The 144179-nt window shown below is 35.9% G+C and overlaps 5 protein-coding genes, 1 long non-coding RNA gene, 1 other non-coding gene and 1 pseudogene across 16 annotated transcripts; 6 read left to right on the top strand and 2 right to left on the bottom strand.

The window, feature by feature from the left end:
* The first annotated feature begins 34722 nt into the window (after nt 1–34722).
* On the top strand, nt 34723–34829 carry LOC136201664 (small nucleolar RNA R71). The gene has a single exon (XR_010674009.1). It is a non-coding gene; the product is annotated as a small nucleolar RNA R71 (small nucleolar RNA).
* A 9351-nt stretch (nt 34830–44180) lies between these two features.
* LOC136235022 (uncharacterized) lies at nt 44181–47673 on the top strand. 5 transcript variants are annotated; one of them, XR_010691616.1, is made up of 5 exons: nt 44181–44360; nt 44514–44719; nt 44838–46289; nt 46361–46411; nt 47523–47673. It is a non-coding gene; the product is annotated as an uncharacterized lncRNA (long non-coding RNA). The 5 variants fall into 5 exon arrangements; XR_010691613.1 differs by having other exon boundaries at nt 44838–46411; XR_010691615.1 differs by lacking the exon at nt 47523–47673 and having other exon boundaries at nt 44838–44968; nt 46165–47504.
* A 5895-nt stretch (nt 47674–53568) lies between these two features.
* On the top strand, nt 53569–58700 carry LOC136200757 (uncharacterized). 3 transcript variants are annotated; one of them, XR_010673485.1, is made up of 4 exons: nt 53569–53772; nt 57810–57912; nt 58008–58187; nt 58258–58700. XR_010673485.1 is itself a non-coding variant. In XM_065991186.1 (3 exons), exons 1-3 carry the CDS (start codon nt 57799–57801, stop codon nt 58339–58341), a joined length of 378 nt encoding a protein of 125 aa, XP_065847258.1. In that variant the 5' UTR covers nt 55432–57798; the 3' UTR covers nt 58342–58700. The 3 variants fall into 3 exon arrangements, 1 of the variants encoding a protein (XP_065847258.1); XR_010673484.1 differs by lacking the exon at nt 53569–53772 and adding an exon at nt 55231–55425 and having other exon boundaries at nt 58258–58699; XM_065991186.1 differs by lacking the exon at nt 53569–53772 and having other exon boundaries at nt 55432–57912.
* Nucleotides 58701–61904: 3204 nt separating this feature from the next.
* On the top strand, nt 61905–67658 carry LOC136236090 (uncharacterized; annotated as a pseudogene).
* A 414-nt stretch (nt 67659–68072) lies between these two features.
* Nucleotides 68073–70931, top strand: LOC136200965 (NADH dehydrogenase [ubiquinone] iron-sulfur protein 4, mitochondrial-like). Of its 3 annotated transcripts, none has more exons than XM_065991470.1 (5): nt 68073–68328; nt 68974–69062; nt 69514–69643; nt 70129–70205; nt 70652–70931. In XM_065991470.1, exons 1-5 carry the CDS (start codon nt 68185–68187, stop codon nt 70716–70718), a joined length of 507 nt encoding a protein of 168 aa, XP_065847542.1. In that variant the 5' UTR covers nt 68073–68184; the 3' UTR covers nt 70719–70931. The 3 variants fall into 3 exon arrangements, with proteins under 3 accessions (XP_065847542.1, XP_065847543.1, XP_065847544.1); XM_065991471.1 differs by having other exon boundaries at nt 68074–68328; nt 70129–70158; XM_065991472.1 differs by having other exon boundaries at nt 68074–68328; nt 70129–70240.
* A 113-nt stretch (nt 70932–71044) lies between these two features.
* LOC136200964 (uncharacterized) lies at nt 71045–72276 on the bottom strand. The gene has a single exon (XM_065991468.1). The coding sequence runs from the start codon at nt 72225–72227 to the stop codon at nt 71241–71243; it is 987 nt and encodes a 328-aa protein (XP_065847540.1). The 5' UTR covers nt 72228–72276; the 3' UTR covers nt 71045–71240.
* Nucleotides 72277–88225: 15949 nt separating this feature from the next.
* LOC136200739 (putative SNAP25 homologous protein SNAP30) lies at nt 88226–90009 on the bottom strand. Its single transcript, XM_065991168.1, has 6 exons — nt 89844–90009; nt 89293–89720; nt 89103–89196; nt 88873–89000; nt 88681–88778; nt 88226–88594 (listed from the first exon to the last, which is right to left on the bottom strand). Exons 2-6 carry the CDS (start codon nt 89638–89640, stop codon nt 88495–88497), a joined length of 768 nt encoding a protein of 255 aa, XP_065847240.1. The 5' UTR covers nt 89641–89720; nt 89844–90009; the 3' UTR covers nt 88226–88494.
* A 2545-nt stretch (nt 90010–92554) lies between these two features.
* On the top strand, nt 92555–99393 carry LOC136235934 (uncharacterized). 2 transcript variants are annotated; one of them, XM_066026021.1, is made up of 2 exons: nt 92555–93692; nt 97983–99234. In XM_066026021.1, exon 1 carries the CDS (start codon nt 92599–92601, stop codon nt 93643–93645), a length of 1047 nt encoding a protein of 348 aa, XP_065882093.1. In that variant the 5' UTR covers nt 92555–92598; the 3' UTR covers nt 93646–93692; nt 97983–99234. The 2 variants fall into 2 exon arrangements, with proteins under 2 accessions (XP_065882093.1, XP_065882092.1); XM_066026020.1 differs by lacking the exon at nt 97983–99234 and adding an exon at nt 99251–99393 and having other exon boundaries at nt 92556–93692.
* Nucleotides 99394–144179: the final 44786 nt, after the last annotated feature.

The following is a 144179-nucleotide window of genomic DNA, read 5'->3' as shown; positions in this document are numbered from 1 at the left end:
ATAAAATAGGGCTGCTCGCACACCGGTGTTTGAGCCCGAGTGCCATCGAAAAAATCTGATAGGTGGGCACTCCGCCAGGATCCCTCCTGCAAAAAAGGCAAAAAAAAGACACAATAAAACCTCCAAGCATATCATGAATAAAATGAAAATAGGGCGGAATCACTTACCGGAACCTCCGCCTGACCAAAGACGGCCTCGACCGCCTCTCTCGAAAACACGTCCGCTACCGGATCTACCTCCATCGCTGCCGCCGGGGCATCCCTCGCGCTCAGTAAAGTAGACAAATAAGGCTCGCGGCCCCCGGCGTGAACCCAGACTACTCTACCGACAAAACGACGGGTCAGATCTCGACGAATGGTCGATAAGGGCAGAGTCCGCACAGCAAACATGGAAACGGGAATATCCCCCGGCGTCCAGTGAACATCACTCACTCCGGTGATGCCTCGATCTCCCAAATACCATGCCCGCACACAAGGGCCGGTGAGCACGCACTGCTGCTCCTGGATCATCGATGCTTATGCATAATCAGGGCCGAAGTCAAGATCATCCCACCTGAACTTAATCTAAAGAAAAATGCACAAAGAGAAAGTCAGAGGGACTCAAACAAAATCTAGCATGATTAGGCAAAATCTACCTGTCCCAGGGTCAGCGAGTCGATCCAATCCAGAAGCCGCGACACTGTCCGACTCCTCTCGGCGCTCAAGTCAAAATCCCTCCATCGGGTCATGAAGGGCGGCCTCGGTACTCTCGATCGAGATCGAGACCGGCTGGGAAGGATGTGTCTCTCGTACGCCCACACCTGCGGTAAAAATGAGGACTAGGAGTGTGAAAAATGCGAAAAAGACAAGACGGATAAGTCAAAAAGGCGTCACGTACCAGCAGGGCAAAGGTATAACCGCCGAAGTCCTTGCGCTTCCGGCAAGTCAGATCCAAGAACTTGTAAAGAAAGGCTAAGCCTGCCCCTGCCCAATCATAAGAAGCCGCTGCATCCAGATCGCTAAGTGCCTGAATGAGACCTGCGTGTACCTTCCCGCCCTTCGTGTGGAAAATCGTCTCACTCAGAGCATATACTAAGAAACTACGAACCGCCAGGTCAGTAGCGTCAGTCTCGCAGAAATCCCGTCTACTCAAGAGGCTGGAAGTGGAAATAAATTTCGCCGGAGTAGACTTGGCGCATAGACGAACTCCCGGTCCAATCAAGGTAGCAAGCCTAGCAGGGTCGACCCATGGTCGCATCATACCAAAGTGGAAAGGGATGGGAGTGTTGCTCCCTCGCAATCCTGTCAACAGCGAAAAATCTCGAGGCGAGATGGTCATCTCCCCAAAGGAAAGGTGGAAGGTGTGGGTCGAGTCAACCCACCGCTCGCATAAGGCCCGTAGGCCAAAAGGATCGCATACCCCGTTGGTGCGGGGCAGCGCTGCAATAAAGGGCTCGAAGCCCAGCTCGCGCACGCGGGCTCTCGCCGCGGCGCCTAGCCTATCGTACCATGAGTGAATCTCGGCGGTGGTCCCCGAAATCTCAATGAACTAAAAAGAACAAGACAAGAAAATTTAAATACGGCTCCTAAAGCATGCATTTGATAAGAACGCGTCAAGAACGGGTATTCTTTCATTATCTAACCTAGAGACATCCGGTCAGTTAGGACCAATTTTCTGTAAAAATCTCTCCGGTAGGGTCATTCACGTAAGGTTTAGTCAATTCTTTAATCCACCCTCGTCTGCGGTGACGAGGAGCATAGATTAGGTTTTACTATTCACGTACGTTAACGGGTATTAGGTAAGTTTTTACTATTCACGTCGTTTTCACTATCCACGTGCATTAGCTAAGTTTTTACTATTCACGTTGTTACTATTCACGTGCATTAGCTAAGTTTTTACTATTCACGTTGTCACTATTCACGTGCACTATTCACGTTCTACTATTCACGTGCATTAACTATTCACGTGTACTAGCTAAGTTTTTACTATTCACGTTGTCACTATTCACGTTTTTACTATTCACGTTTTTACTATTCACATTGTTTTTACTGTTAACATGCATAAATTCGTAGTGTACTATTCACATGCATATAGCGCGTATTCTTACAAAAACAAACATGTGTTACGTGTAAATAAAAGAATTCACGTTTTCTAGCTAAAGTCCTCTAAGGCAGCCTAAGAGTTAGCATGCGAATCATGTTCGTATAGGAATGCTAAAGCCTAGAGTTCAAATCAAATAAAAGTGAGAAACCACTTACCTCGTTGCAGCGTGTCCTGCTCAAGTGTGTCGTAGGGTCGTGGAAGGTATCCACTCTATCCAGGTTTACGTAAACCTCGTCCATGCCTCTGGTGCCATCCCATTCATCTAAATCCATCCCGAGAATAATCCAAATTGAAGTCTAGTGAGAGAAAGAGGAGAGAGAAGGTGTAGGGTTGGAATGAAACCCCACCACCTTATATAGAAAAAGGGAATGGCATTCCCGTAAATAGTGAAAAAAAGTACGATTTGACATAAAGGTAAAAAGTAAATAATTAATTACCAGGTGCACAGACCTCCGATTTGCAGTCCGTTTCAGCCGGCGTTTCTCCCAGACAGTAACCAACATCGTCAAAACATCAATTCTAGACAACAGCTAATTTTTACAGAACAGTGACACCAGTCAAAATACAGACGAAAGTCAACAGAAAAACAATCAGTAGTCTATGTCATTTCGGACTAAGACGTGTGCCCATCGAATCTTTGAGATGATAGCTCCAGTGAGAAAATACAGACAATAGTGTGATAAGAAAATCCAGAAACAGCCCCCGCTTTTTAGCCATTTGACTCACGGTCGCAGACCGGAGTTGCTTTTGAGCCATCTGACTCACGGTCGCAGACCGGAGTTGCTTTTGAGCCATCTGACTCACGGTCGCAGACCGGAGTTGCTTTTGAGCCATCTGACTCACGGTCGCAGATCGGAGTTGCTTTTGAGCCATCTGACTCGTGGTCGCAGACCGGAGTTGCTTTTGAGCCATATTTACCTAAGATCGTAGACTAGGGTAGCTGTTTAGCCATTATCCCCGCAATCTTGAAATGGGGTAGCTGTTTAGCCATTATCCCCGTGATCTTGAAATAGGGTAGCTGTTTAGCCATTATCCCCGCAATCTTGAAATAGGGTAGCTGTTTAGCCATTATCCCCACAGTCGTAAATCAGGGTAGCTGTTTAGCCATTATCCCCGTGATCTTGAAATAGGGTAGCTGTTTAGCCATTATCCCCACAGTCGTAAATGGGGTAGCTGTTTAGCCATTATCCTCGTGATCTTGAAATAGGGTAGCTGTTTAGCCATTATCCCCGCAATCTTGAAATAGGGTAGCTGTTTAGCCATTATCCCCACAGTCGTAAATCAGGGTAGCTGTTTAGCCTTTATCCCCGCGATCTTGAAATAGGGCAGCTGTTTAGCCATTATCCCCGTGATCTTGAAATAGGGTAGCTGTTTAGCCATTATCCCCACAATCTTGAAATAGGGTAGCTGTTTAGCCATTATCCCCACAGTCGTAAATCAGGGTAGCTGTTTAGCCATTATCCCCGTGATCTTAAAATAGGGTAGCTGTTTAGCCATTATCCCCGCAATCTTGAAATAGGGTAGCTGTTTAGCCATTATCCCCGTGATCTTGAAATAGGGTAGCTGTTTAGCCATTATCCCCGCGATCTTGAAATAGGGTAGCTGTTTAGCCATTATCCCCACAGTCGTAAATCAGGGTAGCTGTTTAGCCATTATCCCCGTGATCTTGAAATAGGGTAGCTGTTTAGCCATTATCCCCGCAATCTTGAAGTGGGGTAGCTATTTAGCCATTATCCCCACAGTCGTAAATCAGGGACGCTATTTAGCCATTATCCCCGCAATCTTGAAACAGGGTAGCTGTTTAGCCATTATCCTCGCGGTCATAAACTAGGGTAGCTATTTAGCCATTATCCCCGCGGTCGTGAACTAGGGTGCAGCCCGAAGCAGAGTCTGATGCAGTTAGAGAGCCACGCCGGAGCGCGCAGCGCAAAGGTCAGGTATGTTTCCTCCTACTCGTTACGTGTCTTTTACTTTTATATGTTTTACATTGCATGTGTTACGTTAGCAAAAACGTTTTCGAACCACACACATCACTGTCAAAATAGAAAAGTAGGGGCAACTGTAGACACCGAGTCGGAGGACCTGTGACGAAAACCTGAAACAAGACGGTCGAAGCGATTGATTCCGGAAGTTTTGAAAAATTATAAAGAATAATAAGCTGAGGAAAATTAACGGCACGGCGCGGGCACGCAACGGCATCCCGCACGCGGACGACGATGGTCGAACGACCGCTTGACGGCTCGAGACGTGCGCGCGGCGTCCGTCGGACGCACCGCGAGTGGCACGCTCTCGACGCCCGGGCAATGCCTGGGACCGCTGGCGGTGCGTGCCCTCGTGGGCCGTTGAGCACACGTGCCTGGCAGCACGAGGCGCGCGTTCGGCGGCCACGGAGTGCACGCGTCCGAATGCGCGGGGCACGCCCCGAGGGTCGCCGAGCGGGCACCCAACCACGTCGGGCGAACGCCCAACGCGTCGGGCGGACGCCCGACGAGGGTTGGGCACGGGCGCCCAACCTCGCGTTGGGCGCTCGCCCAACGAAAGTTGGGCGGTAGCCCAACACTAGGTTTGGCGGCCGCCCAACCACAATGGGCGACGCCCAATTTTTTTTTGGGCGTCGCCCATTGTTCCGGGATCCGTTTCCCTATATAAGGGCACGGATCCCAAGGTGAAAAGGGGAGGCCTTTTTGGGGGGAAAAACTTTCTCACTCTAAATATTTTTAGAGAGAGAGAGAGTGGATTTTTTTGAGAAAAATATTTGTTTTTTTTTTCTCAAAAATTCCAAATTTTCTAAGTTCAATTTTTACTAAATTTTTATTAAAATCGGGAGCTCGCGGTTCGTGGAATCAATCGGCTTCGACTGTCAGATACCGAATCAAAGGTATTATCCGAGGACTAGACTCTTTATTTTATTTAATTTATATCTTTCCTTCTATTTTTTTTTTATGCTATAGTTTTTATTCCTTTAGTCATTTATTTATTTTGTCACGTTTTATTTAGTTAGCGTATTTATTTAACTTTCACTTCGTATTAAATAAAATTCGGTTTTGTTTTAAAATAAAAACCTCGTTTTGGATATCCCAATACGAACCGTGATCCGATAAAAAGGTAGTTCGGGTATCGAAAATGTTGTAATTATAAGTTTCTGATTTAAAAGAGATTTCCAAATAACGTTTTAAAATAAAAACATCGTTTTAGGAACTTCCGTTTTCGACTATGATCCATTTTTGGTAGTTCGGAAGTCCAAAACGATTGAATTAGATTTAATTTAAAGCTTTTGAATAAATCTGGAAAATATTGGAGTGCTGCTGTAATTTGCCAATTTTGTCACTAAATGCTGTTTACCGACGGATTTTCCGTCGGTAAATCTGCCAAAATGTAAAAAATGCCATTTCGGTCCCTTTTTCTTAACTTTTAGACTTTTAATCCTTAGTATATATATATATAATTATGTAATATATGATTTTCAAATTGTTTTAGAACGTTAACATATATAGTTATTTTAGGAGATTGGTATTCCATTTTTATTCTAATTTTTTATATATGTACATATTACTTTCTTTTCTTATTATTATTCATTTAAATTACATTAAATTCTATTTTGAATGTTATTTACTTGGGCATTTTGGGAGATAATTAGTAGATATTGGGGGATGAACATATAGTCTTTTTGACATTAGGATTATATTAGTTATGTATATATATAGTTTTGGGGTATATTTGGGTTATCTTAATTATTGTTAAATAAAATTATTTTGAGTGATAAATGCTATTTTCTTATTTATGAATTTCATTCACTATTTTCTTATGTTTAAAGTATAAATATATTATTTTCATTATTCTTTCTTATATATGTATTAGATAGTATATTTTCTTTTGCTCTTATTTTATGTCTTTTGGGCTAAAATGTGTAAATATATATCTATATTATTTTCTTTATTTCTTTTGGTCATTTATAAGTCCATGTTTCAAATGGGCTTCACTTGGAAAAATTAATTTTTGGGCCTAAATGTGTTTATTGATGTAATTATAATAGTTAGAGAGTCCATTAAATAAGTGGGGAAAATAAGTCACAAAAAGAGAGTTTTCAATTAAATTATGTAAGCTAATGAGCTTTCTTAGATCTCTAATGTAGATAAATAGAGTCATTTTGGTTGATATTTCAAATCGTCTTCAAAACACCACGTTTTAAAACCTTAGTCCGTTCCAACGACGGATTAAGCGAACATTGTAATCAAAATCGTTTTTTTGTTAATAATGGAGATTTTGAATCGCTTTCTTAATGAATTTGTACAAAATAAAATTGACTTGTATGTTTAACCACCTTTTCTTATTAAAAGGCTTTTACTTTAACGTTTTCAATTACTCGAGTCGTTCCAACGGCGATTCGGGTAAGCTTCATCAAACGGGGTTTTAAAACGCACCTAAATCGTTCCAACGGCGATTAAGGTGCGAACCATGTAATAAACATCGTTTTGGGGAAATAAGTTAATGTAGAATAGACACACAACATAACACTTAAATACGGTTGTAAATAAATCACTTCTTTCTTCCCCCTCTCTGTGTATGTATAAACATAAATGGGTGATTCTTTACTGATGTGGCTTTTCAATATCATATGCTCAAAACGGTTTCTAAAAAGAGAAAGAAAAGGGTTTCAAATGAATTTTAAACTTAAAGAAGTATACGATTAGTCCGTTATCGCCTAACATGCTGAGTAGGAGGCCAGTGGTTCATAACCGGGCGATGTCGGGGTGCCTAGTAGCCTTTCTCCGAAAAGGAGCTAGCCTTCTCGGCTCGTACCTAAGTTTCCCGAACCCACACCGGTCTCCCGCAAGGGATCGGTGTTCATTTTCCCATTCGTGGGTGGCGACTCTTCTATATCTCCGAGCTCCGGTCCTGCCGAGCAGCTTGATTCCGCGATTGGTTGCTTTCGGCGCCAATCACCGCTTACATCGCCATGAGGTTGTCCACCCCCCGGTCCGCCCGGGAGATTAGGCCGCGGCACCTCGTCTAACACTCGCTTCTTGTTTAATCGGCAACAACATGGGGTTGTTTGAAAAAAAACATTCTTTATTCATGATTCACATTACAAGAGGCTATTAATAATACTTCTTCAATGTCTGGATGTTCCAGCTATTGTCATAGACCAAACCGTCTAAAGAGGCGATTTTATAGGCTCCGTTGTGGAGGACAGTGTCGATCTTGTACGGCCCCTCCCATGATTGGCCGAGCTTGCTATGAGCTAGCGGGGACTGTGCAGCGGCGGCGTCTCTGAGCACAAGATCTCTGACTTGAAAAGTGCAGGGACGAACCCGGCTATCGTGGTAACGCGTTATACTCTGCTTATGGGCCGTGATGTGTAATAAAGCATTAAGGCGTTCTTCCTCTAGACGTTCACTTGCTTCTGCAAGTTCGGCGTTGTTGTCGATCTCTTCGAAGGTGGTCTATCGAGGAGAACGAAGGATGACCTCAGATTGTGCCATTGCTTCTGCCCCATAGGTGAGGAAAAAAGGAGTGCACCCCGTACCCGAATGAGGGGTTGTGCGGTATAACCATAATATTACCGTGATATGGTCAGGCCATGCTCAGCCTTGGTCGGATAGGCGCGTTTTAATCCCTCGCAGGATTGTTCGGTTGCTTACCTCAGTGAGGCCGTTTCTCTGAGGGTGTGCCACCGAGGTTTATCGCCCTTTGATACCCCACTCTGCGCAAAATTCGCGGAATTGACTACAGTCGAACTGCCTCCTGTTATCAGTGATGAAGGAGTGAGGGACCCTGAATCGGTATATGATTGTTCGTTTGAGGAAACCGATTACGTTGTCGGCGGTTATCTTGGCGATTGCCTCAGCCTCGATCCATTTGGTAAAGTGATCGACTGCTACCACTACAAAGCGCTTCTATGCTAAAGCCATCGGAAACGGGCCGAGTAGGTCAATGCCCCATACTGCAAATGGCCAAGGTGTGATAATGCCTTTGAATGGAGCCGCCGGGACGTGATGAGTATTGGCGTGTAGTTGACACGCCTGACAACTGCGAACTAGACGCATCGCATTGGAATCCATGGTCTGCCAATAAAGCCCCTAGAGCCGGGCTTTCTTCGTAATTTTTCGGGCGCCCTGATGTGAGCTACAGACACCCTAATGTATCTCCTTTAGACAGTGATCCCCTTCCTCTTCAGATATATAGCACAACCAAGGTTGTGTGGCGGACTTCCGATAGAGTAAGCCATCGTGCATCGCGTATCGCCAGGAATGCCGAACCACGAGGGATGCCTGCGTTCGATCTTCGGGCAGTGTTCCATCTTGAAGATACCTGATTATCGGACATCTCCACCCGCTAGATGCTGCATCCGTCGTGTCAATCTGTAGTGAGCACTCTACATGAATGGCTAGGGCCACAGCAGTTTCGATGAGGGTATGCGGATCACTGGACTGCTCGCCTGCTGCGAGAGCGGGAATAGCATCCGCTTCTTCATTCTCCTCTCGTGGCACTAGTATGAGGTTAAGGGTTACTCCTTTTTCTTTGAGATCATTGAGCAAGGAGGTGGAGAGGGCCAAATATTGGCACATCGTACTGCTGACGTGGCTAACGACGAGCTTTGAGTTCGAGTATATAGTCAGATGTCTGTTCACCATTGTTTTGGATAATCGAAGAGCTGCGATCAAGGCCTCATATTCTGCCTGATTGTTCGTGGTCGGGAAATCAAGTCGGATGGCGTACCGTATTCGGAGATTATTGGGTCCCTGAATGGCTACGCCTGCACCTGCCCGCCCTGGGCCGTAGGACCCATCTACACTCATGGTCCAGACGTCGCTGTTGTGAGCTTTTATTGGCGTGGGGTTGCCAGTAGACGATCCGGTGAATTCTACGATGAAATCGGATATACCTGAGCTTTGATCGTCGTGCGGGGCTCAAATCGTACGTCAAATTGGGATAGTCAAACTGACCAGTTGGTGATCCGACCGGAGACCTCTGGTTTCTGGACGGCCTTGTTTAGAGGGTAATTGGTCCTGACCACAACCGTATGTGCTTGGAAGTATGGTCTAAGACGCTCGGATGCTTGAGTTATGGCGAACAGAGCCTTCTCAACCTCGGAGTATCGGATTTCAGCTCCATCAGAACCTTGCTCAGAAAGTAAATCGGGTAAAGCTCCGTCCCCTCTTCTTGAGTTAAAATGACTCCTACCATTTCATTGGCGATGGTGAAGTACAAGTGAATGTCCCGTCCTGGCCTCGGCGCCGACAGCAGCGGGGGTGTGGCGAGGAAGATTTTGACGGCGTTGAATGCGGCCTGACAGTCCGTAGACCATTTGAAGGGATGATCCTTCTTGATTGCTTTGTAAAAAGGCAAACACCATTATGCCGAGCAAGAAATGAACCGTCCCAAGGCGATGATCCTTCCGTTGAGCCTTTGAACCCCCTACAAGTCGCGCGGTGGCTCCATTGCCAAGATTGCCTCGATCTTCGTGGGGTTGGGCTCGATGCCTTTCTCTGACACCACGCATCCCAGGAATTTGCCGCTGTGAATTCCGAAGAAACATTTCTCCGGATTTAGCTTGAGGTTGTAGGTTTTGAAAATTTTAAAAACTTCCGCTAAGTCACGCTGGTGGTCGCTCTCTTCAGTGCTTAGGACAACCATGTCATCGATGTATACCTGCACTGTCTTGTCGATGAGATGGGCAAACATCTTGTCTATTAACCGCTGGTATGTGGCCCCCGCATTCTTTAACCCAAAAGGCATGACATTGTATCAATAAGTGCCTTCATGCGTAATGAAGGAGGTCTTCTCGGCATCGGCTGGGTCCAGAGGGATTTGCTGAAAACCAGCGATGGCATCAAACTGAGATAGGATTTTGCGACCAGCTATTTGGTAGAGGAGCTGATTTATATTAGGCAGCGGGTAAGAATCCTTGGAGCATGCTTTATTAACATTTGTAAAATCTACACACATGCGGTACTTTCCGCTGGCTTTCTTTACAAGTACAACGTCAGAAAGCCAGTCCGGATAGTGGACCTCGCGAATAAATTTTACAGCTAGAAGCTTGTCTACCTCTACCCTTACTACGGCTTGCTTGTCCTTCGCCTGCACTCGCATCTTCTGCTTCAGGGGCTCCATGGATGGGCCGATGCTCAATCTGTGCACTGCTTGATCGGGTGAGACCCCCGTGATGTCTTCGGTGCACCAAGCGAACACATCCGAATGCTCTGATAGGACGACTTTGATCTCGTCGGCCAAATGGGACGTGAGCCTGGTCCCAATTTTTACTATCTTGGTGTCCCCGATAACACAGTCACTAACTAGTTCGATTGGTATGGGATTGTAACCCCTCACATCCATCAGACCATCCTCTAGGTAAAGCGCTGTCCGAGGCTGAGTCGCCTCCCACTGCAATCTTTTGGCCAGGATGCGATCTCCTTGGATGGTGATCCTTTCATGTTGAAGCGGCAAAGTTAAGCATAATCCGGAGATATCGACCGTGGCCTTCAAGCTAGCCAGCAGTGGTCTTCCGATGATGGCATTGTAGGCCAGGGGGATATCGACCACCACCCATTCTGCGGTATCCTCGATCTCCTTGACGCATTCGGTGAAGATAGTCGACAGTGAGATGAATCCCTTTACTGGGACTTCAATTTTCGACAGGCTAACCAGGGGGAAAGTCCTAGCTCGGAGGGCAGTGTAAGTATTCTTCATTGCGTGGAGCACCGTCCAGGTGAGCAAGTTCACCGAACTTCCTGTGTCTACAAGCACTCGGTGCGTTTTAAAGCCGGCGATGTTGATGGTGACACTAGAGCCTCCGAATGGCTGGTCCGGAGCGGTGGCTGCACCGTCAGGGTCTGACCGATTGCTTTCCTTTTTCGGGAGCTCTTCGGAGGCGCACAGAGCGCTGGTGCTCCCTCCCTTATGATGTGGATTTCCCCGTGGTACCTTGGTCGCTTTGGCTCATCTGCTCGGCTGGTGTCCCAGTGCTTCGGGCTCTGTTCCCTCTGCCTAACTGCCTTTGGTGGCATGCCCTACTCCGTGATCCGCTCAATCTCTTTCTGTAGCTGATAGCAGTTCTCCGTGGAGTGTCCGAAGGATTTGTGATACTTGCAGTATTCTTTCTCGGTACGGGTCTTGCTTTTGTCGGCCGATGGAGTCTGATATGCGAATCGGCGAGGCTGGCTCTGAGCAGCATAATGAACTTCCTTTCCATGGGATCGGTCTCCCCTACGCTCCAGGTTTGCTCGCTCGGCCCGAGCCGAAAAAGGCATTGGGGCCTCTTTGCATGCCCGGCCTTCCTCACGCGCTTCTGCGACCGGTCTGCCTTTTTCCTGTTTGTGCGTGTCTCCTCTAGCCTTGTCCCTGTTTGACTCTTCGTATCCTGCGGGCCGGTCGCAGTCGTCATACCTGATGAAGGTTTGTGCCATAGTCATGAGCTCCTCGAAAGATCTTGGCATCTTTCGAAAACATTTTTGCTTTAGAGGCTCGCACGAGGTTCCTTTCGCCAAAGCGTCATGAGCCACCTCGAGGTTGAGGCCTTTAACCTGTGAGGCCATATGGTGAAACCTAGAAAGAAAGTTGCGCAGCGGTTCAGTTGCTCGCTGCTTGAGCCCGTTGAGGTCCGAGCTGATCTTCCTTACTTTTGCTGCTGCGGCGAAACGGGAGAGGAAAAGATCCTTTAGGAGATCGAACGAGTCGATCGACTCTGGAGCAAGTCCTCGATACCACTCTTGCACACTAGACGAGAGTGTGGTCGGAAAAACCTTGCACATGATGTCCTCATCTTTTGAGTATAGGTTGATGGTGCTCATGAAAGATGCCACATGGTCGTTCGGGTCTTCGGTCCCCGAATACTGGAATAGTCGAGGAGCTTTCCAGTCCCGTGGGAACCTCGTCTCGATGATCCTTTGTACTATTGGTGTTTTACTGGAGGTGATGCTTCCTCCTATGACGCCCCCGAGGGCCCTCTTGTCAAGAAAACGCTGGATCTTTAGTTCCAACATGTCTTCATTACTCGCGGCCGCTGCCTCATCACGCCATGCACCGCTCTCTCCGGCCGTGGCAGCTCCGGCGCCCCTTCCTACGAGGACCTCGGATCCTGCGGGCTCTCCTGGCAGCGCCCCCTCTCTTTGTATTTCCGCTGCTTCTTTAAGATACTGCCAGATTTTGGCGTTCTCCTCCTGCAAGCTTCTCTGTTGGTCTATGATCTTCATCTGAGCCGCCGTATGAATGGCCTGGGTGGTCTGAAAACCTTGTATCGCACTGAGGAGCTGTGTGGTATTGTAAGTCGCTTCTTCTTCAGGGCTCACCTCCTCCATCAGTGGTCCCAGGTTTCTGGGGGAAATTGGAATGGTCGGAACGGAACGCTCGATGTTAGTCATGGAGCTAGTTGCTCCTACTTCCGGCGCTAGCGTCGGAACAGAGTCAGTTGGGGTTTGCATTTTGTTTGAAGCTCCGAGGTCACTTGTAGTCCACGTTCACCGCACCAAATAATCAGGATACGTGGAATAGTGAACTGACTCTCTCTGGGTTAGGCTTCCACGTTCTGCGATGATCGTCCCTGCGTAGGGAGCGGTCCCTGTGTATACTCCGACGATTAAGACAGTTAGGAGCTCAAGGGAAAATACTCTTGTTATTAAGGTAGAGTTTAGAGATAATGTTACCCGCCCCTTCTTTGGGTTGTGTCCCCCTTATTTATATTGAGCCTTCTTGGGCCTTGCTGGGCCTATGGGCCAGCTGGGCCCCGTCTGATATTCTGAATCAAACCCCTTTATATATACTAGTGTGAGTACTCGTGTAATGCATGAGATGGTTAATAAATTTTATCCACATTATTTATGTATTCATGTATAAAGATATTTTAGATAAATAATGAAATAAACAATTTAAATTTAACATGTTAAAATTTATATTAACATGTAAATTGAGATAATGTTTTTGTTTTGAGAAATAAGAATTTGAAAATCAATTGTTTTTTTGGTAGGGAAAAAAAATAAAAAAACACCACAACACACTAGTCCGGGATCAGACGAGGAAAACTAACTCCCACATTATCTTCAAGTAACAAAGACAATATGAACTTAGAAGGAGAAGAGAAAATAGATACGCCCAAGGTCTCTTATGGCCATCCGCAGCAAGCCGATCCGCCACCCGATTTTGCTCTCTGTAAACATGGCAAAAATTGACCTCATCGAAAGAGGAGCCGATCATCCTAATCGCCTTTACTAAATTCTGGCTACCCAAATACATAGTCCTTTTATTCGAAATCATATTAACAGCTTCGAGATTATCCGACTCCACGAGCAACTTTCTAATCCCATATCCTCCGCCAGCCTAAGCTCTGAAAAGATACCCCAGAGTTCCGCAACAAAGGAAGAACCCAATCCCAGATTCTGAGAAAAACCCGACAACCACGCACCTCTCGCATCTCGCAAAACACCTCCGGCAGCAAAAAAAAAATCAATTGCTTTTAATTGTTGACACAATATATTTCACTAAAGTTTAAAGCAAAAACAAATATTAATCAACGTGAGAAATTTAATGTTCATAGAATAGGAATTTATCATTTGATTGTGTGAAAGTAAATTCAGATTGAAAATTATGTTCATTATTGTAGAAACTATGTCAATTGAGTTGCATAGTCCATAGGTTTAATGATGCGGACATCCTAACTGGGCTCAGTAATAACACGCGCCTTGGCGGATCTCATCTCGGCGTATCCACAGAGGTTGTATCTAAGAGGGTGGATCCCCTGGACACGCGAGCGGGGCGGATCTAGGCGTACGCCATGAGGCGTACCTACAACTACACTGGGCGGATCTCAAGATTACTTCCTGCCGAAGGAATTCACCAACAACCTCTGACGCTCCGTACCTGCACCTCTGTACCTGTTGTCTAGGCGCATTACCTATTTTACCCTTTTATTGTTAACCATATTGTAACCCTAATAGGGATAGCCCCTGTCCTTCTATTTATCTTTTGGAGGTTGTATTTAAACCCTCATTTTGTAAGGATAGGGCAACTTTTATCAATCAACTATCATTTCTCTTTGAGATTAAGGTTTATACCTTTGTTATCAGGATTCACTCCTTCTAGTCTAGCTAGAGAAGAAGATCTTTGTTGGTTTACGATTAAAACCTCCATTTATCGCTTTCAATCTGTATCATTTAATCTACATTTTAAAATTAGAATGTAGATACACTAATTTTTAGTTTAAGCAAAAATAGTGAATACTATATACCCTTAATCCGACTATCATAAACCTGAGCAATTGTTTAGTTTCATTCATGATATATTATTGATCTGAATGACTGCAACAAACAATTGTAAATGAAACAATAAAGTAACCACAATCCAATAAAAAATTATAGATACTGTTTTGGGTCTAAAAAAAATTAGGTTTCCATGAGCACAACAACCGCAAAACACATGCAACTAAGGGTGTTCAAACTTGGGTTGGGTGGGTTACAATTAGATTTTTACCCCACCCATGTAAGGAGTCTATTTCATGGGTTGGATGGATTGCGGTGGATTATATAAATTGGAATAATTCTTTTTTAGATGGTTTAGGTGAGTTGGGTTATATGGGTTGGATGGGTTATAGTGGGTTCAAACTTATTTTGTTTCCTTACTTTTTTTTAATCTCAAATAGTATAGGTTAAATACTAAAAAAAGTTAAATTGATATTATGTGGTTTAAAATATATTTTTGTTCTTTTTATTTTTATCGGACCACAAATCTCAAATAATAATAAAAAATATAAGGATAAAGATTAAATTTGACCCCAACGTTTACAGAAAAGTGTAGATTTGATTCTAATATACGAAATAATATAATTTTATCTCTAAACAATATCAGTTTTCTTCTTACATTGCTGAAAATTTGAAAATCCTAATTTGACTGTTATTTAAATGTTATATCGAACCTTCTAAATTTTAATTATGTTTAAGATATATAGTGCGTTACATACATAACTACAAAAAACTTGTTAAAATTTTAATAACTAAGTTTGTTACATATAACCAATTAAAGTTGATTTGAGTGGTAAGATCCTCAAGTGGAGAAAGAAATAGAGAGAGAGAAAAAAAGAAGAGAGTTAGGAATCGAAAGTAATAAAAATTTTAGAGTCTTTACTTACAACGTAATAAAAAGAGTCTCTAGTTTTTTTTCAAAACTCTTTTTTTTTTTGTAGGCGCAACAGTCCATTTGGACCAAATCACAAATAGCATTGAAGTAACCAACCAAGTTTTTGAATGGAGAATCATTTTGATCACATTATCAATAAAGAGTATTGAGTTCAACAGTAAGAAAATGATTCTTATGTCACCCCACTCATACTGACCAATCATGTATTCGACAATGCATGCGAGTGATTCTGGATGTCGTTGTTGAAGTCTCCATAGGTGGATCAATATATATATATATATATATATATATATATATATATATATATATATATATATATATATATATTTCGCTCTGGAATCTTGAGGCATTCCTTTAAACTGGATTTACTCTTCCTCTCCTTAAACTTACCCATTCTCTCCCTAAACTTTTTTGTATGACAAAAATAAAAACGAAGACATGCTTTACCACAAAAAGTACATGCTAAACTTTCTATATAAGAAATGAAACATAATTTAGCTCCATCATAGAAGAATTCTCATTTCCAAATTCTAATACTACATCCTATTATTTGTAATCAAATCAAAAGGAACAATTTGGGTTTTATTTTCCATAAATGTATAATATTATTAACAAAGTGGGCATTACATATATTCACCGAAGATGAAACTGTGTAAAAAACTTGAATAGCAGAGTTAACTCTTCATAACATATTGAATCATGTAAGTTCGCTTCCTCTATGTTGGTTGAAACCTCAGCTCCAACTAAGTATTACCAGTAACAAAGTAGAACATTAATTGTAACTCAGGAAACGGGTTGCTGTTCTAGGACCCCAATACACAACTTGCGGGTAAATTACATATGTGGTGTACAACTTTTACCCCAAATCACACTTTGGTGTACAACCAAAATTTTGTCACACTGAACTGTACAAGCTTCAGATGACCTCCCACTAAAGTGTACAGCCGGTTTTTGTGACCTGTCAACGCTGGTCAACTATGCCACGTCAGCATTTTTCATTGTAGAATTAGAAAAAGTGGGACCCACTCTTTATGGAATGACTAATACAACATCATTCCTTATAAAATTACTAAAATACCCCCATCTTCTTCCTTTAACTCCTCTCTCCCATTTCTCTCTACATCTTCTCTCTCACTCCTCTCTCTACCATTTCTCTCTCACTCCTCTCTCTCTACCATTTATATACATTTGTGATAATAGGTATAAAAGATGGGGAAAAAATAAAAACTGACCAGCAAGGCAATTTAATTGAAACTGAAACTCTATAATCATCAAAAAGCTCAAAAAGTAAATAAATTGATATTGTGAGCAAATGAATCTAACAATTTATGTTGTAATAAACAGATTCAATTCTTTCTCATTGTTGCCGCAAATTAATGTCTGTTAGCTGGTCTCGTTGTTGTCTACCTCGGAATGAAGGAGGCTTGGGCATTCGAAATATTTCTTTAATGAATGCAGTGATGCTTCATAAACTCAGTTGGCAGATTCTTTAGGGAAGTGATTTCATTATGGCGCTTGTCCGCACATGCTTTATTTCCCCCTGTAATTTGCAGCCCAACAAAAAATCCTTATATATATCATATATAGCCTTAAATTTTTTTTTGTTTTTTTTGTATTATGCTGGTTTTAAATAGATGGGATTTAAATTTTAATTTATTCTAAATGGTAGAGAGAGGGGAGTGAGAGAGAAATGGTAGAGAGAGGAGTGAGAAAGAAGATGTAAAGAGAGAAATGGGAGAGAGAGGTTGAAGGAAGAAGATATGGGTGCCTCTAATAACAATGTTTCAATTGAAATATAATTTAGGGAGAGAAAATTAGATATATAAAGAAAGAAATAACAATGTTTCAATTGAAATAAAATTTTGTGAGAGAAAATTAGATACATAAAGAAAGAAAGAAAGAAAGAGTTAGAGAGAGAAATTAATAGTTGTAGATTTAGAGAGAATTTTAGGAGTGAGAGAGAAATGGTATGGAGAGAGAGGAGTTGAAGGAAGAAGATGAGGGTAATTTAGTAATTTTATAAGGGATAAGGCTATTTTAGTAATTCTAGAAAGAGTGGGTCCCACTTTTTTTAATGTTATAATGAAAAATGATGATGTGGCAACTTTGACCAGCGTTGACCGATCATAAAACCGGATGTACACTTTAGTGGGAAGTCACCTGAAGTTCGTACGGTTTAGTGTGACAAAATTTTGGTTGTACACCAAAGTGTGATTTAGGGTAAAGGTTGTACACCACATATGCAATTTACCCCACAACTTGCATTCTTTTTAACTTAAACTTTGAAAAGATAAAAGGTGCAAAAAAATACACCTAACTTCATTAGGGGCAGAAATCGCTAGGAAGAAGCACCAAGAATATAGTCTCCTGGTTAGCCATATACTGAAAGATAAAATCAATATTAGAGCACTTATTTCATATAGACATCAAATATATTCTTGCTCAACTGCTTTTTAAAATAAATAAAATTGGAACATGATACAAATAAGTGTTCTACAGTTATGATTTTCATGACAAAAAAGGATTGCACTCTTTATACAATATCGAGTAGTCAAAACCTCCAATCAAACAGACATGTTCATGGGGTAAATTTCATCTATGGTGTACAACATTTGTCTCATTTCATACTTTGGTGTAAAACCTTCAATTTGTCTCACTAATATGTATGAACTTATAGGTGACCTCCCACTTTGGTGTATGGCCGGTTAAATGACTGGTCAACTCCAGTCAACGCGCCACATCATCATTTTTTATTCCTCCTATTTAAAAATGTGGACCCTTAAAATTGAAATGTCTAAAATACCCTTATTTCTTTTAAGGTATCCATTTATCTCTTCATCTTCTTCCTTCCATTTCTTTCTCTCTCTCTAAATCTTCTCCCTTCATTTTCTTTCTCTCTCTACTATATATTTTTTGTGTCTTAATTTAAAGGATTTTCAAACAGAAGAAAGCAACTTAAATGGTATAGAAGGAAACGTAACTGGATTTGGCAATAGCTATCTTCATCTTTCTTCCGATTCCCTCACATTTGCTACTCCATTACTGTATTTTTTATCTATCTTCTCTGCCCAAATATTAAAAACCCTTAGCAATCAATTTTTTTCCAGAAAAATACCTTTTTAATAGGGAGAAAATAAAAAAACTGATAAACATTAGAATATGGTGGAAAAGTATTTAGTCAAGCTAATACCACAAAAGTCCAAGACATTATATCACCTAGTTTCATGACCCATTCTTGCAAATTTCATTTCTCAGCAAAGTGCAAGGCATGGTAGATTTATTATAATATTTGATTGATGGGTATAATATTTACTTTGAATTCGAACTGATGAGCACCTTTTTATTAGGAATCCTAAGTTCCTAATGTTATACCAGTGAAGGGTAAATTTCATCAATGGTGTATAACATTTGTCTCATTTCACACTTTGGTGTACAATCTTCAATTTGTCTCACTAATATATACGAACTTATAGGTGACCTCTCACTTTGGTGTATGGCCGGTTAAAATGACCGGTCAACGCCGGTCAACGCGCCACATCATCCTTTTTCTCATCTCTTCCATTTAAAAATGTGGGACCTTTAAATTGAAAGGTCTAAAACACCCTTGTTGCTTTACCCTATTCCTCTATATCTATTCATCTTCTTTCCTCCTTTTTTTCTCTCACTAATCTCTCTCTCTCTTCATAGATTCAAGATCTGTATTTGATAAAATTTCTTCATTTTCTTCTCTTATTTTCTTTCTCTCTCTACTGTATTTTCTTCTCTCATTTTCTTTCTCTCTCTACTGTATTTTTTTTAATCTTGTACACAATCATCAACAAATCCATTGCTTGCTAAAAATATCACACAACATCATGAATTAACGGGGAAAAAAATGTAAGATTGATGGCCTATTTCTATGGAACAAAAAAACACATAAAAATGAAATCATCAATCAACCTTTCAATATCAAAAGTGAATTTCTCAGGTGGATCAGAGATTTGCAAGTCAATGTCCAAATACTCTCTTAATATCCACAAATGGAGAAATTTCAAAAAATAAAATCGAAATTAGTATATGAATTAGCTAAAATAAGGAGGAGAAACCAATATGTATAAATAATGATACGAAAGCAGCGCCTTTTGGAACTTAGGTCGGTCGTGTATTGCCGCAAGAGGGTGAAGCTCTCCTTTGGGTAGAACTCCATCTCTAGATAAAGCAGGTCCATCGACAGATCCAACAGATATCGAAGAAATCAAGTAAATATAAATCCTTTGTGTGGGTTTTTCCTTGTTAAAATCAAGCTCAGCCAAATATTGAAGATGAAAGGATAATTTCAAAGATGAAATTGATCAGTACCAGATATTTGGGATAAGATTGCTTCGAAATTGGTTTCAGAGAGAGGTTTAGAGAGAGAAAAATCCTAGGAGAGATAATGAATTAAAGAAATAAAAATTAGAAAAAACAATATTTTGATAAAGGGGTATAAAAGTAATTCAATAATAATTGGGGTCACATTTAATTTTTTAAATGTCAAAATTAATGAGCTGTCATGTTTGACTGGCGTTGACAGGTCATTTTAATCGGCCATACACCAAAGTGGGAGGTCACCTATAAGTTCGTATATATTAGTGAGACAAATTGAAGTTGGTATACCAAAGTGTGAAATGGGGCAAAGGTTGTACACCATTGATGAAATTTACCTACCAGTGAACTTTGGATTTTTTGTCATGATTTTTTCAATTCCTAAGTTTTTATTGTCCATTCTACTCCTTCAACACTTAGATCTACTAAGTTCTAAGGTAGATCAAAAGAAAAAACTGGGGATTTTTTTTTGCTGTTGACAGATTTTTTTCCCATGGTAGTTTTACCGCTATGTTCGGTGAAGAATAAACAATCAAAGAAAATGTAGGAGAGAAGAGATGCAAAGAAGAAGAAAAAGAAATTAAAAATTTAGATGCAAGAAAAGTTAGAGAGAGACCAAAAAAATATATAGTAGAGAGAGAAAGAAAATGAGGGAAGAAGATTTGGAGAGAGAGAGAAAAATAGAGGGAAGTGGATGAAGAGATAAATGATACCTTTAAAGAAATAATGGTATTTTAGACATTTAAATTTTAGGGGTCCCACATTTTTAAATGAGAGGGATAAAAAATTATGATGTGGCGCGTTTATTAGAGTTGACCAGTCATTTTAACCGGCCATCCACTAAAGTGTGAGGTCACCTATAAGTTCGTACATATTAGTGAGACAAATTGAAGGTTGTACACCAAAGTGTGAAATTGGACAAAAGTTGTACACCATTGATGAAATTTACCCCATGTTCCTGAAACTCGAGAATCTACCTAACTTTGTCTTGAATATGTTCTTGAATAAATCGTATCCGTATACAATTGTGTTGAATTTGAAATGATGCACGTACATGGATACAAAAAAAAAGGATACTGGAAACATCTGATAAGCAAAAGAATGGAACATAAATAAATAAGTGAGATTCACATGTTTATCATATTGCACTCCCAAAGTAAGGCTAGCTGATAAATTTAATCAAGAATAGAAGAAACAGGAAAATAAGATTAGGCTAGTGCATTCCATGATTGAAGTTGATTAGGTTTTCCGTTTTCAATTTCATCAGCTAAAAACTTCTATATGTTTAGATATCACAGTAAGATTTTCAGAATGTGATAACAATTGCCTGAGAGAGAGAATTCTAGGCAAGTCCAATTGATCTCCATATGCAGGCAGCCAAGAGAGCATTGTGTTACCTAAAGGGCACAATATGCTATGTGATATCCTACAAGCATGGCACAAACAACAAACTTTTGGCATACACTGGCAGTGATTATGCTTGAGATTTTGAAGATAGTAAGAGCACTATTGGTTATGTATTTATGCTAAGCTTAGGCATTGTATCATGGAGCTCAAAGAAAAATCCAATTGTGACATTGTCTACCATAAAAGCTGAATATGTGGCCGCTGCAACCACTACTTTCCAAACAATATGGTTGAAAATAATCATAAAGCAAGTTGGATATAAAGAAGAAGAATGAATCAAGATCATGTGCGACAACACATCCACCATAAAACTTTCCAAAAATTCGGTTCATCATGGCAGCTGTAGAATATTCGAGTTAGGTACCATTTTCTTAGAGATTTGGTACTGAAGGTTCCATCACACTTCTATATTGTGAAAGTGCTAAACAGGTCACATATATCATGACCAAACCTCTCAAAGTTGATGCCTTTATTAAACTCAGAGGCATGATGGGGATGCATAAAGTCAGTGAAGTAAGCTAAACATGTTTCATAATGTTTAGCTTAAGGGAGAGAATGAAGAAAATTGTGCAAGGTTAGAATGTTTAGCTTAAGGGAGAGAATGAAAAAGCTTGTCTAAGGTCAGAGAATCTGCTGAAGTTGTTAGGATTTTATATTAAGCTAGACCTAGTCAATTGAGTTTTGAATAATCATATATCTTATACAATCTGTGGATAATATTATTAGCTAGGAAGTATGAGGTATTATTTGAGTTTGTAAGGCTTTAAATAGCCATTATATTTTCATTCATAATAAGTTGAGCTTTATAATTAGAAACCTATTATACTTCTATTCTCTACACCCTTTTCCCTATCTTATCCTCGAGCACTCTAATGTGTAGCTTAAGGCCATATAAAAAAACAGACTCTTTATTCGATGTCAGAACTAGAGAAAAGGATTATTGTTGTGAAAGCAGCAAAACTCTTTATTCGTTGGGGAGCTTATCGTATATGTCATGAATATATAATTGCTTCTGTAACTTATATTTGATTACAATAAATCCATGATATGATGCTTAACTGTGATTCTTTAAAGCATAAGGGCTTCCGCAATATTTCTAAACAACTTCTTTGGGGGAGAAAACATCATAATTTCCAACTGCAAAACAAATGGGCAGAGGCAAAATGCGTATTTTTGTTGCCCATTAATTTCAATATAAAAGTTGAGATTTGGAGATGTCCATTATTATTGTGCAATTTTTGCTTATAGGTGATGTATTAATCTAAGTAGTGGATATGTTGTTTAGATTCTTATTACATATGTAATGGACCTTCGAAAGACTGTAATTTATTACTTTCAAGACCTTTTAAGGGAAGCACTGACAGGCAAGGCAACATGAACAAGCAAGAAAATGCATGGCCTAAAGCAATGAGTGGTACTCTTATTGTGTGTCCCATGGCTTTGCTAGGGCAATGGAAAGTGAATTTCTCTTTTATGTCCATGTGAATATTTCTGTTGTTTTCCCCATGTTTTGAGTTTTCTAACCATCTTGGTTCACCAAATGGCTATTGGAACTTTTATGGTTCGAGAAAAGGTGATTTTGGAAATATGCTTTACTTTTCCCTCGGGTACGGGGATAACCCGAAATCAATATGATGTAAAACAAATTTCAAGTCATTGCTTTAGTTAAATTTTATCACTTTTCATGGGAAGACTTTTTGGGAGTTTAAATTCAAATTTTTGGATGGTATGGCTTTGGTTGATCTTTGGCTTGAAAATTCCATTTCAAGTAGTAAGTTGGTGTACTTTCAATGACTAAGTAGGGACTATATATTTTGATACTAGCACATGATTGAGTCAAAACTTGAAGTGTGTTTATATATTTCCTATGTTATTATATAGCTATAATTTACGAGGACTAATCAAGTCATTGCCATGTTTTTCAGGATATTATAGCAGAAGAGCTACATTACTGTCATATGGCTGAATATACACGCTTCTCCAGTTGAAGTAAAGGAGAAACTTACTATTTCAGATCAGCAGTATGCTCAAGCCATTTATTCTATTGAGTTGCTTTGTTGCTGTTGAGTGATTTCCGCAAGTGCACGGTTTCGCTTGTAGTAATAAAAAGATATCGATCCCGCAGGGAACATATTTTCACAAAAACTTATTTAATATAGTTTAAATACGACTTAAGGTTTATAAAATAGATAATCGTTATTTGAAATTTGTTTTGAGATTGATTAAATAAGAATTAGGTTAGAATATATGTAGAATGTTAGAAATCAATTCTGTTTGAATATGAATTACAAAACAGAAACGTTTAGTGTTTAAGATAAGAGAATAATTGTATTCGTTTGCATTAAGCAAAGAAAACAACTTTAAACTTTGTAAAAATTATAAATGTTTAATAAAGTAAACTTTTTCAATTAAAAGGCTTTGAACTGCAGACAATCCTGCTACGGTCGGGTTAGATTGCTACCTTAACCAAATTAATACTTATTTCTGATAAGCCGACTTAACGATCATATCGTCCTTAAGAATGAATTTGCCTAAGTGTTCAACAAAGTTTCCTTGTAAAGATATTGAATTTAACTACGTTTTAATGAAAATACCAGAACTCACTTCGGATCATTTACAGAAGTGCTACATAAAATTATATTGAATTGCATGAACTTTATTAGATGAAGTGTGAATTTGATACAAGTTTACAGAGAATAAAAAGCATGGAACCATTCAAAACGACATGAGAGTTCCGGATCGTCAATCCTTTCCTCAAACCTCGTTAGAGTTTGTCAGGCTCTGGGATCAAATTAATCTTCTCGCTGAATCTTCGAAATAGAAATGGTTCTTCTGTTACCAAAATGTAAACTAATCTTGGAACAAATCTTAATCTAAATCTAATTGCTATTGTGTTTGTAATTAATGAATAAACAATGTGTGTACATCATATCGTTTTTACAAAATCGAACTTCTAACTCTGAATCGTTTTTTACTCAGAATTTTTGCATAAATTCTGTACTTAATCTTAATAATCTAACTCTCAATGTTTGAACTCTGAAATCAACTCTTTATTTATAGATGTTGAAGAGTCATGTCTAAAGGCCGTGTCCGCTGCGAAGAGACATTTCTATCCACCCGAACAGATGTGTTTCTTTACATTTCAACATGTGAAATCTATGCTGACAGAAAATCTGATGTTACCGAGAATGGTGAATCTCTACCGAGATTAGGGGGCAAGTTTTGGTCTTCAAAAATGGAAGAGAGAGGTGTCTGGATGACGCGTGTCGCGACCGAGATTAGGGAGTCTCGGTCGCGACACGGGTGATTAATCCCGTCATCGACTTCGTTTCGATGCGTTTGATTTTCTTCATCTTTGACTCTTTTCGTAGGGTTTTTTCTTCGTTTCTGACCTCTTTTCGCTCCTATTTGGATTTTACCAAATATTTAGGTACCTTGCATGAAAGAAACATATTCGGACATAAAAGTACTTAAATAGATATGAACAACATAAATTCGTAACAAAACTGATGTAAATAGCAATAATATTTTAGGTATATTTTAGGCTTAACAAATCTCCACATTAATCTTTTGCTAGTCCCGAGCAAAATTTCACTGAATTTATCCTTTAACTAATCTCTTTATAAAAATAAAACATACATCTTTGTATTTCGTTTTGAATTAGTTAAACCAAAAAGATTAACTTTGCATGGCAAATTTATACACAAAATATCAAACTAACTAGTATAAAGGCGATATATCATTCGTCTTGTATTTTCAATTTTAAAATTGAAGTATTCAGGACGATATAAGCACGCATGTTATTGAGTCTTTCGTCTCAAGGAATTTCAAAGCACAAAATTTCCTTTCCCAAACCTAACCCATTATATGAAATATATTAAATGAATAAGTATTTAGATTAAATTATTTGCTTAGTTACGCCCGAGATAAGGGTGGTCTCGATCGTAACTTCATATGCATTTTATTTGTGATCGCTTAAGAGGTACTGACCATGCCATGGGTGGACGCAATCGTTAGTTTAAACTTTAAACACGCTTAATTTTTGCTTTTAACGTTCCTTTCATGCCTCGATTGTGATAAGGGTGGTCGCAATCGTGGCCAAAAGTACTGTTTACCTAATTTTTCTTCCCTTTCATACCTCGATTGTGATAAGGTTGGTCTCAATCGTGGTCAAAAGTTAAGAATACGACTAATTGATTACATGAATTAAAATTGTAAATTAGGAAAAAGAAAAATAGCACATTCATCCTATATTGACTTAAAATTCAACATGTATGATGGCTAAAGTTTCCTAAAAAACTTCAATTGGTGTTAATGTAGGACAAAAATCAAACCGAGCTAAAAATTGTTAGTTCAATTTAATGCCTATAAACCTAATTGAAAATTAAAAATGAGATTTATTGTATCATGAATTTTGCATCATATAAAATAGAGATTGAAAATAAAGAATTTTTACTTAAATACATTCACTCGAGACGTTTTACTTAAAATCGTATCAGAGATTTATAAAAATTAGAAAAATATTTCCCGTATAGAGATATTATTTCTAACGATAATAATAACCTACAAATAATCATAAGTTAATTGTTACTTTTAAAACATTATGAAATTAAGTTTATGAAAAATAATGTTTACATTAAAAATATGTCATTTTTGAAAAATTGTGTTGCAATATATGTTGCATTTGCATAAAACAAATGTTGCATTTGAAAATGTTGCTTAAAAATTTATATGGTAAAAATGGATGTCATTTTATCTTTTATTCGTTTCATGCATTCGTACAAAAAAAAAATGAAATGATATATGTAATATCTCCTGCCACACTTAATTTGGACCATGTCCTAATTGGTGCAAAAATTGATAAAACACGAAAAATATGTGACGAAAATAAAGCATACGAATTAAAGATAGTAAAATTAAGAAATAAATTCATCCATAAAAAAACTAAAATAAAAAACATTCAACATAGATTAAAATGGAAATTGTACGAAGCATAGTAAAAATAAATTGTACCAAACTTAAGCTTAAAAACAACAAGATAAATGATGAAAAAGAGGAGAAACAACCTAAAGGTGTGAAGGGGAATCCGGTGGAGATGGTGAAGGTTCAATATTTTGACGTCGGAAGAATGAAAACAGCCGACGCCTTGTGGACTTGTTCTCCCTCCGCAAAGTATTAATATTGGTGTCCACCTCGGCGACTCGGGAACTCAATTCATTATTGCTTTCAACCATGTCATCTAATCGCAAATTTAATTGCCGATTATGTGCATTCATTTGGTTCCAAATCCTCCTCAAATCAATAGGATCATCATCATTGGGTGCTTGAGCTTGTGGTGGAGCTTGTGGTGCATTATGCGTCGCTTCCTCTTCCGCTTCCTCCTCACCGCCTTCTTCGGTACCTATATGTTGAGAACTCGAGGCTCCTCCTCCCGTATTACCACTAAGATGGGCAATTCGTGACTTATATGAAACAAAAACGGGAGGACCGAAACTAAGCAATAAGTTGGCTCGGTTAAGGGCCACAATGTCCAAAATAGGTATATATCCATAGTAGGAGGTGATGTCATAGTCCGCTAATTCCCCATGTGCACCCATCACTAAGCCGGTAATAAAATTTCCTAAGGGCACTTGCTTAGTGTGTGACTTGGAAGCACGATATAGATTATCAAATAGCATTCCGATGCTATCAACACGAAGACCTTTCATCAAGCAATCGAGAATAAATAAATCCCGAACTTGAACTTTGGAACTTTCAACTCTCCTAAACAACGAAAAACTCAAAAACTTATGAAAATAAAACACACAATTGTCCCTAATAAACTTGCTTGAAGTGTTTTTGGGAGAAAAATAGTCTTGTCCCGAAATAGCATGCCAAATAGTGTTAGAATCAACTTCCCTAGGCTTATCAACAAAACCACTCGTTGGAAACCCAAAAATATTCCCCATCGCCTCATAATCAATAGTATAGGTGACACTATTGTTCCTAAAGGTGATGAATTTCTTCCTCTTATCATATTGTAATGTAACCAAAAATTCCACAATGAATTCATTATTGTGAGGGAATTTCATAGAACCAAATGTATTCCAACCTAGAGTATCAAGGAACTCGTTTACATGATCAAAGAAAGATAACTTGCTTACCGAATCAAAATGGAGAAAAGGCATGTCTACATACTCCAGTTTGGTACCGAAAAAGTGAGTAAAGCGTTGGCCTTCTTCCTCGGATGCAATATCGAAATAGGCACCATAACGGACACGAAGACGATTGGCTTCGGTGACCTTAGGCTTGTGGCCGAAAACTTTGGTCCTAGGCATGATGTTGGTTAGTAGTTTGAGAATATAGAAGAAGAGAAAATAGAGAGAAAAGCAAAAGCTTGAGAGGGTTTGGGTAATGGTAATGGTGAATGAGTGAAAAAGAAGGTAGAGTAAAAGGGTAATTGATTGTGAATAGGGAAAGGATTAATTGGGAAGAACAAAAGGTAGTGTATTGGGAAGAGTTTAGAGTGAGGGATTGGGTAAAATTGGAGGTGATTTGATGTTTGTGTAAGCTGTAGATATATATAGGGTGAATATAGGTGCTTGGAGTTTGTGTTGGAATAGGAAAAGCCCAAAAATTGTGCAAAAATCCAGACTCCGCCAGCCATACAGGTCGCGTGTCGCGATCGAGATTCCGAAATCTCGATTGCGACACGACATTTTCAAGGAGAAAATCCCGCTTGAAAACGTATGTATTCACTGATCTTACCGAGATTATATAATCTCGGCCGAGATTCGGCACCTGGCTGCGAAAAATGCGCGTATTAACTCCGTTTTGTGCAATTTCCTGAGTAATTATGTCCTGTAATTAAGTAAATGTGTACATGAACTTAAAAACACAAATTAAAACATTAAATATAAGGTAAACCAAAGGTTTAACCTTATTAATATGGAGTAATGAAACATGAATTGCCTGAATTAATGTTCATTAATGTGCATTAATTTACATAGGTTAAATGAATAAGCATTGAATTTCTAAGAAGTAATTAAATATGGTAAATGAATGTAAGTTCATTGAAGCATTTATTCATGGTAAATTTTAAACATTAAAATGTTAAGCAAATTAATTAAATCTGAGACAGAATCAAATGAACAGTTATATTATTTCATTTTGATAAGTTCATACAGATATATGGAATAATTAACACTGCATAAGGTCATATAAGTTCATAGTAAAATTAAACTTAATGACTGCATTAAAAAATAAAATTCATTATTATATTTAATAAGTAATAGTGATTAAAACTTATTAGCATTTCATATGGATATATGTACCGATCTATTTATAATGGTTTATGAATTGAAACAAATTTAAACCAGAACAAAAGATGAAAGTATGAAGTGAATTGAACTTTTTATTGCATAAACACATATATACACAAAAAAATAAGAACATATATACAAAGAAAATTTAAAAATAACCTATATACAAACTATGTACAAACAGATTAAAAATTAAACAAAACAACACAAAACAAATCTAAACTAAAATCTCATCCCGTTGAATTGGGATTCGCATGGCCCGATAATGCTCAATCTTCACTTGCACGAAGATATGTCTCTCTTCCGCAGAAAGAAATCGTGGGCCAACCCTAAAAATGCGCTTCACGAGGCCCTCACTTTCCAAAAACTCATAATCCATTATTGGAAAGGGTTCAACATCAGTCCAAGGAACAGAACTTGCTCCTTTGGCCCTGAGAATAATTTCACAAATGATATTGCCAAAGCCAATCTTCTTGTCCTTAGATCTAGAAGCGGCAACAAGACCTTCCATCAATATTTTTGAAGAATCGACGATGTTGCTTTGGAAAATATCACCTAACACGTACAAGTCCGTGTCTTGGACCATATTGCTTCCAGTTCGTCCAAACAAACTGTGACACAGAAACTTGTGCAAGTACATCATAGAATTAGAGTTGATGCACTTGTTGTAGGCGAGACTTGGATTGAAACGCCAGAAACCAGTTAACATCCTCCAAATGTCTCTGGATGTCATATCTCTGCCAAGATGATAATTGGTTGTATCCCTTGGCGGCAAACCAAACCAGGCATGTAATTCAGGGTAACCAAATGTGAAGGTGTCGCCATCCTTGCGAAAACTGAGATGAACACGACGCTTGTTCACGAAGCGCAGTGTACAGAGAAATTCAAGAATCCAAACTCCAATTATTGGAAATCTCATGTAGGCAAATTTAGACCAGCCTAAATTTCTCAAGTAGCGATCCATATCATCGCTTATTCCGAGTTCATCGTTCAAGAACTAATCCATGTACATCATTCCTTCGAACATAGCATAACGAACTCGATAATATCGCTGTCCTTCATCATGGTTGTAAATGGGAAATGGTGCACCATAGCATTCTGATAAGTCAGGACGCTTATTTCGTGCAACAGCGATCTTCTTGGAAGATTTATGCTTGGAAGTAATGGTTTTTTATAAGAAAAGTCTCTGGAACTTTTACAAAAATGGTTGAAAAAGTTGAGAAGAAATCAGAATTTTGTCTGATAGAGATGAAAAGAATAGTAAGGAAAATAATTCTGGCTCCTCTTATTATATATAAGGAAATTAGGATGAATTAATGTGTCTTTTGGTTGCGAAAAGGTGTAAAATGATACCTTTTGGACTTAGAAAGACATGAAATTTCGAGTTGGAGCAGTAAAGGTTATAAGAAGAAGAAGAAACAAGGTTGACAGGTGCAGAAAGCACCCGTGTCGCGACCGAGATTCGCCAATCTCGGTCGCGACACCCCATTTCCCTTTGGGAAATGAGCGTCGTAACCCTTCCTCCCGAATCTCGACCGAGATTATATTAATCTCGGTAAGATCAAAAAATTGCTTACATTCCCTTTGAAAAATTGAAGTCCTGAATCTCAACTGAGATTCCTGAAATCTCAACCGAGATTTCTGATTTTCCTCCAATTTACATTAACTACCTAAAAACTAATTAAAAACATGACTTAAATATATTTTTATCATTTTAAACTTGATATACACTTATCTAAAAACTAAAAATCATAAAAATAAAATTTATAAAAATAAATAAAACAAAATTAAATTAAATATAAAAGCTAAACTTAAAACTAAATAAAAAGCTAAACAAGAAAATGTATGAAAATTAACGAATTAATCTTCATAAAATTTTCCCACAAACTTAATTTCCTTAATTGGAGTGTTTTCATAATAAATTTTGCATCTATTACCGTTAATTTTAAAACGAACTCCATTAGGTCCTTCTAGTTCTAAGGATCCATAGTCGAAAGATTTAACGACTAAAAATGGTCCTGACCACCTAGACTTAAGCTTACCTTGGAAATAATATGAGTCGTGAATTAAATAGCATACCTTATCTCCAACATTAAAGCTTTTGACTTTAATTTTCGCATCATGCCATTTTTTCACTTTCTCTTTATATATCTTTTCATTTTCGTAAGATAAATGACGTAATTCATCCAACTCGTTTAAGTCGAATAAACGTTTCTTTCCTGCTTGTTGCAAATCATAATTAAGTGCTCTAATAGCCCAATAAGCTTTATGCTCTAATTCTACTGGTAAATGACAAGCTTTCCCATACACAAGTCGGTACGGTGTCATTCTTATAGGCGTTTTAAATGCAGTACGGTATGCCCATAACGCATTGTTAAGTTTACAAGACAAGTCTCTTCTTGAAGACGAAACTATTTTCTCTAGTATCCATTTGAGTTCTCTATTTGATATCTCCGCTTGACCATTCGATTGAAGATGGTATGGCGTAGATACGCGGTGGTGTACTCCATATTTTCTCATAAGCGATTCAAAACTTCGGTTTATGAAATGGGTACAACCATCACTTATTATGACTCTAGGGACTCCAAATCTACAAAATATAGCATCAAGAAACTTAACTACAACCTTAGCATCATTCGTCGGGGTTGCAATTGCTTCAACCCACTTTGAAACATAATCTACAGCTACTAATATATAAGTTTTACCAAAAGAAGGGGGAAAAGGACCCATGGAATCGATTCCCCACACATCGAAGACTTCAACTTCTAACATGTTTGTGAGAGGCATCTCATCTTTCCTTCCTAAATTCTCGGTTCTTTGACATTTGTCACACCGAATAATAAACGAACGAACGTCTTTAAACAAATTAGGCCAAAAGAATCCACATTCTAATATCCTAGCTACTGTTTTACTAACGCCGTTATGCCCTCCATAAGAGCTTGAATGGCATTCGGACATTATAGACTTGTATTCATCTTCACTAACGCATCTCCTAATTACACCATCACCACAAGTTTTGAACAAGAAAGGATCTTCCCAAAAATACTTTTTAATATCGGAAAAGAATTTTTTCCTTTGTTGGAAACTTAACCCTTCTAGAACAATGTTAGCTGCGAGATAATTGGCTATATCCGCATACCATGGTGACATGACACTTTTTATCTGATAGAGATATTCATCAGGGAAATCATCTCGTATACCATCAGTTTCACCGATAGGACCGTTTTCATCTTCAAGTCTTGATAGATGATCGGCGACAAGGTTTTCTACTCCCTTTTTATCTTTAATTTCTATGTCAAATTCTTGTAATAACAAGACCCATCTAATAAGACGCGGTTTTGCATCTTTTTTAGCAAATAGATACCTTAAAGCTGCGTGATCGGTATATGTAATAACTTTAGATCCTAACAGATACGACCTAAACTTATCACATACAAAAACTACCGCTAGCATTTCTTTTTCGGTTGTGGTGTAATTTAACTGTGCACCTGACAATGTGTGGCTTGCATAATAAATAACATAAAGTTTCTTATCCTTTCTTTGACCTAATACACATCCGACGGCTAAGTCACTTGCATCACACATAATTTCAAAAGGTAAATCCCAATCGGGTTTAGCAATTATAGGTGCATTGACTAAAGCTGTTTTAAATGTTTCAAAAGCTTTAACACAATCTTCATTAAAATCAAAGGTCGAATCTTTCATAAGCAAATTAGTAAGTGGTTTGGAAATCACAGAAAAGTTTTTAATAAATCTTCTGTAAAAACCTGCATGTCCTAAAAATGACCGTACTCCCTTAACAGTAGTTGGAGGGGGTAATTTTTCTATCACTGAAGTTTTTGCTCTATCCACTTCTAATCATTTTTCAGATATTTTATGACCTAAAATAATTCCTTCGTCAACCATGAAATGACATTTTTCACAGTTTAAAACTAAATTTGTTTCTTCACATCTAGACAACACTTTATCTAAGTTTTCTAAACATATGCATCAAAAGAATCTCCATAAACTGAAAAATCATCCATAAAAACTTCCATGATATCTTCAATGAAATCGTTAAAAATTGCAGTCATACAACATTGAAATGTTGCTGGTGCATTACATAGACCAAAGGACATTCTCCTATATGCAAAGGTTCCATAAGGAGATGTGAAGGTCGTTTTATATTGGTCATCCGGGTAAATATATATTTGAAAGAATCCGGAATAACCATCGAGAAAACAATAAAAAGCATGACCGACTATCCTTTCGATCATTTGATCAATGAAATGTAGAGGAAAATGATCTTTCCTGGTTGCTTTGTTTAGGTTCCTATAATCTATACAAACCCTCCAACCGGTGGTGGTTCGCGTAGATATTAACTCACCTTCGTCTTCCTTACTACAGTTATGCCTCCTTTTTTAGGTACACAATGGATTGGACTAACCCATTCACTATCTGAAATAGGATAAATGATTCCATTGTCTAAAAGTTTAGTAATCTCATTTTTTACTACTTCTTTCATGTTCGGATTTAAGCGTCTTTACCTATCCGCTTTAAGTGGCTTATCTTCTTCTAAATGAATTCTGTGCATTACAATACTAGGATTGATTCCTTTCAAGTCTGAAATTTGCCATCCCATACTTCCTATCCTATTTCTAACAACCTCTTTCAATTTTTCTTCTTGATCATTGGTTAGCTTGTTAGAGATAATTATAGGAAGAGAATCGCCTTCACCTAGGAAAGCGTACCTCAAATGGTTTTGTAATTCTTTAAGTTCTAACTTAGGGGGTACTACAATCGAAGGCGGAACTGGTCCATCTTCTCGAATCAAAGGCTCTGGGTCCTTATCTTCTAATTCTTCTCCCATTATAGGTTCTATTATTTCTTCACTTTGAACAATGTCATTGACACTTTCTTCAACCAAGTCTAGTTTCATACAAGCGAATTCCTCCATAGGATACTTCATCGCTTTGTTCATATTAAACTCGATCTTATCTTCACATATCCTTAAAACTACTTTCCCTTTCGACACATCGACTAATGCACGTCCCGTGTTCATAAACGGTCTACCAAAGATTAGTGGACAACTAACGTCATATGCAAAGTCTAATATAATGAAATCGGTAGGAAAAATAAATCTATCAACTTTAACTAAAACGTCCTCAATTATACCATATGGTCTCTTAGTGGTCTGGTCCGCTAATTGCAAAACCATGTTGGTACGCTTGATATCTTCTTCTAAACCTAACTTATTAAAAATAGACAACAACATTAAGTTAATACTTGCTCCTAAATCACAAAGATAACTTGGGAATTCAATATCTCCCAACTTACACGGGATGGTGAACTACAGTCTTCAGTTAATGATATGGATGAAATTCCTTCCCAACTGATCTTCTTTGAAATCAAATCTTTTAAGAACTTACCATAGTTAGGAATCTGCGTTATCGCATCCATAAACGTCAAATTAATATGCAAATTTTTAAGTTTGTCCAAAAACGTTAAAAGTTGTTTGTCATAGTCCTTGTTTCGGACTTTGTGTGGAAAAGGTGGTTTGGGTATAAAAGTTTTTGTACTTGAATCAATAGGTGTGGTTTTTGCATTTAATGTATCCTCTTTGGATTTCCTTGGTAAATCAATTCCTTGTAAAGTAGAATTTCCGGGCATTTCTGGACCTAAGTAATTTTTCCCTGAACGAAGAGTGATAGCCTTGATATGCTCTTTCGGATTTTCTTCCGTATGGCTGAGAAGACTTCCCTCTTTTTGGGATGGAATTGATTTAGCAATTTGTTCAATTTGAACCTCCAAATTATGGATGTTAGATCAGTGGTTTTTAATAAGCTGATCGAAATTATTCTCGATCCGTTTAAAACCATCGTCGTGATTACTTATTTTTCCATTGATAGCATCTATAAATTTGTCGATTTTAGAAGATAAAGTGCTAATCATATCTCTTGATTGATTTTGATAATTATTGGTACGATTTTGATTAGCATTTGCATTATTATTATTATTATCTTTCCAATTAAAGTTAGGATGATTCATCCATCCAGAATTATAAGTACTAGAATAAGGATTATTAGTTTGGTTTTGCCCTTGGACAAAATTTACCTGTTCAATCTCATCCATACCTTCGTAATCCACATCCGTTTGGATTGGATTACCATTGGTATCGCACGGTGCCATAAACCTGTCAATTTTGTGCGATAAGGCAGAAAATTGGGCTTGTAACATCGAGACCGGATCAAGATTCACTATACCTTTAACTGTTGATGTGGATGTTGAGGATGATGGTTTTGCCACTGGTATGTGTCCACGTTCAGCGGACCACATACTGCTGTTGATTGCCATTTCCTCCAAAAGTTCTCTTGCTTGGGCGGATGTCTTTTTCATGAATAACCCTCCCGACATAGCATCTAATGAACCTCTAGTTGTAGGATTAATCCCACTGTAAAATGTTTGCATTAAAAGTGCATCGGGTAATTGGTGGTGTGGGCATAAACGTTGAAGTTCTTTGAAACGTTCCCAAGCTTCATAAAGAGTTTCATTATCATTTTGAGAAAAAGATGTTAACTCTTTTATGACTCTTGCAGTTTTTGCTAAAGAGAAATATTTTGATAAAAATGCTTGGGCTAGTTGGTCCCAAGTTTCGAATGTTATAGCTGGCATAGAAGTTAACCAATTTTTTGCCTTGTCCTTCAAAGTGAAAGGAAAAAGGCGAAGTTTGACTGATTCGGCAGGCACATCTGTCATTTTGAAAGTGTCACAAATTTCTAAGAAATTTGTCAAATGGGCATTTGGGTTTTCGTTAGGTAGTACATAAAACGTTACATTGTTCTGCAACATATTAAGCAAAGTTGGCTTACTTTCAAATTGGTGTGCGTTTATTGGGGGTCTAACTATACTGTTTGTTACACCGGCCACTCCTGGCCTAGCGTAATCCATAAGTGTTGCCATATTTTTTGGCTGTTGTTCTGAATTTTGTTTCTCTTTGTTTTTCTTTTTATTTTTCTTTAAGGTCTTTTCAATTTCTGGATCTAATGGTTTTGGCTCGAACTTCGAGAACTGCGCATAAACTTGAAATTTTTGCACGAACCAATCTACCTTCAAAAAAAAATTGAAAATTAAATATGTAAGTAAATTGAAATAAATAAAATATAAAAGTTAAAATAAGTATGTATAAACCTAGATTCGAAATAAAACACGAAAAATCTAAATTTTTGTAGAAAATTTTGGCGTTCCCCGGCAACGGCGCCAAAAACTTATTGAGCGATTTCCGCAAGTGCACGGTTTCGCTTGTAGTAATAAAAAGATATCGATCCCACAGGAAACGTATTTTCACAAAAACTTATTTAATATAGTTTAAATACGACTTAAGGTTTATAAAATAGATAATCGTTATTTGAAATTGGTTTTGAGATTGATTAAATAAGAATTAGGTTAGAATATATGTAGAATGTTAGAAATCAATTCTGTTTGAATATGAATTACAAAACAGAAACGTTTAGTGTTTAAGATAAGAGAATAATTGTATTCGTTTGCATTAAGCAAAGAAAACAACTTTAAACTTTGTAAAAATTATAAATGTTTAATAAAAAGTAAACTCTTTCAATTAAAAGGCTTTGCCGCAGACAATCCTCCTACGGTCGGGTTAGATTGCTACCTTAACCAAATTAATACTTATTTCCGATAAGCCGACTTAACGATCATATCGTCCTTAAGAATGAATTTGCCTAAGTGTTCAACAAAGTTTTCTTGTAAAGATATTGAATTTAACTATGTTTTAATGAAAACACCAGAACTCACTTTGGATCATTTACAGAAGTGCTACATAAAATTATATTGAATTGCATGAACTTTATTAGATGAAGTGTGAATTTGATACACGTTTACAGAGAATAAAAAGCATGGAAGAATTCAAAATGACATGAGAGTTCCGGGTCGTGAATCCTTTCCACAAACCTCGTTAGAGTTTGTCAGGCTCCGGGGTCGAATCCGCTACTTAATCTTCTCACTGAATCTTCGGAATAGAGATGGTTCTTCTACTACCAAAATGTAAACTAATGTTGGAACAAATCTTAATCTAAATCTAATCGCTATTGTGTTTGTAATTAAGGAATAAACAATGTGTGTACATCATATCGTTTTTACAAAATCGAACTTCTAACTCAGAATTTCTGCATAAATTATGTACTTAATCTTAATAACTAACTCTCAATGTTTGAACTCTGAAATCAACTCTTTATTTATAGATGTTGAAGAGTCGTGTCTAAAGGTCGTGTCCGTTGCGAAGAGACGTTTCTATCCACCCTAACGGACGCGTTTCTTTGCATTTCAACATGTGAAATCTATGCTGACAGAAAATCTGATGTTACCGAGAATGGTGAATTTCTACCGAGATTAGGGGGCAAGTTTTGGTCTTTAAAAACGGAAGAGAGAGGTGTCTGGATGACGCGTGTCGTGACCGAGATTAGGGAATCTCGATCGCGACCCGAGTGATTAATCCCGTCATCGACTTTGTTTCCCCGTCTTCATTTTGATGCGTTTGATTTTCTTCGTCTTTGACTCTTTTCGTAGGGTTTTTCCTTCGTTTCTGACCTCTTTTTGCTCCTATTTGGATTTTACCAAATATTTAGGTACCTTGCATGAAAGAATCATATTCGGACGTAAAAGTACTCTAAATAGATATGAATAGCATAAATTCGTAACAAAACTGATGTAAATAGTAATGATATTTTAGGTATATTGTGGGCTTAACAGTTGCCTACCAAACTATTTTTTTTTTCAATCTGATAGTTGTCTAATGATTAATTATTGGCTAATGTAAGGCTTCTTCTCCTTGACATATACTGAAATTCTCTTTATTCGCTGTTTTAATTGATAAAAAAAAAAATCATTTTTCAATTCACCATCTGGATAATAAGACTTTCAAGCAACAATGATTGGGTTTAGCAAATTGATCTAGTGGCTTTGGGTTATTTCAGAACAGAAGATATGGAAACTGTAAACCATATATACAAACTCATAAAAATGTTTTTATTATTGTTATTTGATTTGTATTTTTTTTTTTAAGATATGTAATTTTTCTAAAAATATTTTATTTGAGACTGTTTCCTAGATTATAGTATACGATAAATTAAATTTACTTAGAAATAATAACTATTTTAAAAACAAATATATTGGATAGGAATTGGATAGATTTATTCAAATAGATTAAGGAAATAGTGAATTTCTTTGGATTAAACAAATACCTAATGTTGTAACTATAAGGGGACGTTTGGTTCGGGGTCTTTAGGAATGGGAATGGGAATGGGAGGGTTTCGTTCCCTTTATTCTTGTTTGTTTTTTAAAAAAAAAACTCATTTTCTTTACCCATTTTAGATTATGAGATTACCCCACTTTAGGTTAAGCCATTACCCCAAATCCTATAGGGAATTGGATTCCCTTTACTCCATTCTTTTTCTTAAACATATCCAAACACATAAGGGAATTAATGCTTATTCCTTTCCTTTCATTTAGTTTCCATTTCTTTATTCCTTTTCCCTTACCCCTTGTGAACCAAACGCCCCCTAAGTTTATTTATTTGTCATCGTAAATATTGTTTTTTAATTTTGTTATTAGAAGAATGTTAATTCTACCTCGTTAGATATAGTTGTTTTCTAGATTTATTAAGGTGTTTGTCATGCAACTTTTATGAGTTGAAGTTATTAGTGAAGATAATTAATTTTATAATAAAAAATGCATTATGTAAAAATGATTTGTTGTCACTTAAAAAATGCATCATATAAAAAATAGTTTTTTCTTATTAGGTTTTTATTATTTAATGTTTTTACAAGTTTTAAATCATAGCTTCAGTTCTCAAAAAGGGTTTGTTATGATCAGTTGGAATTGTTAGTTTGATTTGGATTGTGGCACACTAGAAATATTGCGATTTTTTAGAATGAAACACCATCAATTCATCTTGTGCTTCGTAAGCTTTGGATTATGATTCGTGAAACGGTATTGGTAATAAAGGTCATATGAAAAACAATGTTGATGAGCTTCGTGTTCTTAGATAGTTACATATTCCCCTTCGAGCTCCTAATATAGTTAATGTTGCTTGGGTTTGTCCTCCATCGGGATGGCTCAAAGTTAACACAAATGGTTCTACAAACATTAATATGGGAATGATGGCGCAGGGGAGCGTTTCGCACTACTCGAGGATTTGATCGGGGTTGTTTTGCATTTCGAGTGGATACAACGTCTGCGTATATTTCTGAATGGAAAGCCGTTATTTTTGATATTCAGGTTGCTTGGGAAAAATGATGGCACAAACTATGGGTGGAATGCGATTCTGTTTATGTGGCAAATTTACTTATGAAGCGCTCTCTAGTTGTTCTATGGGCGCTGCGACAAGATTGGATTGCTTGTCTTCGACATTGTTCTTCTATGGATCTAAATGTTACTCATATTTTTCGTGAAAGAAGTAGAATGACTGATGCATTTGCTAAATTTGGAGTCACAACGGATCATGTTGTTTGGTGGAATTCTGCAACAGCCTTTTGCAATAGATTTATTTCTAATGATATGTATTGTTTAGAACAATTTCGTTTCTCTTAATTTTTCTCCTCTATTTTTTCCTCTTTTTAATAAAATTTGGATCTGAGTTTTTGATTGGTTTTGTGGAAGTGCCAACCTAGTTGGGATCTTTGTATTCCGATCTTAGCCTGTAATCCAACCTTTACTTAAAAAAAAGATTTTAAAGCAATTTTAATATTACAAGTATATGTTTTTTTTTTTGAAACTAATTACAAGTATATGTTATTATATAATTGGTTGCTTAATGTTACATGTGTTTTTTTTTTTTTTTTTGAAGAGATTAATAGTACATATGTTAAGTTAAGTTTTATCACGTGATTTTAAAATACGTATAATTTTGATATTTTATGTAATTTATATGAAAATGATAATATTATATAATATTTTTTAACTTTTTTTAATTAAGAAAATAGCTAAACTAATAAATTACAACATTTAAAGAAAAGACCAAAATAAAATAATAAAAATTGATTATCAATAAAATTTTAAGATTTAACACGTTAAATATGAATCTGTGCATGGTATTGGATAAAAGCTAGTTATATAAAAATTTCAAAACACTTTTGAAAAGTATATAAAAAAATCTAGGTGTATTTAATTAAAATCTATTCTATTTAATCTTATTAAGGTACGTTCTATGTTTACTTTGTTTATGAGCTTATTTTGTCAAAGTTAATCATCATCCAAATCTATCTATTACTATATTTAAAGCAGCTTACATTTAAACTGATGTGTCAAATCCTTGAATTTTTATTATATTTTTCTTTTTCAATTATTCTTATTTGTCTCAACTGCTTGATGAACTGCTTGATGAACTGTTGTTTACTTTAATTTTCTTACTCCATTTTCATTTGTCTCAACTGCTTGATGAACTGTTGTTCACCTTAATTTTCTTTTCACACTCTATTCTCCTTCATTTTCTGTTATTCCATCGTTTTTTTAGCAAATCTCTTATCTACTGGGTTTTTTTCCTGTTTATGCCTAATTGCAGGTCTTATCTCTTTCTTATGGGCTATCTGACCGTGCTTCTCCGTTTTATTCCTTCAACCATGGGTATTCTCAATCTACGTTTTCAACAATTTCAGTGCTTCACTTCCTATTTTTAGATCCTTTACCATCTCTATTTTCAAGGCAGTTAATATCATCATGGCGTGAGGAAGTGATACTGATAAATAAGAGAAGTTGAGCAAGCAGAAGAGAAACAACAGGAACGGGAAAATTGAAGACAAAATTAGAAATTGAGATGAACAAACCTGAAATAATTCAGGTACCCCTAAATTTTTGTTTGATTATGTTTCCTCACTGTTATTTTTTTTTGTTCTCTGTTTTCAATTAATTTGTTATTTATAGATTTTGAATTTGAATTCTATTCAGTTTCGACCTAATCGAATTTAGGGATTCGTTAACTTACTAGAAATTGAAGGTTGATCTTATGTATTTTTATGGTTTTGACTGTGCTATGGCTCCTGTTTCAGTTCAATTTTAGAGAATCCGAACCCAACAAGTAGGAAAATATGTGAAATGGTGAAACCAATTATTTCATGGCAGCTACTCATCAGAATGAAAGCGTTTCTGATGCACAAACAGCCAAATACTGCAACAAACTTCCTTTTCTTTCCCCTTCTTCCAATATATACCCATTTTCCCCCTTTCTCTCTCACTCTCACTAATCATGGCTGCTTCTCTTCTCTCTAACCCTTCTTCACTCTGATCAAAATCAACTTTCTCTCTCAAAACTTGGCTCAATCCTCTTTTTTTTGGCAGGAATGACTTCTTTGGAGAAGAAGGTGAATGGGTTTGTTGCAGATTTAGGAACATTATTGTTAGAAATTACAAATGGAGATGAAGAAACTTGAAATAATTAGGTAAGCATGCCCTTTCTCTTTCCTTTTTCTTTTGTTTTATATCTATCTGAATGATTGATCGATTGATTTATTATATTTCTCTTTGGCAGGAATGACTTCTTTGGAAAAGAAGGTGAATGGGTTTGTTGCAGATTTAGGAACATTATTGTTAGAAATTACAAATGGAGATGAAGAAACTGGAAATAATTAGGTAAGCCCTGAATTTTCGTTGGATTTATGTTTCCTCACTGTTTTCTTTTCTCTTCTCTTCTCATCAGTTCTCTTTATTTCCAAATTCCAATTAATTTTATTTTTATAGATTTTGAATTCCATTCAGTTTCTACCTAATGGAGTTTTGGGATTTGTTACCTTGCGGGAAATGGAAGGCTAATCTGAGGTAATTTTTATGGTTTTGACTGTTCGGAATTTGCTTTACTCTTTGATTTTATTTTGGGATATACTGTGTTTGATATTTGATAATCCTTCTTCTTTACAAATGAATTTTTTCTATTTGTTCTTTATGCAGATGTATCACTAATGTGCTCTAGATTTGGGCCTCTCTGTTGTTGTATGCGTGTCTTTGGTCCTTTGTTATATGAATGATGTACTCTATCTTAAGTTCGTTGTTAGTCGGCTCCTCAGGTAAATTTGTTCTAACTTTTACATGGGATTGTTTAACTTTTTCTATTCATGATGCTCTGAAATTAATATCATGGGTTTTCTATTTCATAAAATTTCTTCTTTATAATAGATTTTCCTCTTTGTGGCAATATCAGTTGATATTGATTTTCCTCTTTGTTGCGCCACTTCACTGTTTATGTTTGCTGGTGAAAAAAATCCATATAAAACTCAATTCCTGGGATTAAAAAAAACCCATTTAAATTGATGGTTCCATATTCTACTTTTATTTCATGTAATGTTTTCACTGTCACCAAATGAACTGATGAGTTTTATGAACTTCTACTTTCAGCAATGGAAGAAAACCTAAAATCACGAATGTGTAGACTTAAATCCTCAACAATTACATTCAGTTTACACTCTTTTTAATAGGATCAAATGATTATCCAACACTTTAACCTGCCTCTATTTCGATTTACAATTGTTTAAACTTAGTAAATACAATAATGCAAAATCTGGCACTCATATAATCACAATCCCAAAACAGGATAAGTGAAATTCAAGTTTAAAATAGAATTACTCGCTTCTTTTGTTCATTAGTCTTATTCGTCTTGCATACATGATTTTCTCTTTGTAATTGTTACATTTTGTTTTTTATTTTTGTTTTTCTTGTGCCTTTCTGAAACTAAATAGAATGAGAATTAATTAGATGATAACATGGTGAGCTATCTTGTAGATTTGTTCATACACATCAATGTCCGTTGATCAGATATTGTGCAGAATCTATTTCAATCTATTTCAGAATTGGATGATAGCAAGGTGAGCTTCGATTTTCTGCCTATTTCTACTACTAAAGTTTTCTTCCCCCAGGTCTCTATATTGAGATATCAGTATTACTAATGCCAAGATTATGTTGCTTATAAAGTTAATTTATTTGAGAAAATCACTATAGCTACAAAATATTTGAGTCTAAGTCATTTTATTCCCTTAAAGCATAGCTTTACACATATAGAAAGTTGAAGATATGTCATTAAGTTCTATTGCCTTTATGGAATGAAAAGGCTTAGACTCGAGTAACTTTTTGTATAATTTATTTTAATTACTACTTATAACCAATGTGTTTAATTATAATACTATACCTGAGTTCAATGAAATCAATAATTAGATTTTACAAAATTCAAATCAAATTATGCTTCTTATTTGACATCTATAGGAAGAGTAGTATTTATTCAACTCTATTGAAGTGTTCTTTTATAATTTTTTATAAGCCCAAGATTATCCCTCCTAATATCTCATAGGGAGGGCAATAAGATAATGTGTTCAGTAATCTAGCAGGCGATTTTATGAAACCAAGGATTAGTGAGGTTGTGAGCTCCTGGCTAAAGGTGTCAATGTCACTGTATACAATCGACAACTTCATGTGATTTGTGCAACCAAGGAGACTGAAGCATGGATTCAAAAACTCAAGTGGGAAGGGCTTAGTGAATTTTTGAAGATGGAGAGCACACCAATGTACTGTGATGTTGGTACAGTTACTAGAGGATTCACTTTTATGAAGCAAAATTGGCTTGAATAATCTAAGTTAATTCCACATCATATTTTGTGGTAAACGAAATCGAGACCCTTACCTTGAAGAAGATGGAGAAGCAGCAGCACTAATGGAATTTGAGTTTAGGTTTCCATTTCCATTAACAGCAAACATGTGATAAATCCATCCTTCTTTTAGGTTGGTTTTAACAATATTATACAATTTTTTATACAGATCCTTTTATCAGACATGGTGTGATATAAAATGGCCGTGTTACTTTATTATTTTATATCTGCATGTTTATACCGAATAATAAATTATTTATCCAAAAAACAAAAGGGCTAATATATTATTTATCCAAAAAATAAAAGGGTTAATAAATTATTTTCCCTAAAACATTGGTTCAAAACGATTTATATTAAAATTAAAATATTAAATAAAATTATAAACTTTATTCAAATGAGCTGTAATATTGTAGAGATTATTTTGATAAAAATTAGTCAACTAACGTTTTACCAATATATAAAGACATAAGGTACTAAAATATGCCCAAGGTTTTTGGGGAAGTACTAATTTAGGCTCAACGTTCAAACGTTTATAACATAATATCAATTTAGGCTTAACGTTTACAATATAGCATCAATTTAGCCCTGACGTGCAAAATAACACCAATATAGACATAACGTTTACAGAATAATACGAATTTAAGCTTCACGTTTACAAAAATATATGCAATTTAAGCTAAACGTCACAATTAGATTAATCATATTATATTCTTTTTCTATTAACTTTATATGTTATCTTTTTATTTAGTTATATTCTTTTCCTATTAACTTTATATATTATCTTTTTTATTTAGTTAATAGGGAAACGTTTAGCTTAAATTGTATATATTTTTGTAAACGTTAAGCTTAAATTCGTATTATTTTGTAAACATTAAGATTAAATTTGTATTATTTTGTAAACATTAAGTCTATATTGGTGCTATTTTGAACGTGAGAGCTAAATTGATGCGATATTGTAAACGTTAAGCCTAAATTGATATTATGTCGTAAACATTAAGTCTATATTGGTGCTATTTTAAACGTTGAGCCTTAATTGATACTTTTTCAAAAACCTTAGATCTATTTTGGTACCTTATCCGTATATAAATAAAATCTAAATATATTTAAAATAATATAAAATTCATATCTCACTTTATTATTAATTTAATGTATATATATATTAAAAGCAGGATATTAGAGTTGCTGATTTGGCTGAATTTTAGAAGTTTTGCTTATGTGTTTTTTTTCTAGAATATTTCTTTAATTTTAATAAATATTAATAGATTAAAATCATTTTATACCTGTTAAAGAAACCAACTCTGCACGTTTCTTTTCTCATTTCTCTTAAACCACGATCCTCCCTTACGTTTCTTTTCTAAACCACGATCTTCCACCCATTTCTTCAAAGCTTTGCAAATACTTTTTAATTTCCTGGTGTTTTCATCAATTATGTGGTGTTTTTCTCATCTTCAATGTTGATTGAGGAACCAATTGGTTTTACATGGAGGTCGATTTCTCTCTGTTTTCTAATTCGCTTTGATTTGAAATCCTCATCTTTTATGGCATTTGATTTCTTGGGTTTCATATGGTGTGGATTTGCAATTAGTTGATGCATGTCGTTGTAATGGAGTGAGGAGTATTGAGATTTTTTTTTGGTCAGGGATGTAATTGTTGTCACTAAAGCAGGAAAGGAATTAATTTCAAAGCAAAATCAATCAGGTGAAACTGCTCTTTACATGGCTGCAAAGACCGGTGATGTTGATTTGGTGAAGGAGGTGATCAAGTTTTCTAATATCAATTTGGCTGGAGTCAAAGCACGGAACGACTACGATGCATTTCACATTGCTGCCAAGCAAGGCCATTTGGGTAACTATCTTTCTGCCATTACCCTATCAATTCATGTTCCTGTAATTAATTGCAGAAGTTAGATAATCAATCAATGGTTCTAATTCTATTATTTCACAATGATATCTTCTAATTGCAGAAGTTAGTTAATCATTCATTCAATTAGCAACCCGCCTTGGCGCTGGTCCTTTCTCAATTTAAATATAAAACTTAGCAGTTGATGTATGAAAAACAAACAGTAATGAAATCCGACAATCTTAAGAAATTCATGTAAGTTATCTTCTCTGATTTATTTTTCAAAAGAGTATTAGGGTCCTGCTGCTATAATTGTTGTATTTGACTGCAATTCCTAAAAATCAAGTTTCCCCCCTTAGATCAGTGGTGGAGCCAGGACATATAGGTCGGAGGGGCTAGACCATAGAAAAAAAATTAAGGTTAAGGTATAAAAATATCCCTAATATTTTGGATCAGGAACAATTTTATCTCTCACGTCTAAAATTGTGCAATTTTACCACTGACGTTAACATCCAAGAGCAATTTTACTCATAACGTTGATAAATTATGTCAATTTGAGAAATAATTATAAAACACAATATTTATGTTCCATATTCTGCACTAATTGCATAATAATTCGTTCTAAAAAAAGATTTCATGTTTTTTATAATTTAATAATAGAATTTGAGAATAATATTTATAAATTTGGTACATTTTTTATTTTTTTTTGTCTAATTTGTACAAAAATACATTATATTTTTTTTCACATTCCAGCATATGTTTGTGATTTGTTATTGATCAAATTACGCACGTATGAAGTGTAGATGACAAGATTTATGACCGAGAAAATAGTTTGATGAATATTTTTCAAATTGACCCAATTAATTAACGTTAGGGGTAAAATTGCTCTTAGCTTCCAATATTAGGGATAAAATTGTTCCTGACCAAAAATATTAAAGGTATTTTTACACTTTAACCCAAAAATTTAAATGGAGCAATTTAGGAAATTTTTCCCAAATTATAGAGCAATTTGGAAAATTTTCCCTAAATTATCACATTTTGTGTGTGCCGGCGTAAAAATAAGAAAAGAAGGAAGAGGTGGAGTAATGGACCCCAAGAGCAAGAGGTGGAAAGGCCCAAGAGGTGGAAAGGGCGAACTTGGTATTAAAGGTTTAAAAAATTAAAGAGGCGGAAAGGGCAATTTCGCCCTTTCCACCTCTGTATTGTTCCAGCATAATCGAAGAAGAAGGGTTTTTTTCTTCGGCCGCCGCCATGGCTGGAGCTCCAGCCATGGCGGCTCCCTAGCGGAGCCAGGGTTAAAACCCCCTCCCATGGGGTTTCCGGCGGAGCCGAAGGGTCGGCCGACCCTCCCCGCCCCCTCTGGCTCCGCCCTTGCCTTAGATATATACGGTTAGCAGTTTACATGAAACTCTAGCATATGGAGTTCCTTTTTTCTTTGTTTTTCTTTGCAGCACCTGAACAGCTCTAGCATATATGTCATTTTTATCATTGTCCATCAAGTTCATGAAATAGTTCTTAGCAGAAAGAAAGCCATGAAATTTACCAATCAGATTCAATTGAACAGCATGTTCAGCTGGTGAGAATATACCAATCAGATTCAATTTGTTGTATTTTCTGTATAACTTATTTTATAGGATTTTAGTGCAGTTAGAAGCTTGATTATCTCCAGTTTGCACTTCAAGCTTTGATTATCTCCAGGCATGTTTTTCTCACATTTACTCTATTCTTTTCTGTTAACCCCTAATAGGTGATTTTTATTTTTTTTAGAAATAGTCTTTCAAAATTATTTTGATGTTCATATTCCAAGAAACCTAGAATTAAGGATTTCTCATTTATGTTGTCCATAAAAGACACTTTATATTATATGCTTTTTTCATTGATTGGAGCAATTTTCTGCTACAACTTGGCGGGCACTAACTTTAATTGAGGAAGCCAAATCTAAATTTTAACACCAACAGGCACCACTGGTTTTAAGGTGACATTTTATAATATATGGTCTTTTTATTGCTTCTTTGTGTGATATTGTTTAAATTTTTTTTTCATTTAATTGTATATATCCTTCTTTTAAGAAAATGAGTAACTGGTATTCAATTCAATTTGGCATATGATACTTTTCAATCTTTGCGGTATAATTCTATTTTTGCAGTTTTTTTTGCAGTTTTGTGGTAGTTTTAGATTTTCTCTCACGCTAACTGATTGTCACTTGCTTTTAATCCCCCATCAGATATGCATGCTGACTATGTATGCCAAATTCTGATTTTCCTAGAATTGGATTGATCTGCAACTCTTAAGGTTTCTAATGTCCATTTTGTAATGAATTTTATGGATTATTCACTTTTTGTTCCATTTTTTTCCTCTTTTGATTAAAGCAGCCCTGCTGATATTGTTGAAAGGATCTGTTTTTATAATTATGAAGCATTGTCGGCGCTGGATAAAGCTTCCAATCTTCTCATTTAAGAGCCATATTGGCATATCAGTTTCAATCATTTTAACATCTATTGTTCTTAGGTGTTTTCTTCATATTCTGCTAAGTGGTCCCCATATTTGAGAAAAAGCCATCGTTTTTACTATTTATTTGTAGCTTATTGCTATTTCAATATGATTAACATCAAATAAGACTTGATTTAACTCTATTACAAAAGGTTTTTGATTAATGTATGTGTGCTACATTGGATACGAAAAGATGTAGATAATGTGTATAACATTGAGTTCTACATTGAACTTTCTTGCAATCAATAAGAAGTTGAAGTTGCAACAATTTTTTTTTTTTTTTTGCTGATATTCAAAGATACCTTTATTATTAATGCAGGTTTCAGATAGCAATGGTTAATACATATATGGATGACTCCTATGAAAGTTATATACTTCCTCCAGTCGTTTGTGAATTCTCAATGATGGTTAAACATCTATTGATTGGTAGTTCTTTTCCCATAAAAGTTAATAGAATTGTTTCCCTTTTAGGTATGTGCATATGATTGAGAAAATTTTGTTAAGATTCGTGCAATTTTATTATGTAAAGATAAGAAAGTGAGTTCTAAGTTTCAACATATTCAAAGGTTTCAATCAATCTATTCGAGTTCTTTCTGAAATTCGAAGAAGCCGAGAATGTAAAAAACATTTGTTGTTAGGATAAACAATCATGTAAATAGAGAAAATACATCGAAGCGACTACAATGAATATGATTTATTTAAGAGAAATATAAATATATATGCAAGGTTATTTCTAAATTATTCTTACAATTAAGTAAAACATAAAGGCCTATTAGCAGTTATCTAGCTGTCTCAACAACCTTAGCAGCTTATTATTACAGATAGCAATGATAGAAAATATGTTATTTTTAATTTTCAATTTTGTTATTTTTAATTTTCAATTTATAACTTTGCATAATTGTTATTAGAATGGTAGAAGTACCTAGCAAAGCTCAAGTGCAGACGCCTGATGAGTATGCATCAAATAGATGATTGGACCTATGTGAAAATATATATACTAATAAGGCCATGTTCTTTATCACTTAATTTCATCCATATTTAAAAATTAGGAATTGCATCCATATTATGAATTGTTTCTAAAATTTACCGAATTTATCAATGTTAGGGATAAAATTGCACCATTTTAGACGTTAGGGGTAAAATTACTCCTGACCCAAAAAGTTATTTTTACACTTTAACCCTTAATTAGAATAAAAAGTTAAGAGTTTATATTCATATGAAAATTTGTATTTAATTTCACAGGCTTTAAATTAGATGTAAATTTGTGTTTGTATGTAATTTGTATTTTTAATTTAAATTAGACTCATTTTTATTTAATTTCATAAGCTTTTATCGAGCCAAGATTTTATCAACCCGAGCTTTTATTTGATAAATTGTGTTAGTTTATATGTAGGAACTAAATCGACTCTTCTCCAAAAACCTTAAGAATATTTTAGCACCTTATTATCCTTTTTAATGATATTGAGTAATTATTTATTAAATTCACTTATCCTTTTAGAATTTAGGTTAGAAATAATATCTTAATATATTTTTTTCTGGAAAATATCTTAATATATTTAATTACATTTAAATATTAGTATTTTTATAAGGCATCCCGTGCATTGCACGGGGTTCATGCTAGTATATATATAAAGAATAAGGAATTCTTAAATTTGGGAATCTATAGCCATAAATAAAAACTAGAATCTATACAAATTATTAAGTTATCAGTAGGTTGCATGAATGGTATTATTTATCAATTATCAATTTATCAATTGTATGCATTATCTTCACAGTTTTTTTTAAATATATTAACATCTTCACGTCGTTTTTCACACCTTTTTTGGCCAGTAACTTCCAATTAATATCTCACTAACTATGTTTACCCATTCTTCCCACTACCCATTAGCAGTAGCATTTTTCCCCACTACCATATTAACTTACCACGTTGATGAAATACTGATGCTGTTTTTAAATTATAAATAGTAGCAGATTATCTCTAGCTTTTTTTTTTTTGCACATTAGCAATACCACTAGCCTAACTTCCGGCAAACATTTTTCAATTTCAATTGAAACACATCTTCAATTTTATTCTGATTTTGATTACTTACTGCCTTCCTCTTAAACTACTATTTAGTAGTTTACTTTGTTCAAGCTCCATTGTTTGATACATCTGAAATAGGTAAATTAAACACCTCTGATTTTTACTTGATTTGATTTGCAATTTTTCCTTATTGAAAAAAATTCACTACAACAATTTTATTCTTCTACTTTTTAGATTTTGGGATAATTAAAACTAACATTTTGTCCATTATGAAACACTAATATATTTCATATTTGAACCAGAAAAAGGCCACGTATTTATGATTCCATTGAAGATATCACTGCTGAAAAAGAAAATTGGAGGATCAAAGTAAGGGTTCTACGGTTATGGAAAGTACCTCATCGTGAAAGGACAGACTTTAGTAGTTTGGCCATGGTTCTGCTTGATGAAAATGTATTGTAACTTATAATTGGGTGATAAAAACGCTTAATAAGTCTATTAATTAAGTAGAGTTAATTTATTATTTTGATGGATTCTTAATAGGATAACGTCATTGAAGCACGTGTTCGGGACAACTTGGTTTACAAGTTTGTTCGTGAAATAGAAGAAGGTAACACTTACATACTTCAAAATTTCAATGTCTCGGAAAACTTTGAAATGTACAAGACCACTAAGCACCGTTTCAAGCTTAACTTCATGTACACAACATGGGTAAACAAAATTGACTGTCCAGCGATTAAACAGTTAATGTTTAATTTCACTCATCTTGAGGCGATTTTGACAAGCAATATTGATGCAACTTTCTTTGTAGGTCAGTTATACTATATTCCTTTATAGTTCTTTATATAAATTTCTCTCTATATAAAATTATCTTATCCTAGCATGTACTATATATTTATGTATTTCATTTATAAATTTATAAATATAGTGGTTCCGAGTCTACATTGAAAAAAGCATGTAAATTAGTGAGATGAGTCTGTATAATAGGATTAATAGTGTGTATTTCTTTAAAAAAAATGTACTATAATTTTTTTCAATTTGTTATAAATAGTTTGAACATGTATCAATATGTGTATCACACAACTAATACTACTTGAGAAGTGCTGCCTAAACAAAATATGTAAATAGAAAAGGATAATTGAAAATTGTTCTATTATATTTTAAGTTAAATCAATTTACAATCATTTATTTTGTTCTAAAATGCTATTTAATTTTTAAATTTTCCTTTTCAAGTTGTTCTATTATATTTTAAGTTAAATCAATTTACAATTATTTATTTTGTTCTAAAATGCTATTTAATTTTTTAATTTTCCTCTTCAAGTTTGTTCTATTATATTTTAAGTTAAATCAATTTACAATCATTTATTTTGTTCTAAAATGCTATTTAATAGGTAAAATTGAATGATTGAAAAAACAAATTATGTTGATTGTTTTTATTCTTTATGTTTTGTTTGTTAGATATCATTGCTGAGGTAACATGGATAGAAAATGATATCACAATTACCTGTGATAAACATGGCAAAGAAAGCAAAAGGGTGAGGGCAACATTGACGGATCAACAGTAAGTTTTCCAATTTTCCAAAAACAATTAAATTTAACTCATATATAGTTACTCTATAGATATACTATGTATTTTAAAATGTTATATTGCCTTCAGTATAATTTTTGGTATGGTTTAAATCCAAAAAATTAAAATTGTGATTATTTTTTTAATAATTGTATTCATAGGAATAAGATGATACAATGCATAATTTGGGATGATTATGCTGTGGATGTAGCAACATATATTACCTTGAGTAATTGCCCTATTGTTATTACTCTCCAATACGCAAAGATTGGAGCTTTTAACGGTAATTTCGAAAATTAGTTATTACTTCAAACAAAACTTCATATTTTTTTTTTGTAAAAAATGCATTTAATTAAATAATTTTAATTACAGGTGATGCCACATTATCAAATTCGTTGTACTCTTCAAAACTCTTTCATGGGGATGAGATTCCTGATATTTTGAAGTACAAACAGAGGTTAGAATTTCAAAATTATACTAAAAATAATAAATAATATATACTATTATTAATTATTAATTTGCTAATGATTTTTTTTTATCTAAATCACCAAAACACACCAGTTTGAGGGAACAAGTTGATCGTATTAGGGTGAGCATTACAAGCAACCAAAGAAATACTACTGATGATTTCCACGACAATCACCAAAAAACATTGGAAGAAATTAGGGAAGCAACAGAGGTAAATATTCATAATTTTAATTGTGTTTAATTTTATTAAATGCAATTTTTTCCAACTCTTAATATTTGATTCAATATATTCCGATGTGGTATTAAAAACATTTATTTGTTTGGAATTTTGGTCCATTTCTTTGTATTTAGGAGGGCACGTATGTTGTAATTGCAAGTGTTGTTTGCATTGAATCAAAAAATAGTTGGTACTACAATTTTTATGTGGAAAGTGCAAGAGAAAGCTTCATATGGACGGTAACACTTACAAATGTCCTAAATGCAAAGATAAAAATATCTACGCAGTCCCAAGGTACATATTATTTAAACATTTTAGCTTCACTAATTGCATTAATACTAAAATATTAAGTGATTTTACCACTACTAACAACATTAAAATCTTGAATAAAAGTTATAGGATACAAATACGTGTGATGGATGAGACTGCATGTCACGTCTGTGTCTAAAATTTTTCGATATAGATGTTGGAGTATTAATTAACTACAATTTTAAATATATTATTGGGTTTAATTTAATGTGTTTAATGATAAATTAAAAGTTTTGGTGTAAGTTTAAAAGAAATTATACTAAAAGGATTTTAACTGAATTTTTTTCTCAATTGATAGTTTTGAATTACGGGTTAAAAGAATTACAAAAATAAATTATGATTAAATTCTTCATACTCAATTTTGTATACTTTTTTTTTTGAACCTGAAAGAGCCGCTTAAATAGATGATGGATTTGCATCCAAATAAATAGTGTTTACAAGCCAGTCTGGCACAACAGTAGAAACAAAATCGCTAGCATTGGAACAGGCAAGCCTAGCTACCAAATGAGCCGCACTGTTCGCTAAGCGAGAAATATAAGCTAATTTAAAAGAAGGGGTGGATCTTAGCAGGATTCGACAATCTGCCACAATCATACCAAATTCAGAAATGTCCTGCTTGTCAGAGTGAATAGCATCTACCACAACCTTGGCATCAGATTCAAAGATAACAGCAGAATAACCCAAATTAGCAATCCATAACAAACTCGTGCGGATTGCAAGAGCTTCAATGACACGTGGTTCTTTAATGCTTGGGATAAGCCTGCTGCTACAAAAGAGAAAAGCTCCCTTTTCATCCCTAATAACTGCTCCCATTCCACTACTCTCTAATTCTTTGAAAATGGCCCCATCTATATTGCATTTGATAAAGCCCGGGCTAGGCGTATACCATTTATGATGGGGAATTGGTAAATAGTGGTTACCTCTCATTTGTGTGACCTGTGCTTGCGGGAGTGGCTGGGCGGCCCACTGCGGTGCCGTCTGTATGTGTGCTTGCGTGTGTCGGTTGCTCAAGGGTGGCGTTTTCTGTTGGTAGGCCTTCCAATCCTGAACAGCTTCTAAACTGATTCGCCAAGCCATGTCTGCCGGCCACCATCTCATATGCCACAGGACTCTGTTTCTGTGGTCCCAGATTGCTTTGAGTGCACAACAGGTTCTAGTAATATCTTCCAAATTCGAGTTGCTCAAGGCTTGGAGGAGCCACTCGTCAAGGTATCTGTTACCCACCCTCGGCACAGGAATGCCTGCTACACGCCAAATGTCACCTGCGAAACAACAATCAATAAATAAATGGTTATCCGTCTCTTCTTGCTCCACACAAACTGGGCATTCAGTTGAAATGGGGACTCTTCTCTGGACCAACCGAGTTCTAGTGGGTAAGCACTTTGAACACAGACGCCAAATAAACTGTTTCAGTTTAGGAGGGATCATCAACTTCCACAACCTCTTCCATCCTTCATGGATGATGGTTATCAAAATAATAATAAAAAAATAATAATAAAAATGGAAACAAAAACCGTGGCAATGTATTGGAGATATAATAAAACACTTGTGAAAAATGTAAATACATGTTCAAACACTTGTGTTTAAATTGTATATAGAAATGACACTTGGTATTTTATAAAAATAAATAAATAAATATATATGTTTTTTCTTTTAATTAGTATATAAAGGAAGGATTTTCATCCAAATGGGAACATCTAATAGAAATTAAGGGGAGGTTTCTTTTCAATGAAAAAAAAAGGGTTAAAAATAAGAGATATATATACATGTCTTTTGAAAGAACATATCTAAGTGTTTTCATTTATTTTGGGGTTATAGATATTGGGAATTGCGATATTCGATTCGATCAAATCACAAGAAATAGGATACAAAATCATCATTATTGAACTTTTGACAACAACGTGAATTAGCGGCTGTCAACGGATCACACCGATGACATTTCGGTGATCGACGACGATATTTCGGTGATCGACGACGATATTTCGGTAACTCTATTTTAGATTCAAATTATTTTTAAAATGTCTATGAGTAAGGTCGGTTCTATGAGTAAGGTCGGTTCTGATATTTATAATAATTTATTAAGTTTATAGGTCATTAATAAAAATATAAAATTTAGACAGTCTTCCTTAGATTTATTGAGCTGAAATTTAATTCGGTAATAATAGGCTTTTAGCAACGCCACGAGTTTAGAGATATATCGGTCCAAATTAACGTCGGTTTAAATTACTATTTTAGATATCAAAATAGACAAACAAAAATAGTTGATTATTTTATATTGTACAAGCGTTTGGAAGATAAAATTTGTACGGATAGACTCCTAGCAGTGTCACGAGTCTAACTGAACCTTCGGTCGGAATTAACGATACAAGTTTGTTTACACGTTATAATTTCGGTGACAAACGAGAATAATAGTCGATAAAGTGTTTGGTTTAAAATTTAGTTTTGAGCTATTTATAATTAAGTGACTTTAAATTGTCGAGTTAAAATACGTTATAAATTAGAAGGATTAATACCGATATTTGTTAAAATCTCATATAAAAGTCGGTAGAATAAGTTGAATATAAAAGTAGTAGAATAGTTTAAATATAAAATTAGGACGAATATACTTCTAGTAGTTAACGATTCTAATAGTAATTCGGTTTAGAATTTTTGTTCGGTGATCGAAAGTAGTCCGATAAGAATAATTACTTTTATCGATATTAAATTTTATCGGTACAATATTTTGTGCTATTTAATTCTTGGAGTTCGATTAAACTATGAATCGATGATTTTATACGACTTTTTAACAATTTTAGTTATATTAAAAGATTATTTGTTTTTAACGATTGTGATTATTTTTGCGAAAATAGTTATTTGAAGTCAAATGGTTTTATGATTATGGAATAAATTGGAAGTTTGATTGGGAAAAGAGACTTAAGCATATTGTGATTTTTATATCCATCTAGAGTGATCCGGACGGGTGGTTTGATATTTGAAGACCATGTTCAGTGAGGAACATTGTAACATCCGTGTCTAAAAATTTTATTTTTCGAAATAGATAGCGTTAATTATTTATGAATTTAAATATATTATATGACTCAATTTAATGTTTTTAAGTGTAAATTAAAAGTTTTGATTAATTTTTATAAAAAAATATAAATTAAAGGACCTTCATTAATATTTTGTAAATTAATATATTAATTATTGAACCATCACATGTAATTACTAACTATCAAAAAATTAATATATTAAGCCTCCACTATTTGATATTTACGATTATGATTTAACAAAAAAAAAAAAAAAAAATGCAATGGACACGTTTAGCATAGATGTCAACTTTATAGCAAATCTAAATTCCATTTGTCAAATTTAAGTATATAACCTATGTATGTGTCACTTATTTGAAAACCATATATATATTAGATTAAATAGATGAATCTTCATAAATATACATATAAGTAAATAAAAGGTGGGTGATAAAAAGTAATCATGGAGAGGGAAAATGGGTGATTAATTATAAAAAAAAAAACAAAAGAGTTTTTGTTAAAAGTTTGGGGGAAAGACGGGTTTGGATGACAACCGATCTCGTCGGTGACGTTTTGGATCAGCTGTCAATGGAATACACTGATTAATTTTCGGTGACCGATAACGGCATTTCGGTAACTGTATTTTATATCTGAATTATTTTTAAAAGATTATAAGTATGATTTTTGAGTAAGTCTAGTTTCGATAGTTCGTCAAATTTTAATAGATTTATGATTAATGAGTTAGCGTCTATCAATTACTAATAAAATATAAATTTTAGACTAGTTGTCCTTTAAATTTATCGAAGTGAAATTTTGTATTAAGACTTTTAGCCGTGTAACGAGTTTAAAAGTATAATCAGTCCAAAATAATTAAGTCGGTTTAGAATTAATATCTCAGCGACCGAAGAATATTTCGATTATTCTAAAGTGTATTAATAAAATATTTTAAGTAACTTTAATAGTTAGAGTTAAAATAGGTTGAAAATAGAAGGACTAATACTGGTATTTGCCAATTAGAATCGGTATAAAGTCAAATATAAAATTTGTAGAAAACTTTGAATATAAAATTAGTTCAAATAGATTTATGATAATATAACGAGTCTAACTGAACCTCCGGTCGAAATTAACGATCCCGATGGTGATAGATAAAAATAAGTCTCATAAACGTATTCGGTATAAGTTTCAGTTTTAAATTATTATTTAAGTGATTTTATATACTTTTGATTTTAATTGTCTAAAATATATTGTTTAGAATATTCACATACTTTTTGATTTCGATTATTTGAAGAATAATTATTTATTACCGTCGTACTTTGAAAATTAAATCGAGAAAAGGAATTTGATGATTTGATGCGAATTGTTTTGGATTGAGAAAGCTATTACGGTTATTGTTATTATTTATGTAATTTGGATTGAAGTCCAAATATGATTTTTATGTTATTTTGAAAGAGAGATAAAATGGTTTTGTCCATCTAGGATTGCCCGGGGTAGGAGTTGTATTTGTAAGACCATACCTAAAGGCGGTATGGCCAGAGTGCACGGGTGGTAGTCCTAACGTTAGGCAATGCGAGATATAAATGAGATATCTCGATTATTGATATGATTGATGTTATGATAAGCTACACGGGTGGAATTCGAGGATGGACACACACGCAAATTTTGTATTACGTTTTGACAATGTTTGATGATTTGAAATATAATGGTTTACGTTTGTTTGATACGAGTTGGGTTGTTAAAGCGATTTATTTGATTACGAGTTTGTTTGATAAAATGTTTATTTGATTACGAGTTGGTTTGATAAAATGTTTCTTTGATTACGAATTGGTTTGATAAAGCGGTTTATTTGTTTTGATTTAGTTTGATAAGACAGTTATTTAATTTGATTCGTTTTGATAAAATGATTTATATATATATATATATAAAGATTATAACAAAGTGAAATATCCAACTAAAGTATTAGCGTGTCATTCAACGTGTCAACAAGTTAAAACGAGTTCATAAGTTAAAAGAACTACCTAATTAAGAGAACTACCTAAAACAGGTAGAACTACGTGGCTTTAATTCCCGGTTTAAATATTAAAAGATTATTCGGGATACGTAGGAAGCTCGATAGAATTATCGAGTCCAAGCCAAATAATAAATAAAACTTTAGGTAGTGCAAATGAATCGTTATCGATTAGAAAATACGTTTGGCTTTTAGACTGTTAAAAGTTCGTTACCTTGTTTTCCGTTCATACCCGATGCCGTTTTGGTTCGGGTGTGACAAACGTGGCATGTGTACACAGTGTAAAGACCTAGTCGGGTATTGGCAGCGAAGTGTGGGGTAAGACCAATACAGGATTAGGCAAGGTTAAAGAGACGTCTCGACTATGTGATTCTTGATATGTGTGGTTATGGATTGATATATAAGGGGAGGAACTCTAGAATGGATATAAGGTTTTATGTTTTTGGTTATGAGTTTATTTTCTGATAAGGTTTTATGTTATCAGTTGTGAGTTGATTTTGATATAAGGTTTTACGTTTGATTAATTACGAGTTTGATTGATTACGAATTTGGTTTGATAAAACGTTTATTTGATTACGAGTGGTTTTGATAAAAACATTTGATTGATTACGAGTTGATTTGATAAAATGCTGATATAAAGATATCAATATTTATTTGCGATTTTATTTGATTTGATAATGTTAAAACGTTTATTTGAATGATTTATTTATATATATAATTATCTAATGATAAAGTGAGGTATACAGTTAAATTTTTAACGTGTCAATCAACGTCTCACTAAGTTAAGAGAACTACCTAAAATAGGTAGAACTACGTGGCTTTGATTCCCGATTTATATATTAAAGACATTTGGGATACGTAGGAAGCTTGATAGAATTATCAAGTTCAAGCCAAATAATTAAATAAACTTTAGGTAGTTCAAATAAATTTTTATTTATTAGAAAATCGATTCGCCTTTTAGACTTGATAACACTCATTATCTTGTCTTCTGTTCATCTCCGATGCCGTTTAGAGTCGGGTGTGACACTGCAAGTGCTTCCTTTGTTATTTTTGATCGTGATGCTTTTCAGTTCATTGGTAAAAGTGCAGTTGATCTTAAAGCAAGCCTGAATGAGGTAATGACATTTAATTTCTATTTACATTTTGCTCAACATACCATGACTAACAAAAATTAAGCATTAAATATTATTGAATTATTTAATTTGTTTAGGCAGATGAGAACCAAGACTATCCAAGCGACCTGAATATGTTTTTGGACAAGAAGTTTGTTTTCAAGATTAGAGTTACTACATATAATATGCCTCACGATTTTTCAACTTATTCAATTTCAAAAATGACTGATGATGGTGCTTTGTTGGAAGAATTTTCCAAATGTCGTCAACTTGACCTGGTGAGTTTTTTTATTCTCTAATTATGTTTTCCCTATTTTATAAACACTTATATGCACGAAAAAATTTCAGGAATCACATACGGGACAATGGGATGATCAAGATGTAGATATTTCAATAACACCAAGATGTAGATATTTCAATAACACCGACTAGCTCGAAGCGGAAACGCATAATAATAGATGAAAGTTCTGATGATGAAAGTAATCCTCCTGAAGATCAAAATTCAAGAACAAAAGTGAGCCTTAAAGAAATCAAAATTGAGAAAGAGGATTGACCCATGCATTAAAATATTTGATTTAACTCTGTGTTTGCTTTGTTACTTTTAATTTTTTACTTTTAAGAATTCTTATTTATATTTAGAATTTATTTACAAATTATTTATAATTACAACTGTGATTTATATAGCTAAAGGTGTTTGCATTTTATGCTGTTTTTTTTGTTTTTTTTATTTTGTCATGTTAAGATGGTTTTTTAGTTTTTTAATTATTTTTATAAATTTTTTAAACCTTTCTCCAAAAGATGATATTTTTTATATGTTTATCCACTGTAGTTAAAAAAAATCATACTGATTCAAAAAAAAATCATATATACATATATATTCTTACTCAAAATTTCAAACAAATATACACTAATTCAGTTCAATTAAAAAAAACTCAAAATTCTTATGCATTTACAAAAAAAAAAATGACTTTATTTTTTTTAATTTTGAAACACATGTCACAATCACTTTATTTGGATTAATTTATACTTCCACATTTTATTAATTATATGTTAATATTAATTTTAAGGATTACTTTCATCATCAGAACTTTCATCTATTATTATGAAATCAAAATTGAGAAAGAGGATTGATCCATGCATTAAAATATTTGATTTAACTCTGTGTTTGCTTTGTTACTTTTAATTTTTTACTTTTAAGAATTCTTATTTATATTTAGAATTTATTTGCAAATTATTTATAATTACAACTGTGATTTATATAGCTAAAGGTGTTTGCATTTTATGCTGTTTTTTTTGTTTTTTTTATTTTGTCATGTTAAGATGGTTTTTTAGTTTTTTAATTATTTTTATAAATTTTTTAAACCTTTTTCCAAAAGATGATATTTTTTATATGTTTATCCACTGTAGTTAAAAAAAATCATACTGATTCAAAAAAAAATCATATATACATATATATTCTTACTCAAAATTTCAAACAAATATATACTAATTCAGTTCAATTAAAAAAAACTCAAAATTCTTATGCATTTACAAAAAAAAAAAAATGATTTTATTTTTTTTAATTTTGAAACACATGTCACAATCACTTTATTTGGATTAATTTATACTTCCACATTTTATTAATTATATGTTAATATTAATTTTAAACCGAATACTTATATAATATTTTTTTAGGATTTTGAGAAATTATTAATGTTAATGGTTATTCTACAAAACAATATAGTTACCCATTTATCATTTATTCTAAATTTTGTAATTAAAATTAAATTTACAAAATTTAAATTAAATAATAAATGAAGGTTTTTTAAATGATACACATATTTGCCCCTGTATTATTACGGAAAAACAGATATATCATTATATCAAATAAACCCATAAATTATCCCTGAATTTTTCACAAACCTCCAATTATACCCTAATCTAACAGACCTGCTGATTTGGCACAAACAGTTTACATGCTCTCTCTAAACCTCTTCCACGCTATCTCTCTCTCTAAACCTCTTTCCCTTTCACGCTCTTTCTCCATACAACCATGTTGAACATATATATATAAGATAACATAACAAGATAATCCCCAATAAATTCTTACCAGGTATGATCTTAGGAGGAACCACCTTAGCATCTGGAGCACAAACGTATCTCTGGCCTTTATATCAAATCAAACATGGTGGCTTAGGAGTATACAAAGAACCCTCTGGAAAATTGATATAAAACCCAATCACATCTCCTTCCTTATACCCTTCTTCCCCATACTTCTCTCTCAATGCCTTATGCACTTTGCTCCCATCAATATCTCTTTACCCAAAACTATTACCATCATACCCAATTGGCGCCTGCAGGTCACCTTTTTGTGCCGACCACCCAAGACGGATGTGTCATGTCACTCCCAGGCTCGCAGTTTTAATTTCAAAGTACCATCTTCACTCAATTCCAGTATATCTTCACTCAATTCCATTTTCTCAGCTTTGAACACTTTCCAAAGGCGTATCCTCATATCTGAGGAATCATCACTTCTTCCCTTTACTAGTAGATTTCGTTACCCAGACATTTTGGGGATTAGGCTTAGGTTTCTTCTTCCTATTCCGGTGTTCATCCGGGTCAATTGAAACCGTAGACGGAGAGGGATAAAGGTTGTTCGCGGGTACTTCTGCTTCATCTTCTTCTTCTCTATAATTAGCTTAAAGAGACTCCATTAAAATATCTTTTATATATATGTTCAATATGTTCAATTTCACGTTCTCTCTCTCAGTTGAACATGATTCAGTGTGAAATTAATAAGAAGAAATTGCAATTGAAATGAGAAGGTGTTGGAGTTCGGTAGGAGAGGAGAATGATAGAGTGAGAAAAAAGGAGAGAGATAGGAGGGGGGAGAGTAGAAGATGCATGTTTTTGGTGGAAGTAAAGTGAAGATGCATGTCGTTTATATCATCTGTTAGATTAGGGTATAATTGCAGGTTCGTGAAAAATTCAGGGATAGTTTTGTGGGTTTATTTGATATAAGAACATATTTGTTTTTCCGTGATAATACAAGGGCAAATATGTATATTAACCCTTTTTAAATTGAACTAATGTATGAAATTATTCCTTATATTTGGAATAATTTTTTGTTGATATTTAAATTTAACATTGTTCTTTATTTAGATGTCTGAAAATAATCAAAAGATCCGTCGATTGGATTATTCGAGATTGCAAAGCCGTTTAGCAAGGATGGAGAGAAAAAGAAAATTAGATGAAAAAAGAAGAATTAACAAGGTTCATAAAGTTATTCATAATCGCGCATGTAACTATCTAATATTTAATTGCATTATAGATATGTTAGTTTTGCTTTGTTAATCAACATGATTGTCTTATATGATGATATAATTATGATTGTGATACCTTTGTAAGATCATGATTTTACTACCTTACATTATTACAACATGGTATATATTACATAACTAATGTATTTTTCATTTTCAATTTTTAATATTTTAACCAAAAAAGTATTAGAATGTTTATATATTAAAATAATTATGCATTTTATTTAATATGTAGCACCTATTTTTGTGACGTACTATATATTGTTTAAATAATCCTATGAAACCTTTTTCTAATATTGTCATTATTTTTATTGTATGAATAACCAATTCTCTCTGTGAGAAAATTTGTGTCAGGTTCCAGCCACCAACATATTAATGAGTCTAATGGTATGTGATTTTCGCACGAAGATGTTATTAATGGTAGTGTATTGAATTTTTCATGCAAATATAAATGATTATTTGGATAATTAAAAAGTGAAACTATTAACAAATTGCCTTTATTGATGCAGTTCGTCTACATCTTACACCAATATCTGAACAAGTAGTTCGTCATCATAATATAACACATGTAGATATTCGACCTAATAATGGTATATAATTTTAAATAAATTTTTTATAACCAATATTTTTTTAATAACTAAAATTAAAAAGTTGTGATATTATACATTTTTTTTTAAATAATGATTTTCCTTTCTTAATACAGATCTACTAGATTTAGGAGACCCGGAATATGAGTGTATGTTTTGTGGTGCATTAACGTGGTATAATGAGCAAACAAATAAGCATCGAAATACTACCAGGCCCGTATATACGCTTTGTTGTGGAGCTGGAAAAATCAAAGTTCCTTTACTAAAAGATCCACCGATTACTCTTCAAAATCTACTGTCTAGCGTTGATCTTAGAAGTAAGTTGTTCTTACAAGATATAAGGGCTTACAATATGATGTTTTCATTTACATCAATGGGTGGAAAGGTTGATTCATCAGTGAATAACGGAAGCGGTCCTTATGTATTTCGACTAAATGGCCAAAACTATCATATGATTGGTAGTCTTTTACCATCGTCTGGAACAAATCCCAAGTTTGCACAACTATATATTCATGACACGGAAAATGAGATTACAAATAGAGTTGGATCTATCAGGTATTTTGCTTAACTATTTATGAATATAAAACTAAATGTATTTATTCAAAATAAATCTAAAACTTTTTGCATGTTTTGTTACAGTGGGCGGAACAATCGGTCCCAATTTGATCATTCTATAATTCAGGACTTAAAAAATATGCTTGATGAGAATAATGTTATAGCATGGTCATTTAGAATAGCCAGAGATAGATTGATTAATAGTGAAATCAATGATTTGATGTTAAGGCTGGTTGGAGGTAGAAAGTCAGACGGACGTATGTATAATATTCCTACAGCATCGGAAGTTGCCGCTTTGATAGTTGGGGATGTAGACACATGAGATAACTTCAGAGACATTATTATTGAGACTAAAAGTGGTATGCTAAAACGTATCAATGAGCTGCATCCTTCATATCTCCCAATGCAGTATCCATTGTTTTTTCCACGCGGTGAAGATGGATATCGAAAAGATATTTTGTTAAGCGGAGTAAAAAAAGGAAACAATCAGTATGCGTGAATTTTTTAGCTTCAGAATACAACAGAGAAACATTGAACGATCAACAATACTGTTCTTTTGCAGATTCTCTGTGGAGGGCCCTTGAGATTCATTTTGACTGCGCTTTACCCCGTCATTCCCAATTCATCCACTTCTTCAGCACTCTTCGCAGCATTCATTTTGGCTCACAAGTGTCATTGATCTGGCGTGTTGTTGTTGTCTCTTGTATCTGGTTAATTTGGCACTGCAGGAATGAAGCAACCTTTAAGGAGGTTTCTCCTTCTATTCAACACTCGAAGATCACCCTATTTCGAATGATTCGTGAGTCTTTAGCCTCTTCTAAAGGTTTTTGCTCTTCGAGGAGAGATGCTGATATCTTATCCCATCTTTTGGCTTCTCCAAGGCCGCCTCCGACTCCCAACATTATTCCTGTTCATTGGCTTAAACCTCCTCCGGGTTGGGTTAAAGTCAATGTGGACGGCTCTGCTTTTGGTACTCCTGGTGAGGCGGGAGCGGGCGGTATCTTTCGTAATGATCGGGGCTTTCCCAAAGGTTGCTTTGATTTTTCTACCCCTCCTTTTTTTGCTTACATGGCTGAGTTGAGAGCTGCTATATTCGCAATTGAACTTGCTTGGGAGAAAAATTGGCATCTGCTCTGGGTTGAGTCAGACTCCATGTACGTAGTTAATCTACTTCGACTTCGTTCCAGGGATGTTCCTTGGAGTATTCGACAAGAATGGTTGCACTGTCTCGACATTTGTTCTAGGATGAACATTATTTTTACACACATCTTTAGGGAAGGAAATCGCGTTGCTGATGCTTTGGCAAAATTTGGAGTCTCTTCCTCAGTGATCAATTGGTGGCCTTCAGCTCTTGCTTTTTGTCACAGGTTTATCAATGATGACATTTGTAATTTTTTTCATTTGCGTTTTTCTTGACCTTTCCTTAACTTTTCTCCTTCCCTTTCTTCTTGTTTGTTCTCCTTCCTCTTCTCTTATTCAAACATTCAACTTTTCCTTTTTTATATATGGCGGGTTTGACAGTTCTTGGGCCATGGGTGCTCTCACCACTCAAGTTCTGTTTCGTCCCAATTTCTATAAAAAAAAACAATATTGAGATCAAGAAAGTTATTTCAGCAATTTATGGTTGATTCATATACAATGATAGAGGCGGAAAGATTATCATTTATTAGACACAACCAAAAATGTCTTAGGGATGATATGTATAAAGGATTATCGGAAGCGGTATTGAGAGGTGAAACAAATCCATCATCAGCTGGAAAAAGGATTATTTTTCCATCTACTTATTTTGGCGGTGCAAGGTCCGGTTCATTTTCAAATACAAAACAAATATTAATCTCATATTATATTTACCACATTTTCATAACATATTTTAATATTTCAAAAAACATGATATAAAAAAATAATAAAGTTTGGCTTTATTTTTTACAGGTACATGATACAAAACTATCAAGATGCGATGATAATATGTAGATGGACTGGATATCCTGATATCTTTATTACTTTCACATGCAATTCGCATTGGTCAGAAATATATAGATTCACAAATAAAGAAGGTTTAAGACCTGAAGACAGACCTGATATACTGACTAGAGTTTTTAAAATGAAGTTGGATAACTTGATTCATGACTTGAAAAGTGGAACAATATTTGAAAGGGTTAGAGCGCGTACGAGCACAAGTTTATTCTAAAATTCCGTTTATTGCTAAATAAGTGCATGTGCAACTTATTAATTCATATTATTTCTTTTTGCAGTTATGTACACGATAGAGTTTCAAAAACGTGGTCTCCCTCATGCTCATATACTATTGTTTTTACACCCTGAAGATAAGCATTCAACTGTAGAGGAAATTAATACAATCATATCGACTGAGATCCCAGATAAAGATGAAACCCCTCATTTATATCAGTCCATGAAAGACTTCATGATTCATGGACCCTGTGGTGCTACTAACAAAAAGTTGCCATGCATGAATGATGGAAAATGTTCAAAGCACTTTCCTATGCGACAATTATTGATGAAGAAGGATATCCAAAGTACATGAGAAGAAATAATGGGAAAACTGTTGAGAAAAACAAAATCTTACTTGACAATAGATTTGTTGTGACTTATAATCGTCAATTGTTAATGAAGTATGATGCACATATCAATGTTGAATGGTGTAATCAGCAGAGGGCCATCAAATATTTGTTCAAGTACATCAACAAAGGCAATGATCGAATAACTCCTACTTTTTATCAACCTGATGGACATGGTATTAGTGCTGATAAAGTGGATGAGGTCAAAATGTAGTATGATTGTAGATATATTTCACCATGTGAAGCAGGTTGGAGAATATTTGCATTCCCGATTAATTATCGTGACCTTTCGGTGGAAAGGCTCAGTTTCCATCTTCCAGATGAGCAAAACATTGTATTTCGTGATGATGACCCTATTGATAATGTAGTTATAAGAGAAGGTGAAGTAGGTACTATGTTTCTTCAATGGATGAAGGCAAATGAACAGTATCCAGAGGCAAAAGAATTGACATATGTTGAATTTCCAATGAAATTTGTATGGAAAGAAGTTGAAGAAATTGATGACACTTCGAGAATAAAAAGAAAGATTAAGAAATGGTGTCCAAGGCAGCGTGGGATGAGTGTAGGGAGAATATTTTATGTTCATCCAGGGGCAGGTGAATACTATCTCAGGATTTTGTTGAATATTGTTCGGGGTCCAACTAAATATGATGATATCAAAACTGTGAATGGTATATTGTATCCAACTTTCAAGGATGCATGTTTTGCATTGGGGTTACTAGATGATGACAAGGAGTATGTAAACGCAATAACAGAAGCATCTTTTTGGGGATCGGGGCAATTTCTCCGAACATTGTTTGCTACATTGTTGTTCTCCTACTCTATGACAAGACCAGAAATAGTTTGGAATCAAACATGTCATCTTTTATCTGATGATATTCTATATAAGCAGCGAAATATTTTGAACAACCAAGGTATTATTATTATTATTTAGTTACAACATAAGTTCTTTTTTCCTTTTCATGTGAATAAAATTATTATTATTATTTAGTTACAACATTTTATAAATGTTAATTCCTAATTACATTTTCTGATTGATTTTTTTGGCTATTGATAGATCTACAAATGACAGAAGAGCAATTGAAAAATTATGTACTAGCTGAAATAGAAATTTTTTGAATAGAAACGGGAGAAGCTTAAAGGAGTTTTCTACTTTACCATTTTCAGATACAACACTTATAGATGAAGGAAGAAATATGCTAATTCAAGATGAACTCAACTATGACAGAGTGTTATTGGCTGCGGAAAGTGATAAGCTGATCAGATCACTAAATGATGACCAAAGAAGGGTGTTGCAAACAATCATCGATGTGGTAAAACATGAGGATGACGGAATGTTTTTTGTTTATGGATTTGGAGGAACTAGGAAGACATTTATATGGAAAACTTTGTCATCTGTTTTGAGATCACAAGGTGAAATTGTGCTCACATTAGCATCAAGTGGAATAGCATCTCTTCTAATGCTTGGTGGAAGAACTGCTCATTCTAGGTTTGGTATTCCATTAGTGGTAAATGAAGATTCCACCTACAATATCAAACAAGGAAGTCCATTAGCTGAATTAATTATAAGAACTCAACTCATTATATGGGATGAAGCACCGATGGTTCACAAACATTGTTTTGAAGCATTAGACAGAACATTGCGAGATATCATGAGATTCAAGAACAAAAATAGTATGAATTTGCCATTTGGTGGGAAGATTGTTGTTTTTGGAGGAGATTTTAGAGAAATCTTACCGGTCATTCCCAAAGGAAGCAGACAAGATATTGTTACATCATCTCTAAACTCTTCTTACCTATAAAGATACTGTAAGGTGCTTAAGTTAACCAAGAACATGAGGTTTCAGATTGGAATTACCAACATCGACTCGAATGAGCTGAGGTGATTCTTTGATTGGATATTAAGCATTGGAGATGGAACAGTCGGTGGGAACAATGATGGGGAAGCTATATTTGATATACCCGATGATCTACTTATCAAAGATAGCGAAAATCCTATTGGAGCAATTGTTGATATCACATATCCATATTTGTTAGAAAACATACGAGATCAAACATATTTACAAGAATGTGCTATCCTTGCTCAAACATTGGATAGTGTGAGTAAAGTGAATGAGTATGTGTTGTCATCTTAGCCAGGAGAAGAAGTCTGCTATTTAAGTTCAGATGCTATTTGCAAAGCTGATAATCATTCTGATAGCCATGATAACATCTACACTCCTGAATTTTTGAATAGTGTCAAATCGTCGGGTTTGCCAAATCATAAGCTTATATTGAAGATTGGAGTACCTGTGATGTTACTACGAAATATAGATCAAAATAATGGATTGTGTAATGGAACTCGATTAGTGGTGACTCAATTGGGGAAAAATGTTATTGAAGCCGAACAAATTACAGGTTGTAATATTGGACAAAAAGTGTTCATTCCTCGACTTTCTTTGACACCGTCAGATATCAGATTACCGTTCAAATTCCAACGTAGACAGTATCCCTTAGTGGTTTGTTTTGCGATGACAATAAATAAAAGTCAAGGACAATCACTTTCACATATCGACTTATATCTTCCACGTCCGGTTTTCAGCCATGGGCAACTGTATGTTGCAGTTTCAAGAGTTAAAAGTAGAACATGATTAAAAATTCTTATTAGTGACAAGGAAGACAAACCATGTAATTATACTCATAATGTAGATTTCAAAGAAGTGTTTAGTAAAATAGGAATAATTTTATATTAAATATAATGAAATTACTCTAGTTCATTTTTTTTACAAGTGTATGAATATAATTGTTTAAATTAAAAATATTTACCTCTCTAAAATTGAAAAAACAAGAAAATAAATTTTGATTTCAGAATACTTTCAATTTTTATTTAAATTTTTATCATTTAAAATTTTAAATATGCAATACAAATTAATATTGTATTTTTTTCACAATCAAATTTAATTTAGTAAAAATTATCTATTAAAATATAAAATACTATAATTTATCCCAATCCCGTGCATAGCACGGGTGTTCATACCAGTAGATTTGAAATTATTTATCTGGGAGATTATTATATACTGTATGATTCAGTAAGTTTATGTGGGGCCGACCAGTAAAAGTGCGAAACTTCTGGTATTTTCGCGGCAACTATTTACAAATTTTAATAGTTTTCTCAGAAAGAAAGAAAGAAAGAAAGATTGACCATAGTTTTACGGTTCCAACCTCCGATCGTCAATTTTCTTCTCTTTAGGAGAAATCAGCTTATTTGGACACCAAGTAATGGCCGCTCGAAGTCTCGCTCTAGCTAATCGATCGGTTCTTGCATGCTCAAGGAGATGGCTGTCTTCCGACGCTTTGGTGGAGGTTAATCCTGGTGAAGTTGGCCTTCTCGCCGGAATCCCAGAGAAACATCTTCGACGAAGGGTACGCCTCTACGTTTTTGTATTCCCGTAATTCATTTCTCATTTGTTTGATTAAATAATGTTATTGCTTTTAGCTTGAGAAATGGGATTGAAAATTTTGATGGATGTGTTAGGGTTTCTAATGTATTAATCTTTTGAAATTGCGAATTGGAAATTTGAATTTGGTAAATCTGGACAAGAATTTTGGACGTTTAGATTCATATCAGATCAGTGATAATTACGGGACTTAAACTTCTATTGAGCCAATTAATTTGTGATTCTCGACCACATTAATGCTACTACAGTTTCTATGTTATGATATGGAACAAGCACTAATTATTAATTAAGACTAAATTCGGCCATTGCCGAATTTAGAGTTTTTTTATCCTAAAAATGGAATTAGCTTCCTTCATTCGATATATGCACTCCGATCATCTAAGTAATCGCATCTGGTTTTTGACCATGAGAATATCAACTGCGTGCTTTTCTTGGGTCATACGAGACAACTTTGCAGAGTGATTGATTTATTAGATAACTGAAACTTTGAACATCCGATCTGATGGTTCCTAAATTTCAAAATAATGAAATTTTTATTTTTGTTCATTTTGTCTTTATGGAATATCAGGCTATTGATCTTGTGTTGCTTGTTTCTGTTTATGTATTCCAGGTAGTTATCTATTCACCTGCTCGAACTGCAACACAACAGGGCTCAGGAAAAGTTGGGAAATGGAAAATTAATTTTCTGTCTACGCAAAAGTAATGCTTCAGCAATTGCCTTATTTTATCTTCCTAACTAGTTTTAGCGTTTAAAACTTGAACATCATAACAAAGACAATCCTTAATGACAATTTAAATTAACAAGCACATAAGGCTTTTTAAGGTGTATAGTGCGATTGATGACTATATTGAGCTATCCGATTGAAAGATGAACAACTTTTAGGTATATCACATATTACTTACTAAAAAGAGTATGAGCTCACTCAATAGTTATTATTTAATGATTAAAATCGTCAAATGATGAACACCTTGGATTAATCATCCTAGCTGTTCTTGTTAAAAGCTTGGTGCAAAAGTTTTAGAAATATGTGGTTAAATCAGTTTATTAAACTAGCTACAGAAACTCAAGTACAGGGCTCAGAGGTTTTGATGGTTGGTAGCGGTTTCATGATTTTGTACATTACTCATTTGGTTTCTTTGTTTTATTCAGGTGGGAAAATCCATTGATGGGTTGGACATCTACCGGAGATCCATATGCTAATGTGGGTGAGGCAGGACTTAGTTTTGATAGTGCTGAAGCTGCCAAGACATTTGCTGAAAAACATGGTTGGGAATATGTGGTATGTATCTATTTAGTCTATAGTTCTGCTGCACAGATATTCGAATTTCTGTTTTTCAGAATTCATAATCAGTCTTCTGGAGCACTACCTTTTTCTCTTTCGTTTTTGCCTCTCATACAACTCCCAAAAAACATCTCATGTACATTAGATAGTTCAATTTTCAATTTTGCTGCTTGCCTGTATGAGTTACGATTTGGAAGTTATTTTGTTCTTTCTGTAGTAACATCTAATTCTTTAATTTGAAAATGTATAAATTCGTATCTGGTAGATATGTTGCTTCTTTCGGTTAAATTCTAATCACTCTATTCTCTGTTCCCAGAGGTCCTCTTATCCCCTTCTAATGTTTATTGTAATCTAAAGCACATCAGTTTGTCATCATTATATGCATTTCTTGAGATTGAAATTTTGCTTAAGTTATGTCATGTTTCAGTTTCTTGATCCTTATTGCATATCGTGTAAAAGTTTTATTTCCCTTTCCTGTGCAGGTCAAGAAGCGGCATACACCTCTTCTCAAGGTTGTGTTTCTCCTTTCTAGAAGATTAGAAATGAATGCTGCAGTGTGGTAGCACCTTTAGATTCTTCTAAAATTCTTTTTTCGTAAGAAGGCTTCATTTTTTTTTCCTGATTGCGTCAGCGTAGAGCATAATGATATAGAAAATTCTTCCTTTCCATGGTAACTTCTATAATTCACTTCAATCACAAAAGCATTCACACTTGGGAATTCCAAGGTTGAACCAAAATTAAAGAAAGAAAATAATTAAAGAAAGAAAATCTTTCTTCTTGTTTCGGGTCTAGAATACTGTGATGCTATTTTCAAGCATTTTTGTCTTTATTAATATTAAGAATTTCTAGCGATCGAATATCTCACAATAGTTTTTTCTTTTATGACATTCACAAAATTCCCAATGTAACGTGCGTCTGGCCCTGTTGTTATATATGTCATATTTTGTTAACTTTTCTACCTTAAATTAACAAGGTGTTTTTTTTCTTTCCTCTAAATGAACACAGCCCAAGTCGTATGCTGAGAACTTCAAGTGGAAGGGCCCAGCAAAGAGTGAAGAAGCTAATTAACTAGCTAGTAAACGTCGTCCATCATAATTAAGCTCCATCTTGTATTGTAAAAAAAAAAAAAAAACTTCCATCTTATATCTATAATTATTATCTTGTATTTCATATATATATATGGTCCAATAATTATTATCTTGTATTTCATATATATACATATTATTATCTTGTATTTCATATATATATGTATATGGCCCAATAAAAGAAAATGAACTTTTTTTTAGTCTGGAATAAACAATCTAGTACTAGTACGAGTGCCTGTTGTATGTGAAATTCTCTTTGTCTTGTGAGATTTTCTGACATTGATATCACAGACACCTCTGCCCAAGAAACAAATTAGAAAAACAAAATATCTTCTACACATATTGATTAACTTTAACTGAAAAGCTAACAAGAAAGAACTATGCATATACTTGATGTCTTCTTCTTATGTGTATATATATATATGGTAGCCAAAGGTTACTTTTATAAGTAAAATTAACTCCTACTCACTATATACAAATATATATAATATATATATATATATATATATTCAAGCATTAGAACTACTAGACTGAGAACTTCCCCTGGTGTGGAACCTCCAACTGAAGAGGTAATCCTTGGACTGGCATGACAATCTGATAACATCACAAAATGCATGGACTGTTTTCTTCTCCCCTTGGTGCCCCCATTCTATATTCACCCAGCAAAAGAACTTATCTGACGAAGTTGGCACTTCTGAATCAGCAAGATGAAGTATCACCTCCCCGCAGATTCTCTTGCCAGTCACAATCGAATCAAGCCACGAGCACTCCGGCTGACCTACCATTTCTTTATAGGCAGAATTCGCCAGCCTTACTCTGTAGCTGGAATCAGATATTACAGCTGGAAATGTCTCCGACTCGACCTCTCGTTCCACCTCTTCTGGCTTCTTTAGAACATGCACTGCAGGTGGAGTTGGAATCGGATCTTCGCTTATGCACCCTACTCTTATGCTCGAACCGACTGGTCGAATTGGCTGAGGCGCTATAACATTGGTGGTCGGAGCTGGCGGTTGAATCAAGAGATCCTTATTCTCTTCCGGAATTTCAGCTACAGTATTCAAATCTATCAGCATCTTCGGTTGTGAACTGATTTCAGGTACTGTTGGAAGGAGAGGAAGCGTCACCAAATCGGAGTGCGAGGTCGTGGTGAGTGGATTCTCAAAAGTAGGGTTGACATTGGGAAGAGGAAGACCCTGAGGAAAAGCTTGGAAGGAGAGGCGTGGAGAGTAGATAAGATGAGTAGAAGAAGAAAGAGCGAGAATATGATGAGTTCTAGTTCTTTTGATAGTAGGCGGAGAAACAGCAGCTCGACCTCTCTTTCGAGTTCTAGTAGACCTAGTCTGCCAGAGGTAAGGAGAGTGAGTAATGTTGGATGGATTATTATCAACAGCAGCAGCAGCATCAGGATTTACAGGCTTGGGAGCTATAGGCCTGTACCGAGACATAATCTCGGCAGTCCTAGCAGTATTGGAGTAAGGATTCAATGTCTTGATCATGTTTGATGAAATGTGAAAGAGAAGGGAAGAGTTGAAAGAGGTAGAAGAAGGTGGATATAAGGAGGTGAATTGACGAATAGGAGAAAGGCAGCATGAAACAAAGAGGGAGGAGAAAAGGACACTTGGTAAAAGAACGATGGTTACGTGGTTAGAAAGAGGGACATAAGTGGAATTTAGAGAAATGAAAGTGGGTCCATAAACCATGCATGCTAACACCAGTTGAATAGGGTGATTCGTAAATAACGCGTGTGGAGATGGATGCCATGCGTGGATACACCTATCAGGATTGGCTTCCTGCTTTTGTTTGTTTACTGGTTATTACGGTATTGCCCCTGGTTTAGCGGTTATTTTTTGGAAGTTTACACGTGGCGAAGTGTAATAGATATTCGATTGCATGCAAAACGTATGAGGAGGTGGAATGTGATTGGAGGAAGAGAGTTGGCATAGGAAGTAGGGACAGTGACGTGGCTTCCCTTTATAACCACAAAGATGCTAAACGTGGTGTTACTCCATGTGAGCCGTCTGCTCCTTTCGCATGTTTCTATTGCATTTGCCGCCGCTTCCTTGCGGTCCTTTTCTTTTTTCTTTTTCTACAACCATACTAATATTAAATGCAATTTATGTTGAAAATAAACATAAAATTATTTCTCTGTTTCTTTTCTAAACAGGATTAAATATAAATTGTATTTTGAAAAGCATTACGTTAGAGAAATTTACTATATTTTTAGTCTTTATTTACTATATCGAAAATATTTTCCAGTATTTATTTATATCGGTTTCGGAAAATATTATATTGTGAAAAATATTAGGTAATTTTTTCTAAAATAATGACTGAATTTTTTTGATTTTTGTTGTATGTCTTAGAAGATTCTCATCATGTTTGTAAATAAAAAAATGATTAACAAAATTATTATCATTAATTAGGTTCATGTAATAAAAATTAAAGCTATTTAACCATTAGAAAATTTTCATTAGGATTGAAAATGGAATAATAATCGAAATAATCATTATCTCATGTAATGACATGATTGATAAAAGTTCATAATAAAGCTTTTTATATGAATATTATAATTGGTTATAAAATTACAATTAAATCATTTCGTCAAATTAATTTTTAATATGTCATTATTTTTCATAAAGTATAAGTTTATGCTCTAATTTAAAAAAAATTAGATTTAAATTCATAAATTCTAAACCTTAGTAAATATATTTTAGACCCTTAATTTATAAACTTTAATCCTTAAAATATATTAAAAGTGATGATTTTATTAGTTTGATATAATTTGAAATATCATTTGATATAATTGTAAGTGAATTTCTATGTAAATTTCCCTTCATGATATTGATGAATTCTTAAATTTTATGATGAATCGGAGCAAAATAAAATATCTGAAAAAAATATTTTTCATCTTACATAGGTAATTGTATTTATAGAAAAATTATATTCACAACATAAACGTTCAACGAAATTTAAGAATTTATAGAAAAATGGTAGGTGTGTTTAGAAAAGTGAATAAATGATGGGTAACTACTGTTGTTGGAAGAAATGGAAAGGTTTAGAAAAATGTTTTATACTCTCCATAAGAAAAACATAATGAAAATTCAAGAAAATATTTTTTGGCAAACAATGTTATAATAATTTTAGTAAATTATTTAATAATTTTATCAAATATAAGAATTGCAAATTAAGCTAATATACAATAAAATAAAATAAAAATTATAGTTTATTAAATATTAATTGTATAATAACTTTTAAGTTTTTATATTATAAAATTACATTTCAGGCAAGTGATTAAAAAATACTTATAGAAATAATATATATAACAGTGTAGAATTTTTATCTAGTTGAACTGGACGTTTTAATGGAGAGGATCTAGATGAAACGGTAAAATAAAGAGCAGTTGTTACGGTCTAAAAACTTTTCTATGCTTATGAAGAAAGATATTGTTGAATTTGTGGCTAAATGTCTTACATGTTAGCAAGTTAAAGCAGAACATCAAGTACCAGTTGGGAAATTACGACCTTTAATTATTCCATCTTGGAAATGGGAGAGGATCACCATGGAATTTGTTATTGGACTGTCTAAGAGATTGCATAAACATGATGCTATTTGGGTGATTGTAGACCGTCTAACTAAATCCGCTCATTTCTTGCTAATGCGGCAAACTGATCCTTTAGATAAGGTTAGCAAGGTTAGATCGGGGTGAAATTGTTAGATTGCATGGTGTTCCAGTCTCTATTGTATCAGATAGGGATCCCTATTTCACTTCTTGATTTTGGAGTAGTTTGCAAGCAGTGTTGGGTACAAAGATGAATTTTAGTACAACCTTTCATCCTCAAACAGATGGACAGTTGGAGCGTACTATCCAAACATTAGAAGATATGATGAGGGCCTGTGTGCTAAACTTTCAGGGAGATTAGGATAGACATTTGTTGTTGATAGAGTTTGCTTACAATAATGGCTTCCATTTTAGCATTAGGATGACACCATATGAAGTATTGTATGGAAGAAAATCTAGAAATCTTGTTTGTTGGGATATGGAAGGCATGAAACAGTTGGAAGGACCTGAGTTAGTACATGAAACAATAAAAAAGATTGATACAGTGAAATATCTGCAAGCAGCACAAGATAGACAGAAAATTTATGCTGATAAGCACCGCCGAGAAATGCAATATGAGGTAGAATATCATATGTTCTTAAGGGTTTCACCTTGAAGAGGGATTGTTTGATTGAGAAAAAGACGGAAGCTAAGTCCGAGGTACAACAGATCGTACGAGATTACGGAGAGGATTGGACCATTGGCCTATAGATTAGCGCTTCCGGCAGGGTTATCACAGATTCATGATATTTTCCATGTGCCAATATTGAGGAAATACCGATCTGATTCGGATCGTTGATTTCAGAGCTAGAGATTCAAGTAGTGAAGGATTTAACCTACAAGGAGAAACCAGTGGAAATATTAAAGACTCAAATGAGGAAGTTGAGGAGGCGAGAGATTTCAATGGTGAGATTTAATTGGAATCACCATTAATCGCTACGCGAAGCTACATGGGGGATTGAGGATCGCATGAGACAAAAATATTTGCATCTCTTCGATATTGCGGGTACGTAAATTTTGAGGATAAAATTTCTTTTAGAGAGAGAGATCTATAACATCCTAAATTTCAAGATTATAAAACTAATTAAGGTGATAAAATTAATTTATGGTGATGTAAAAAATATATTTTAAATTAACCTTTTAGTTAAAAGTTAAAACAACACAGAGATATGTAATAAATAAATTACTGGGTAACTAAAGGAGTAATAGTAATTTCTATTTATTAGATTTAAATTGACATTATATTTTGGAACAAAACGGACAATATCTATATAATATTAAGTCAGGATATTAAAATTGGAATTAGAATCCACTCTTCACGTACGACGTGTGGTTCAAGGACGAACCAGACGGAAACTGGTGGACCTGTAACGATCCGGTCCGGAATGGGTGACATCGGGATGGAAGGCCTAAGCAAGGAGTGACCCTAAAGGATGACGATTGAGGGCAGGAATGAACTGAATCCCACATTAGAAATGAAGAGAGTGACTGATGCTTATTAGTAAGGTGAGAATCCAATACATGCAGACGCGTTTTAAAGTCGTGAGGCCCAATGTGTTGGATTTAGGTCAAATGGACAATATCTACATGTATTGGGCCAGTGTGTTACATGAATAGTAAAAGAACTATTGAATAAATGTAAAATAATTTGTACCTCCAATGTTATGTGACCTTTATTTAACAGAATAAAAATCTTATTTAGAATAGAACTAACAATCTCTTTGTCTCATGATATCTAGATTGAATATAAGACATGGTCATTGTCATTCTTATCTTATTCAATCATATAGTTTCTCGATCTTCAAATAGAATGTAAAACAAATTAATTGATATCCTTATCAATTTATTAATCACGACCATGCATTTCTTATACTCACTTATCAAGGACCCCAATGATATCACTATCATATTGAGAGGACAAACCCCATATATGTCATTCATCTTCCTCTGCATGAATTATACTATGTCCAGTCATTGCCTTTAGATAATGTTTGATTTTGACAACATATTACTCTTCGTATAGGAATCTATGGTGATTTCTGGTGTAAGGATTCAATGACACTACTATAGCTGACATCATTCATAACATTAACCCATGTAGTTATGTCACAGTGGGCTAGTCTCGTACCGTGTTCTCCAACATGAACTCGCGAGTTTGATTTGTATCTATATACACTATGTTCATCTCATGAGCATCAATCAACCCTCGCACTAGTCTTGACGTATTATTTTTAACATAATAATAAGTGACTAGACACCTTTAGAATAACTAACTTTAATCTATGGATATTATTATAAAGTTAACATGCAAACATTTCTATAAAAAAAAAATTAACATGCAAACACTTAAAATAATTTATAATTTTTATTAAATTAAAACAATCAATATGACACGGAGTTTTAACAAAATCATTATAATTTTTATCTCAATCACTCTCCATATCATCATAAGTATGAGCACATTTCTAAAAAACCTAGGTTTTTTTTTCTTTTGTAAATATGTATAGTAATTATCTTTCTTTATTATTAATACATTTTTTATGATCATGATGAAATATATCATTGATTCGGTTAGATACCCTCGTAGGTGTATATTGACAATAAGAAGGCTTAAATTACTATTTGGCTTTTACCTATTTAAAATTTTGTCATTTGGTATCTGATTTATTATTTGGTCACATTTGAATCCTAATTTATTAAAATTGGTGAAATTTCACTAAATTTAGATGGAAACTTAATAGAACTATTATCCTATTGACACGTGAGAATGTTCTGACATTTAGATTTGATAATTATCAAATTTTAGTTTAAGAATTTGTTTTTATTTTTTTTTTTTACTCTAATTAATTATTTTCACGTCTGAAAACATATGTTATAAATAAATTGTAAATCTTTATTCAAATTGGGTGAAATTTTACCAATTATGATAGTTTAGGGACCTTATGTACACTGAATAATAAATCAAGAGCCAAACAAATAAAATTTGAAATAAATTTGGACCAAACATTTTTTGATGTAACCAGAAGTCCCTCTATAAGCTATAGCTAGTCTTTTTAGATTGATAGAAACTTTTCCCATTCTCGATAGTCTCGATAAGGTTTTGTTTGCCTCTCGTGCTTAGACATGTGCCATGTGTTTATTCAAGAAGTACGAACCATCATTTTTCTTGGTTAATAGGCTAAAATATCTTTTACTTTTTTCTACTTTGAATTTTTTTGGTAAGTTTCTTCGTTTGTCTAATCGTTTGCATTTCTTCGAATCCTTCCGAAGAGACTCTTCTTAGACCTTGCTACAAAAATTGTCGAGTTTCTTTTCTTTCATATTTTTTTTTATTTTAAATCTTATTCTTTCTTTCAAATTCAAAGATGTTTGAGAGTTTGAAATCTTCTGAAGTAACTCCCACCATTTTTTTTGTGTGAAATCTAACACTCAATATTCTCCTTTCTCTGCAATAAGAAGTCATTAGCCAAAAACCTTATTTCAAGACCTAAAAATTAACTCATACATTTTATCTTCTGGTATAAAAATTTTATGAAATGTCACACCCAAAAAATTATACTCCTGGAATTTGGGAAATGACTTCTAGAATAACATGAACTGATTTGATTAATAAAGCTTCAATATTTTCCTGACATTCTCAATGCGAGTACATAGTGTGAAATGACCGCCTTCTATTGGCTTTGGATGAACATGAGGATTACTTTTGAATAGATGGGTGTTTAGGAAAATGTTGAATCTTTCTATCCCAGAAGACACCGAAGACTATTGTACCTTCTACAAGAAAGAGGCTACCATTTATTTCTCAATTGGGTCAATTGTAGTTAAGAGGTTGGAAGGACGTCTTCTTTTAAATCAAGGAGAAAGATTATTACAACTTACCCAATTTTTAGAACAAACAAGAAAAATATTTGTTCATGCTGAAAGAAAAACTCAAAGAGTATAACAAGATTTCTTGAAAAAATAAACTCTCGACTTATGCATTGATTTAGATCCTACTATTGAATATTATCTCATTCAAGAACCACTTTGAAGGAAATTATTGTACCAATTAAATAGGCAAAAAAAAAAAAAAAAACCTTTTTACATTGGATCAAACACTTAAATTAACTTAAAGTTACCTTACACTAAGATAGAGAGATGTTCCCTTTGATTGAGATGTAGAACCACAACTGGTAGTCCCTCTACACACATTAGAGACAACAAGTAGAACATCTTATGTGCTAGCAGTAGGGGTAGATGAGGGTGTGCAAGGAGCCCTACCGCACAGGGTCTCAAAATTATAACGGCCTCCAACATTTAAGACGTGCTTAGTCAAATATAGATGTTAGTTTAAATTGAAAAAAATAATAATATAATGTAATAAATCTCAGTAATGCATATGTGATTTAGATATTCAACCATTCAAAATTTACAATCTTACCATCCATTCATTTCTTTTTATATTTTCTTAATATAAAATTCTATTAAATATTAAGGGTTTGATAAAAATTTAGCACAGGGGCCCTAAAAAGTTTAAGACGGCAACACTCCAATCTCGAAAGCTTGAACGACGAACCCGGATCCAAAGGGGACTCAATAAAGGAGATTTATATTAGAAAAAGAATTGCTTCATATAAAAAGTGAAAACAAGGAATGATGAGAATTATTACTTCCTTTTTGTCATGCCTCAAATTTAAAGAGCAAAGAAGTAGAATTCCTATTAGAGTTTCCTTAATTTTATTTTAATTTTGTATGCCATTTTTTTCATTTTTTTTTTTTGGTTTTTGGCCAAGTTCATTATAAGCATGCATAAAAAGTGATTTCAATACTTATCAAAATGTCAAAATGCATACAAGACCTACCACGATATAACAAATTCGTTTCATGCTTTATTCTTGGCTTAATATATATATATATATATATATATATATATATATATTTTGCCTCTTCTACTTAGCCCAAAACTTTAACTGTCCCCTCAACTTTTAAAATTCCAAATGTCATTTTGTTCAATTTCATTCAATAACCCTTTATTTATGTTCAATTGCATTCAATAACCTCATATTCTTGTCCAATTATATGCAATAACCCTATGATTATCCAATTGCATTCAATAACCCAAAACTTTAACTGCCCGGTAAACTTTCAAAGTTTTCTAATTATTTATCTATTTAGCATTTTATTATTGACACGTGATGAGCATTTTGACATGTGGTAGAATGTGTTTCACATTTTCTGCATCCAATAAATTCTATTAAGAATTAGAGGGTTATTGAATGCAATTGGATAAAAAAAAATAAAGTGTCATTTGGAACCTCTGAAAGTTTAGGGCGGAATTGAAGTTTTGGTCTAAATATGGGGCAACATATGTATCGAGTCTTTATTCTCTAGCCAACCCTATTTGTTCTGCAGTATACACCATCCTCTCTCAGGGCATATTGAGCTTGGTCTATTTCTTCTTGGAAAAAAGACAACAAACAAATGATTTTTTTTAAATCTTTTTCCCTATGAAATAACCTCCAAAACGTTAATTTTATGATTTTTTAAGATCAACACACAAATGTATTCACAAGTCCAACTTCCAAAGTCATTTTTGTCTCAAATTAGCTCATTCTAACCACAAAAACTTGTCAAGTTTTTAGCATGGGACTGATGTGTTTTAATTATAAAATTAAACAGTCCCAGAAAAAATATGGGAATTTGTCCAATTGGTGTATAAGTAATACATCAAATTTTCGGATTGATTTCAACTCCATTTTACCATCTAGAGAGCATTTTTAGTAAAAGTGTTAAATTTACATTTTCTTAGGATCGTATGTGTTTGAGTGCAAAATTTAAGTTCTTTTCATTTTAACCTCAGATCAACCCAACATTTAAATGTATGGTGAGACTTGCTCATGGTTGACTTATGCATTTAATGTGATTTTCGTTATTTCTAATTTTACCGATTCTTAATCTTTTGGTGCACCATTCTAATTATTTTATTAAAACAAATGGAGAGGAAGAAGAATTTGGTAATTGCATTTCATACTCTCCTACCTTTTACATTGAACACAGAAAAGTCTATATATACAAAAGGTAAAGGTAAAGTAAACATGCCTTATTCATCAACCGTAAAATATGGTAACTACTCAGTATAAAGTCTAACAGATTTACCAGCTGGCATATCCTCAAATCTACACTTCAGCTTGTAACTTAATATCTTTTACAGCCCCCCACAAGCTGAAGTTTGAGGCTTTGTTCTTATGACTCCCATTTTCACGATTGAAGGTAACATCAGACTATGACTCAAAGGCTTCGTAAATATATCCGCAAGTTGATTTCGGGAATATATGTGTGGTGTTTTGATAAAACCAGCTGAAATATGATCTCTTACCACATGAATGTCAATCTCTACATGCTTGATCTTTTCATGAAAAACAGGGTCCTTTGCAATGGCAATGGCTGCTTCATTGTCACAGTACAACGGAATTGGTTGTTTGCTATAAATTCCGAATTCTTCAAGAAGGTAATTAACCCATTTCACCTCGCACGCCGTTTGTGCCATGCTTCTATATTCGGCCTCTGCCGATGACCTACTCACCACATTCTGTTTTTTTGTTTTCCAAGAGATGAGAGAATTTCCAAGAAAAACACAATATCCCGTCAGTGACCTCCGAGTGGATTTACATGTACCCCAATCCGCATCGCAATAAGCTGTAATGTTCAACTGGTCATCAGCTTGAACAGCATAAAAAAAGACCATAATCAATAGTCCCTTTTAAGTATTTCAACACATGTATTGCTGCCTGCAAATGATGTTTTGCTGGTTTTTGCATAAATTGGCTTAGTTGCTGGCTAGCAAAAGTGATGTCCGGTCTGGTAAAACCCAAATATAACAACCGACCAACTATTCTTCTATATATTTCAGGATTGGTTAATAATTCTCCTGGATCAGTGAGAACTAAACCATGAGACATAGGACTCGTAACCGATACTGCATTCTCTATTCCGGCATCACTCAGGATATCAGATATATACTTGGTTTGAGATAATAAAGTACCTGATTCTGAATGAGCCACTTCAATTCCGAGAAAGTATTTGACCGCTCCTAAATCCTTAATTGTAAACAAATCATTGAGATATTTTTTTACACTTACAATGTGGATCTCTTTAGAGCTTGTGATTAATATGTCGTCGACATAAATGAGCAGAAACACTGAAACTCCATCATCGTTGAGTTTAGAGAACAGACAATGGTCATGATAAGACCGTTTGAACCCGAACTCAACCAATTTGCTGGAAACTTCTTTATGCCATTGTCTTCCGGCTTGTTTGAGACCGTATAACGACTTTACGAGTTTGCATACCTTCCCTTTTGGACATTTTTGGTAACCTGGAGGTGGAGTCAGGTACAAATCTTGTTCCAAAAAACCATGGAGATACGCATTGTTAACGTCGATTTGATGTAAAGGCCAATTTTTTGCCACAGCAACAGCTAACAATACTCGCACAGTGACGTTCTTTGCAACCGGGCTGAACGACTCATGGTAATCCACGCCTAGAGTTTGATTGTATCCTTTTGCTACCAATCGAGCTTTGAACCGGTCAATTTGTCCGTTCTGTTGATACTTTATCTTGAATATCCATCTTGAGTCGATGCATTTTTTATCTGGAGGGAGATTAGCAAAAAACCAAGTTTCATTTTGATCAAGCGCTTCAAGCTCTTTGTGCATCGCTTCTACCCATCTCTGATCTTTGCAAGCTTCTGCATATGATTTTGGCTCCTTCTCAAGAGAAACATTAAGAACAAAATTCAAATGATCAGAGGAAAAATGAGTTAACTCAGGTACAGATAGGATATTTGTTTTATTTTCTGTAGTCTTTGTATGACATACAAAGTCTTTCATCCATGTGGGCTGAGTCACAAGTCTACCAGATGTCCTTCTTTGTTGTGTACCTGTCCCAATGCAAGATTCTTTTGCAGATACATCATTAATATTGTTGTTAGTCCCATGTGCTTCTCTTCCACAAGTATCAATGTTACTATTTTTGTCATTATTAATTTCATGTGACCCATTTTCAACTCCATTTTCAACCACTCCATTCTCTTTATGAGTGAAATTATTTATCCCATTTTGCTTTTCCACCTCAAATGGCTCACCATGATGTGCATTAACACCACTTGAGACATTTGGTCCTACTTGACTAAAAGTATTCTTGGATAAAGGAAATATATTTTCCTTGAATATGACATCTCTGCTTGTATGGAGTTGATTAGTCTCAAGATTCAATACTTTATGGCCCTTTTGACCACAAGAAAATCCCATGTAAATTGCTTTATGGGCTCGAGGTGAGAATTTATCCCTATGAGGGATAGTATCAGTATAATAACACAAACAACCCATGGGATGAAAATTAGTATAATTTGGTACATGTCCATGTAACAATTCAAAAGGTGTCTTCCATTTTAATTGTTTCACAGGAAGTACGTTCACAATCATAGCTGCTAAGAGTATAGCTTCACCCCAAAAATCAGTAGTCAAAGAGGCTTGAAATAAACAAGCTCTTGCAATATTTAAAAGCTGTCTGTGTTTTCGTTCAACAACCCCGTTCTGTTGTGGGGTATAGACACACGATCTTTGATGAATGATTCCTCTTTTTTGAAACAAATCTTTACATTGCGAGTTTATAAACTCAGTTCCATTATCACTGCGCACCATTTTGACCTGTGTATCAAATTGTTTCTCAATTGTATTGATCAAAACATCTATAGCATTAGGAACTTGTGTTTTCTGTTGAAGTAAAATCACCCAAGTTGCTCTTGTAAAATCATCTACTACACTAAGAAAGTAATTTGCTCCAGTTTTGGAAGAAATTCTATATGGTCCCTATACATCTAAATGTAATAACTGCAACTTTTGTGTAGTAGAAATTGAACTACTTGAGAAAGGTAAACGGTGTTGTTTAGCCTTGGGACACACATCACAAACAATGCTACTTTCAGAAATACACACATTTGGAATATGATTGATCACCTCGTCAGAGACATGTCCTAGTCTCAAGTGCCAAACATCAGGTCCTTTATTTGCTGAAGTTGATGAAAAGCTTGAAAAAATAGTGCCATTATCTTTGATAGTATGTTGCTGTAATGTTGAAGGTGAAAAGGATCTGCTGTCCAGTTTATACAGCCCTTCAGATGCCCATCCAACTGCTACTATTTTACATGTATCCAGGTCCTGCAAATAACAGTAATTGCAATAGAATATCACAACAATTCTTTCTTGCTTAAGTAATTGTCCTATGGACAATAAATTGTATTTAAACGCTGGTATATGTAAAACTCCTCGCAGCTGAAAATTCTGGGATAATGCAACTTCTCCTACATTTTCCACAAAGCGTGTGTTTCCATCTGGCATCGCTACTGTTTTTTTATTATTGAGTTTTTTTGTATGTATGGAATAAAGATAGTTGAGAGCACCTGTGACTTGTAGCTCCACTATCTAATATCCAATATGTTGAATCTTTATTAAAAAATTGAGGTGAAGTGAGCACATTACCAGACACCCCAACAAAAGCAGAAAAATCTGTTGATTGCTGTCCTTTCCCTTTCAGCATCTTGTAGACCTCCTGTATCATATGTCCCATAGCTTTAGAGTCCACGTTACTCTCCATATCTTCATCTGATATACTGTCCAAAGGAGTACCACCTTTGTCTTGGGAATTCCCTTTATATTCCTTTTCCACCATATTAACTTTCGTAGCTCCATGTGAACCATTCCTTGTGCCATTCCCTCTACCTTTAGATTTTCCTTTCCTAGGATCCTTAAACCATTCAGGATATCCTATTATTTTGAAGCATTCAGTCTTGATATGTCATGTTTTGTGACAATTATTGCAGTATTTATCCTCCTTCTTTTCAACTTCAGAATTTTGACTCCTATTTCCATTGCCATACCTATGTGTTGTATAGTTAGCAACCTCTAAGTTCTGATCTATAACAACTTCCTTCTGTTTTTCTATTTTAAGTACCATAGAAAAAGCTTTGTTCACACTAGGTAGAGGATCTAATAAGAGAATCTGATTGATTACATGCTCATAACTTTCATTCAATCCAGACAAAAAACTGCATTAGCTTATCCTCTTCATTCATATCAACTATTCTCTTAAAAGCATTACAAACACAATCAGCAACCACTCCACATTGACATTCAGGTAAAGGTCTCAATATACTCATTTCATCCCATAATTTCTTGAGATTAGAAAAATAAGAGCAAACTGACTGGTTACCTTGTATTGTTTGTAGTATCTGCCTTTTAATTCTGAAAATCATTGGGGAATTATTGTCTCCGAAACGTTGTTCCAGTTCCTTCCATAGAGATCTAGCTGATGAAGCAAAAGTGAAAGACTCTGCAAAATCTTTATGAATAGAATTAAGGATCCAGGCAATAACAAGACAATCGGCTTCCTTCCAGGTATCATACGCCGGAGTATTCTTTGCCGGTGACGGATCATCAGATTGTATGAATCGTAGCTTCTTTTTAACCGTAAGCGCTCTTGTCATGGCATGACTCCATAGAAAATAATTATTGTTAGTAAGTAGGTTACTTACTAAGATAGCTCCTGGATTATCGTGATTTGAGCAAGATGAACTCGAATTGTGTTGTTGATTTGTATGATTTTCTTCTCTACGGTTCTCATCTCTGCGATTCATTTCTGAATCTGAGATTGAATCTTCTGTTTCTTCGATCTCTTCTTCGAAATCGTCTTCAATTGCAACTCCTTCAGGTTCAACTGTTAATTGAGGTTTTCGATTTCTTCGTCCCTTTGTATTAACCATAGCTCTGATACCATATTAAAACAAATGGAGAGGAAGAAGAATTTGGTAATTGCATTTCATACTCTCATACCTTTTACATTGAACACAGAAAAGTCTATATATACAAAAGGTAAAGGTAAAGTAAACATGCCTTATTCATCAACCGTAAAATATGGTAACTACTCAGTATAAAGTCTAACAGATTTGCCAGCTGGCATATCCTCAAATCTACACTTCAGCTTGTAACTTAATATCTTTTACATATTTGAATCACTTAAAGTGTAGAAGTTTAGGATATATTTTAGGTTTTTGAAAAGTTTATTTTAGAACAAAAGTAGTATGAGGCTACTAAAAATTATTTTATACTTCCTCTAATTATTTTAGAACAAAAAAAGAGTCAAAAAAAAAAAAAATCAAGGGGGCAACATGTTCTAAATATTTTGGTTGAGGCTTTAGTTAATCTTTGGAAGCCTCTAGACATGTAGTTTGGGATTTATAGTTTTTTGAGCATTTTATGGAACACTTGGTAAAATTCATGTTCTTTTATCAAATCAATATGCATGATTTTTGACCAAAACACAACCATAGGGATCAATCAAGCAAAGCTAAGCATTCAATAATCCAATTGCATCACAATCTCACTTCAATAGAAAAATAATAATCAAATTTCTCATATTTAGAGTATGTGTTGCATCCAAGTATAAGGAAAAGCAACTTATTTAGGACGTTTGGTTCATAAGGGGTAAAGGAAAAGGAATCAAGAAAATGAAACTAAACATCCCGAACCAAACGTCCCCCTAGATTGTTTGTTGTCTTGAATTGAGAAGAAAATGGAGTTAATTTGAAAAGTTTCAACTGAAAAAGAAAAAGAGCTGAGAAAAGATTTGCCCATCCGTAACTTTGATTTTATTTGTCAACTTATGACAAAAAAATGCTACTTGATACTTTAAATTTTTAATTATTTTTCTTTTTATTAAAATGTGTTTATTAATTTCATTAATTAAATATATATAAGGGAGAATTATTTCACCCACATTCATAACACTAACCCATGTAGTTATGTCATAGTGGGCCAGTCTCGTACTGTCTTCTCCAATATAAACTCGCGAGTTTGATTTGTATCTATATACCGTGTGTTCATGAGCATCCTCACACTAATCTTGATATATTATTTTTCACGTAATAATAAGTGACTAGACATCTTTAGAATAATTAACTTTAATCTATAGAGATTATTATAAAACTAACGTGCAAACACTTATAATAATTTATAATCTTTTTATATTAAAACAATCAATAATATAACACAATATGGAGTTTTAACAAAATTATTATAATTTTTTTTATCTCAGTCGCTCTCCATATTATCAGAAGTATGAACACATTTCTGAAAAACCTAGGGTTTTTTTTTTGAAATATGTATAGTAATTTTCTTTCTTTATTATTAATACATTTTTATGATCATGATGCGAAATATTTCATTGATTCGGTTGGATAGCGCCGTAGGCGTATATTGACAATAAGAAATAGGCTTAAATTACTATTTGGTTTTCACCTATTCAGGAATTTGTAATTTGACATCTAATTTATCATTTGGTCACATTTGACTCCTAACTTGTTAAAATTGGTGAAATTTCACCAAATTTAAATGGAAACTTAATAGAACTATTATTATATTGACACGTGACAATATTTTGACACTTAAATTTGATAATTATCAAATTTTAGTTTAAAAATTTGTTTTTTCATTTGGTTTTTTACTCTAGTTAATATCTTGACGTCTGAAAATCTATGTTACAAATAAATTGTAAATTTCCACTCAAATTGGATGAAATTTCACCACCAATATGATAGTTTAGGGACCATATATTGACTGAATAGTAGATCAAGAGACAAACAAATAAAATTTGAAATAAATAAGGGAGTAAATAAGATGAGTTATCAGTCACAAGCTCCTCAAGGTAACACATCATATATACTTATTATTTTGATTTGATAGACAAAATATTGAATCGTTTATTTTAATATTATCCATTTTAAGGTTATCCTCCGCCAGGATATCCTCCACAACCACAGGGATATCCTCCTCAAGGTTATCAACAATCAGCACCACCACCTCAGCCTCAACCAATCTACATTCAGCCACCGCCCCAGCCGCCGGCTGCAAAAGGCAACGATAATTGCTTGAAAGGATGGTCAGCATTTTCTTTTTTATTTATTATATGAATTTTATGGTATATATAATTGACAAGGAAGTATATGCCTGCAAATAGAATTAATTATATATTTTTGTTTGAGTTTCAGTCTTGGTGGTCTTCTCTGCTGCTGCTGTCTTGAAATGTGCTGCGATATAATTTAAGGAAACATGTCACATCGACGATCATCGAGTTTAATAATATTGTCTTTTTATGGATTTCCTTCTTAACTTTCGACTTGTATTTTTAATTAATTGAATCATTTAATATGGAGGCCTTATTTTCATTTAGAAGCTCAAAGTTTAATCTAGATATATCTTTTTTCATTTTCCTTTTCTAATTGCTGGATTCACTATACACAGCCAAAAATGCCTCAAGTTTAAGCCATATACCAAACCCAGCGTAATTGGCAATCCAAGTACTGTCAAATTATTTTAGACAACATGTTCTTTCAAATATTAAATTATATTCATCACCAACTTCAATTGCTTAAATAATTCAAGTACTGTTAAATTATTTTAGAGTCGAAAATACTTTTAGATAAAACTTATGATTATCTATTTAGCTATTTAAATGTGTAGTGGATCTGAAATTCAAATTGTGGTTGACATTGTATTGGTGTGTGCATCTTCTACATAAAAAAAGAAACAAAAAGTAGGATAAAGGGTCAAATTTGCCCATTCGTCAATTTAACCCAAACTAATTTTTGAGTATCAAATCAGTTTTAAAGTTGACACCAATCATGAAATCAACCTTGAAAGTATAATATATTTTTGATACCCAAACTGTATTATTTTTACATTTTGATACATGAATTCAATTTTTATATTTAAAATTATTATATTCTGTGCAACCGTACAATGTTTTGGAATCATTGCATTACTTTATACGCTAGTGTAGAATATCAATACACCAATATTATTTTGAATCGCCTCTATTAAATGAAAATAATGTCAAAACCATTTTTTTTGTTTTTTTTGACATTGGAACATTTAGTAATGGACTGTACATGCTCCAAGCAGACATAACTGTACATAAATGATAATGTCTACAACAAAATATATATATAAATACAACATCATAATAATATCTATAAAGAAAAAAAAAATCACTACCATCAAACATTTAAAAAAATTGGGTTAGAAGGAATATATAACATGGTTGGTGCCTGGCTGGGCAGCTAAGTCAGCGGTCTCTCACTTGTTAATCAAATGGCGTGCTCGCTGATTGGCTCCTTTAACTCGGGAGTTCAACTCATCCACATCATCACCAAGATTATCTAGAGCTTTGTTTTGCCTGCATTAACCCCAGAAATTAGAGCATATAAAACTTACTTATATTAAAGAGTAAAAATTGAATGATTAATGGACTTGAACACTGACCTGTCAATTTCAGATCCCATATCAGAGGCCATACCCTTCAAATCACCCAGGATATCACTCAAATCTGAGAGTGCATCATCTTGTTTGTTCTTCTCTAGCTGGAGGAGTTTGTACATTATTCACAAAATATACAAATTCAGTACACTTTCACATATATAATTCTACCTTCCACAACCAACCAAAGATACAAACCTCTAATTTTTGCATTGCATTTGTTGGCTCCGAAGGAGGCGAAACTGGAGCAGAATGTCCTTTCTTACCCCCTAATCCTAGCTTTTCTCTTTGTTCTTTATGGTTTTTACTATTTTTCGATGGATTATCTGCACCCAATATTATATGTCACTAGACGATCAATTTAACATATATAGATTTTATTTTCTTTTTAAGTAAGAAGCCAAATGGTTTTTCAAAAAGAAAAGCACCTGGTGTGATCACGGGCCCTGTTATTTGTTTGGTTTTTTTAGGCTTCCATGGCTTAGAGAAAATGCCCCCTAGATTGTTTAACATCTTTTCGCCCTGCCACAATAAAAAACACAAAATTATGCAAAATGGAATGGCATATATATATATATATATATAACATTAGAAGAAGCAAATTATAATTGAGATTACCTTATGTAGATCCTTGTCCATATCTACAGCCATATTATGGGTCCTATTGATTTGCTCACCCTGAGCATGTAACATATCAAGAGTCCTTGTAGCATCTCCTCTGATGTCCTCTGCAATTTTTAAGCAATTATTAACACTATTTGTTGTGTCTTCAGCCTTGTAGACGGCATAATTCTCAAGCTCCTGAACAGTTTGGTTCTCGAATCCTCCGGAGTCACGGAAGCCATTCTTGTATCCATCTTTTTCACCAAAAGTGCCATCAGGTACATTCATCACAGGTTCCGAATTAGCTCGTTGTGATATCTGTACCTCACCTTTGTTTGCAGGTGATTTAAAAAATCCAAACATTTTGTCTATTGGAAAAGCTTGTGTGCATCAACTATAAACCAGATAAACCAATCTTCTGATAAATTTCAATTACTGTACACCTAATCATTAACAGTTGTAGTTAGATAATTTGAACAGCATTGCATCCAGATCGGAAAAGAAGAATGGAAAATCAAACATTAGAAATCCATAATGAAAAATAAATATTGAGATGAGAAAAATACCTGAGTTGTGGTGGATGTCTTTGGATCTTTGGGAAAATAGAAGAATTGATGAAACAAAGATCCAAGACCAAGGATTGAATGCTTGTTGAGGATATTTAATAAGAAAAAAAGAAAGCCCCTTTTTAACAAGATCAAACAAATGGTAGGCGCTGCGAAAAAGGTGACCCCCCTTCTTATTTCCATTTTTTCTCATCCTAGCAACTCTACCAATCACAACATTTAGACCGTTATTATTTTTTTTTTTTTCTATTATTGTAAATGACTAAAAAAATTTGGAAATATTTCCTGTGGACTATGACCAAATATTTAATTGAAGGTTGTCAGTTGAGAGTATTATATATAAGCACAAACCATGGTTTCACTTTAAAACAAAATAAACAGAATAAAATGCGTCCCATTCTGAACGCACTGACCTTAACGACTATATATTATTTGATCAAAACATCCTAAAGTTATTAGAATCCTATGGTGGGGATTCAAAGCATGGTAAGGTTTAGATTTAATAAGTCTAAATCTCACGGTCAATGGTCACATTCATTTGGTCATTAAATACATGTGATTGACCATGTAGTTTTGATCATTTATGGTTAGATCTAATAATCCTAAAACATCCTATGGTTTAGATTTAAGAAGTCTAAATCTAAAGGTCATCTGAACATTTCCGAAAAACATTTATAAATGTTGTATATTATAATAGTTAATAAGTCCCGCGTAATAGTCATAATAATTAAAGAACATTTTTAAATGTTCCATATTCTTAAATAAATTTATATCTATTAGTTTTTTAAATGTTTTTTTTTCTAAACATGATTAATTGAAATTTTGAAAAAATAAAAATAAAATTCTGATATTAAAACATGTTGATATTGGCAAATGCAAATTTGTAAATTAAACACTGAGATCAACCAATAAGTAGAGAGAAATGTTTTTTTTTTCATCTTCAATCGTTTTGATATGTGCATCATATATAGGGGCGACTCCAGCATCTTAAAAGCCCTAACCTCATAATTTTTTTACACTATTTTTTTATAATTAAAATTTTGTTCTTTTTTACCGGACAAAAAAACAAACAAACAAATAAAAATCAAAACTTTTGGGACAATTCGTAGAGAACGAAACACTAAGAAGTTGTATTATTGTTTTTATTTATTAATAGAAGTTGTATTATTGTTAGGGTAAAGTACAAAAAAGACACACGGTTCTGCTTTTTTGCAAATGAATCTCGTGGTTTTAAAATTGCAAACAGATGTTTGTGGTTTGTGCAGTTTGCATTCTTAGGTATTCCGTCAAAATTTGTTATCATGTGGCTATTAATCCAAAATGGATCGATTTTGAAAAATTAAAAAATGTGATTTTACAAATTATCACATATATAAGGCACAATTTTATAAATGACTAAACCACAAGTATTTTTTGACCGAAAATTTGTCTTACAAATCCTTAAACTACAAGCTCCACAAACCACAATCCTTATTTGGAATTTTTTAACCGCACTGTTTGCAAATCGACCAAATTTTCTTTTTTATACTTTGCCTTTGATGTTACGAGAGAAGTTGTGAAATAAATTTTGAATAGCTCTTGTTGCACTATTTTTGTTGAGAGGCAATGATTGAAAAGGACAACGTGTGCTTTTTGTTGTTGTTGATTTTCAATTCCATTTTATTTAAAGAAGAGATGAAAGGATATTATTGATCAGCTCTCAAAACAGAAATAAGAAATGAGGATGAACAACACCCGAAGCTCCACAATCTGACTCAGAATTTGCCGCCCTGGATAAAATATGAGCTACATGATTCGTAGATCGACTAACAAATTGAACACAACAATTATAGATAGCCTTTACAAGAGCTTTACCGCCATTAATAATTAAACCATACATAGAGATTGAAACCTACTGATCATTGATAGCTTGAACTAAAAGTTGAAAATCTGATTGAAGCGTGAGATCTTGAAACTCATTTACCTTCCGCCAGCTAAAAGCGTGGCAATTATATTTTAACACATTAAACCCTCAATCTTCTAAATAGATATGCTCTTGATCAATTATGTTTTAATACATCAAGCCTCTATTTGACATGTCAATTGTGTGAATATTCAAACTCTGTTTATAATGCGTAAAGCTATCACAATAGCACTGTAAAATGTTAAAAAAAATATATAGCATGATAATTTACATGTCAATTGGCATATTAAAATAGTGATATACTGACAGTTTTGTTTGCATTAAATGAAGTTCGAATCACATATATAAAAAAAAATGACCATTGACGATCTCAAAATAAAAAATTTCAAGAATTGATGATATTGTACGTAACTTTAATTCTTCAAAATTTTCGGTTTGATGTTATTTTAGATGTTGTTTGGTTGGGAAAAAAAATATGAATTTTTAGAAAGAGAGAGCTCCATAAACGATGATTTTGGAAATAAAAAATGTAGTTTTATAATAAATTTGTTCAAAACAACTTTAATTCTTAAATATTCTTATTTTGAAGTTATTAATAATTATTTTAAAATGTTAATTAAAGTTTAATGCTAATAATTTTAGAAAATATTAAAATTAATTAAATTTTTTTTTTTTAGACGGTGTTACGCTTTATTTTTATTTTTTAGAAGTTACGCTTTAAAGTTTAATTACTGAGTGTGAGTCATCGACTTGCTCAGGAAGGGAAATTGCGAGGACTGATTTGCAAGAAGAGGAATTCCTATTTATTTGGTCACATGGGTTAGATTACCCTACTCTCTCTTTATTTCTTCTATGGAGAATAACAAAGAACCCCCAACGATTCCATCTAATTATGTTACTCTCTCCCAACTTCAAGAGCGCTGGCTAAAGGAGAAGGAGCATCGAAAGCTAAAGGAGAAGGAACCACACGAGAGGGATACCCAGCACCCACACAATGACGAGCCAGAGCGAAACATCCAAGCTCCGATACTCAAAGAGGCCCCGCATAATCATAGAAGCGGTAATCGAAAATATCAGAAGGTTAATCGGAATTTCAAGGAAGGCTTTTCCGGCGCTTCTCCTGAGGTTGCTTTTGTTGGGGCTGTGGCTGTTGTTGAGCGAAATGAGAGTGAAAATACTCTTGATGAGACGAAGAGTAAAGATTTGGGAGGTAATATGTTGAATAAGAAGCCCATGTGGAAGAAGAGGAGGGAGAAGAAGAAGATGATGAAGAAGACAAACCAGGCAGAGAAGGAAAAGATGATGGGGGGTGGAGGAACCGGCACACAGGGAGAAGGGGAAGTGATGGTACGCGAGACACACGCGCCGCCTGCTAAGAGCGAGAAAAAGAATATTTCGGAGAGGGGATATGCGAGGAAGAAGGTTACAAGGTTGGATGTTAGGCCGAAAAATACTAGTGTAGTTGAGTCGAGTGATCGTCCGGTGGAAATGGAGGGGGAAGTTAAGGATGTCATGGAGAAGAGTGAAGACACCGTAGAGATAGAGAGAAAATTGGGGGGTCTTTGTATAGAGGTGGAATCTGACAGATCGGCCACACAAAACAATACTTTTAATGGCAGCAGTAGTGGATATAGAATTCGTGATAGGATTGTTGATTGCAGAAGCAGTAAATATAGTGGTTTTAATAGGACTAACGATTACAGAAGTCACAATGGAGTGTTCAATCGCCGGACTACTGAGTACAGAAGTTATAATGGTGGTGGATATCGGCGTAACGGCAATTATAGAGAAAGTAATCAGGGGTTTAATCGCTTCGATGGGTGGAAGGATAGAGATATTGGAAATGGTATGGTTTGGGTGAAGAAAGGAGAGGTTGCTGTTGGTACTGACAATGCCTGAGGTTGAAGCTGGAGGAGCTCGGCGAAGGATTTGGAATGTTTTGATTGGTAAGGCCTATTCCTTTTTCTCTTTATTGGCCTGTGTGAAGTTTTCATTTGTGTTTGCTTGTCTCAACTCGCAATAGGTATTGTTTTGGATGCATTTCTTTTGACCCTGGTGATAGAGTTGTGCAATATTTACTGGAGCACTAAAGTCAGTGATACCGAAAACAAATGATATTATCAAAAGATGATAAATGGTTACTTGGGGAGGTGATATTTTCAATGTGAGTCAGATTAGTCAAACATTGTGACAATGAATTAAAAATTTAAATTCCCCTTTGCCCTCTAGTTATCCTGAGTAAACAAGCATAAGATACTCCATGATAAGTAATCCCAAGAAAAATAATTTTATCAACTCCTATTGAGTTTGAAGGGTAGGTTTTAATGAAGTGAATACTGTTACACTGATTTTGGTGGTGTTAGAGATGATGAAATCTAATGTTATTGAACTTCCTAGAGTACGAATGTTCTGATCATTATACACTACTCAAGTGTTCACTATGAATACTTCTAAGGCTTTGATTGAATGATATAGGCTTAATGCTTTAGGGCTCTTGTACTTGGATCAGATAATTCGATTGGCCTTCTAACATTAGCCCCTTAAACTTGTTTAAACCTTGAACATGATAGAAACAAGTGGAGCTTTGGACAAGATGAAGCACGTATCACTTTAAGTAAGTTAGGAGGCCAATAACTGACTTTAAGCAAATTCAAGAGGCTGATATATCACTTGAAGCTCAGGGCTACAGGGGCTAATAAGACATCACCAAAGTTCATGAAGTCAATTAGATTATTTCGCCAAGCACAGAGGCACCTAATTTATTAAGCTAATAATGTGTATATAGGGTTGAAGCTTTACAAACACCCAGTCTCCCACGGCAAACTCCCTATAAGTCATCTTTTTGTCTGCTAGTTGTTTCATGTGGTTCTTAGCTGAAGAGAGGGACTCCTTCAAATAAGTGGGATATCTTCAATTGCAGCAATATCAGTGGATTGAAGAGGCAAAATTGGCACTATGCCATATAAAGCTTGAAATGAGCTCATGTTTATTGCACTGTGGAAGGTAGAATTATACCAAAGCTAAGTGAACCCATTTTTTTGGAGTTAAGAAGCACATACTATGCAGGTAGTTTTCTAAGCATTGGTTTAGACATTTCGACTGACCATTAGATTGTGGATGATAGGCAATATTGAAGTACAGTTGCCCATTAGCTTCATAAGTTCCTTCCAGAAGTTTCCAGTAAAATATATGGTCCCTGTCAGAGACAATAGACCTAGGCATGCCATATAGTTTAAAAACATTATCTAGGAAAGCTTGAGCCACATTGACAACATTAAAACCATGAGATAGAGCAATAAAATGACCTCCTTTGGAGAATCTGTCTACCACCACTAATATAGTATAAAACCCAGCGGATTTTGGCAAATTTTTAATGCAATCCATGGCAATATCGTTGGAGAAGGCTTGCATAGGCTGTATGATCTGCCTAGCACCTCTGGAAAGTGTCAGCTTAGTTTGCAACTCAAGTGTAGTTTGTGGAATGTTAGGCCAATAAAAGTGGTGCTGCAAACGGGTAAGAGTTCCCCTAGTGCTAGAGTGGCCATCCATAGGGGAAGTGTGGCAAGCTTCCATGATCCTTTGTTGTAGGTCAGTGGTACTACCAATTTAGATCCTAGACTTGTATTTGAAAAGACAATTGTGAAGAGTATAATTTGGGTGAGAGATAGGCTGGATATAGGATCACCAACACAAGAGTACCTCCATCCAAGTAGGGATCCTGACTGAAATGGCCATAGTCTTAGCAATTTGGCCCTTTTTCTTTTTGTCTTGAAAGAGCATCTGCTACCTTGTTTTCGTCTCCTTTCTTGTACTGAATGGAGTAGTCTAAACCAAGTAACTTGGAGATTCCCTTGTGTTGTGAGTAGGTGTGTAATGCTTTCATGGTCAGTATTAATGATGAAGGCATAATTCTCTAGATGGTGTCTTCAGGTTGTGCAAGCTTGAAGAATAGCTTACAACTCTCCTTCTCATAAGTTGAGAGCCTTTGATTGCATCACACTCAAGAATGAAAGGTTTTATAAAGTCAGGAAGTGCTAGGACAGGAGCTTGAGTCATTATGCTCTTTAAGTGCAGAAAAGCTTCATGGGAAACAGGCTGATCCTTCTTGAGGAGATCAGTTAATGGCTTACTATAATGGAGCCATAACCTTTGATGCATCTTCTGTAGTAACCGGTAAGTCCTAAGATCTTAGTCCCTTAGAGATTTAAAACTGGCCATTTAGTCATGGCTGAAATTTTTGATGGGTCAGTTGCTACCCCTTCCTTTGAGATAATATGCCCTAAGTAAGCAATATTGTCAACCCCAAAATGACATTTGGAGGCCTTTGCAAATAACTGATGGTGTGATAGTAGATGAAAGACCAATTATAAAAGATGTAAATGATCCTCTTATGTGTGGGTCTGTGGCAGATTTGAGTGGAATGGCATGATCATGGCTTTGATGTCGGGGTAAAGCTGTTGAAGGCTGAAAATATGTTTATAAGTATCTATAAGAGCTTGATAAAGGGGTGGTACCTTAGAAATGTGACTGTCTTGAGGTAAGGTGGGTTGAACTGCAGAGGCTGACATGAGAAATAGCCTATAATTGATCCCTTTCCAGCCTAGCTTTGAGCTTCACCTCATTAAAAAGTTCCTTAAACTCAATTTGCCTTTGATCCTTATGGATAAGCTACCTATTTTGATTGAAATAAAAGGATACAGGTGTGTGCTTCCTCATTCAATCCACACCTAGTATAAGGTCATAATTCCCCAACTCCAAAGCCCTCACTATTAAAGAGAACTTAGTGTTGTGCATGGTCCATTAGCAGTCAATGAATTTGGATTTTGGATGTTACTAGCAATTACCAATCACCTGCAACAATGACAATTTAGCTTCCTTAGCTACATGCGAATCCACAAAACTGTGGGTGTTGTCATTACTAATTAGCATCATGAGTGTATTGTCAGTTATCCCTCCATCTAACGCATGGATTGAGAGCCATATGTGCTCTGGACTTCCTTCCTTAATAAGTTCTGTATCCAAAATCTCTCCTCCCCGTAATGCCTCAAACTCCTCCTGACCACCTTCTTCTATGTTCAACATATTGAGCTTTTTGGTAGTGCATTTGTGTTGCAAAACGGTTACAAAAATGTTGGCATAATAACTGTATAACAGACTACTATAGTCCAAAATGGACTAATGGTTAACCAGCAATACATAAGAAATAATAATACTAATAAGGCTATTAAGTAGTAATTGCTCAGAATGAAGATTACTAAGAGAATACCTAATTACACATTAGGTCCTTTATTTATGCATTTATACGTAACATATTGTCTAAATAAGATCTAGTCTTCAAAAAAAAATTCCAATTTAGTGGGTTAAAATTTGGTGGGAATTTAACACTTCATATTCTATTATAAACCCTTCCGCTTTTAAGATTTCCAATGACAGCTCTGTTATATGTTAATTTTCTTTGTATTTGTTACATTATAATTATTTGTCAATAGATAGACAGTAAGTCAACAGTCATACACAGTAGGCACAACAATCAACTTAGCATTGGTTATCAGTAGTTGTTAGTCTCAAAATCTGTTTTCTGGTCTAGCTTATTATCCTTGTATAAATACATGTCATCTTGGAATTCAAAATACAAAGATTTCTCTCAACCATTATCTGATTACATGATAAATGGTATCAGAGTTGCCCTTGTGAGCATAATTTTTTTTTTTTTTTTTTTTTTTGTGAGTTTCAGAGACTGCCCTAGTGAGCAGTGTTATTTTTCTGGTGAGCTTTTGGTCTTTGTTTAGTCTGCCCTAGAGAGCAGATTTGTTTGGAATAATTTTTTATCACCACTTGTTGTCTCACTACCCCGTAAAAGAACGATCATCCGAAAATCGGCGTGTCCCTAAAATCCGTCCATTTGAGAGAGGAGTGAGCATCACACATTGTCGTCACCTCTTGCGCGATGTCCCACTCACCGGCGAGTGGAGGCGCGTCCAGTGACTGGTCAATCTCCGGTCATCTTTTCTGACATCGTTTGGTAATTCCGGCCTCCCCATCTGGTTGTTTTCTGGTTTCAGCAACTTTTTCCAGTGTTAGTTGGGCATCCGTACATGCTGTTGATTTTTTGGACAGTTTGCTAGTTATTTTGGAAGTTTGAATTTGTTGGACAAATATTTATTTGAATCTGTATGATTTTTGTGATCTTGGACATTTTAATTTGGTGATAATTGTGATTTGTTATGTATCCGTAGGAAGGAGACCCCTAATATTGCTTTAGTTACTAATGTCATTCTGGTGGCTTCTAAGATCACCGACCACAAATTGACTAGCTTAAATTATGTGGATCGGTCCAAAACTGTTAAGATTTATCTTTGCATTATAAGGAAGAGACGTTACTCAACTGATGCTCTGAAAACCGATAATGACGATTGGATGGAGGACGATGGTCGTTTATTCATTTAGATTAAGAATTCCATTGATACAACCATTGTTGGTATAGTTCAACACTGTGAGTATGTCAAAGAACTCATGGGTTTCTTACAATTTTTATGTGAGTAAGTATTCAGAATTATTTACCATTTCTTTTTTTGGTTTTAATTCAATCTTCACAATAATGCTAAACTCAGGGAGTTGATACAGAATCTTGAGTGTCTGTAGGATCTACGCTAGTTCTTGGTATTCGTAGTTTTATTTAGCAACCATGTTATGATATTTGGTTTTCATTGTTGATGAATAATCATGGAGTTGTTGCTGAAAGCCTGAAATGTAGAAAGATGGAAAATAAATTTGGTTAAGGTTCAGACGTGTATAAGTGCTAGGAATGATATGAGATTTGAGATTCGAGATTTGACTCCTTGATTAAGCCATGATGGCATGTTTGTCATGCACGACTTTGAGGTGATATAATTCAAACATTAGTTCCTTATACGTCTTATTAGTGTTTGGAATTTAATATGCTAAATTGATAGTGGAATAATTTCTAAGTTATTAGAAGCTATACAAATAAGAGGTTACTACGATATTTGATGAAGTTCAGCCGAGGAACTTGTCCTGCAACTAGAAATTGGATTCTTTCTCAGGAAAAGAAGCACTATTCAGAAAGATATGTTTATTAGATGGATTTTTACTAGAGCAGAAATTTCTGTAAGCATAATTTTTCTTCTATCTTTTTAATCTGAGTAATGCTTAAGGATTAGATGTAAATATTGAACAATTATCTGATTCAGAGTATGAGCACAGTAAACTTAATTGCAGTAGTAGCATGGTTTGGTCTGATGAATTTGTTGTTGAAACGTTGGAAAAGAATAATCAAGAGGTTTCTTAAGTGTCTATAGTTGCATCAACATATGAAAGCTCAGATAGAGTGCCTTTTACAGTGTCTATAGTTGCATCAACATATGAATAACTGAGCATTTAGAGTGCCTTTTTTTTCCCCCTGTTTTTGCTTCTAATCTACAAAGTTTTGCATCGAGTACATTGAAATTGGAAACTTATGAATAATCAGCGTCTTTGAATGCAGGTATGGTGGAGAATGGAAGTTCAATTGGGTAAAAAGTTAAATCAAAATGTTCAAAAATACAGATTACAGTGACAGAATTGAAATGTGTTTGTTTCTGGACTCATTTAAGACTAATGATATAACATTTCTTTATATTCGCTTAACTATCTTACTGAATTGCACTTTATATACATGCTAATCGACACACTTTTTGGATGGCACAAGGAAAAGTCAGTGTTTAGTTATATTTATTTGGCAAAAGCCATTTTCTGATGAAATTTCTGGCATTGTTAAGAACAAGTTGTTCTATCTATCTTATCCTCCAAGGTAACCGGTTGCGACAAATTTTTACTGCGTCGGAGATATCACTGATGCATTCCAATATGGGATAATCGATCTCTTCAAAGTATTTTTTTTAATTAGTTTAACACAAATACTACTGATTTATAAATAAAACTAGCCAAAAAAAATAAATAAACATCAAAATTTTATTAGTGAAATACAGTAAAACCTCTATATAGGAATATTCTATATAGAAATAACCTCTATTTTGTTATAAAAAAACTCGGCTTCAACTTGGGCCAGTTATAAATAGGAATAACCTCCCAAACGTTATTTGTTATACACTTTTCAAGTCCCACCTTTAGAAACTATGCCTCTATATAGTAATAATTATATATATATATATATTAGGCATATATAGTAATAATTATATATATATATTAAGAATTCAAACTAAATTATAAACTAAATTATAAAATGTAAAAAAAAAACTATTGAAATTATCTGTAAGTTGGAAACACAAACTACAACTTGAAATTATAAATATGTAGTATTCTCATTAACGTTTACATTTTTTCCATACAACTCTTCACATTATCTATATATTGAAAACTTAAACTCTAAATTGAAATTCTAAATATTTAATTTGTTCCATTAATGTCTATTGTTATACATTATATATAAACTATGCATGCCTATGATAAAAATTTAAATTTTTATGTGGTGAGAAATTTTATTATATCAAACTCTATTTAGTAATAACCTCCCAATTGTTATATAAATAGCTCGGTCCCAAGTGTATTTTTATATAGAGGTTTTACTGTATATATACTCTCTATTTTGTTTTATTATATATCGTTTTAACATTTTTAATTTGTTTATTTTTATACTATCAATGTAATTTTTTCTAAAATTTATTATTGTATAAATATTAAAAATTTATGAGAAAAATATTAAGAGTAGATTAATTTTGATATTTTAATTAATATTGCATTGGTTTTAATAAAGAAAAAACTTTAAATACATCTAAGAAGAAGGGAATAAAATAGTCCAAAATGACAATGATCGTAAAGAGCTTTTTGGGGTACAATTAGAGTTTCAGCCACTTTAGAGGTTTTGACTTGTCAAATCTCTAATAGTAGTATTTAGTGAATATGGGTTTGAAAGAGTTTACTGAATCGAAAAAGTTAATTTTGAAAAAACTCATTTTATGAGTTTTTTCAATTAGCTTATTGTTCCATCTATTTTGGAGGGTATTTTTACTCCTAATTAATATTCTTTAACCTCAAATAGATGATTTATCATGTCTTTATTTGTTATTTACTCAAACAACTATTAGCCATCAGTTAAGTTTTAGCCAAACAAAAATCAGCTAATTAAATCAACTAACTAAAAAGATAATCAGCTAACAACTATTTAGGGTGTGTTTGTTTCAACTTTTCAGAAGAGCGTTTAGCGTTTCACTCCAAACCGCATGAAATATAGCGTTTGATTAGGTTTATAGCATTTTTCCTGGAAACTGCGACGTTTTGGAGCTTTTCACGAAAAGTTTCTATTTGAAGCTTTTCATAAACAGATGTTTGTAGTTATTTATTATTGACAAAATTATCCTTCTTATTTCCACAAATATGTTTCTTCTTTAATATTATTCATATTTCTACAACATAATTACCCGAAGAACAAGGTTTGTTGTGTTCAAAAAAAATTTATTTTTATTTTTTTATATAGATTATTTTTATTAATTTGTGTAACACATAAGGTGCAAAAATACCCCTAACATTTATAGCTGTGAGCAATTTTATCCTTAACGTCTAAAATGGTGCAATTATACCCCTAACATGGTAGCCAAGAGAAATTTTACCCCTAACATTGACAAGTTTGGTCAATTTGAGAAATAATTCATCAAACTGTGTTTTTGGTCATAAATATTGTCATCTACACTTCACATGTGCATCATTTTATCATCATTAGTAACATATTACAAACATATGATTAGACGTGAATTTTGTTAAAAAAAAATATTATCTTTTGTACAAGTTAGACAAAAAAAAATCAAATATTCCGTGGAATTTATAAAAATTAATTTTCAATTTTATTATTAAATCATAAAAAATATGAAATCTTTTTTAGAATTAACTGATAAGAAATAAAATATATGTATTTTATAATAATGTCTGAAATTGACCCAACTTGCCAATTAGATGTACATTTACTCTTAGCTGCCAACATTATGGGAAAAATTGCATCATTTTAGACGTTAAGAGTAAAATTGCTCATAGTTGTAAACGTATGAGCATTTTTAAAACATGTACATATTAGACATTTTAAATCCGAATAGCAACAGTTCAATATAATTTTACCAAACACTATAGTTAAACAGCTAATAACAAACATCTAACAGCAACAGTTTACTGCAAACAGCTAACAACAACCGCAACAGCTATTAGCTAATAGCCGAACCAAACAAGCTCTTAATGAAATTAAAGGAAAAATAATTGTGGATAGTATATTACAAGTAGCTAGCTGGCATTGTGTCTATTTACTAGGAACGTGATTTTTTATATACTGTTGATAAGATTGAATTGGATAAGATGGTGTGGTAATCAATCTTAATCTACAACATATATACTGTATTTAGTACATATAGGAATCAAAAATTGATTGTCCTAAAATAAAGGGTATATGTTCAAATAATTGATGAAAATAGTTGGGACAGTCCACAGGAGACCTATATTCAACAACTAAGCTAACCTATACCCTAATCCTAACCCTATTGCCTAAATAAGTCCTAATATATATTGTATCACCAAACAAAATTCACCCATTCTACTATTATATAGATTACTATAGGACAGCCAATTTAATTTTGTTATGATCAATCTTTAAACTACAACATCTTGACCAGATTTCACCACCATTATCATGTCCGAGTCGTAGTCGCATCGTATCATTTCGGATTCGTGTTAAAAAGAGTAAATCTAAATCCAATTTAAAAACTTTTGTATCGCAATCGTATTAACCTATTCGGATTGGTGTCGATTTCGTATCATGTTTTTGAGTTACATGTAGTTTTGTTATGCATATATATTAATGATAACTTTTAAAAATAAGAGAAGATATGATACTATTCTTAAATACTTTATGTCATTTTTAGATTAGTATGTTAGCACTAACCATAGAAAAGTCTGCTAATATCATGTCAGGTGGTCATATAATGTGTTTATAACAATTTAGGAAGTTCGAACCATATTTGCTAGTAATAATTATAATTTCATTATCTTCATAATAAAGTGACATAAAAACACGAGAGAATATAATAATAATTTTAAATATTTGTATAATTTCGTGTTATTTTCGGATTAGCATATCAATCCTAACCCAACCCAAAAATTTGCGTGTCAATCCAAAAATGACACATTACCTACTAAACTAAATCCAAACACTAAAATTAAGTATCTATTTTGTACTGTGTAATTGAATTGTGTATACTTTTGCCACCTCTAATTTTGACTATTAAATAAGTTTTGAAATTGTATTTATTCTATTGATAAAAGAAATTATATTTCGTTTATAAGACTTGATACTCCCTAGTAAACATTAAGCTTAAAATTGTACATCATTTATATGTGAAGGCTTAATCCATTTTCTCTTATTATAGGACTACATTTAAACCGCACCAGTATATAATACTTAATGCAATATTAATTTATCAAATAATCATATTATGCAATCGGTCAATTGTGCGGTGTCTAATCACATTATGCAAGCGTGTAAATTGCCGGAGCCTGTTCTGAATGATCTTGATAAGATCAATCGGCGTTTCCTTTGGGGGATTCAACGGAGGGGAAGAAGATCCACTTGGTCCCTTGGAAGGAGGTTTGTCAGCCTAAGAACATGGGGGGACTTGGGATAAGACAAGCGAAAGATAATAACAAAGTGTTATTAATGAAGTTGCTGTGGAGAATGTGGCAACTCCCCTCTTCTCTTTGGGTCCGTTTCCTCTGTGGGAAATATAGAAAAGATAGAATCTTTAGGGGGCCCAAAGAGAGAGTTGGTAATTGTTCTTTTCTTTGGAAAGACCTTAGTTCTATCTTTTCAGAGTTTTGTTCTGGGATTGGCTGAGAGGTGGGAAACGACAAATCTATCAGTTTCTGGAATGACCCCTGGATTGGTGGTAAACCCCTTTTAGAAGAGTGTATTTCCCTACCGCCTGATAATGTCCGTAATTGGAGGATTGTGGATGTGGTGGATGTTGATGGGGATTGGATTTGGGCTAAATTTGCTTCCTTTTTTAATCTGGATACTCTCCTGAAAATCAGAGGAGTTAAGATTAGTAATATGGAGGAAGATAAGGATAGGCATTGTTGGGCGTTGACTAATAACGGAGCTTATACCTGTAAATCTGCTTTTGAGGCCTTCAATCAGAATGAGGCGGGTTCCATCTCTGAAGTCTGGAAGAGTGTTTGGGCTTTAAAAGTTCCCTACCGTATTAGGAGCTTTCTCTGGCTTGGGGCCAAAAATAGGTTGCTAACTTATTCAGAGAGAAACAGACGGCATCTGGTGGATTCCGGTGCTTGTAGCAGATGCAGGGGCCATGTGGAAACTCTGTGTCATGCTCTTAGGGATTGTACTAAGAGCAAGGAGGTGTGGACGAAAGTTCTTCCTCATCATGTGTTCTCAAATTTCTTGGCCCACCCTGATGTTGACTGGTTTGTTGATGGCGTTAGTGGAAAGCTGTTGGCCAACCTTGAGCATGGTAATATTCTCTTTGCTATTGTCTGTCACCATATTTGGTATTGGAGGAATGTGGAGATTTTTGAAAGGAAAAATGTTGTTATTCCTAATTTGGAAGGTTTCTTCTTGGAAAAATTATCTAATATTTTGGCTAGTTTCAAAGGTGATGGCATTGCTATTTCTACCCAAAAGAGAAATATTCACCTCCTTGGTTGGTGTAGGCCTAGAGAAGGGGAGGTTAAATTAAACACAGATGGTTCTTGCCTTAACTCTGGTAAAATCTCGGCAGGAGGGGTTCTAAGGGATGATGGGGGTGCTTCGCTGTCTGGGTTTGTTTACAACTTAGGCATGGGGTCTTCCTTTTCAGCTGAGCTTTGGGGGATATTTTCTAGCCTAAGGTTGGCAAAGAGTCTGGGGTTGAATAAACTGCGTGTTGAATCTGACAATCTTGAGGCCATCAAAATGATTTCCGATAAAAAATGCTATTTGTCTAAATAGCCGTAATTTAATTAAAGGCATTAGAAGGCTCTGCTCTTCCTTTGACGTCATCAGTTTCAGCCATGTCTTCAGAGAGCAAAACAGGGTTGCGGATCGTTTGGCTGCTGATGGGCATGAGAGGATGTTGGGCGTCACTACCTTATCTTCTCCTCCTGATTTCTTATCTTCTCTTCTTTTGGAAGATGTAATGGGGGTTAGCTTCCCTAGGCTAATCCCAGGTTAATTCTTCGGTTTTTTGGTTTTTTTTCTTTCCTGTGTCTACCAAATTAAAATTTATCAAATAATCATATTTTTTTACTCAATTCATTTCTACAAAACTAAGAGCCTGTTTAGTTTATCTATTGTTTACTATTGAAAAAAACTATTTTTTTATATATAAAATCAAACATGAGTCGCCTAACCAGACACTTACAATTCTCTATTTTAAAGTGAAAAGAAAAACATAAGTAGTGAGTAACCAACCACTCCTTGAAAAAAAAGTTATTTTGGTATATTGATAGGCGGATGGATTACTAGCTGAAATTCTAGGATATAAAATAGAAGAGAATCTGTTAGATAAATCTTGACCTTTCATTTAATATGAATGACCAAGATAAAATAATGAGTAATATCAATTAATAAAATTAAAACCCAATTAACTTTTAATATAAAGGGTGTAAACTCGGAAACGCCATCAAAAGGCTAGTGAGAGAAGCTCTCACTTCTCTACCTTTTGCAAAGCTTGTGCCTCTTTTCTCTTTTCAAGTATCCAATTCTTCCCTTTCTCCCCATCATTATTGTTACCGCTCAATTTATGATCTAGCTTTCCCATCAAGTTTACTTCCATCTATGTTTAGATTTAGTTTTAGTTTTAGCTTCAAATTTACTTTTTTTTTTTTTTAGTTTGAAGCCTATATTTCTTATCGAACTTTTTTTTCCATCACACTTGTTAGCTATATTTTTTTCATTTATTCTTTTTTCGGTCTTATCAAGAGAGGAAAAATCTTATCCGTAGATCTAGAGATCTACGTGGTTGTAAAAAAAAGGACTCAAATTCGAACGTTCAGAAGAGCCTAAATGAAGAAGAATGGACTACAACGTTTTTCCAATGAGATTCGACTTAGAATGATGTGATTTCTATTATTGTTGTAGTTGTACTCTTTTTTGTTTTTATTGCTCTTTGTATTTGTTGGGGGTAAATATAATTTTTTACATTTTTTCGCATTATAGTTTGTTGTGTTCATTATTTTTGTTGTAAAAAATCAAAATAAAAACAAAAGAATATAAAAGAAAAAGAAATAAAAAAATATAAAATCAAAAAAAGAAATAGTCAAAAGAGAGAAAGACATGAGTTAGTGGGTTAGAAAGTGGCAACATGCCATTTAACCAACTAAGTGTGCAGAAAAAGTCATAAGTGATCACTGGCAGCTTTTGATTAAATTATTCGATGAGCTAAACATGCAAGAACATCAGAAGTAAGCTTGGATCCAGAAAATAAGCATCCCCAGCTTTTTGGATCTATCTTCAGCATCATCACAGGACAAGTACAGAGATAGCAGGAATTTTTCAAAGTCAGCTGCAGAAAGAACAAGTCAAGTTGGGGGCTATAATTAAGTAAGCACAATCAGATTTCTTCAAGGTGAATGGATGACATATTTAGTGGGCATGAATGTGAGTGTTCTCCAAATCTTTTTCACCTATAAATAGCCCATTCCATCTTCATTCCAAACCCCAACAAAAAAAAACCAAAAAATACACAACACATATCAACACTTTTCTCTCAAATATTTTGGCCTACTCATTCTTTTTCTAGTTCAAATTTGTTCATAAATTCGATCTTTCAAGCTTACAATTCAATTCCAATCACTAATCCTTCGTTCTTATAATCAATCCTAGCCATAATCCTTCCAATTTCAAGCTTTTGTTCATCATTCCAAATATTATTTTCCAGCATCCCTTATATTCGAGTTTCATCAGTAAAATCATTCTTCCAAGTTCTTAATTCGATACAAATTGCTCTTTTTCCGATCAAACACAAATTCGACCACTTTTCCTACTCAAATTCACGCTTAAAACTCACTTTCCTAGCCGAAACATCATTTTTGCTACATCAATTTCCGAATTCTCTTACACTCATATTCAATCAATTAGCTCACTATACACGCATTCACTCAAGTCAAGCATCGGTCTCAGGATAACGACCTAAGGCAAACACGACGTTTCAACGCGACGCTTCGACGCAACCGCTCACCACTTTGGTTAATTCGATTCATTTGTTCATTTCAATTTTAATTTCAATTATTATTACTGTTTTTGACATTGTGAATGTTAACTTTGCTATTGTCTTGGTTGTAATTATTTTTATTCGGTTGATTGTAACCCAAAACTCTTATTTTAAAGTGAATATAAAGAAAAAAAATTTAAAAACTCTTGTGTTTACTTTACTATTCTCATATTTTTAATCATCGAAAACTATTGGTCCAATTCTTGTTAAAGTTGTGCTGACGGCAACTAGGAGTCCAGAGAAACGATTTCACAATCCTTGCTTTTCCCGTACAATTGTCTGATTATTAGTCATTTTCCATTAGATATAGGCGCATATCTACAAAAAAAAACCGTTTTCTTAAACGTAGGTTGAGAACCTAATTCTCTGGCACGCCCGCATTTCCTCGCACGAGTCAAGATTGTAAAGGGAATATTTTTTTTCTCAAAAATATCGCCAACAGTTGTTAGACGAGGTGTCGCGGCCTAATCTCCCGGGCGGACCGGGGGGTGGACAACCTCATGGCGACGTAAGCGGTGATTGGCGCTGAAAGCAACCAATTTTGGAATCAAGCTGCTCGGCAGGACCGGAGCTCGGAGATATGGAAGAGTCGCCACCCACGAATGGGAAAATAAACACCGATCCCTTGCGGGAGACCGGTGTGGGTTCGGGAAACTTAGGTACGAGCCGAGAAGGCTAGCTCCTTTCCGGAGAAAGGCTACTAGGCACCCCGACATCGCCCGGTTATGAACCACCGGCCTCCTACTCAGCATGTTAGGCGATAACGGACTAATCGTATATTTCTTTAAGTTTAAAATTCATTTGAAACCTTTTCTTTCTCTTTTTAGAAACCGTTTTGAGCATATATTATTGGAAAGCCACATTAGTAAAGAATCACCCATTTATATTATACATACACAGAGAAGGGGGAAGAAAGAAGTGGTTTACGACTTTATTTAAATGTCATGTTGTGTGTTTACTCTATGCTAACTCATTTCCCCAAAACGAGTTCATTTACATGGTTCGCACCTTAATCGCCGTTGGAACGATTTAGGAGCGTTTTAAAACCTCGCTGGATGAAGTTCACCCGAATCGCCGTTGGAACGACTCGAGTGTTTGAAAACGTTAGGATAAAAACCTTTTAATAGGAAAACATGATTAAACATACAAGTCAGTTCTATTTTGTACAAACCCTTTTAGAAAATAATTCAAGAACTCTATTATTCACAAAGAAAACGATTTTAATTACAATGTTCGCTTAATCCGCCTTTGGAACGGATTAAGGTTTTAAAACGTGATGTTTTGGAACCAATTTAGAAATATTAACAAAAATAATTCCATTTATTTACATTAGGAATCTCTAAAAATTCATTAGTTCAAATAATTAAATTGAAAACTCTTTTTGTGATTTATTTTCCCTTTTTCACTCAATGGACTCTTTACTTGTCTTGACCACAATAATAAACATATTTAAACCAAAATTCACTCCCAAATAAAGCCCATTTGAAACATGGACCCCTAAATGGCCCAAAAGAATAAAGAAAATAATATAGGTATATATATACATTTTAGCCAAAAAAAAAAGAAACATGAAATAAAGATAAGTGAAAAGATACTATATAATACGTATATAAAGAATAATAATGAAAATACTAAGTATAATACATTTTTACTTCAAATATGTAAAAATAGTAAATAAAGCTCTCAGATAAGAAAATAACATTTATCTCCCAAAATAGTTTTATTTAATACTAACTAATATAGCTCAAATATCCCAAAACTATATATATATAACTAATGTAATTTTAAATGTCAAAATAATATCTATTCATCCACTAATTAATCACTCCCAAAACACCCAAGTAAATATTCTTTTAAAATGAAATTCGTTACCATTTAAGTAACGGAAAAGGAAAAGAAAAGATATATATACATATACTTATATTTAAAATAAAATAAAAAATGATATATAAACATCCCAAATAATTATATAGACCAAATGTCTAAAAGTAGTTTGAAAATATACCTTACATAAATATACATATATATACAAAGGACCAAAAGCTTAAAAGTTAAGAAACAGGGACGAAAACAGCATTTTTTACATTCCAGCAGATTTACCGACGGAAAATCCGTCGGTAAACGGCAATTAGTGACAGAAACAGAAAATTACAGCAGCACTCCAATTGTTTCCAGATTTATTCAAAAACTTTAAATTAAGTCTAATTCAATCGTTTTGGATTTCCGAACTACCAAAAATGGATCATAGTCAATAACGGAAGTTCCTAAAACGACGTTTTTATTTTAAAACATTATTCGGAGATTCTTTTAAATTAAAACTTATAATTACAACGTTTTCAACACCCGAACTACCTAAGCAAAACCGAATTTTATTCAACACGAGACGGGAATTAAATAAATACGAAAAATTAAATAAAACGTGATAAATAAATAAATGACAAAATAAATAAAATTATAACATAAAAATAAATAAAGGAAAAGAAATAAATTAAATAAAATAAAACGAGTCTAGTCCTCGGATAATACCTCAAGTTCGGTATCTGACAGTCGAAGCCGATTGATTCCACGAGTTGTGATTTTCCGGTTTTTTGTGTTTTTTAGTAAAAATTTAACTTTGGAAAATTCGGAATTTTTGAGAAAAAAAAATATTTTTCTCAAAAAATTCACTTTCTCTCTCTAAAAATGTTTAGAGTCAGAAAGGCTCCAAAATTCCCTCCCCCCTCAAATGCATGAGGATCCGTGCCTTTTATAGGCAAACGGGTCCCCGGACCAATGGGCGACGCCCGAGTAAAATCGGGCGTCGCCCAAAGGGTTGGGCGGCCGCCCAAAGCATGTTGGGCGGCCGCCCAACCTTGCGTTGGGCTACCGCCCAACATTGTTGGGCGGCCGCCCAACCTCGCGTTGGGCTACCGCCCAATATTGTTGGGCGGCCGCCCAACGATGGTTGGGCGATCGCCCAACGATTGTTGGGCGGTCGCCCAATAGCGTTGGGCGAGCGTCCAACGCGAGGTTGGGCGCGCGCGCCCAACTGTCGTTGGGCGTCCGCCCGACGCGGTTGGGCGCTCGCCCAACGACCGCTGGGGCGCGTCTCGCACCGTCGGGCGTGCATGCCCCGCGGCCGTCGAGCTCATGTTCCGCGCCGTCGGGCGTCCACGTGTCGTGACCGCCGGGCTTGCGTTCCGCACCGTCGGGCGCCCACGCGTTGTGACCGCCGAACGTGTGTTTCGCACTGCAGGGCGCACACGCCCCGTGGTCAACGAGCGCGCGCCCCGCGTTGCCAAGCTCGTACATTGCTCGGACGTCAAGCGTGTGCTATTCGTGGTTGGACGCGTGCGTCCGACGAGCGTCGAGCGCGCGCTTTACGTCGTCGAGCGGGTGTCCGACTGTCGTCGAACGCGCGTCGGCTGCCGCTAAGCACTCGCACTATGCATATCACAACAGCGACCCACTGTAACTTATTTATTTTATTTTTTTTTGAAACTTCCGGAATCAATCGCTTCAACCGTCTTGTTTTCAGGTTTTCGTCACAGGTCCTCCGACTCGGTGTCTACAGTTGCCCGTACTTTTCTATTTTGACAGTGATGTGTGTGTTTTGAAAACGTTTTTTGCTAACATAACACATGCAATGTAAAACATATAAAAGTAAAAGACACGTAAAGAGTAGGAGGGAGCATACCTGACCTTCGCGCTGCGCGTTCCGGTGTCGTTCTCCGATTCTTTCCATCCTCGCCTCTGAATCGGCCATCGGTGGATGTTTTTCTCTCGGAATCTAGCGTACGTTGACTATGGTTAAGAATGGCTCAAAAGCAACCTCGGTCGTGGACCGTAGGTAAGATGGCTAAAAAGCTACCTCGGTCGTGAACCGTAGGTAAGATGGCTAAAAAGCTACCTCGGTCGTGAACCGTAGGTAAGATGGCTAAAGAGCTACCTCGGTCGTGAACCGTAGGTAAGATGGCTAAAAAGCTACCTCGGTCGTGAACCGTAGGTAAGATGGCTAAAGAGCTACCTCGGTCGTGAACCGTAAGTAAGATGGCTAAAAAGCTACCTCGGCCGTGAATCGTAGGTAAGATGGCTAAAAAGCTACTTTGGTCGTGAACCGTAGGTAAGATGGCTCAAGGGCAGAAAAGTTCTTTCTAACGATTCTGAATTCTTTTAAAACACCATTGTCTGGAGCTAGTGTCTCGGAGGTTTAATGGGAACATGTTTTGGTCTGGAATGATATAGACTAATGATTATTTTTCTGTTGACTGTTGTCTGTATTTTGACAGGTGTCACTGTTCTGTAAAAATTGGTTGTCATCTGGAGTTCATATCTTGACAGTATTGGCTGTTGTCTGGGAGAAATGCAGGCTGAAACGGACTGCGAATCGGAGGTCTGTGCGCCTAGTAATTAATTATTTACTTTTTACCTTTATGTCAAATCGTACATTTTTCACTATTTACGGGAATGTCATTCCCTCTTACTATATAAGGTGGTGGGGTTTCATTTCAACCCCACACCTTCTCTCTCTTCTTTCTCTCTCTAGACTTTGATTTTGGATTATTCTCGGGATGGATTTAGATGAATGGGATGGCACTAGAGGCATGGACGAGGTTTACGTAAACCTAGATAGAGTGGATCCCTTCCACGACCCTACAACGCATCTGAGCCGGACACGCTGCAACGAGGTAAGTAATTTCTCACTTTTATTTGATTCAAACTCTAGGCTTTAGCATTCCTATCCGAACATGATTTGCATGCTAACCTTTAGATTGCTTTAGAGGACTTTAGCTAGAAAACATGAATTTCTTCACTTACAAGTAACACTTGTTTATTTCTGTGTAAGAATGCGCACTATATGCATGTGAATAGTAATCCTACGAATTTGTGCATGCTAACAGTAAAAATAACGTGAATAGTAAAAAAACGTGAAATAGTGCACGTGAATAGTAAAAACTAAACTAATGCACGTGAATAGTGAAAACTTAACTCATGCGCGTGGATAGTAAAACTTAACTAATGCACGTGAATAGTAAAAACGTGAATAGTGCACGTGAATAGTGAAAAACTTAACTAATGCACGTGAATAGTAAAAACGTGAATAGTAAAAACTTAACTAATGCACGTGAATAGTAAAAACGTGAATAGTAAAAACTTAACTAATGCACGTGAATGTAAACCTAATCTATGCCCCTCGTCTATGCATACGAGAGTGGGTTAAAGAATTGACTAAACCTTACATGGACGATCCTAAAGGAGAGATTTTTACAGAAAGTTGGTCCTAACTGACCGGATGTCTCTAGGTTAGATAATGAAAGAATGCCTAGTCTTAACGTGTCTTCATTAATTGCATGCTTTAGGAACTGTATTTAAATTTTCTTGTCTTGTTCTTTCTAGTTTATTGAGATTTCTGGGACCACCGCCGAGATTCACCCGTGGTATGCTAGGCTGGGTGCCGCGGCGAGAGCCCGCGTGCGCGAGTTGGGCTTTGAGCCTTTCATTACAGCGGTGCCCCGTACCAACGGGGTATGTGACCGTTTTGGCCTACGCGCCTTATGTGAGCGGTGGGTTGACTCGACCCACACTTTCCACATTTCTTTCGGGGAGATGACCATCTCGCCCCGAGATTTTTCACTGTTGACAGGATTGCGAGGGAGCAGCACTCCCATTCCTCTTCATTTCGACATGATGCGACCGCGGGTCGACCTCGCTAGGCTCGCTGCTTTGATTGGACCGGGAGTTCGCCCATGCGCCAAATCTACTCCGACGAAGTTTATTTCCACCGCGAGCCTTTTGAGTCGGCGAGATTTTTGCGAGACTGACGATACCGACTTGGCGGTTCGTAGTTTCTTGGTATATACTCTGAGTGAGACGATTTTCCGCACGAAGGGCGGGAAGGTACACGCGGGTCTCATTCAGGCACTCAGCGATCTAGATGCGGCGGCTTCCTATGATTGGGCGGGGGCAGGCTTAGCCTTTCTCTACAAGTTTTTGGATCTGACTTGCCGGAAGCGCAAGGATTTCGGTGGTTACACTTTCGCTTTGCTGGTACGCGATGCCTTTTTGACTTGCCCGTCTTATCTTCTTTGCGTCTTTCACCCTCCTAGTCCTTGTTTTTACCGTAGGTGTGGGCGTATGAGAGGCACATCCTTCCCAGCCGGTCTCGACCTCGACCGAGAGTACCAAGGCCGCCTCTCATGACCCGGTGGAGAGATTTCGACTTGGGTGCCGAGAGGACACGGACGGTGCCGCGACTTCTAGATTGGATAGACTCGCTGACCCTCAGACAGGTAGATTTTGCCTAGTCGTGCTAGATTTTTGTTTGAGTCTTTCTGACTTTCTCTTTGTGCATTTTTTAGATTAAGTTCAGGTGGGACGACCTCGACTTCGGTCCCGATTATACGTATGTATCTATGATCCAGGAGCAGCAGTGTGTGCTCACCGGCCCCTGCGTGCGGGCGTGGTATTTGGGGGACGAGGCATCACCGGAGTTAGTGACGCACATTGAACACCGGGTGAGATCCCCGTCTCTATGTTTGCGGTGCGGACCATGCCCCTATCGATCGTTCGTCGGGACTGGTCTCATCGGTTCGTTGGTAGAGTGGTGTGGGTTCACGCCGGGGGCCGTGAGGTTTACTTGTCTACTCTACTGAGCGCGAGGGATGCCCCGGCGGCAGCGATGGAGGTGGATCCGGTGGCAGATGTATTTTCGAGGGAGGCTGTTGCGGCAGTCTTTGGTCAGGAGGAGGTCCCGGTGAGTGGTTCCGCTTTTTTACCCTTTATTCATGAGATGGTTAGCGGTATTTATTGTGTGTTTTTTTTTGCAGGAGGGATCCTGGAGGAGTGCCCATTTATCTGATTTCTTTGACGGCACTCGAGCTCAGACACCCGTGTGCGAGCAGCCTCACTATGTCGGCGAGTCCTCCAGCGCTGCCCGACCAGAGAGCTCATCCCTAGGTGTGCCCCTACCAGACTACGGGCGAGATTTTGCCACGATTTGTTATGACGAGTCCGGGGCAGCTTATGCGGGATTTGAGATGGCTCCTCCTATCTTCACCTCGAGCGTCCCCTTTGATCCCTCAGATGCTTCTCTGACTACGAGGGAGACCTGCACGGATTACGTGGGGCTGTCTGGTTATCTCCGAGATCGCCTCAGCTTGCGCTGCACCGATCACCTGGTATGTATCATTATTTTACTTTAGTGTAGTGGAATGTATGCAGGTATGTATGATTTATGTTCGTGCCTACGCTGCTTCTTATTTTTATCTGTTTTTCCTTTCTTTTGCTTTAGAGCGATCTGCATGCCCACGAGCGGAGGCAGAGCGAGTTGGTGCGGGAGGTCGACGCCCAGGTCGGTCAGGTGTATCAGGAGAGAAATGACCACTGGTCAGGGATGATGCGATGGGAGACTGAGGGTCGCCTTACCGTCGAGGAGAGGGCGCGCGATGAGTCGATTGGACGCCTCGCTGCCGAGGAGAGAGCACGGGTCGCCGATGAGAGAGCACGAGTTGCTGATGAGCGAGCGCGAGCTGCCGAGGAGGCACTATCTGCGGAGCGGGCATCACACTTGAGAGACTTTGAGGACTATTGGGATTTCCCCCTGTATTAGGCCCGTTATGTATTGCTTTGTAGCTTTCATTATTGCTTTGTAGCTTTCATTGGAGTTTCCCTGCTGTATAGCTGATGTATAGGGAGTGGGGTGGATAGTAGGTAGGCTTTTTGTGAAAAGTAGGATAGGAAATGTACAACTCGTGATTCATATTACCATGCATTCAGTAGATTATGATGATTCCAATCATTCTCGTCAAATATATTCATGCCTTTATTTATTTACAAACAACAGAAATACTTAGTCTCTTATACATTGTTTTTGTAATTGCTCAAGTCATAACTATTGTTACCAGGACCCGCCTTTCGGTTTTCGGATCCCGGCGATTTTTCTCCTCTCCTTTTACTATCCCGGAATTTTTAAATGAGTGCCCTTTCAGGTTTTCACCCATTGGGATTTCCCTTATTGTTGCATAGGTCGCCCTTTGCGGGTTTTCAACCTATCGGGAATTTTTCTTTCTTTTTCTTTTTTTTTTTTTTTTTTTACGAAAAGTATTTCTTAAGCCTATCCAGGTTGGTAGGTTCGGAGAATTCCATGCCATCCATTGTAGTTAACTTCACCGCTCCTTTGCTTAGTATCTTCTTCACAACGAATGGCCCTTCCCAGTTAGGCCTAAACTTCCCCCTTGGGTCGGTGTGCGTCACGCGGATCTTTTTCAGCACCAAATCTCCTTCTTTGATAGGGCTGGTCTTGACTTTTTTGTTGAAAGCCCGAGCCATTCTTCTCTGGTATAACTGTACATGGTAAAGCGCTTCCATCCTTTTTTCGTCAACTAGAGCCAACTGCTCACATCGCCTCTTCACCCATTCCGCCTCGGAAATTTCTGCCTCCACTGCGATTCTCAATGATCGCTTTTCGATCTCAATCGGCAAGACTGCTTCTGTTCCATATACCAAGGAGAATGGCGTTGCCCCAGTCGAGGTTCTGATTGTCGTGCGATAAGCCCACAACGCGAGTGGGAGGTGCTCATGCCAGTTCCGATGTGATTCCACCGTCTTTACGAGAATCCTTTTAAGGTTCTTATTAGCTGCTTCTACTGCCCCATTAGCCTGTGGCCGGTACGGAGAAGATCTGTGATGTTCAATGCCATATTCTCGGAAAAGATTCCTTACTTCCCCCTAAAACTGGACCCCGTTATCCGTAATCATGTGATGAGGCACTCCAAACCTGGTGATCAAGTGTTTTTCAATGAACTTTCTCATCTGCTTGGATCCCAGTTTGCTAAACGACTCTGCTTCTACCCACTTGGTGAAATAATCGATGGCGACAGCAATAAACTTATGTCCATTTGAAGCGTTAGGCCTTACTTCACCGATGATGTCGATGCCCCAGGCAGCGAATGGCCAAATAGGTGCTAACACATGTAATTCCATGGCCGGAAGATGATTGCAATCGCCGTGGATTTGACAATCGTGGAATTTCTTTGCATACTCGTTACAATCTCTTTCCATGGTGAGCCAATAGAAGCCTTGCCTAATAATTTTCTTAGCTAGTACTGCTCCTCCCATATGGGCTCCACAAATTCCTGAACGTACTGATTCCATTACCTCGCGGGCTTCTCCTGCATCCAAGCATCTTAGTTGTAACCCATCAATGTGCCTTTTGTAAAGCAAGTCGTTATGGATGACGAACTGACGAGCTAGCCTTCTAATCACAGCTTGATCCCTAGGTTCTGACTCTGCCGGATATGTTCCATTTTTCATGAAGTTCACGATATCGAAATACCACAGTTTTTCATCTGCCTCTAACAGCATTACGTCCTCGTAGCATGGTTTGTGAGATCTCCTCAATACCAACGGTTTCGAGGCAAGGTTCCGGGGGTTGTCCCAAACTGACACCAAAGTGGCCAAGGCATCCGCCGCCTGGTTCTGTGCTCGAGGAATATGATAGAAACGACATTCTTTGAATCTTTTTGCCAACCCTTCTAGCTGATCGAGGTACGGACGTAGTCTTTCTTCTCTTACCTCCCAGTTTCCTTGTGCCTGTTCGATGATCAACTTTGAGTCACCCCAAATTTCGACATATGACGCTCCCAGTGCCGCTAATGACTCTAAACCATAAATGCATGCTTCATACTCGGCCATATTATTGGTGAGAGGGAAGGATAACTTCTTGGCCATCGGGATCCTTTCTCCTTCCGGTGAGGTAAGTAGTACTCCTACTCCGGCTCCATTCGAATTAACTGCTCCGTCGAAGAACATTTTCCACGGTATAACTTCGATTGCGTTCAAGTGCTCATCGGGGAAATCATAGCTTATCTCTTCTTCCTCTGCATTCAGGGGTTGGTTGGCCAGAAATTCTGCCACGGCCCTCCCTTTGATAACCTTCTTCGTCACATATTCAATGTCAAACTCGGACAAAAGCAACAACCATCTGGCTAACTTCCCTGTCAAGGATGGAGTTCGGTATAGATACTTCACGGGGTCCATCCGAGAAATAATGATCACTTTATATGATTGGAAATAGTGCCGCAGTTTCCTTGTCAACCATACTACTGCCACACACGTCTTTTCGATCATGTTGTACTTGAACTCGTACTCCAGGAATTTCTTACTCAAATAATACACCGCGTGCTCCACACCGGTGTCTCCCTCTTGAGCCAACATTGCCCCAATAGATCGCTCCTCAATTGCTACATAGAGGAGAAGCGGCTTTCCCAGTTTAGGCGGTCTCAGCACTGGCGGATTAGACAAATAGTTCCGGACGCTCTCCAGAGCTTGCTGACACTTATCATTCCAAATAGTGGGTTGGTCTTTCCTTAATAACTTAAAGATTGGCTCGCAGATTACGGTGAGTCTCGCTATGAACCGACTGATATACTAAACCTGCCCCAGAAACCCTCTCACTTCCTTCTCATTCTTTGGCGCCGGCATCTCCTGTATAGCCTTCACTTTATTAGGATCCACCTTAATTCCCTTATTTCCGATTACATAGCCTAAGATTTTCCCCGACGAAACGCCGAAAAAGCACTTCTTCGGGTTTAACCTTAGCTTGAATTCTGCAATTCGGGCCAAAAACTTCTCGAGCGCGGCAAAATGCCCTTCTCTTGTCTCTGATTTGACCATCATATCGTCCACGTAGACTTCTACCTCCTTGTGTATCATATCATGGAACAGTGCTGTGGCCATTCGTTGGTAAGTTGCCCCGGCATTTTTCAAACCAAACGACATTACTTTGTAACAGTATGTCCCCCATTCGGTTGTGAACGAGGTTTTTGCTTTGTGCTTTTCGGCCATCTGAACTTGCATGTAGCCCATGAAACCATCCACATTCGTGTGTAAGACGCTTGACGCTGCACTGTCGATCAATACATCGATATGAGGCAATGCGAACTCATCCTTGGGGCATGCCTTGTTAAGATCTCTGTAATCAACGCACATCCTTACTTTGCCGTCCTTTTTTGCGATTGGCACCACATTTGCGACCCGAGGGGGATAGTCGATCACCTCGATAAATCCTGCTTCCAACTGCTTCTTCACCTCCTCTCTGATCTTATCTGCCCATTCGGGTCTCATACGTCGGAGCTTCTGCTTTACGGGCTTTGCTTCGGGGTAAGTTGGAATGCGGTGAGTTACGATAGATTGATCAATTCCAGGCATGTCTTCGTATGTCCATGCGAATACAATTTCGTATTTTTTAATTATTCTCTCGAATTCTTTTCTCTCTTCAATAGTTAATTCTTGAGCAATTTGTATAAGTTTAGGATTTTCATCCGTACCAAGATTGAAAGTTGACATTTCTATTGCATTGATTTCAAATATAGGCATGTTATATGAATGAGAATGCATGGAATGATCATGATCAACATCAAGCAAGTAAGCAAAATCAGAATTCATTTCATTGATAGCATGGGTGATTACATCATCTGATTCAAACAAAGCAGTAATACAATTTTCATCATCAGGGTCTTCGGACTTCTCATGAATTTTAGAGGTACTAGGCTCATCTCCCGCTCATGCAGTTGTTTCAATAGTGATGACTTGCTCCTCGGCATTCAAATCCAGCATCATAATCTCCTCGACAAAGCAGCTCGCCTTTCCTTTGCCCCAGTCAGTAACATCATTGAAGATCTCAAAACCTGGCAGAATCTTTCTTTCGGTGCTAGTCCATGACTCGGGGGTCCCTAAATACGCCTTTCCATGCCCCTCGTTCACGAAGTACTTCCTTAGGCCCACTTTTCCTTCACCACTCACGTTGGACGGACCTCCCTGCTCATATCCCAAACCCCTCCGGGTTTTCTGACTCTTAAAGTCCGGAAATTCTGGCAACCCCTGATGGTGTGCTCCTAAACCCATTCCTGGGATGAAACCTCCCTTCATCATCTTCACCACATCGGTGGTCATGCTTGATTCGTAAATCCCGGGGACTTGGAATCTGGAGAAAAGTTGAGGCTCAATTCCCAATGCTGCCACCGAGCTCAATTTCTCAGCTCTAATTGTCACTATCTCCTCCCCGAAGGGGAATTTAATCATTTGGTGGAGCGTGGAGGGCACACCTCCCAACTTATGGAACCAAGGGCGTCCCAATAATACAGCAAAGGTTACCGGGATATCCAGCACCGTGAACTCAGTTTCTTCTTCATGCGTCCCCACTTTCAACTTGGCCTTGAAGACTCCTTCAATGTGCCTACGGCTATCGTCATATGCTCTAATCACAGTTTCAGAGGCTGTCAAGTCTCCTCTCTCCACTCCCAACTTCGACAAGAGTTTCAACGGGCAAACATTAATGGCCGATCCATCATCGACCATCACACAGCTAGTCTTCTTTCCGTTGATTTCCGCTCGGATGTACAAAGGCTCATCGGCCATAATTGCTCCCACTAGCGCTGCCGGCTCAGTATCGGTGGAAATAACCAGATTCTGCGACTCTTTCATCAGGTTCTCACGATGGTACTTAGAATGGCATAAGACTTCCCAGACTGTGGACTTAGCTTGCGTCTTCTTCAACTGCTCAAGAACTTGGTCATCGGGCTTAGGAGCCGACCCTTCTCCAATCTCGGTTTCTATCATAGGTGCCTTCCCCTCGGCCACACGGCCTGATCTCGTCATTACCGCAATTTCTGGCTCATCATCCGATTCGTCCCAAATGTTAATAAGAACCCTCCGATTGGCATCTTCCTCGTCCGAAGAACTCTCCCAAATGTCCACAACCATTAAATCCATGACGTGAGGAACATTCGGATTTAAGTAAAAGGGATCCGCCGATCCATACAAGGCCCAACCTATCAACTCATCATAATCCCGGAGGGACACTCTGCTCATCCTTCTGGCGGCCAACGGAATAGCACCTCGTTGTATGCACATAAGCTGCACCTTATCGCTCATTGTTTCATGACACTGCTCATAACGGTGCCTCCACCTTCTAGCATAATCCACAAACGGTTCCTCGGGGAATTGCCTAATCCTATCCAGATCATCCAGGGATCCCGTCCAGGGAACATACATCTCATATCTCGCCACAAAAGCACTTCTAAGCGGTACCCAATGACCCATTTCTTCCTCTGATAGACCTTGATGCCATAATAAGGCTTCACCCATCAAGGTTTCCGGAAAATGTTCATGCAACTCACATTGCGGAAATCCGGCGTCATACATATGATTGCGGAATAACCTCGCGTGCTCAACAAGATCCTGGTATCCACCATATCTAGGCATCGCTAACACCGCATCAGGTGTTTGGTAAGACGGGGAATCCGGGGTTTGCTCTGCCAGCATCCATACTGTATACTCCTTGATAAATCTTTTCGTCATTGCCGCCCAATCGGTCTTAACATACATCGGCAATGACATGTACCACATTAACGGCTCACCCATCAACGAATTACAAAACAAGCTAGTGATCTCTTCTTCTTTAAAACCCAAGGGTGACATGGCTGATAAGTAGAAGTGAAGGTGCTCCATAGGGTCCTTGTTGCCATTATATTTGCTAACCCTCGGTAGCGGATGCTTGATAGGTCCAATCTGCATTGCGAAGCGCTCTGCGGCCCTGTCCTCGGCTCTTTGGTACTTTTCTAAGAATAAATCTGATAATTGATCCCAATCATGCTTGCAAGAGTCGGGTAATGAGTGGAACCATTCCAAAGGCTCGCCTATCAGCGAATGGTGAAACCACTGAGCAATCTCATCCACCCCGAAGGATTCGACAAACATATCGCGCATATATTCACGCAAGTGCACCTCGGGGTTTTCTCCACCACTAAACAGACCCAATTCTGGCACAATAGTCTGAGACGACCCTTCCCCGGTCTCTTCGGCACTATCTTCATCATACGGTGCTCCACCGTCCAACCCTTCATCCATTAGTTCATTCTCCTGTTCCTCGCCAAGGAAGGACACATATAGACCATTTCCCACATTGTTCTTTTCGTCGGAGTCCAACAACTCCTCTACATTCTCCTCGAAGGATTCCATCACTACACGTTCTGTCAGACCCATTCCGATCATGCTTACCCTATGATTAGGCAATGGATTACGCCTAGTGGAAGGGTTCGCTGATGAAGGATCCGCTATCTTTTTCTCCTCGATTAAATCCTGGATTTCGTGTTTCAGCCTCTCACAATTCTCAATTGTATGCCCATAATTGCTGTGGAACTCACAATATCCCCTAGCTTGTATCTGCGGAGCGGGCGGTGCCTTGTTATAATGAGTGAGGGCTTTCAACAACCCCTTTTTCTGCAACCGTTCGAAAACTTTCGTGTAGGTCAGATCAAATTGGGCGAACTGCCTTTTCCCGATGGCGTTGAGTTCAATCACCTTTACCGCGGCAGGTTCTACATTAGAACTTGGCCCTCCGGCACTATACCCCGACTTCGTCCGTTTAGCATAGGCTCTTTTCGGCTCTCCATCCCCTTCAACTATTAAAGCATAGCCATACATCTGATTAAAATCGGTGAAAGGCATACACCGTAGCTCATTCCTAATATACGGCAAAGTATTACCGATTTCCGCTCGGATCTGGTCCTGCTCCGACGGCTTCTGTTCCATAATTGTCGCCTTAGCTCTCCACCTACTCACAAAGTCGGACAAAGACTCCCCAGCCTGCTGCTTGGTGCTCTCTAGCTCCCTCAAAGTGACCTCAAACATAGTGTTGAAGCTATATTGGGCGATGAATGACCTTACTAACTCCTTCCAATCCCTCTTTGTCACCAGCGGCAACGCATGAAACCACACGAGGGCACCCCCCTCCAGATAAGCACTGAACAGCCCCAAGATCTGTTCCTCAGTCAGAATTGTGTGCTCCATTGCTGCCATATATTGGTTCACATGGGCGGTAGGATCCCCAGTTCCATCAAACTTCTTCATGTCGGGAAGTCGAAACTTCAAAGGCAAAGCCGTTGCCGATGAATAGTTTTTCAGATTATAAAAGTCTTGACCTCCAGAGTTTACCCCACGTAGATCATGCACTTCCCGAGTGATGTGCTGCTTCCGTTCCTCTTCCCTTTGCTTTCTCTTCCCCAAACTGCTTGTTACGCAATCCTGATAGTTATCTCCAAAACGGGGACCCGTGCTCACAATGTTCTCAGCTGGTTTACTGCTACTCTTATTACTCTTAATTGCAAGCTCGTCCAGTTGGACTAAAATTGCGATTAACTGATCGTTGAGGTTGTTCACCACTCTTTCTAACCTTGATATTCTCTCATCTGGCGTAGACATACTGACCGAATACTGAGCTGATTCGGACAACGATGATTCGGACGTCACAACTGCTGATTCGGAATTGTCAACCCGTAGCTGATCAGACTGCCTGGCTAGTCGATTACTCTCGCGAAACCACAACCGCTTAATGATGAAGTCTGCGCGGACGGTCGTCCATTAGTATGTATGCATGATTTTATATGCATGATTCGTGGTGTGTGCGTTTATTTATTTACGGATATATAAGATAAGAAGAACAAACGTTAGTCTAATTACACGTATCACAACATCTCTCTTCCACCCTTATTCCTCCACACACTCGTTAGTCCAGGTCTCTTTCCTAGGATTTTGGTTTGGGGCTCACATTGCGGTCCAAGGGACGCGTGATGCCGTCGATTATTGTGGAAAAATAAATCATTCATCAGACAATACAGTTCGTTTTGACGTATCAACGTTCAGTGACTAAGATATCGACCAAGCGGATTGTCCTTTCGGGATAACTCATCTTTTGTCATTTTGCGAGACGCATTAGTTTGGGTTTTGACTCCCTTTGAGTGCATCTCGGTTTTTCAGACGTGGTACGAGTTATCCTTTCAGTCCAATCGTTCCTTATTGACAGTGACTCGTTCCCTTTTGTTCGCGCGGGTTCGTGTCTCGATTTTTAGATTACCACGGGATCTTTTGGATCTATCGAGAGACGTAACCACGTGTTTATTTAGTGATGGAATCACTTTTGGATTTTATTTTAGGGAACGGACTCATCGCGTAACGCGTTTGTTCTTAGCGTCGAGGATCCATTTGCTCATTTTAGGTACGTGAAAAGACGGCGAGTCTTATTTTGAGCGCACGGTAACCTTTCGGCTAGCAACAGTTCGTTGTTCTTCCCAATTCACGGAATATATCATCTTAGTGTGGTTATAGAAAATCCACGTTTCGTTGACTCGCATGCTTATTCGAAGCGAGGATATCACCGTTCTTTTTCCTTTAGGCACGAATTAAGCAAACACGTACATCGGACCATATTTCTTGCAGTTTTGGTAACGATCGAAATGATCGAGTCGTTAGTCAAAACCCGCAGTCTCGTCCATATGGCGCAATTATATGGTTTGGCTTAATTCGGCTTTGTGATTTTAAACGGGGTATACACTCGTTCGAGGCACGTATTCAACGGCATTGGTTTATTTTCTTTAACTACTCTTGAGATTGACATATATCGTAGACTCGGAATGATTTTGGTCGTTTAGTTCATTTTTCTTTTCTTTTATTTTCTTAGTCACCTTTGCGGACACATCCATTTCTCTTAAGAACGACACGAGGCATAACGTAAAAGCTCGTCTTTTATTCGGAAGGGACGGGCTACTTGTGCGAAACTTTTCACGTTACGACAGGGTCGTTCAAGACAGAAATGTTCTTCGTTTTCGTTTCGTCGTGATCTCGTTTTATCCCAATTTATCTAAAGAATGTGAATAACGGCTACTGTTAATACAGTCTTTTGTATCGAAATGTAACTATCCTTAACACCGAACCGATTCATACTAATACGTGCTTACGTCATAACGCATTTCCTGAACACGTGCCTTCGTCGGGACACCGAAAGGGACAAGGCGGGTCGCACATGTTCATTCATACAAGATAACTAAGTCGTCTTTAGTTCAAATCGTTTCAATGTTTTAGGGTAATTAGTATGTCGATTCATGAGTATATATTAACGCATCGTCTCATTTTCTTTACATACTTTAGGTTTAGACACGTATCATGGCGGTTTGAAAACACGAACTGATTCATTTATCACATCAAAAATAGTAACGGGTGATCCTATGGAAACTTCTAAGGCTACTATATGCTGACACGGCTGACCGCGGGACCTCACAGGACCGCACAAATTTGCCCCTAACGAATGGATGGGGACCCTTTGGCGCCTTACTGTAAGGGGGAACTTACACTAGCCTCTTTCGAGCGACGAATGGACTCTCGCTAGAGGTTTCGCGGAAATTACCCAAAGGGTTTGCAATAATGCACATGAATGCATACGAAAAGAAGTAAAACGATCCGTCCCCGTTAAGGGCTTAATACACGCCTTCCGGAATCAAATTTCTCGCTTCCCCAGTAGAGTCGCCACTTGTTAGACGAGGTGCCGCGGCCTAATCTCCCAGGCGGACCGGGGGGTGGACACCTCATGGCGACGTAAGCGGTGATTGGCGCCGAAAGCAACCAATCGTGGAATCAAGCTGCTCGGCAGGACCGGAGCTCGGAGATATGGAAGAGTCGCCACCCACGAATGGGAAAATGAACACCGATCCCTTGCGGGAGACCGGTGTGGGTTTGGGAAACTTAGGTACGAGCCGAGAAGGCTAGCTCCTTTCCGAAGAAAGGCTACTAGGCACCCCGACATCGCCCGGTTATGAACCACCGGCCTCCTACTCAGCATGTTAGGCGATAACGGACTAATCGTATACTTCTTTAAGTTTAAAATTCATTTGAAACCTTTTCTTTCTCTTTTTAGAAACCGTTTTGAGCATATATTATTGGAAAGCCACATTAGTAAAGAATCACCCATTTATATTATACATACACAGAGAAGGGGGAAGAAAGAAGTGGTTTACGACTTTGTTTAAATGTCATGTTGTGTGTTTACTCTATGCTAACTCATTTCCCCAAAACGAGTTCATTTACATGGTTCGCACCTTAATCGTCGTTGGAACGATTTAGGAGCGTTTTAAAACCCCGCTTGATGAAATTCACCCGAATCTCCGTTGGAACGACTCGAGTGTTTGAAAACGTTAGGATAAAAACCTTTTAATAAGAAAACATGATTAAACATACAAGTCAATTTTATTTTGTACAAACCCTTTTAGAAAATAATTCAAAAACTCTATTATTCACAAAGAAAACGATTTTAATTACAATGTTCGCTTAATCCGCCTTTGGAATGGATTAAGGTTTTAAAACGTGATGTTTTGGAACCAATTTAGAAATATTAACAAAAATAACTCCATTTATTTACATTAGGAACCCCTAAAAATTCATTAGTTTAAATGATTAAGTTTAAGTTGAAAAACTCTCTTTTTGTGATTTATTTTCCCCTTTTATTTAATGGACTTTTCACCTATTATAATTACAATAATAAACCCACTTAAAGCAAGATTCATACTCAAATAAAGCCCATTTGAAACATGAACCCATAAATGGTCCAAAAGAATAAAGAAAGTATTTTAAGCATATATATATACATCCAAATCAAAAGAGAATATGAAAATAAGAGTTAATAAAAAGAAACTATACATATATGAAAATACTAGGTACAATATATTTATACTTTAAAAGAGGTGAAAATAGTAAATAAACTTCATAAATAAGAAAATAACATTTATCCAAAATAATTTCATTTAATAAAATAACTCAAATGTCCCAAAACTACATATATACATAACTATTATAGTTTTAAATATCAAAAATAACATATACTAATACCTATTAATTCTCCCAAAATACCCAAGTGAATAACCTTCAAAATAAAATGTAATATAACTCAAATGAATAAAAAGAATATATATATACACACATACTTATATTTAAGATTGAATACAAAATGATACGCAAACATCCTAAATGATTATATACACTAAATATCTAAAATAGTTTGAAAAACATATATTACATAACTATACATATATATATTAAGGATTAAAAGCTTAAAAGTTAAGAAAAAGGGACTGAAATGGCATTTTTTACGTTTTGGCAGATTTACCGATGGAAAATCCGTCGGTAAACAGCAATTAGTGACAGAAATGGCAAATTACAGCAGCACTCCAATTATTTCCAGATTTATTCAAAAGCTTTAAATTAAATCTAATTCAACCGCTTTGGATTTCCGAACTACAAAAAATGGATCATAGTCAATAACGGAAGTTCCTAAAACGATATTTTTTATTTTAAAACATTATTTGGAAATTTCTTTTAGATCAAAAAGCTTATAATCTCAACGTTTTTCGATACCCGAACTACCTTTTTTATCGGATCATGGTTCGTATTGGGATATCAAAACGAAGTTTTTTATTTCAAAACGAGACCGAATTTTATTCAACACGAAACGAAAATTAAATAAATACGCTAATTAAATAAAACGTGACAAAATAAATTAATAACTAAAAAACTATAGCATAAAAATAAATAGAAGGAGAAGATAAATAAAATAAAATAAAAGAGTCTAGTCCTCGGATAATACCTTAAATTCGGTATCTGACAGTCGAAGCCGATTGATTCCACGAGTTGCCTTCTTCCGCTTTTTATATTTTTTTGTAAAAATTTAACTTTAGGAAATTCGGAATTTTTGAGAAAAAAAAAATATTTTTCTCAAAAAATTCACTTTCTCTCTCTAAAAATGTTTAGAGTCAAAAAGGCTCTAAAATTCCCTCCCCCCTCAAATGCATGGGGATCCGTGCCTTTTATAGGCAAATGGGTCCCCGGACCAATGGGCGACGCCCGAGTAAAATCGGGCGTCGCCCAAAGGGTTGGGCGGCCGCCCAACCTCGCGTTGGGCTACCGCCCAACATTGTTGGGCGGCCGCCCAACGATGGTTGGGCGATCGCCCAACGATTGTTGGGCGGCCGCCCAACGATGGTTGGGCGATCGCCCAACGATTGTTGGGCGGTCGCCCAACGATTGTTGGGCGGTCGCCCAACAGCGTTGGGCGAGCGCCCAACTATCATTGGGCGTCCGCCCGACGCGGTTGGGCGCTCGCCCAACGGCCGCCGGGGCGCGTCTCGCACCGTCGGGCGTGCATGCCCCGCGGCCGTCGAGCAAATGTTCCGCACCGTCGGGCGTCCACGTGTCGTGACCTCCGGGCTTGCGTTCCGCGCCGTCGGGCGCCCACGTGTTGTGACCGCCGAACGTGTGTTTCGCGCTGCCGGGCGCACACGCCCCGTGGTCGACGAGCGCGCGCCCCGCGTTGCCAAGCTCGTGCATTGCTCGGACGTCAAGTGCGTGCTATTCGTGGTTTGACGCGTGCGTCCGACGAGCGTCGAGCGCGCGCTTTGCGTCGTCGAGCGGGTGTCCGACTGTCGTCGAACGCGCGTCGGCTGCCGCTAAGCACTCGCACCACGCATATCACAACAGCGACCCACTGTAACTTATTTATTTTATTTTTTTCGAAACTTCCGGAATCAATCGCTTCAACCGTCTTGTTTTCAGGTTTTCGTCACAGGTCCTCCGACTCGGTGTCTACAACAGTATTGATTTAATTGCTCTTTGTAGTCTATTTCCTTCTCTTTATGGAATTGTAGCTTATATGAGTGGAAGATCTTATTTCTCTTAATTTTCATGATGTATCTGTACTTTTTAAACTAATGAAACGATATATATATATATATATATATATATATAATTAAAACGCAATTAAATGAGAGTATAAAGTGTATGATTGTTCTTCCTAAATCGTGTATCCTACGTATAGGAATTATTCCTATTTACCATAACCAAAGGAATACTACTACCCTAAAAATTAGGAGTTTATATATATATATATATATATATATATATGCCTATATATTTATATTTAGTGTTATCACATATGTTTATATATCAAATAAACATTCAAATATATTCTCATATTTTTCAAATGATACCAAAAATGCCTTCACATCACATTCACCTCACCTACCATCCCACCTATATCAAATAAACAGACAAATATATCCTCGTAATTATTAACGAAAGACAAATATACCCTTAGTGGTGTAATGACCAGACTAATGGAATTATGCTAAATAAGCTTACCGTTCAAATAAGAGTATATTTGTCTATCGTTAACAATTATGAGGGTATATTTGGCTATTTATTTAATATATGAGCATATGTGATAAAACAGATAAATACAATGGCATATATGTATATTAACCCTAAAAAGTAGCATACAACACACGATCTTCTATTCATTACAAATATATAGTACAAAGAGAAGAATATTAATTATAAGAATTAAAGCACTATTTGGCTCTTGATATATCCAAAATATTGCTTTTTCTCCCCTTATATATTATTTGGTAACATTTATCCCTTGACCTATCCAAAATGTTAGTCCTTGTATGTTAACCTATTATTTGGTTTCATTTGCCTCCTGGCCTATCCAAAACCGGTGAAATCTCACTAGTTGAGATTTCACCGGTTTTGGATAGGTTATAGGGAAAATATAACCAAATAATAAACAAGAGGCCGAAAATAAGCATTTTGGATAAGTAAGGGGAAAGACGTTACTAAATAATAGATCAGAGGTGAAAACCCAAAATTTTGGATAGATCAAGGGCCAAATAGTGTGATTAGGGGCCAAAAACCAAAATCTTGGATATGTCAAGGGCCAAATAATGCAAGTACTCGCTGGTACAATAACATTTCGTAACATTTTGGATAGGAAGCACCCTAATCCCACCTGCACCAGCCGCACCCAGAGAGCCAATAGTTGAGTCGTCGGTGTTAACCTTGATTCAACTAATCGGAGGAGGGCTCCAGTAGACACGAATAAATTGAGGGGCTCGAGAAGGTCAAACATGGATTAAAAGGCTGTGAAGAATGCTAATCTGAGAGGTTTTTGAAAATGTCCACTTCCTTAGTACAACTCCATAGTTTGTGCAACACTTCAAAAATCGACGACTTGATAGTTTCAAAAATTGTATAATTTATCACATTCCACAGAATCCACACTACAAATATGACAACTCCCATCCATAAAGAGTAAACCTGCCCACTGAATTTAACATTAATAACTCGGTTAATAAGGCAAAACGTACAATGAAGGAAGACTTGAGAACTAAATAAATTAGCGATTGCGTTCTAGAGGGCAGAAACATAATCATAATTAAGACCATGGTAAATGAGGTATCAGTATCCTTAAGATAAAGGGCGCAACAATAGGCTAGACTGATACCTCATTTATGGAGCCTATAGTGGGTGGGGAGGTATTCGAGATACGCTCACTAGTAGAGCATGGAATGTAATGGAGACAACAAATCTTTCCAATAGAAAGGAGCCCATGGTAAAGTAGAGAAATTATTCATAAGGGAGTTATATAATTTCTTTGCCATAGATTGCATGCAATAGTCAGTTTCTTCAATATTGATAGGTACTTGAAGGATTCACTACAGAATATCAGCAGACAGCGTAGGCAGATTCGACCAGACATTTTCATCTTCAAAGTAACAGATATGGCCGCTCAAAGTCTGATGTACTGAATCCAAAATGTCACATTGATTTATGATCATGGGTAGGATCCAGCGCCCGGTCAAAAAGCAAGCTTCAACCTCAGCCCTAGCCACTAAAAGTTGCTATTAAAAATATCGAAATGAACCCCTTTTACAATGAACTAGATGGAAGAGTGAATAACAGTAGTACGGGGTAAGCCACTGAAGTGAAAAAAAATCGTCCCTCAAAAGATTGATGATGAAATTATGTGTCTGGATTAGATCTCATGCCAATTTTCCCAACATAATTTTATTCAAGTTGTGGAATTCAGTAATTCCAAACCCTCCATTTTTAATCGGCCGACAACAAATTTTCAAGGGGATAGTGATTACTTTTCGATCTTCCACCGAGCCAGTGCATATGAAGTTACATATGCGACATCAGAGAAGCTTCAAGACCGCATCAGGCCACTTATATACCAGGAATGATGAATATAGGAGCTTTCAATCATAGACTCTATAAGAGTCGCCCGACCATCCATAGAGAGACTTCTGCCTTTCCATTTATTAAACTTTGAGAGAATACTATCAGCTGGTGGCCATAGGTGGGTGGAACGGGGAGCACCACCGAGCAAGGGAACACCTAGGTACGTGAAAGGTAGAGAACCCAACCTAATGGAAACAATAATGGATAAAGAGAGTCGCCTGGAAGCATTGATCGTGTCTCCAAGATAAAGAGGTGATCTACCCTAATTAATACATTGACTTGAGATTGATCCATAAAAGTCCAAACCCAATTTTAGAAACTTCATATTACATATAGTTTCCCTATAGAATATCAAAACATCATCTGCTTGCAGAATATGCGAAGGAAATTTGGAATTCCGCATATAGGCCATTGGGGACAATTTACCAATACTAATCAACCAAAGTAGCAGTTGGCTAAAGTAATCTTCAACAATAGCAAATAGAAGTAGGGAGAGCAAGTCAACCTGAAGAACCCCCTCTCGAGCATGAAAAATAACCCTTGGGAGCACCACCCACCAAAATCGAAATACGGGAAGATAATAAGATATTGAGCAGCCAATCTCGAAATTGCTGCGAAAAACCATAAGCTTACATCCCTGAAGGAAGGGAGTTCCAGTCAACTATATCAAAATCTTTTTTGATATCCACCTTAAGTGGAACATTCCCTCTAAAACAACGTTTATTTAAATTATTAATTCCATCTGAAGCTGTCGATATACAGTGATGAATATTTCAGCCTTTAATGAAGCTGAATTGATTGGATGAGATGATGTTGGAAGCCACCAAAGGCAAGAAATCGGCAAGGATCTTAGTGATGATTTTAAAATTAATATTGCTCATGACAATGGGCCTGAAATTCTCGATATCTAGAGCACTGTCGATTTCGAGAACCAGAACCATTAAGTTCACCATTGATATTAAGGCTCTAATGGGGTGGGTAGCTTTGGACTGTTGAGTCATTCAGTGGAAGAACTGGGAGTTACGGTCCAACCAGCGGACTCTGCTTCTCTCTTTTAGGTAAATCTCCTTTTGAAGGAGCTGTTGGTCCAAAGTTGTGTGGGCTTGAAGCTCTTGTCTATGAAGAATGTCGTTTATACCTTGAGCCTTAATCTTGTTTTGGACATTTTGAAGATGAGTTGTAGCCTCTACAATGTTGGTGTCAAGCATACCAAAGATGTCTCGATTCCAAGAAGCTTATTCCAGTGATCACTAATGACATTCTATAGAGAGGGGTGTGTTAACCACATCGACTGAAAATGAAAATGGGAGGCCTGAGTGGAGCCTTTCTAACAAGAAAATAGTAGCAGGTGATGATTCAAGTTGTGATGGGAGAGTTGATGCAGCAGATAAAATCCCATAATTTCATAAATTTGCCAGAAACTAAAGCATGGTCAATTCCACTGTCAACTCTAGCAGCCATTTGTCCAAAACAATGCAGATTCTCATCCTTATATCCCTATCACTGATTATAATCATAATAATATTATTCTGTGGCTTCTTTTCATGAATATGGGGGTAAATTTCATCAATGGTGTACAACCTTTGACTCATTTTACACTTTGGTATACAACCTTCAATTTGTCTCACTAATATGTACGAATTTATAGATGACCTCTCACTTTAGTGTATAGCAGGTAAAAATGACCGGTCAACGCGACACATCATCTTTGACCGGTCAAAAAGTAAAAAAATTGATCCATCATATGTGTTATTACTAAAATACCCCTATTTTTGAGTCTTCCTCCTAAAACCACCATTAAAGGACCTTATCTTTCTCTCTTAGCTTTTCTCTCTCTTAAACATCACCTTAGGCAAATTAACGTCTCTTCATCTGGCTTCATACCTTAGATCAAATTAATTTTTGTCCTCCAGATTCATCACGATTCACACCATTACCATCTTCTTTCTCTCCATTTTATTGTTTCTCTCTATTCTTTTTGTCCAAAACTGAACCCTTTATATCTAAACTGAAAAAAAAGCTCCCAGGAAGAGATCGAAACCGATTATATATGAAGAAACGGTTGTAAATCCAATTGTTTCTGTGGGAATAAAAAATGGATTATCAACCAAGGAAAAGAAAGATGAATCCAAACCAAAATGTATGATTCAAGTACCATATTTCAATTTGCAAAATCATCTATTCTTAAGAAAATGAAGAGTATAAAGGCAATGATTGTCTTAATACCAAATTAGTTTGAAGAACACCCAACCCACAACAGCAAGCAATCAACAGCATAAAGACAATGGATTATATATACAAATTTCTTAGTTGACAAAATCGGAAAACTCAAAAAGGGAAAATTGAAAAATGAAAACAATATCAATGTATTGGATATGAGAAACGTTGGAGCAATAAATCCCTCGTGAAAAATGATGAACTCTTACGGAAATTAGTAGAGATACACGTTCATCCTTCTTTCTCTTGCTAACATAATTTTAATTGAAGGCTTTTGAGAGAGAGAGAGAGAGGAGTTGTAAGGAAGGAGAGGATATGAAAGCCAAAGAGGGTATTTTAGTAATTGAATATATGGTGGGTCAATTTTTAACTTTTTGACCGGTTAAAGCTGACATAGCGCGTTGACTTTGCGTTGACAGGTCATTTTTACCTGATGTACACTAAAGTGGGAAGTCACCTATAAGTTCGTATATATTAGTGAGACAAATTGAAGTTTGTACATCAAAATGTGAAATAGGATAAAGGTTGTACACCATTGATGAAATTTACCCTAAATATGGAGTATATAATATGCTAATTTTGATGACATTATGATAAATAGATGAGTTACAGATAAGATTTTTTTTAAAAAAAATTCAAAATAAGAAACTTTATAAGGTGCCTAATTTCGAATTAGGAGTGGTACTGAACTCGAAGACATATTCATCGATTAACAGAATTCAATTTTTATAGGATATAGCTAAATTTATAGAGAGCATTTAATAGCATAACCGATAAATGTCTGTTTGAAACCAGCAAGCTTCTTACTACTATGGCTTGGGCCCTATATATAATTGACAACCATATACTTATCATTTTCATTTTTAGGTCCACCAAATTTTTTTATTTCTCTCTGTATATATGGAACTGTGTTATTCATTTTATTTAAATATATTAAATTTCTGATGATTTTCTTTTATCATACTTGTCATATTAGTTGAATGTAAATATTTAATTTTAGTTTTTTTTTAATCAAAGAATCAATGAATTAATGAGCCAAATTTTGGTAAAATTGTAACATAGGTAAAGAAATGAAACTCGGTAATGAATTAAAAAATAGTGGGCAAGTGTTAAACCGAGAGACCCGGGCCATTGCATGAGCCGCTCCGTTAGCTTGCCGCCTAATCCACTTGACTGAGTACGAGTCGTTGGATGAAAGAAGTGATCTAATTAATAAAATCTGGTCGTCAAATTCGGTGTCGTCAGTTGTTTCCGAGTGAATCGCATCCACCACCAGTTTGGCATCAACCTCAAAATCAACATTTTTATGCTGCGCTTCTGCAACCCATTTAATTGCCTGAATTTACGCCTTGCTTCCCATTCTTTTACTGTATGTCTGCTGTGTTCTAAGGCATTTCGGCCTCCGACAAAAAAAATATTTAATTTTAGTTAACAAATATTATTCACATCTGACTTTTCTAATCATCAGCTTAAAATTCGAGTTGTAAAAATGGATAAATAAATTGATTCAACCCATTTAATAAAGGGTAAATTACACAATAATCAGAATTAACAAATTATTTATAAGTATCTCAAATTCTTAAACAAATTTATTCAAATATCAAATTTGGTGGTTTTTTAAAACTATTTTTTTTCTACAACTGATTAACTGAAAATTTGACAAAAATAAAAATAAAGTTATGAGATTCTGATATTTTAAGATTTAAAATCATATAATGATAAAATACATTAAAAACGATTTTCATAATTGTAAATAAAAAATTAAAATCTGATTTTTGAAGTAATTTCCTCTTTAATAAAAGGGTTCGCCCAATCCAATTCATTTAATAAATGAGTTTACACGACCATTTATAAATGGATTGGGTTGGATCATTTAACTCATTTAACTCAATTAACTAAATATAATTAAATATTAGAAAAAAAGCATAAAAAATAAAAAATATTAAAAAACGTGAAAATTTGAACAAAGACATAATGAATGATACAAGCAATGGTTTTGACGCCGGGGTGCATTGGCACCTCGTGCTTTCTACCACCGTCTCTAAGCTCAAGTTTTTACAATTTTAGATGATTTCTCTTCTGCAAAAACCTTTCCAACAATTTTTTCATTAAAAAGACCATTTGAATTGCAAACTGGAGATGACAAACTGCTCGATTTTAATGGCAATTCAAACCGTTCTGAATCTGAATCTAAAGATGATCTGGTTGGATTTGTGATTAGTCTTTCCTTCTTTTCTCTTCTAGCTTGTTATCTGATGCGCTGTCTGTTCTTGTTCATGATGGGAGGCACAGAAAAGGTTCAGCTCCAGGCGGGAAAATATTCTGAAATTCTAGAAAATACCGGTAATTTCAAAAAATACTAGAATTTCAGAAAATACTGAAATTCCAAAAATCTAGAATTTTAGAAAGTATTGAAATTCTAAAAACCTAGAATTCTAGAAAATACTGAAATTCCAGAAATTTGGAATTCTAGTATCTTGATATTATTTCACTTTTGACATATATTCAGATTTTTCATATATATGTATAGCCATTTTTCACGTTTCCATTTTTTATATTCAGAAATTATTAAATGGGTTAATGGATTGATTCAACTAACTCGTAATCCAACAATTTATTATACGAGTTAAATGGATCGATCGTTTATAACTCAACTTATAAATGGGTCGATCCAATCCAACTTATAAATAGGTCGATCTAATCCGTTTATTTAATGGGTTAAATAGGTTGTTAAATTTTTACACCTCTTAGGATTAGAGATATAATATATTGTAATGAAAGATTAGATACGCAGTAAAAGGCTTAAAGCACTTTTTGGCCCCTGACCTATCTAAAATTTATGCATTTGGCCACTGATCTATTATTTGGTCATATTTTACCCCTAACCTATCAAATTAGATAAAATCCAACCCATATTGAATGAAAAATTAACTCTGTTGGAAAATTAACGGCAGTAACCAATACAAAAATGACACATGACACATAAATAAAATTAATTTCACTCTATCGGAACACTAGAAAAAGTTTTTAGGATTTTTTTACTGTGTAAAATAGTTACTGTTGACATCTCCAGTTGAAAATTAATTTTATTTATATATCATGTGTCGTTTTTGTATTGGTGACTGTTGTTAATTTTCCCACAAAGTTAATTTTCCATTCAATATGGGTTGAATTTTATCTAATTTGATAGGTCAGGGGCCAAATATGACCAAATAATAGGTCAGGGGCCAAATGCATAAATTTTAGATAGATCAGGGGCTAAAAAGTGCTTTAAGCCCGCAGTAAAAAAAATAAGAATGATGATATATTTTAGGGTTTTTTTTTTTTTTTGTTATAGAGAGATACTATCTAAAATTGCATTAGTGGGTTGTGGAAGACTTGAAAAAAGATTAATATAATTATATAGAAATGATAGGATAGGAAAAGGACTAGAGTCAAATATATTAGTAACATATTTGATGATAATGACTAAATATTGGCACCCTTCTTATATAGTAGTATAAGATTGTCCTTAATTTTTGCATTCTCTAGTTGACCAAAATTCTACTTTGCCTATTTTCAACGAAAATGAAAATTGCCTAAGACACTCATGCACACGCATCTCCATACTAATTAACTTTTCTATTTTATTAAAACGAGTTTGGTGATTTCTGGTCGAAATCTTGGACTTTATAAATTATATTAATCTCTTCAATTTAATTAAAAAAATAAACTACTAAATATGTAAATATGTATGAAAGAAAGAGAAAAAAACAAAAAGTGTATTACACACATCTTAAAAAAAATAACATCAAAATTGGAGTAAGTGATTCTAAGTTCTATCGTTGAATAAGTATGTTTTAATTTATTTTATGAATTATGTAATAATATTTTAAAATGCATGTAACATATATTTTCTGTATGCAGTTTGATTTTTTTTTTTTTTTTGCAATCAAATGATTAATTGATTATATTTTAAATAAGTTGAGTGATCTGAGATATTTTAAACAAATTAAGAAGGATAATACTTTGAAAGTTTAAAATGTCAATCAACTTATTAAATAAATTTAGTCGCGAATGATATATTAAGCCTGAATATCACTAATGGATAGAGAATGTGAAATTAAGTAATATGATGTGTGAAAAGCAAAAATGGGGATTGAGTTTGAGAGGGACAATATTAATAATAATATAGTTTTGTTTTATAGGAAATGGGTGGTCATGATATGATACTATAGCAAGTATTGACCTTTCCAATTCAAGGGACCATGATATTGCTATATTTAACAAATTCACATGCTGCAGTTTTTATGGTCATGTGCTACCTATAACTATATCTATACCTACTTTTTCTTTTACTATCGTATTTTGTCCATATAGTTTAAATGTCCTTGCTTATTGCTATTAATTAGCGATTTCTTGTTTGATGTTGTTTATAGTAGATATGTGTTAAATTATTGGAAAAATTATAAAACTGAGTTAAATGAGATGTTGATTTATATATTTAAATCAATTACTCAATATGTTATATATCTAAATTATTTATTTATGACTTTCTCAAAATACCCAATCGATAATGAAATTAAGTTTTTTTTTTACCTTAATATGTGGAACTCCTTCCCTGCGGCGATATCTCATCGCAGCTAGGGTTTCCGGCCTCTGTGGTGATTTCGATACCGGCGGCTGTCCGGAGTAAGAGCAAACAATGGTAGAAGGAATTGAGAAACAGTGGAGTAGAATGAGATTGACTGAAGTGGAGGACGAAACTGTTTCAATAGAGAACGAAGTGGAGGGACTGACTATAGACAATTCGAGGAAGGTAATCGGCAGGTTGCTATCATCAAAGCCTCCGAATATTAGAGCCATGGCTAACGCTTTTAACGCGATATGGAAAACACAGAAAGGCTTCAAGATCAATGAAAGTGGAGATGGCCTTTTTGTAATTGAATTCCAATCCGCAGTGGATAAAGGGAAAATACTTGCTGAGTCTCCTTGGCATTATGATAGGCACCTTGTGGTGCTGGCGGACATGGAAGGAATATCCCAAATCTCAAAAATCGATATGAACAAATGTGAGTTTTGGGTAAGAATGGTGGACGTACCTCTAGACTGGAGAACAAGTGGCCTAATTGCTAAACTGGCTGGGAGAATCGGAGAGGTTATTGACATTGGCGAAGAGAACATGGAGATGACGGCCAAATATGTGCGGGTGCGGATCCGTTTGGATATAATTAAACCACTACTCAGAGGGATGAAAGTGCAGCATACTAAGAACGAAATCATCTGGATTTCGCTTAAATACGAGAAATTACCTAACTTCTGTTATCGGTGCGGAATTCTCGGACATGGCTATGAGGATTGTGATGAAGCACAGGTTCAGGAGGAATCACATGAGTGGCCGTATGATCCAAGTTTGAGAGCAACCCCTGCAAAGATCCGTGTATACAGCTGTGGATTCCAAGAAAGGAAAGACAGCAGAAACAGCCAAAGTAGAGACGAATCTGGTCGAACCCAACACCATGCTGCACGAAAACTATTTGAGGAAGAATCAGAGGGCAGCACCAACAGAAGTGCAGCAGTTGGGAAACAGTTTGTGCAATCTATGAAGCTGACAGCGGCAAATCAGAACAACACGAGGGGATCCAGTATGGAGGTGGAAAGTGAGAAGGAAATGGAGAAGAAGGACTCGGATAACAGGAGTAGCGGAATGGGAACGGCTCAAGAGTGAATGGGAACACAGAAATAGATGGGGTACAAACGTCAGCCACAAAAATTCAGAGTAACAGCATCCTGATAGGAGTCGAGGAAACAGAAGTGATACCAGGCACATGCCAAAATCAAAAGAAGAGTTTTAAGTTTAAACGCGCGGCAAGACAAGTGCACAAAATGGCTGCGGCTAGTGAAGGAGTTATGGGATCAGATCCACAAAAAAGGAAGAGAGACAGGCTACTAGAATCTGGGGAACTAGAAGGAGTCACAGACCAGAAAAAATCAAAGAATGAACAGCAGGACCAGAGGGTGGGTGCCGTTGATCGGGCCCATCCTACAGGATGAAAATACTAAGTTGGAATGTCCAGGGCCTGGGTAATGCCTGGACGTTCCGTGCACTGAAACAATTGATAAATAGAAATTGCCCGGATGTGTTTTTTCTCATGGAATCTAGACTGAGGAAAAATGATAGCAGTAGACTTTTTCACTGTTTTAGTAATTTTAATTTATTTATTATTGACCCTGTGGGTCAGAGTGGTGGTATTATTTTGGGATAGAATAAAGAGCTAGATCTGAGCATTTTGAATTACTCGAATCACTGTATTTACTTTACTGTGCACTTTAATAACCTGAGTTGGAGGAACTTAGCAGTGTATGGATGGCCGGAAAAGCAAAATAAAAAGCTAACCTGGGATCTCATCAATTACTTCGGCCCCCTTGACACAATGCCGCTAGTATGCTTTGGAGATTTCAATGAAATCCTATGGACATCGGAGAAAAAAGGAGGTTTAACACGGGATAACACGGAGATGCAATGCTTTCAGAATTGTTTGGATCAATGTAATCTGGTGGATATCGAAAGCTCTGGGGCGCTGTACACATGGCATAATAACCGGTCGGGTGGAGACGCCATTTGGGAACGCTTGGACCGATTCACTGCGACAACCGAGTGGATCGCTTCCTTCCCTAACCTTGATATAAAAGTCCTCCCGCGGATAGCGTCTGATCACAACCCTTTGTTACTTGATTCAAATGGTTTAGCAACGGGTAATCGACGGAACCGACAGTTTCGTTTTGAGGCGTTTTGGACAGCAGACGACAGCTGCAAGAAATTGATTGCTGCGAATTGGAATGAAAGAAGAGGCGAGCACCGCTGTATCCAGACGAAATTAGCAGAAGTTGCTAAAGCGTTGACAGTGTGGAACAGAGGTAAATACGGCGATACTCGGAAGAGAATTGCGGCTGAAATTCAGCAGCTCGAAAATGTGCAAAGACAGGCAGACCCTCGTCTTCGTGACAATGAGCATGCCTTGTCCACTTCGATCAAGAAACTACAAGAGATAGAGGAAGCAAAATGGAAGCAACGATCCAGAATTGATTAGCTCAGACTGGGTGACCGCAACACATCATTCTTCCATGCCAAGGCTTCAACGAGACGGAGAAGGAATTTGATCAGGCGGATCAAGAATCTGGATGGGGCTTGGGTTGAGGGTGATGAGGCTGTGAGGGACGTGGTAGTGAATTACTTTCAGACACTTTTCACTAGCTCTCGCCCAGCAGATATGGAACGATTTATTGCGGCAGTCAGCAATCAAATATCAACTGAACAACAGCAACAATTAACGCAGCAGTATACCAGGGAGGAGATCACCACGGCAATCAAACAGATTAACCCGACCAAAGCCCCAGGGCCAGACGGTATGTCATCTCTCTTTTTTCAATCATACTGGGACATAATTTGAAATGATGTTATTGATTTAGTGTTGGATGTGCTGGTGTCTGGTAAGATGCCGGAGAAATTAAACCACACGCTGGTAGCCTTGATTCTGAAAGTTAAAGCGCCTCAGGCTATGAAGGATCTCCGCCCTATTGCCCTGTTCAATGTACTTTACAAGCTTATTTCCAAAGTAATTGCTAATAGATTGAAACTGGTCCTCCCCAGTGTTATCAGTGATACTCAATCTGCCTTTGTGCCTGAGCGAAGCATAACGGATAATGCTATTATTGGCTTTGAAGCCTTTCATAGTATGAAAACAAGGATTAAAGGTAATAGGGGAATTTTTGCACTGAAATTGGACATGAGCAAGGCCTATGACCGTGTTGAATGGAGCTTTCTACAAAAAGTAATGGAGAAAATGTTGTTTCCTCCTCACTTTATTAAGCTGATAGTGATGTGTGCTTCCTCGGTCTCGTTAGCTTATCTGATAAATGGCCAACCACAGGGGTTCATCAAACCGAGTAGGGGCTTACGACAAGGGGATCCCATATCCCCCTACCTCTTCATTATTTGTGCAGAAGCATTTTCTGCAAAGATCAGAAAAGCAGAATTGGATGGCAGATTACATGGAGTTAAGACTAGTTGTGACGGACCCAGTATTACTCATCTTTTCTTTGCAGATGATTCTTTAATCTTTGGAAGAGCAAATTCAACGGAAATTGGGGTAATTAAGGGCATCCTTGAGGAATATGAGAGGGTGGCAGGGCAAATGATTAACCTTGACAAGTCAGAAGTCTTCTACAGTAGCGGGGTGCCTAAAATGAGGAGAGCGGAACTGTCCGAATTGCTTAATGTTAGTGAAACAGGAGCCTTTCCGCGGTACCTTGGGATACCAACCCTCATTGGGAGATCCCGGAGAGAAGTCTTCTCTTCAATCAAAGAACGAATCTGTCGAAAATTGAAAGGTTGGGAGGAACAGAAACTATCAGTGGGCGGAAGAGAGGTACTTATCAAATCTGTGATCCAATCAATTCCCACCTATATTATGTCATGTTTTTTGCTTCCTGATTACTTCTGCAAGGAAATTCAGAGTGCTATTAGCCGCTTCTGGTGGGGTGGGACGGTAAGCAAACAATCGATATACTGGGTGGCCTGGGACAATGCATGTAAATCCAAATTTGAAGGTGGCCTGGGTTTCCGGAATATGAAATCCTTTAACTTAGCCTTGTTGTCAAAGCAGTGCTGGCGGCTTCTGAGCAATCCGAACTCCCTATGTGCTAGAGTTCTTAAAGCAAAGTATTTCCCACATCATAACTTCCTGGATGCCCCGACATGCATGGGACCGAGTTACTTTTGGAGGGGAGTATTGAAAGCAAGAGAGATATTCTGCAAAGGGATTTACTGGAGAGTGGGAAATGGGCTAAATATTAGTATCTGGTCAGATTCCTGGGTCCCAACGCTCAACGCCCGACACCCGTTGACCTCCCTAGTTGAACCTCGACCAATCCTTGTGCAAGAGCTAATTGATTACCTGAATTGCTATTGGAACCGTGAGGCTCTAAACCAAGTGTTCCATGCTGATGATATAATGGAGATCCTCAAAATCAATATTAGCTTCCGCTTGCCGGCTGACAGATGGTATTGGGGTCTTACAAACTCAGGAACATTCTCTGTCAAGTCATGCTACCACCTTGCAGAAAGTGTTAGGCCCTCTGACGGAAACCAAGGTCCCAGCTGTCCACGAAACCAGATTTACAAGAGGATTTGGAGCCTAAACCTGCCTGCTAAGATTAAGCACTTTGTCTGGAAGATAGCCCGGAACAAGATGTCGACGGGGGAAGCATTGGCAAAGCGAGGAATCACTAATTCCCCGGGCTGCTGCTGCTGTAATAACGGGATTGAAGATGTTGCTCACTGCATTTTACGATGTTAATTCGCAAAAGAGGTATGGCGTGCTGCTGATATTCCTGCCCGTGTTGACAAAATAAAAGCCGATGACATGGTGGTCTGGCTAGAAAACTTTTATGAGCAACTATGAATTGAGGAGGTTGAGGTCGTGATGGTCATAAGCTGGTGGTTATGTTATAGACGGAATGTATGGAGAAATGAGAAAGTATGGATCCCATCCGATTTGGTAGTGATGAAAGCCAAGCAGTTCCTCACTGATTGGAGCCAAACAAGAACGACGCACAGAAACCGATCAGCTAATAACGGAGGTTGTCGTGATGAAACTCTTGACCCTAAAAAATCTTGGTGTCGCCCCCCGCCTGGTGTAACAAAAATCAATTGTGACGCCTCTATGGGGGATAATGACCGGGATTGCAGGGTTGGGTTAATCGCGAGAGACTCGGAAGCTTCGGTTATGGCGTCTGCTGGCATACCAATCGGGCCAAACTCCACAGTTGCTGATGCTGAAGCAAGGGCAATCCTCGAGGCGCTGATATGGGCATGGGACTATGCTTTTTGGGATATTATAATTGAATCCGATGCTAAGGTGGTGATTGACTCAATTAATGCTCACGTCCTCCCGAACTCGGCTCTACAGGAAACACTCATTGATATACGCACCCTGGCTGTAGAATTCAATGGTTGCACCTTCGTATACGTCCCTAGAAATAGTAATTGTGTGGCTCACGAGATAGCTCGATGGGCTAAGAGATATACGGACCCAATCTATTTGATAGAAGAGGCCCCGACCTCTGTTTGGGAACTCTTATGTAATGACTTTGCAGACTTTGCATTCTATTGAAAGTGAGCTTTACTTCAAAAAAAAAAAAAACCCAATCGATTCATCTTCCTCTCTTCCTTTCTTTTTATTGTGCGAATTGAAACTATTTTTTTATCATCATGTCTCTTCTTCCTCTTTTTGTTTCTATGTTCTTATGTGAATCAGAGACATGGTTCTTCATCTTCTTGTTTCTTCTTCCTTTCTTTGTTTCTTTCTTCTTGTACGAATCGAATGCATCGTTCTTCGACGATCTTCTGCGTTTATCATATGTTTATTGTCGATTTCAATGGCAAAAGGCAGAAAGAAGTTAAGTATCTACTATATTTCTACGTTCATCTTCCTCTCTTTCTAGAAAATGACTTCGCAGAATAAGTTTGCTTCACATTTTGCGAAACCTACGAAGCAAACTCATCCACTGAAGTAGTATTTTCTCTAGAAAATGACTTCGCAGAATGAATTTGCTTCACATTTTTCACAAAGTGCAAAGCAAAATCATCCTTTGAAGTAGTATTTTCTCCAGAAAATGACTTTGCAGAAGGAGTTTGCTTTGCAGTTTTCACAGAATGCGAAGCAGACTCATATTTATCAAGTTGTATTTCTCTTCACAGACTTTGTAATTTCGCTTACTGTGAAGCGTTTCTTTCATTATTTTCCTAAAATGACTTAATTTTTGTGAAGGTTGAATACAAAAGCATCAAATTCAAGTATTCGTTAGCTTGAATACAAAGGCATCAATCACAGTGAGGGTTCATTAGGATGTGATGAAGAAAGTGAAGACCAAATTAACTAGAGAGCAAATGTTGTCTTTTGGGGTTTAGGGTTTACTGTAGTACACGATTGCTCATGTCATTGCTAAAAGGCATACCCTTGGTACATTCACTAATCAGCTTCAAACTTCCTTCAATGAGCCTCGTGTACTTACTGCTCCAAGAACTGATCACCAGGGAAGTACTTAGTTTAGGGTTTAGAGTTTGAGTTATTATTGCAATCTTGTTATAAATTTTGAAAATGTTTTGCTTTGATGTCGTTTGGTTATATTGGGGTTTAGGGTTTAGTTGTATTCCAAACGACAATGATTATTGTTCCAATCTTGACGTAAATTTTGATAATGTTATATTTTTAATGTCATTTTGCTATACCCGTTGTTTACTTGTGTATATTTTAGGCAAATAACAAAATATACTACTTCGTATTTTTTGAAATTGTGAAGCCTGAGCAAAACTGCGAAGGAAAATACTACTTCAGTACATGAATTTGCTTCGCAGTTTGCAAAAAAATACAAAGTAAAATAATATGCGGGAAGTATTATCCTGGAAAAACGTACAAAATACTAAAAATGGAGTGTCAATTTCGCAAGGAGAAATATTTTACATATATATGAGTCGATAATTAAAAACAGAGTGCCAAGTTTGCAGACAAAGAAAGAAATGAAGAGAGAAAGAAGAAACATTAAGAAATTTCTAAGCTGTTAATATTTATATGAAGTGTATTTTGGGAAAGTCGTAAATAAATAATCTAGATATGTAATGTGTTGGGTAATTGTTTAAATATGTAAATGAGCCTCCCATTTGACCCAGTTTTATAATTTTTCCTAAATTATTTTTTTAAAACTTATTGTAAGTAGATATTTATTGAACTTAAAACGTGTACAAAATTGACTTATATTATTATGTGTTGAAATTTTTATTAATAAATAGAGTTGTTAGTATTTGAATTTTCGACTATATTTTTTCTAAAAAGTTCTAATATCATATGTCAAGAAACCAATTAATATAAAAACTCCACTAAACATATAAAACTCAAGAATTACTTTTATTTTTATTATTATTGATAACATGTGAATTAGTATCAATACAATGTCCCCATCCTATGGAGCCAGAAGCGTTCAGATTACTGAGAGCCATCTGATTCAACTAAATAGGAATACCATATTTTCTTGGAC

The sequence above is a fragment of the Euphorbia lathyris genome, chromosome 7, assembly GCF_963576675.1.
Source record: "Euphorbia lathyris chromosome 7, ddEupLath1.1, whole genome shotgun sequence".
In the NCBI taxonomy this organism is placed as follows: Eukaryota; Viridiplantae; Streptophyta; class Magnoliopsida; order Malpighiales; family Euphorbiaceae; genus Euphorbia; species Euphorbia lathyris.
The sequence above is the reverse complement of the archived record's forward strand: the minus strand, read 5'-3'. Positions and strand labels throughout refer to the sequence as shown.

Excerpts from the sequence above, each read along its gene's own strand:
- LOC136200757 (XM_065991186.1), top strand. The coding sequence starts at position 57,799 with ATGCCGTTTAGAGTCGGGTGTGACACTGCAAGTGCTTCCTTTGTTATT. Across the intron at positions 57,913-58,007 it reads TTAAAGCAAGCCTGAATGAG|GCAGATGAGAACCAAGACTA; the intron begins GTAATGACATTT and ends TAATTTGTTTAG. Across the intron at positions 58,188-58,257 it reads AATGTCGTCAACTTGACCTG|GAATCACATACGGGACAATG; the intron begins GTGAGTTTTTTT and ends AAAAAATTTCAG.
- LOC136200965 (XM_065991470.1), top strand. The coding sequence starts at position 68,185 with ATGGCCGCTCGAAGTCTCGCTCTAGCTAATCGATCGGTTCTTGCATGC. Across the intron at positions 68,329-68,973 it reads AGAAACATCTTCGACGAAGG|GTAGTTATCTATTCACCTGC; the intron begins GTACGCCTCTAC and ends TATGTATTCCAG. Across the intron at positions 70,206-70,651 it reads GAAATGAATGCTGCAGTGTG|CCCAAGTCGTATGCTGAGAA; the intron begins GTAGCACCTTTA and ends AAATGAACACAG.
- LOC136200964 (XM_065991468.1), bottom strand. The coding sequence starts at position 72,227 with ATGATCAAGACATTGAATCCTTACTCCAATACTGCTAGGACTGCCGAG.
- LOC136200739 (XM_065991168.1), bottom strand. The coding sequence starts at position 89,640 with ATGTTTGGATTTTTTAAATCACCTGCAAACAAAGGTGAGGTACAGATA. Across the intron at positions 89,197-89,292 it reads TGGACAAGGATCTACATAAG|GGCGAAAAGATGTTAAACAA; the intron begins GTAATCTCAATT and ends TTATTGTGGCAG. Across the intron at positions 89,001-89,102 it reads AGGGCCCGTGATCACACCAG|ATAATCCATCGAAAAATAGT; the intron begins GTGCTTTTCTTT and ends TATTGGGTGCAG.
- LOC136235934 (XM_066026020.1), top strand. The coding sequence starts at position 92,599 with ATGGAGAATAACAAAGAACCCCCAACGATTCCATCTAATTATGTTACT.